Source organism: Enhydra lutris, unplaced genomic scaffold, assembly GCF_002288905.1.
Source record: "Enhydra lutris kenyoni isolate GAN:26980312 unplaced genomic scaffold, ASM228890v2 scaffoldscaffold17, whole genome shotgun sequence".
Classification (NCBI taxonomy): Eukaryota; Metazoa; Chordata; class Mammalia; order Carnivora; family Mustelidae; genus Enhydra; species Enhydra lutris.
In genome coordinates, this window is record NW_019154101.1 from 21669376 (window position 1) to 21813554 (window position 144179).

The 144179-nt window shown below is 38.1% G+C and overlaps 1 protein-coding gene across 1 annotated transcript; it reads left to right on the forward strand.

Moving 5' to 3' along the window:
• The first annotated feature begins 13500 nt into the window (after positions 1 to 13500).
• On the forward strand, positions 13501 to 101836 carry LOC111147829 (R-spondin 3). The gene is made up of 5 exons (XM_022504082.1): positions 13501 to 13817; positions 48004 to 48195; positions 49760 to 49906; positions 55488 to 55685; positions 100359 to 101836. Exons 1-5 carry the CDS (start codon positions 13721 to 13723, stop codon positions 100550 to 100552), a joined length of 828 nt encoding a protein of 275 aa, XP_022359790.1. The 5' UTR covers positions 13501 to 13720; the 3' UTR covers positions 100553 to 101836.
• The last annotated feature ends 42343 nt before the right edge of the window (positions 101837 to 144179 follow it).

A 144179-nucleotide genomic window follows, 5' to 3' on the forward strand; every position in this document is an offset into this window, starting at 1 on the left:
TATACTCTCCCCAATGTCCATAACCCAGCCACTCTATCCCTCCCCTCAACTCCCAGCAACCCTCAGTTTGTTTCCTGAGATTGAGTCTCTTTCCAGTAGTGAGTGAGGTGAATGTCATGGAAGAGAAGATTGAGAGTAACCCACCAACCTGCCTCCAGGGGAGAATTAGGTCAATGAATGTGACAACATGCCCTAGAACCTGACCTAGGGCCTGGAATGGGAGCTCTCAGAAATGGCCTCTGAATAGGAATCTGAACATTGTGAGGGAGCATATGCACAGAGTGGGTCATTCAACTGGTCTCAAGAAAGAGGGAGAAATTTTGAGCCTTAATCTTTCCTTTGAACAGTAATAACTTTAACATCTAAACTGCCCTTTCCCTATAACCCCCTCAGATTTGCTTCAAAATATGGCTTTCACTCAAGTCTTGACTGACTGAACTGCTCATTTATCTGTAGGCTAAAGAGTAATCTTTTTCTGGGGATAATAAAGATACACAACATAAAATCTTCATTTTTCATATATTTCTCTGTATCTTCTCTTGACTAAATTATGAGCTCCTGGAGACCTATGTCCTTCATTTCTTCAGTGTTATTCTCACAACATTTAATAAATTTGCACTTATTGCCCACACAGTAGATACTTAGCACTTTCACTAACTGGCAGTGTGGAAGTGGAGTCCAGGTGATTTTATACATTGCAGTAACCTGAAAATAAATGAATAAATGTCAACAGTGTAAATTAGTTTAATACATGGAATAAACACAGCGCCTTATTTATTTGAGCAGGTTATAACTTTTTCTTCCTTAAATATGACTGAAAAAATAAAAACAGGAACACTTATACAGCAAATTCATGTTGGAGTGCTCTATTATAAAAACAAATATGGGTTTCAGTTCCAAAAGTAAATGCAGAAATATTAGAACTTCCTTGTATTATATTCAGAATTCACCTGACCCTAGATCTTACAAATACAAGTATATCGATCAATGAAGAATTATTAAAAGAACAAAAACTAAAGAGTTTAACTCAAGTATATGAATAAATTCATAATTATTTTTAAACTCTGTGAAGAATTCTTCATTTGAAAATGGTAATGATGATCCAGGTCAATGCCCAGAGACAGTACTAAAGGAATACTGAATAAATGTGAGGGAGTAAATGAATGAACTAGTGAATGAATGAGCTGTTCTGAAACTCCATTGATATGAAACAAAAGGATATGAATTTTTAAAATAGCATAGCAGGAGTGATGAAACGGCATTCAGAATCCTGGTGTGGGCAAAAGTATCCTCCTATTGAAAAGGAGAGGGTTTTAGTCTCAGCTCAGCCAGGATGGCCTTGGGCAAGCCACTTAAGTTTTCGGGCCTCAGTTTCCTCATATACAAAATAAAATAATATATACTAGATGATATCTAAGAGTCCTTACAGTTCTATAATTCTATGAAGTTTACAAGCCAAATTAAACTGAAACTTCCATTAACAATCGAAGTTTTACCAGCTTCCAGGCAAAGATTCTAGTTTGATTTTGAAATTTCAATTCAGGGGGTGCCTGGTTGGCTCAGCTGAGTGTCAGACTGAGACTTCAGCCCCTCTCGGGGTCATGAGATGAGCCCCTCCTCAGCCTCCAGGCTCAGCGGTCGACTTGAGATTCTGCCTCTCTCCCTCTAACCCTACCCCCAACTCTGGCGCATACACACTCTCTCTCAAATATAAATATTTTTAAAAAGAGAAATTTCAATTCAGCACAGAAACTTTATGCTGTCATAGCTTGTATTAGTGGGAAATAAAATCTGTTCTGGAACTTTAAAAGCCTGAAAAGAACATTGAAAATTCCCTCCCCCGATGTCTTTAAGATTTTATTTATTTGACAGACAGAGATCACAAGTAGGCAGAGAGGCAGGCAGAGAGAGAGGAGGAAGCAGGCTCCCTGCTGAGCAGAGAGCCCGATGCGGGGCTCGATCCCAGAACCCTGGGATCATGACCTGAGCCGAAAGCAGAGGCTCTAACCCACTGAGCCACCCAGGCGCCCCCCCCCCCACACCGAGGTCTTTAAAAACAGTAGATGATTTCCTCTCTCAAAGATGTTTAAACTTCTCCTACCTCAAGTTTAAGTAGCAAACAGGTTTGTAAAGGATCCTAAAACCCCTTAGCCATTTGTGATTCAGAATACCATGATCACATCAATGCCGTGCACTTCACCAGGAAGGAGTCGTGGTACCAGAATAAAACATTTGCCAAGCAGAAATGATTAAATTAACTCCCAAATCCTTCGAATTCTCTAAAATACATGTATTTCAACTTGGTATTAAAGGTAATCATTCTTTAACAATGTACATAAAACAAAAGAAGCCATTCTTGTATTTAACTTTTAAATACCAATTAATTCAACAACAGAAAATGTATTTTATTCCAGGGGATTCAGATGTTCCATCTTTCAGTCAATCTTGTCCATTATCTGTACAGACTTACTGACTCTTACCCTGTAAATTATCCATTACTTCCCTCTTTGTTACCTTAATGCAAATTGTCTACTTTAATTCCCTTATTTACTCACCTTCTGCCTACTCATTTTGGTTTACTTACCGTAGTCACATGCGGATGGAAAGAATCAGAATCTGACTTAAGGGTAACCTCAGAAGCCCAATAACTACAAAGTGTGTTTCTCACTCATGTAATATATCCAGCATAGTCGAGGGGGCTAGTGAGTGAAAGGGCTGTTCACCATAGTTCCACAGTGACCTAATCTGATGAAAACTTAATTTTGTCAGTGCTTCCAGGATTGTCACAGCATTAAAAAGAGAATGTGGTAAACCTGACCCTGACTCTTAAAACTTTTTTTTAAAGCTTTTGTTTGTTTGTTTGTTTGTTTGTTTGTTTGTTTACAGGAAGCCTGGGATCATGAACTGAGCTGAAAACAGACGCTTAACACACTAAGCCACCCAGGCATCCCTGACTCTTAAAACTTTTCTCTTCAAGTGACTTAGTATCACTTCTGCTCTCATTCCTTCCATGTATACATTCTAAACCTAACTTTGCTGAATGGCCCCCATGGCTACCACACAAGACTATGTCAGGACCAGCATTACAGTAAAAGCTCTTTTGGTCACTTTCCACCAATACTTGAATGCTGTATGAGATGTCTTTGGCTCCCATGTAAATCTGTTCTTGAACTATTATACTAGGTCCCACCAGCATGGAGAGGAATTTTGTTCCTGCTCTGACCTTTGATTATAAGTTCCTTATGGACATTTTGCACAAGGTTGTAGGTATGCACAATAGTTCTGCCCCTACTGTACGAAAAGGAACATGAATGATTGTGTCAGAGACTGCACTGTGATTTCTTTGTCCTACTCTCCCTTCCTTTCAGTTCCAGAAAGGTTCTACACGTCCACTTCCTTCTGATAAGGAAAGCTTTAAAGTACTAATTTCTTACTAACTATGACTTAACTATGACTTTTAGATCTCCATACAAAGTTATTACAATATTATTGGCTATATTCCCTATGCTATACTTTTCATTTCCATAACTTACTTATTTATAACTGAAAGTTTGTACCTCTTCATCCCCTTGGCCTCTTTCGCCCATCCCTCCTCCACCTCCCCTTTAGTGACCACCAGTTTGTTCTCTGTATTTAAGAGTATGGCTTTTTGTCTGTTCATTTGTTTTGTTTTTTAGATTTCACATATAAATGAAATCGTCCAGTGTTTATCTTTCTTTGTATGACTCATTTCACTTCACATAATACCCTCTAGGTCCACCCATGTTTTCACAAACATTAAGATTTCATTCTTTTCTTATGGTTGTGTATCTATTTTATATATATGTAACATATATAAATATCTCATAATCTTCTTTATCCATTCAGCTATCAATGAACATATTTGTGTTGCTCCTGTATCTTGGCTATTGTAAATAATACTGCAGTAAACATAGGGTACATATATATTTTCAAATTAGTATTTTCATTTCCTTTGGTTAAATACCCAGAAGTAGAATTGTTGGATCATAGGGTATTTCCATTTTTAACTTTTTGAAGAACCTCCTATTTTTCATGGTACACTAATTTACATTCCCACCAAAGTACACAAGGGTTCCCTCTTCACCATATCCTTGCAAACACTTGTTACTGATACTAGTCATTCTGACTGTTGCGAGGTGATAATTCATTATGGTTCTGATGTGCATCCGTACTCACCTACTTCTAGATCTACACTACTTCAGTGTACATTCTGGATAACCTTCCTGTGTCCTAGGATATCCCTACGCAGGTGAATCTGCATCAGGGAATTTAAATTTTTTTATTTTTACAGCAGTACATTTTATATACAAACAGAATCTCCTCCTACATTAAGGATACTGCAGTGAAGTGTCTAATCCAAATTTTTATTAATGCTTTATTGGGCCATTCATAGAAAAAACAAGTTCATACTTGAACTCCACCTCCCTTCTATTGTAGCTTTTTCTTACAGTTTCTGCCCTCACTTTTCACCTCCCATAATCATTAAGCATCCTTATTAGATACATATTTCCCAAATACTCACATTTCATAATGCTCTGCACAGGTTGAACCTTCTCCCCTTACCAAATGTTAGAGATCTACTACAAAGAAAACAATCTAATTAAAGTAATTCACTAGTTCTGAACTTCCTTGAGAATATTTGCACTTAAAATAAATTTATAATTGTGATAACTGCAAGTAGTATACATAAGGATGTGCATTATTTCATCAATGAGAACTAATAGATGAAAAATAGATATACACATTCATATACACAGAGGAAAGCAAGCAATATGTGTAAGTATCATTATTTGGGGGAACTATCCTCAAGCTCTTACTTACATATTAGAACTTAGGCTACGTATTCTTAACAAAAATGTGAAAGACCATATTTCATGTAATTTATAATGTTACTCAAAAAGCAATGATTCTTATGATTACAAATAGGAAAATTCACCTTAGAGTCATGCAAAATCAATTTCCCTCATTCCTAAGAAAGTTAGAGAATTAAATAGCAGTGAAGGAGTAAATCCATTAACTTACTTGCCTCTTTTCTTAAACCCTGAAGGTTTATCTATTTTGTAGAGCAAAATGAGTGCACCTATTTCATTATATCTAAGAATTATGGAATGTAATGATAGTGACTTCATGTTCATATGCACGAAAATGATAAGTCTTTCAGTCAATTTTAGTAGACAAAAGAAAGGCCTCCCAGCAAGAAAGCATTTACACAGTGGCTCTTTTTAATTAGGAAACTTCTATGTTGTATTCACAAATCTTAAGTAATGCTATCTTAGCTCTTGAGACAAGAAAGAAAGGAAGGAAAATAAAAGGATGAAGTTACCTTTACATGAAGGAAGCCCTTATGACTTTCCCTACAATCAGAATGCCCCAGTATTTTTTTTTCTGTGAGTTCCAAATCATAACAGCTCTCTATTAATGGACTCAAGGCCAAAATTTTATCATAAAAGTAGTCTCAAACTTTGTACTAACTTGATAGTCTGAGGTCTCCAGGCTAGAATTTAAACTTAATCCAGAGAAAGAACTAATCTAGAACCACAACGGTCTTTACAGATAGAATATATGGTAAACTTCATTTAGCTTTCTTATTTTAATTCAGTGTCAGTTTTCTGACCTGCCAAGGGGTTTGAACGCTTGGCTTTATACAAAGATCAGTAACCTATTCACCAGCTCTGTGATGGGTTAAAAACAGCCAATAATTCTCATATTAAAGAGGGAGTCTATTGGATAAACTGTGGAATCTTGGCTAGCCCTGTAACTTGCTTTAACCAACAAAATGTATTGGAAATGACAGTGGAGGACTTCCAAAGGGCCTTGCAGTTTCCCCTTTTTATGCATCTAGAATCCAAAGGGCTCCATGCTCAGAGGATGAAAAAACCATGGGAGGAGAGCTACCTACCTTCCCAAGCATCTCAGATGAGCCCATGTTCAGTGACCAACAGCTGAATTCAGCACAGAAATGGAAGTGTCTGAGCATAGGTAGGGAGACCAGCAGGAGAACCAGTCAACTAACAAAATTGTGAGAAGCAATGAATAGTCAATAATTTTGGGCACTAAGTTTTAGGGATTGTTACAGCAATATGTAACAGAATACAATCTGCCTGGGAGGAAAGTCCTTTGTTTTCCTTCATTTTCTTGCAGAATACTTCTCACTGAGGTAATTGGAAAACATGGCAAGCCAGTTAGCATGCAAATGTCAGAAGCACCACTCAATGACAACCCTTTCTATTCCACATAATGGTTATAACTCCCTCCCTACATCTGTGTCATATCCACAGGTCAAGGTGAAATCAAAGTATGTTTCTAGAAAGAAACAATTATATGGAAGAGAAGAAGTAAGAGAGGAGGGCAGAGCTAGGCCAACCCTTTATCAGTACTATGCAAGTTAAGGCTAAGTTTCAGAGGTGGGATCTCCTAATGTGGAGAGGGCTAGAGAGCCAAATGGATGAGGCTCACCAGGGGACTTCCCGGTAAGGTTGGGGCCATAAATAACTGGGGAGAACAAGTTGCAAAGGAATTGTAGAATGTGTGGGGGCAATGGTGAAGCATGGGGCTGGGGTCGGAAAACAAAAGCACCTAGAAGGCTGACCCTCATTTCTTTGTTACTCTAAATACATTCAAACACTTACAGGAAATAGGAGAAATGAAGTGTCATTTTTCTCACATGAGAAGAATCTACCCACAGTGTATCTACAAATAAACTAGTCAAATCATTAACCTACATAGACCCCCACACAGGTATCAGCCATTAACAACACTCCCACATGGTCAATACTGAGCCACATTGAATTGCTGGGGGAGGAGGAGGCCTGATACCACTCTGGGAGTACGGTTGCCTCCCTAGCAAGCAGGCAGCCAACTGTGACCACTGACCTCCAGAAAACGAGACAGAAGAAGAGCTTCTACCTCCACCTCTGAATCAGTAGCACCCTAGAGCAGATGAAGGAATCCTTCCTTATCCACATTAAGACTAACCATCAAGTCCTTCAAATGCGGTACATCTTAGATACAGAGTTTATCTCCACCCCCCCCCGCCCCCACCTTTGTTTCTCTTTCCTCTTCCCACAAATACCACACATCCTTTATCGCACAGCATTTATTTCATGTAAGTGTCAGTGGTTTCTGTGCCTGCCTCCCTCACTGAGGGTATTTTGCTTGAGGGCAAGGCCCTAGTCTTCATGGTTTTGTATCTCTAGAAGTTAGCATGGTGCTTGCTACATGGTCAGTGAACGTTGAAGGAAGAGTAATCAGCTGACCAAAAGTGGCAACTCATGTAGTTGTTACTACATCAGTAGTAACAAATATAAACCATAAATGATAGGTAGTTATATGGATGGAGAAAAGCATTTTATTTTTTAATATAGATGCTTTAAAGAGATATTTCCTAAATATAAAAAGCCTGTTGTTGAGCATGCCCATGATGCCTCTACATGTCATTTTATTTCTGCAATAGACTATAACACTGCTTTTCACCAGAACACCAACACAAATGATCACATCATCTCTTCAATATTCTTGTCTTAAGGACCATAAATAATACTCTGCTTCTTTGTCTAGCCTGGAGTTACCCACAGCAGGCAGCATCAACAAACATTTGTGGGATGAATGCACAACCGACTTACCTTAGCCGCTACCCTTTACTATGTCCTTTCCAGTAAGGTACCCTTACTGACCTATGGATTGCTCAAGACTGGTTTTAGATTTAACAGGAAATAAATAAATAAATAAACAAACAAACAAACAAATAAATAAATAAATAAACAAACAAACAAATAAATAAATAAATAAATGTGACTTAGTCAAAACAGCCTTACAATCAATGTCATTCATCTTTTACTGATGCTGTGTCCTGCCTTACTCCTTCTTTTTCCTGTTTCTCACCTTATTTCTAATGCCTGGTTACAATTTTGAACATGAACTTTGCTCATTGCCATTCTGATTCTAGTTACTCATTCTGGTTTAGTGTATGACCTTAATCTGATGGCTGTTGAATGCCATCTTCCTCACTTGAAAAGCATTCTTGGCTTGTAACCCTCCAGCCTCCCCTGATCGTCCTTCCCTTCACCCAGCTCAGTTTTAATCACAGTGCACTCTCTGGAAAGGCCAGAGAAACATGGCCTAAACCACTGGCTTTAAACCAGACAACCCGGTTTCAAGCCCCAGCTCTGATATTTATGTGTCACTTAAAGACCCAGCAAGAAGTCCTGGAAGGTACTTTTATAAAAGGACTACTTACGATAGTGCAGAGTTAAGGGCTCTAACAGGAGATGCTGAGGAACCCAAGGACCAGGAATAGTGGGAAACCATTTGTACTCCTAAACCTAAAGAGGCAGGGCAAGTAGATGGTGTTATTGAAAACTGGTTAAGAGCTAGAGCCAGGGAATAGGGCCGCTTGTCAAAGCTACAGTCACCCTGAGGGATACATCAATCTCCAGAATGATGACAAAGCAGGGAGCAGAATCTCTCTTCCTTGCATGCTCCCACTGCTATCCCCATTGAGTGAACCTAACCAGAAAGCAGAGGACAAAATCTCTTGATGACTGGTCCATAGAAGTCAACATCCTAGGGTCAGGGAGGACAGAGAAAACAGATGTTGGGGTAATATAAAATAACAAGAATAGTTTCTATATAAGTTTAGGTTAAGTGACTTTACCTTGCTGGCTTGTGTCCTCTATGAAACAAGTGTTTTGAGGCTCTATTGAGATAACATATGCAAAAACAACTATAAAAAATTGCTCATTAAAACTATCCCTCACCTAGCCTTGCACACCCCATCTTCCAGTACATTTGTATCTTTGATAGTAACCCCTCAACCTAAAGCTGAGGCCTGGATATAAACCCTCACCCAAAGATATGGATAGAAAAAAGAATGGATTAACACAAAAGAAAAGGGAAAGTCCTATTCAATGAAATGCCTGTTCCTTCCTCACCTAGAATTCCTAAAAACAGGAAATGAGACTGAGTGGCATCTGTAGGAGGTTCAAAAGTTTTTTTCCCTACCCACTCCAGGCGTCTGCCCACAATCTGAGGTTTAAAATCTGTTCTTCCTTGTCCCAAAGTCTAGAGACATCAAGAGAGATTAAACCAGCTCTGGACATACTGTACTAGGCCAGAGTCATCTAGGATTTTAATGGATTAGGCATTTCCAGAAAATCAACAAGTTTGTGAGAAGATTTCTAAATCTGGGCCTATTTAATTAATCACAATCCTGTAAGTGAAAGCTGTTGTTGTCACATAACTAGAAATAGCATTGACATTTGCAATTACAAGTCTGCCTTTCTTTCTTAGATATGTTGCCATTATTTTCAGAGCTAAAAGGCACTTTGGAGATCATTTAGTTGAATTTTCTCATTTTTCAGATGAAGGAATCTAAAACACAATGATAAATACAGAACAAGAACTTCACCTTGATCCCTAGATTGCTAGTCAATCTTCTTACCACAACACATAGCCTCTTTATACTAAAGCTCTATAATCAAAAATTTCTGAGGTATTAAATTCTTTACATTAAATACTAGCAGACCCTCAGTTTTAAATGAGCCCAGAAATTAGCTTATTTGTGAAAAAAAGAAGTTTTTAAAAACAGGCACACCAGACAGTGCTCACCACAATTTTCTAAGTGTCCCATAACTTCATCTGGGAGGAAGAACATTCCTTCTTGTTGACAGAAAGTAACCCATCATGGGTCTTGACTTTCTCATTTTCTTAATGCTATATAACCATTTAATCATTTTTTTCAATTGCTATAATAATTCTATCTCCTATATTTCTCACTCTAAAAATAGTAGCTGTCCTTCATCTGCTAATTTCAATGGCTTTTAAATACTGCTGTCTGCTCTATATCTCAAGGATGACTTCTAGCTGCGTCAGTTACACAGACCCAGCCAGCAATACCCTGTTTGACTTACTCAGATGCCTCCACATCTGAGTAACTAGAGAGTTGAGCATTTTCAGGATCTGCATGTTAGCTCTGTGGTATAATGACTGATGTCAGCTTGAACTTTGCCAAAGATCTCTCATCACTGCTAGTTATATCCCATTCCAAACGACTGGGCTTGCTCTCTCTTTCTGGAGCACACCCCCTTTCACATATTTGAGTATGGATTCAACAATATGACAATCATTTTCTTTCCTTAAAGTGCCACTCCTGCAATGGACAAAAATAACTTGTTACTGTTGTCACTGCCTGGTGGGGGAGGTGGTAAAGGGGAGATGAGAAGTTGTAGTAACTAGCCTGGATGTGTTTAAGCCCCCATCTTTATCCAAAAGTATTCTATTCTCCTGGCCCGACTTTAAGTTCCTGGTTATTCAAACTCCCTGAGATTTTCACGTTTTCTAGAGAAAAACAACAAGCAAATGTTGACTTCTATGCTGAGCCTATGGTTTTTAACTTGCTTTAGGCTTGGGCCCCATAATCCTCTGGCAGGCACAGGCTTCTATAAGTGTTATTGATTAAAAATTTAAAAAGGTCCTATGTTGCACAAAAGTAGGCCATGGCATGCTTTTCGTAAGCTGCTAGAATAGTTGAGGGGATGGACAATTCAGCCAAGCAAGTAAACACACATTTAATAGTATGGTTACAGGGATCAGGAAAAAGTTATTCTAAAGCATAGCGTCAAGAGAGAAAGAATACACTCTTCATTTGTTTAATGTTTTCCTTATGTTTCCTCAGAACCGTGCTTATTCCTTGACTAGCTTTTCCTGCATACTGTATCTAGTACTTCTTTCCTGGGATGGCTCAAGACCTGCAGCTTCTGGCTCTGCTTGTTTATTTATTTACACTGTCATTTCTATTCTCATCCAAACTAACGTATGTCTGCACAATACAGAGTGAAAAGTAAATGTCTTTCTTCATGTTTATTTCCCTGAAGTTGTTCACTAAATTGCTTTTTTTTACATCCCTTTTGCAATCTCATCCCATCCGGCTCAAGTATCCTGGATTAGAAAGGCAGTCTCTGGAGTCCTTTTCAAAGGGAGCCTCCCACAGCCTTTAAATCCCCCACATTTTATGGTGCAGATATTCAGGATCTGAGGTATTAAGTAAGAAGGAAAGCAAAGCTGACTGGGACAGACACAGAAAAATAGAGTAGCTTCTTTTTTGGATAATCATTATTGGAATTGTCCTGTTATCTGAAATTTTTCTGGTTCAAAGTGATAAACTCAGTCATTTGCAACTGGACATTATGCAACAGATAAAGACAGGGAGTGTGTTTGTGTGTGTGTGTGTGTGTGTGTGTGTGTGTGTGTGTGTGCATGCACGTGTCTGTGCCTGCAATGTACAGAAAATACCATTCTACCACAAAGAAATAATTACAAATAAAAATTATTAAAAATAAGCCAAAAAATCATATCCTTGATGGGATTGTTGTCTTTCCCATAATATAAACTCTAAGGAAAACTACTCTTACTTCAAAATTCCAATACAGGTATGCAAAGTAACTAATAATATTTAATTAAGGAATTAACATGGAAAGGCCAGGTTCTCAGATTCTAATTTTTAGCACTTTAACAAGAAGGTGTATTCATGTTCCTTTCCTTTTGCTTCCGGGCCATTTCATCTCCTCAGTCCTCTCTTCTGGGCTGTATAACCACACCATTGAAGACTTCAGAGAAATACAGTCTGAAGCATCGCAAGCTTGCAAAATGGGATGGGTAGGAGCGGTAACCTTCTTATCCCCGTTATTAATAAACACATAAATAGAAGGCAATCCAGTTTAGGGATTATAAATGGAGGAGAAAGAGAGAAATACAAATCTTACTTGCTTTCCAGCAGGGCTTTGGCTATCTTCTAAACCTAAATTATTTGAGCATAAGAATTAGCAAGGTGTTTATGAATCAGGGACTTTTTCAAAGTGACTTCTCAGGGGCTGTGTAAAACTGTAATGCTGTAAAGTATAGTCCTTCGGATATTGTTAAATACAGCTACCTATTAGTTCATATTAAAATCACTTCGGGGGCTTGTGACTTTCAAATAATACTTTTTCAGTAACGTCTGGAAGCTCATCGACTTCTGCTTCTGGAGAAAAGCGGTGGGAAGCCTACCATTGACTAGTAACAGCCAGAGTGTACGCCGCTCAGAAATGCCGGCCCTCCGTTCTCCCATCCCTGGGTGGACCAGAGGCCTTTATTTCCCACTGCCAGGGGGCCCTTACCTGCGCTGGGAACAGAGGAAGTAGTGGACCTTCCCCATCTCCCCTAAGACTGGGAAAAATCTTTCCGAATATCATTCTCTGCTCCCTAGACGAGAAACGAAATTGCACAACAGATCTTTTCAAGACTGGGAGACAGCGGGTGAGAGGGAACGCGCGCCGAGCGAGGGCAGTCAGACTAAGGAGAGCACTGCCTGAGGAGTGGAGGAATCTTCCAGAGCCGCAGCAAAGGCTCAGTTTGGACGAAAGCCGCAGCACAACCGAATTTCCAAAGGGACGGTCCTGAACGCACACACGGCTGGGTCCTTCCCACTCGGGGCAGGTAACCCGCCCGCGAAGTGACCGTCAGCGCCCACTGAGCTCCTCCGGATCAGTCGCCCGGGAACCAACTGCAGCTACCTTTACTGAAAGAAAGAAAGCAAAGGAGTGGGTGCTCAAGAAAACCGGAAAGAAGCCCGCACGCAGAAACCCTCCAGCGATCTGCCTGGGTGGCGAGGGGCGAGCTGCCCTGGGCCAGTCGTTGCGCGCCGGTGCTGGGGGTGAAGGCGCGAGGTAGCAGGGGCGCTCCGCGGGGAGAGCCTGGGGCGCCCAGCCTGAGGCGGTGGAGACCAGCCGGGCTCAGAAGTGGGGGGCGGGCGTCTCGGGCCCGCGGGACCTTCGGCCTCAACACTCCTGGCACTAGGGCGCCCACCTCTCCCCGCGAAAGCTGCCTTCTGAGGGGCTCTTCTCGCCACGCTCTGCCTCCCCCGCTCCCCCCGCTCGCGTTCTCCGCCTTCCTTGCAGTGTCCAGAGATGCTCCGTCGCAGACCCGGGACCCCTTAGGCGCCTCTTCCCGTCCCTCTGCCAAATCGCAACGCCTGTACTTTTCCAGCTCCCTCTTTCCCTCTTGAAATTGAAAGTTATTGAGGTCGCTCAGGGTTGTTGCTCCAGCAGTTTCCTTCCCCGCCCCCGAGCTCCCCCCGCCCCCCGCAGCCATCCCCCCCTTCCCCCTCCCTCGTCCCGTCCTTCCCTCCCTCCCTCCCTCCCTCCACCACTGGAGCGGCTCCTACTCGCGAACAGCAGAAGCAGCTCGGGGTCTCTCCGCCAACCCCTTGGCCATGGCCGCGGTGCCGACGGCGCCCGCTCCCCTACGATCCCCGGGTCCCCGCCGTTGTCGCCGAAGCCGCCGCAACCTCTGAGCCCCAGGGGCCGCCGCCGCCAGTACCCGCCCGCCCGGATCCTGCCCGCCGCCGCCCCTCACCATGCTACCTGCGGCCGCCCCGGCGAGGCCGCTCGCTGCTCGTGGAACCCTCGCTCGCGGTGTTGACAGCCACCCCTGCGGAACCGCCGCGGTTGAGGGCTCGGACAATTTGAAAATACAGTAGTTGGTTTCCCTGCACCCGACCCGCTTCGTTTGCCATCCCAGCACGCCTATCGGATCTGAGTGGAGAAGTTGTCCGCTGCTTGGGGTCTCCCTCTCTATACGCCTAACACTTACCTATATTTCTAGAACATTTAATATAATTAACAAAAGAAAAGGAGGAAAGGAAAGGAAACATTACTGGGTTACTATGCACTTGCGACTGATTTCTTGGTTTTTTATCATTTTGAACTTTATGGAATACATCGGCAGCCAAAACGCCTCCAGGGGAAGGCGCCAGCGAAGAAGTAAGTGCAGGGTTTTTTCTACACGTTTGCTCCCTCCCGCCGCGTTCACCTGTAGGGTCTCTGCCTGTCCTGCGTCGGCTCCCGGCGTCAGCTGTCTTCCCTCCCTGCACCCCACGCCTCCGAGATCCACCGCGCCTTTCACGCCTTCCTCTGCGCGCCCTTCTCTTGCTCCGCATCCTCGCGGGTGCCAAAGCGGGCGGACCGGGCGTTAACGTGGCTCCCGCCCCCTCGTTACTTAAGGTTCGAGGGAGAGTTCGGGTTTTCGTTAGACCAGCTCTAGCTATTTGTGCTTTCCTTCCGTGACTGGGACGGGGGTCTGAAGCCCCTGGCATCCTAGACACCCGGCCCGCGAGATGTCCCCGGCCGCTGAGGAAGAGCCGGGGGGAGGAGCGGCCGCGGCGCCGGTTTGCCTCGCGTGGCTGCCTCGCTCAGGAAGACCTCGCTCTGGTTGCGAACTGCCCGCGGGCCAGCCGGGGAGCCAGCGAGCGAGCGCCTGCGCGGCGGCTACTCGCAACCACGCACGGATGGAGCAGGAGGGCACGCGGGGCGCTCAGGGTTCGCGTGTCTACGCGCTTGCAGAGCCGCTCGCGATCCCACTGCGGGGAGGGTCTGAGGACCGCCGAACCCGCCGCTGGGAGCCGGAGATGCCCAGTTTCCAGTTACGATCTTGCCTGTCACGCGTGAGCGCTTGCACCGTCTCAGGCTCTTTCAAGGGTCTCCTGGGGCAGACACAGAGTGAGGGTGGGGTTCCCCGTAAGCGCTCAGGCTCGCCTCCTCAACTGCTCCGTATCTCCTGTTACTTGGAAGGTTGGCTTGCGAAGTCGTCTTGAAAACAGTGCCCTAGCTGGGATTAAATGGGTGGGTACCCCAGGGCACCCTCAACCCCGGGTTGGTCTATCTGAAAGGTGGCGTCTTCTAGAGATTCGGAGACAGATGCGAGAATGGCACCTCTCCCTGCTCCCGGGGAGCCTGGCGCGCTGGCTTCTGTGCCCGCGTGGACAGTCCGTTCGCCAGTAGCAGGGCTGGGGGCGACCCTGGTTCCGGCGCGGGGGGCGCTGGTGGGGTCAGGGAGGGAGAACTCTTCCCGGAGTTCGCGGGACGCAGAGAACGAGGCTACTGCCGTAGCCCCCCAGACCTCCGCCGCGGGGGAGCCAGTGACGCTTGGCGGCAACGGGTCCCGCGCAAGGACCCAGTCTCGGAGCGCCTGCGGGTGAAGCCCCTCCGGGCGGGCGCGGGTGCAGCTGCGGGGACACAGCCCAGGCTTGAGTGAGATGGAGATTTAGTAATCGCTTCTCCGCCTCTGTTTGTCTCTGCCCTGTCCCTGGACGTGAGGGTCCCCTGAAAGCTCCCTTTGTGCCACTAGCCTCTGGCAGACAAAGTCTGGTTCACCTGAAAACTGCCTTTAAAAAAACGTAGCTGGGTCCAAGCGCCAGGGTCTCACCACCCCTGGGACCGCGTAGCAGGGGGCAGGAGGGCCCAAGCTAAACATGTCAGGGCATCCGATTTATTATTCTTGGCTTCTGAATGGTTTGTGTTCTTCGTAACTCCTCCATCCACCCTTTCACTCAAGGCAAGAGGCCGCCTCACCGAAGGGGCGGCCTGGGGCTTGAGCCTTGCCCTTGCGCCTTGGTGGTCCCTGCCTCCTCACCTCGCGGGCCCGCGGACACTTCATCTCAGGTCGGTGGGGAGAAGGATGCCGGGTCCAAGGGCAGTCTCCTGCTTTGCATTGCTCTGACACACTACTTCCTTCACCCCACTGAGGACCCCAGGGCCAGTAGCTACACAATTCGGGGGAGGGGGCCAGGGTCCTGAGCAACAGTGTAGAGGTGCCTCCGATTGTAGTTGGGGGCCCCTGTTTTTGAAGGAAGACATGCGAAAGAAACCTGGCCATCCATTCGTTCCCACCAGCCCCAGCTGCCCGGTGATGCTGCCCCAAGGCTGCGGGGCCCAGCGGGATGGCCCATCTCTAGTTTCATACTCCAGAGAAATCGAAGTCAAAAGGCGAACAGCTTTTCCACCTGTCTCAAGGCCAAGACAGAGGCGCCCTCTGATTGTGTAGTGGGGGTGAGGGAGGGAGTGCGTGGCACTGGGTTGAAATCCCAATTCTGTGGGAGTGGGGCTGGGAGAGAGCTCCCGTAGCAAGGGATGGATGCTCCTTGCTGCTTCGCCCTTGAGTCGCCTTTGCAGCTGGGTTTGCTGGTACAATCCTTGGAGAGGGGCGACCCCTTGCGTCCTTCGAGAAGACAGACTAGGCTCTTGGCAGGTGCAGTTTGGTTTTTGGAGAATGGGAAGGAGAGATCTTCGTTAAATGTCCAGAAACTCAAGGCCAAATTGCATGTGCACATACTTGTCTTTTGGAAATTTCTGAAAGAAACGTATAAGAACTTTGTCCTCCAATGCGGTCTAGGGAAAAAAAATTAATGAAAGGTAAAGTAATAGTCAAAGGTATTTCAGAAAATAGTTGTCTTTACTTTTTCCTAAAAGAGACAACTAAAATGAACATTTAAGAGTACCTCCCTTTGGCCTGTAGTTAAATAGCTTCACTTTCCTAAACTTCTAAAATACAAGAGGTAGAAAATTAAGGTGTAAGAACTGTTTTTTCACAATTTTTTTAAGTGGTCTCTTGAATGTTTTAGTAGAAACGTTTCTTGCAAAAAAAAAAAAAAGTAATTTGTTTGTGGTGTTGAGTATTGTCAAGTCTAAGGAATCATGGCTAATCCTCAGATGTAGCAAAAGCCACATTACTATTGTCCTGTTTTCCTGAAACAACTGCTATACCATTTGTCTATACTTTGTGAAAACTAGTGATCTTAGAGCATTTTAAACATAAATTTTGCACCTTAAAAATTATCTGTGGAGTTATGGGTGAGTAAATACACAATAACTTTTTACCTATTTGGATTCGAATATAGCTCCTAGAAATGACTAACTTGAACTTATTTAAGATAAAAAGGAAATGCAACCCTTATTCAAAATTCCCCAACCAGCAATGTTTTTAGAAGCAAAGTTTGGCTTTAAGTACAGCATTGAATCAAGAACCCAAATCCAGTTTTTAACTCACTTCCAGGTCAGTCTTTGCAACTTAGTATAGTCAGATTCTGAATTCCAGACTATCTGCTAATAAAAGTAAATGTCATACTTGCCATAATGATAATAACCACAGTACCTTACCATTGCACTGGATTTCCCTTGAGTTATACCCTCAGACCCCTAAATAGTAACTTGAAGAGCGGGTATTTATATTCCCATTTTACAGAGGAAGGATCCGAATAACAGAGGCTAAGTAACTTAATCAAAGCCATACAGCTAGTAGGTAGAACTTGTCTCCTGCTGCTAGTAGGTAGATTTCTACCTGCTGATCTGTCAGAGAGATGTCCGGAATGTTAAGTAATAAGTCTGATGTCTCCAGACCATCATTTATCCACTTTGTTTGAAGAATAAGCTGTTCTGGTTGACTGGAAATTTTTGAAGGGATGTTTATATTATTATACATTAGTGACCAATGTCAAAAAATTAAATATCTGGTAATAACAGCAATAATGAATAGTAATAGTGCAGCTTGCTAAATATAATAATATTATTCAGTTATTCTGAAGACATTGTAGGATCATATTATTCCAGAAGATTATTGTTAGAAACATCAGATGTCTTTGTAGTATCCTTTTTATCTGATGCCATCTATTAATTGGGTTTTAATTATCTGGGTTCTAGATACACGCAAGTTTTAAAAAGCCATTGTGTGCATTGCAATTACAAAGCTGTCATTGCACAATCTGTGAAACTTCTAAAACTCCTTCATAAGAATGTCTGAGATAAAGGAGTAACAAAATAAGGGAAATAATTTTAATGGTAATAAAATAAAACCATCCTGTAGGAATATATTGTCATTGTTCATGACATTGTTTCAGACATTGAGCCATTCTCTGAGATTCTGATACATTCTTGATAATTGCACTGCCAATTATGGTAAATATCAAGTTAACTATAGGATAAAAAATCTTTCATTCTCCTACACATTTTGTAACATTTAATTTGGTAATATTGTAATATTTAATTTTGAATGGAAGTATGGTTTGGAAATTGGCTACAATGCATTTTCTCACCTGTCTGCTTCAGTTACCAATGTACTTTGTTTTTGAAAGAAACATTAATAGATAGAAGATATGAGTAAAATTTGCTGGAAAAAGAATATTCTGCAACATATCATGTGATGTTTGTATGAACATATCATGTGATGTTTGTATGAGATTTACACTCTTAGGCAGTAATGGCAATATCTAAATACAAACAATTGTAAATTCTAATATATTCACTATTACACCTCAGAGTTATTTTTTTAACATATCCTGTTGTTATACTATTTTAATTCTTTATTACTTCAATAGAAGGATTTTACTTAGAACATTAAGGATGATAATTTTTGAATATTGTCTTTTTAATCCTAAATTACTCTATGTAAAGTAACTGAGAATATAAGAATGAGTGTGAAACTGACTTAATGTCATCATTTCATTGTTCCTCTAAACATGAAAAATGAACAGTATTTCAACTTATAGGTAGATAGCTCTTGATAAAATCATTTCTCCATTAAATATTTACCCAGAATTTAATATTCCACAAATTAGGTCCCCAGAAAGCAATGAATAGAAATTACAACATGTAGTTAGATTTGATTTTCAAGTTATGGGGAAACCATACATACCACCATACTACAAAACAAATTTATTAGTTGCTGGATCATTTTAAAATATTTAAATCTGGACAGAGATCTCCAGATTACTATTAAATATCTAAAAAACATTTTCCAATTACATGGTTAATCTTTTTTTTTTTAATGCAGTTGTTCTTTTAAAGTCTATGTAATGTTGGTGGTATATCATGTGGGATTGTCAGAATCCTAAATAGAGTTAAGACCAAATGGTCCCTCTGCAATTTTAAGAATGAAGTATCAAAAAATAAGACTGTTTTACATATAGTGATTTCTTAACTCATCTTTCCCCACTTTATCTAAATGTTTCATTCTCGATGTTGTCCTAACCCTTTTTCCTACTTCCCCGCTATCCACTCATCCCACCTCCCAAAAATCCTTTTCCAAGTAGTGAATTCTTGAAATGCCATCAAAGTGGATATTATATTTCATGAAATGTAAGAAGCAACTTTGGTTACCATTAGGAAAACATCATTCAGTTCTGAGAGCATGGTAAGGATCATGCAAGACAGTGTGTTGAAATTACGTGTTTTACTTGGTTAGAACTATTTCTTCTCTGAACAGTGCATGGTACATTGGCATGCTTTTGAGAATGAGCATTGAGAAGTGTTGCATCATAAATTATATAGGTTTCTTTTTTACCTTCCTTTTGATTTTGAGGAAAAATGTGGGTTACTTTCTTAATTGTGAATGTTTTCTTCAGGTTTAAAATGATTGGATTATCTTAAATTTACCATCTGTTGGACAACCCAGTAAGTTTGAAATGCTTTGAAGTTACACCTTAACAAAATATGTAAAGCATAAAATACACATCTGCAAAAATTTACTGACCATTTTTTTTCTATTTAATCCTGTCCACCAGATCTTTCCATTCAGGAGTATTACTAGCATTCTGCTTAAAGTACTTATCCAGCAATACTGAAAAGAGTGGAATGTTCCATTCTCAAGGATTGTGGGGTGCTGAGGATGCTTACTGTCTAAATGCCATTGAGTGCTATGAAATCCCATTTTCTGCTCCAGAGAGTTTTCAACAAGATGAAATTTTAAGTAAATTACCTACATTTTTTTTCGCATTTGAAAAATTTGAATAATTTCAAAAATTCATTTTAGAAAATATGGTTACAGGTGCCTCTTATCTGATAAAAGCTTTTCTGCCTTATTTGTAATCTTGGCAAGAGACCTAGTTACCATCTGCTGCCACTAAAATTCTTCTGGAAGTTTTATAGAGAAAACTCAATGGTACTAAAGAATATGATTGCCCAATTAAATATATACTTAATAGCTTTTAACTGTTGTCATGCCTTATGCAAGAATATAATCCAGTCTTCAAAACACTACCTTATTTTAGGGTTCCATCTGACCTTTAAGAATTTGATGAGTAGCAAGCATCAAAAGTTCATGGTAGGAACTGAGACTTAAGATGCCATTGAGGGAGAATCCCCAGTGTCTGTTGGGAAAAAGTAGATGCCTATCTCTTCAACTTACCATCTTTTGGTCTGAGAACATAAGTCACAACTATGACTTAAATAGTCATAGTTAAACAGTTCTTCTAAACTTAGTTTTCTTTTTCAACCAAATTTAGTGGATGAAGATTGAGAATGCAAGCAAATATAAATATTCCTTTATTATAAGGAATATATATAAAGATTAATAAGAGCTTTATCAAAGTAGAGATGGAATTAATTATGATATTTCTTATTTTTCACAATATCTAGTGGCCCAAAACTATAGCCATTGCACAGTGAGCATACTCAGTCTTTAGTAGGTGCATCTTGTCCTTGGGCTTGGAGTCTCAGGAAGCTGGTTTGGAATCCAGCTAGAGAGATGCTGCAAACCCCACACACACACACACCTGACAGGCTGTCAGAAGTGGCCTGTACTAGGGTGGAAGCAGCAACTGTGATGACCCAGGTTTAAGATAATAAGGCCCTGTGTGATAATAACAGAGACTGATTGAGCAAGGGAGTATATAGAGCAAGTGATTTATATGGATTCAAATATTTATATGGATCAAGTGTCTAGGTCTTGGCAACTAATTGGATATGAAGGGAAAAGAGACGGAGACATATTTGGCACCAGATTTTGTAGTGTAAGGACTCAGATCTGGGTGAATGGAAAAGCAATGAAAATAAAAAGATGGGAAGTTAAGGGAAGCAGACTTGGTAGAAACTTATTTTTCTTTTGAGCTATCTTTACTTTGAGGGCCAGCATCTAGTAACTCAGAATCAAAATCTCATAGTATCGGGACTGAAGGTAAGTATTTGGGAGTCATATAAGGGGGATAGTTGAATGCATGAGATAAAATCTAGTGGTGCCATATTTATTATTATTAAAAGTGTTTGCATAGGGGCGCCTGGGTGGCTCAATGGGTTAAAGCCTCTGCCTTCAGCTCGGGTCATGATCTCAGGGTCCTGGGATCAAGCCCTGCATCGGGCTCTCTGCTCCGCAGGGAGCCTGCTTCCTCCCCTCTCTCTCTGCCTGCCTCTATGCCTACTTGTGATATCTCTCTCTCTCTCTAAAAAAAAAAAAAAAAAAAAAAGTGTTTGCATAGCTGACATTGAGACTCTTACCTGTAGTATCAAAATAAGATTAATTACATTAAGTTACTTTGTCTATTTTAAAGAGTCTAATGTACCTATCTCAACTGAAGCCTCTCATTTTTGTACTACTCTTTGTATTATATAAGAGACTGGTCCCTAATCATTCCATTTGGATCTAGCATCTACTCATAACAGTGGCATTCTCCTTTCAAGCAGATTTCTCTACAAAGTGTGCTCTTACAATGAGAGGTTCTGAGGATGGGATGGCACTTGAAGGAATCCAGCCCATCTGTACAGTGTATATATTCTGTACAGTGTATATACTGTACAGAGATAATCCGTATTACCTCTGCAACATCCCCACTGAGTAATTATCCAACCCTAGTAACACCGAGGCCCCATGTCCTCTTTCTCCTCCAATTCAATTTTGGCCTTCTGCATCAGAAGCAGGTAATATTTTCTAGTGTGTTTATCCTCCTAGTTGTCTCTGAGCACTTTGCATTGGCATGGGATTAGATTCAGTTACCTTAAAACATCTTTCTAGAATGAATACACAATAATCCAGTACACTATATTCACCCTAAAATCTGGCCTCAGAAAACTAGCTGGAAAGCATATTTATAATTATACCCCAATACAAAGCACATTCCTGAGAGTAAGTGGTAAAGCAGCCCCCATTTTATAACCACATAATACAAACCACCACCACACAATATAAAATAACAGAATTCGTGAGATGCTTATTTTAGAACACTGTTTTTTTAACATATGCTTGATAAGTTGGTAAGAAAAAAAAAGAACCTAGTTTCTCATCATTATGTTCTTTTTTCTATACAAAGGGACCTCACAGGTATGAACATAGTAATCATGACAAAGGGTGTCATAAAAGGAAAGGCAGTAGATTCACATTTCACTGATAAGAAAGAGACAAAACTTTTATGCCAAAGTGTGTGGAAGTGCCTCCGGGCAAACTGTAGTTTCATGGTTCTCAGAGCCACTGTTATAGTCATATATATGTTATTTTACTACTCATTTATATTTATTTGTCAAAGTGAATGTTGAGATACTGGTTATTATTTAAATAACTGCCATGTTTTAAATCACCTGTGAGGGCTAGATCCTGTACTTGACGTTTTCGCAAAAGTTTATCTCATCTAGTCCTCACACTTACCCTGTAAGGATGGTGTCAGTAACCCCATGTTAGTCATCTGAGATGACTCAACAAAGATGTGGTGGACCTGGGACTTCATCCCAGGTTTGGCTCCAAAGCCTGTGTCCTTCCCTGATTTCTTCACATCTCCTCAACTACTGGGATAAGTACTTAGGGCAGTCATAGGTTCATTTTCTCAAACCCCACCTCACCTTTTCTTTCCCTTATTCTCTCTTTGCTCATTCTTTCTTCCTCCTCATTTAACAAACCACAAGTGTTTCCCAAACATTTACTACAGAGGTTGCTTCTGGTATTCTAGTACATTCTCCCATTTCTCTTTCTTTTTCCCTACCCCTTTGCTCTCTTTCCTTAAACTTACCCTATTGATGGTTTTTAAACATAAGAAGTTGCTGATTTTCTTCCTTAGAAGCAATAGAATAGCACATTTTATATGAAATACTGCAAGACTATTCTTCTCATCTGCCCTGTGCATACCCAAGAGAAGATTAACTTAGACATGAGGATGTGGCAAAGTCTATAATTTCACAGTTAAATATCAAAATCCTTCTATGTAATTTACAACCACAATAGATATTTCACTGGCTAGTTTTTGTTTTCCAGAAAAGTCATCTTTATGGTGCTTCATAAAATCTGCTATTTATATTACTTTCACCATGAGTATTAAAAGTAACCTCCACTCCAAATTCTTTCTTTATAGGCCTTGGTACTTTTGGTGATTTTCAACCCTGATTTCAAATTAGAATCACCTGAGGATCTTTAAAACAAATAAATAAAACACACACACACACACACACACACACACACACACACACACACACACAAAACAACCAAAAAGACAGACTCCGCCCTTGACCAAATGAAACAATCTCTGGGGATTTGGCCTGAACATTTGTGTTTTCATAGGCGGTCCTGATGATTTTGCACCCAAGACTGAGAACTACTATTGGACCCTTAATTCAAGAATAACTATTACAGCTGGGCAACTGTTAAATACAATGCCAGTTTCATGGGGATTAGACAAACAAAATGGACTTGTGTGGGGTGTGGTAAGAGATGAGATATAACATCATCTGAGCAGATAGTAGTTTAAAATATAAAGTAGTCCGATAGCCTCGTATTGTTTATCAGTAGAGTATTGTTAAACTTGTGGCACTGACCAGTGGAGACAAGATTGTCTGATAGGGAATTGTCTCAGCCAGAGAGTCTAAGAAAAGGGAGCAAAGTGCACACAGTAAGACATGGTACTGAGTTTAACAGACACTGACTTCCCAGGACAAGAGCATTGCGACTGGGCAAGGTGCAACCAGAGGGGAGTGTGCTTGCTGCTGAACCCTCCCGTGGCTGAGTGAGGCACTAAATGGATAAAAGATGGGGTATCAGCCATACCAAAATTTTTTTCAAAGCTACTTAATGATAAACAACTGTTCTCAGGTCTTACCAGATGATTGGTAATGTGCCCCAGAGTACTCTTTGTCTTCAGAAAACATGTCATGGTTAGAAAACTGCGTAACAAGAAATAAACATTCTTTTCTTTTATAGTTTCTACAATTCCTGACTAACTCCAGATTGACTACTGTTGATCAGTAAAACTACTATAAATAACGTAGTTTTAACTCCATCTCAATGGGTTAAGTTTTGTGTGGTAGGTTGTTTATTTGTGAACTTACTGCTTTTACTCCTCTCCTAATGGGCTCTCCTTTGGGTGGTTATCTTCATTACGTCTCATTTATTATTCTTTCCTAGTCCACGAAAGATTTCCAAACCTTGTCGTAAACCAGGGAAATCTCCATGTAAAAGCAAAGTGGAAGTCTGGGCTTCCTGTCAGACTTAATTCTGCTTGTTAAGGGGGCTCCTTGGGAGAATTCGGGTTCTAGTGAGTCACTAGGCCAAATCCCAATAACCACAATTGCCAAAAGTAATTAAACTGAGGAAAGCCAGGCTCCTGGGGAGGAGGGTCATCACAGCACACTTGAGCCACTGCCCCGTGGTCAGACCTAGTTACTTGTCCCTAAGGATTGGGAGCAATCATGAGTTATGGAGAGCAGGAAATCCACCAGAAAACAATGCTTTTCCACCAATTTTTTTCTTCAATAGATTATTCACCTTAAGCAGGCAAGAGATCAAAATATGCCCCTGGTATACATGCACAGATCATGTCACCATCATCTTAACAACCACTTTGTCTGCCTGCAGGGGGGCAAATGCACACGTGCAAAATTCCTGCCGTCTCCAGTTGCAAGTTTTCTCCTCCCTCCCTCAGTAGATAAAAAGAACCTAAGGAATTTAGTCTAAGGCTTTGTAAAAGAGGTGTCTGATTAGGATGGGAAGGGAAGAGATCCCTGTAAACATCCTAAAGTCAGTTCAGATATAGTATATTGAAGTAACGTTTGGAAATAAGAAAATTGCAGTACATTTCCAGGACAAGGGTTCTAAAACCTCCAGAGCTCAGAAAGGGCCAAGAGTGTACTTAGGATTTCTTGTACTGAAAAGAATACCATTTAGAAACATGATGCTGTAAGTAGCTAAGGAGAAGTTATCAGTAAGTGGTGCTCTAATTTTAAACTTTGAATATGTTAGAAATTAGAAGATTGTTAAACCTTTTTATAGGAATAGATTCATACAGCACAAATGCATCTGTGCTTAATAACCTAAGCGAAAGTCCGCCTTTGAAACTACTGGCATTGCCTCAAACATCCAGAAAAGATACGCTGTCTACCTCATGTGATGGATCCCACTGTTCAGTGCCCTTAAATGTGATAGGTTCAAATTTCTTTATAATTCAGAATAATTTCAGCGTATTTCAATATTCCTATGACTTTGGGTCACTAGCTCTTTTTGTTTAAACATGTGGCTGGGTGATATTGTTTAATCTTAAGTCCACAGAGAGGCAGGCAGTCAGATTCTTTTTCTGACCAGCCTTCTGGGGCAACTGGCAATCTCCAGGTAACATTTGGCTAACAAACCCTGACCTCCTGTGCTGTGCACACTGAAGAGTTACAATGACCAGCAGTCAATATGATATCACCAGTTTAGTGGCACTATGTATTTAATTTTCTTTGGTCTTGAATTTGACCATGAGACAGACTAAGAAAAGAAGATTTTATTTTTTAAAGACTTAGCAGCAAGACTGTAACCGTTAGGGGTGCCTGGGTGGCTCCCTCAGTTAAGCAATTAAGTGTCTGCAGCGCAGGTCAGGATTGGGATCAAGCCCCGCGTGTCTTACGTGTCTCATTGGGCTCACTGCTCAGTGGGGAGACCGCTTCTCCCTCTGCCCCTGGCCCCTGCTCATGCTCACTCTCTCTCTCTCTCAAATAAGTAAGTAAAATCTTAAAAAAAAAAAAAAAAAGACTGTAACCTATATTTACTTGTGTCATTACTTTTTGGTGGCATGTCATTTCTGCCAGGAAATACAAAAGATACAGACAAATGCTGCTTGGCCACAAACTATATGAGCACATACTGAGCTGCTGAAGATTTGTTTCTTACAGAATTCAGTCTTGCTTTTCCAATTTATGACGTATTTGTTGATCTAAGTCCAAAAGGACCTTCATTACTGTTTGGTAACAAGAGAAAAAGCCCACAGGTGGCATCTTCAGCTCCTCCTTCTTCCATTTACCCAGTCACTTCCTGTCATCCTCATGGTAACTCTTAAGCCCCTTCTACAAAGAAAGGGCAATCTCTCTTTCCTATAGCACATTTCCAAGACATCCACCCAGCTTTCCAGTTCTGTTCAGAGCTTGATGAAGATCCAAGCTGCAAACATGAATCAGTGGGATTCCCTTCGAAGTCATTTACACTTGCAGGATCATGTCGATGCATACTTGACCCTAGTATCAATAATCAGTAGCATGTGCCATTCCACCCAGCATTGCGCTTCCAGGACCCAGCCCTGATTCATGTGTGTTTCCAGACTTGTGAGCATTATGTGTCCATACCACAAAGTTTAATTTCTAATAGACTAAAGGAGAGTTCTAGAAGAAGGAGCTCCCAGCCATTTCAGGCTACCACGGCCATTTTCAGCAGCCATGTGGACTTCTCACTGACATTTCAGAAATTCATTAAAAACTGCCTCTGATTTTAATATAGTTCCCATACTATAATGGAGAGCTTTTAATCCCAGAAGGCTTTACGTAATAGTTTTTAACCAAACCTCTTAACAGGCTGAGGGGCAAAAGTGCTACCGTTCGTCAGGTAAGAACATGTTTCAGTTGATTCTTGCCAAGATGTTCCAGTGCAGGATGTTTTCTCTACCCTTCCTAGCCCCAAATCACTTCCTCAAATACTCTCCAAATTCCAAACCAATACGAAGATGAGTTGAACAGTCTTAATTTTAGAATCTTCCAAAGAAAAAAATAAATACACAGACAGCTGAGTTAATTTATAAAACACTGCTGCATTTATCTTGGCAGATTTCAGTTCTCTCTTGTCTAAGTCTTGCATGTTAACTCTTACTCAGCAGCTCATGGGAGCAGCAAGTCATTTCTATATATTAAGCACCTTGGGAGCAATTGAACAAAATAAGTTTGGTGTTTCTTCACACTTCTTGTACACATTTCTTTTCTCATACACAATTTATTTGCTGGGTCGCTGAAACCTAATTAATCCCTTTAAACCTGAAGCAAATGGAGAGTCATTTTTACAAGAAGAATAAACAAAAGTGGCTGTTGAGATACTTGACTTGAATTGGCTACACACTGAAGTACCTTTTTGTTAATACAAACCCTTCATATTCTAGCAAGTGGCTCCCTGAAATTCTAGGACTGCTTAAAATTATAGGACCAGGGACCAGGAATCTCCCTTCCCCCGTGCCAGTTCCCTGCTCCTGGGAGCATGCCAGCAAGTTTGCAGGATTCATTCTGACAACTGTTCTGGTGTAAATATTTAGAGAAATCCTTTCCATTAGAAATTAAACAAAGTGTAAGTAGCTGTTCCTAAATGATAGATCTTATTAATGTTTGCAATAGCAGGCTTTATGCTGTCTGATGTACAGACTCCAATATACTGGAAAAGACTAAGGGTAAAAGAATCAAGACAGGAATTACATATAACTGTACCAAATGTGAACTGCAAAATTTTATTTTAACTTATCACTGTAGAGATGTGGTTTCATTTGCACAGAATATAGGGGAAATGAGTTAATTTAAGTTAAAAATAATAAAAATTTGCTACTGGTATTCTCAGGGTTTAAAAAGATGGGGTATCAGTGATTACAGCTCTCTTTATCAACATGTTCAAAAGCAGTTCTTACCTATTTCTCCATGTCCCCTCCAAAATAAAGTAATACATCTGAGATCCTACCTTACATACGCTCTAGTTTCTCTATTATTATTTAAAGACTATGAAGAGGGGTAATGGCTAGGCTCTGGTGCTTACATCAAATATCACTTGTTAAAATAGGTTGGTACCCTAGCCTCAAGGGGCCAGAGCTCCCCCATGTTCCACTCTGCCCCTTCCTGTTTGCATGGTATTTTCAGGTATTTATATGTACTAGGGGATAACATAGCTAAGTAATTGAAAGCATCAGAGGCTTCATTGACTGAATTTAAAATTATTTATATACTATTAATGAATACTATGATACTTGACTAGAAAAGGTGTATATTCTTTTGACTAGTTATTATTTCTCCCTACCTTTGATGATTTAGAGCCTACACTAAAATCTAAAAAGCCTTGAATTTTAATTCACCTCCTTTATTGTTGTCACTATCTCAGATTTCTCATTAGTATATGCTGTTTCCTTTCTTCATAGGAATAGGATTTTTTTTTCTTTTTTACATAGGATTTTTCCCCTCTGTGGAAAAGCACTCTAGAAAAAAGATGCTATGTAAATAATGTTATTAAAATATCTACAATGAGATTTTACTTTTCCTTGTTTTGCTTCAAATGTGTAATGACAATCATTCACTGCTGAGTCTTCACCTGAATCCCATTTGAATCCCAAATTTATCCACAATTTATCAAAGAAAATAATAAAAAGAAATTTAAGGAAGAAGAAATGGAAACTTCATAAACTTAATTGCAGAAGAATAACATCTTTCTGATTGCATTTTTCAGATCCAGATCTTCTGGAGTTTGGACTATCGTTCAAGAAATCCCATGTTAGGGGGCAGATGGATTGATTTCTAATAACATTCTGCTGTATACTTTAGATAAACCATTTATTTAGTCTATGATTGCATTGCTCCCACTATAAAATGAGAGTCCTGATCTTTTACTTATCCGAAACCAAGAGACAGATCTCAGAGTCCCCCCAACAGGAAAATCAAAGAGCTCTTCCTTTTCCTTCTTGTAGCATGCTGTACCCTTAGATTGTTGTCAGTCAGAACTTCAAGAATGTGGAGTTAGGGCTTCAATTCAAAAGTGTGAGTTTTTCTTTATACTTTCATGGATTTTTTTAGACGATATTTTTTTAAAGCCAACAAGTGAAAACGAAATTCTTTTGGGAGAAAAATATGAGGAAAAATTGAAATTAAACTTGGTCCTAATTAAAACAGCATAAATTCATTCAGCAGTGATTTATTGAACATTTAGTATGTGCTAAGATTACATAAGTCAGCACAGCACACATCAAACCTACCTTTGGGGCATGTCACAGTGTTTAAAGAAAGAATATATGAACCTAGAATTAAACATTATTTGGCTGAAGATAAATCAGAGCTGTTAGATATTCTTTCTAAGTTGTATAACATTTCTTTTTAAGGCTTGTTTAAACAGAATTGGAAATTAATGAGATGGTTTACAAATGAGCCAATGCACACCCAGATTTTTCTCTGGAAAACAAGGATACCAGATAGCACGTGAGGATGAGGCAGGAAGGTAGAAGGAAGATCAACAGAAAACACTGGAATTTATTGGGCCTCCCAGTATTATCTTGTCTGAAAATTTATGACCAATGGATAAGAGTCATCGTTCAGCATGATGTCTGTGACAATCATAGGAAGTATGCTATGCGTACTATAAACGTAGTTGGCATTGTTAGGTAAAGCTTGTAAGGGAATGACATAGTTTGGCTGAGCAAATTTCCCTTTTCAGCACATTGACTAATTTCTATAGTTGAACTTTCCATGCTAGTTCACTAACTGGAATTACTTTTACCAAACAAATACTAAAATATTGAGTGTTTAAAAATAGTGCATTTTTGTCCATCTCACGGAGGCATTTTTCAAACCTTTCATGGCAACCCCTTGACCACTACATGGGACATAGCTTCCAGACTGCTTGAAGCACCACTTTGGCAAACACATATCAACATGTTTTTGGATTTCTTATGTAAGTCTGTTGATGACCTTTCCTAACATCAACTGATAGCTTTAAAGAGGTCAGTTGCCAGAATTCAGAGCCTTGAAAATAGCACGTTCCAGTTCTTCTCTGTATGTTATTACTAACTTGTGAAAGCCAGGTGCTTTTATGTGTATTATCTCTTGTAAACCTCACAACATATTTTAACTGTTTTAAAAATGAAGAAACTGAGGCCCCAAACCATTAAGCAACTGACCAAAGTGGCAGCCAACAATGGTAGACATAAGAGTATACCCAGATCTTCTGGCTCAAAGAACAGCTTTCTCATTACACTCTGCTTTTCATCAAGAAGACAGTGAGGGAGGTTTAAATGAGGGGGAGTTCTCTCTACAGCTGAGAGGGTACTACAATGGCTCCTTAGACAAGAAATGAGGTTGAGAGAGAGTAAACTGAGCTAACTGACAGAAGTGGTTACTTGGGAAGAGCAGTGAGAAGCCTTTAAGCCATTTTTAAAGCAGGGGCCTGATAAAATCTTAACGATTCTTCCTAAAAGATCGCTGTAATTGCTAAACAGTAGCAGTAGTCTTGGTGGGAAGTGGAAAGATGTGAGCTCTCTGAGCTAAGGATGTAGAATCCATAGGGAGGAGCGGTTGGAGTTGAGGGTGAGTGGGGCTTCTAGAATCTTAGCTTTGGGAATGGTTTGATGCCATTTGTGTCAATAGAAAATATTAGACAAAGAGCATGTGTTTAGTAGGTAAGTAAAACAACATGTTTTACTAGGTAGGGAGATTTTGGTGAGTAGTGTATGCAGCATAATCCCCTCAAATTATTTAAGGAAAAAAGAGTCCAGGGAAGTAGGTAGCTGACTGTAGCCGTTTTGTAGTGGACCCGAGAGTAGAAACAAGTCCCTTGGTCATTCTGTAACACCAAAGGCCACAGAGCAGATAGGTTCGCAGGATGGCCTTCCAGAGACGTGTTCTCTGACTCTTCTGGCAATCTGATTCTTATTTGTTTAATTAATGGTCATTTCAAAGAGAATTTTCTGCTCACTGGATCAATACTTACTTCACAATCTCCTTATTTCCTTACTCCATGAGATCCAAATCTAAAAAGTTAACTATAACCTGTTACCCTAGTCTAACATGACTCATGACAGGGCACAGTTTTAAAACAACAAACCAGTTACACATATTCTCGTCAAATACACTTGTCAGTTTTCTCATCAAATGTATTCCTAGTCTGTTCTTGGGAATGATTAGATTCCAATCTGGCCCTAGTTGGTCAAGTATCACTTACGCCCACTGTTAACTATAACATATCAATATAATTTTGCACAGTTTATGAACATTGTCTCATTTGAGTTTTTCAGCACCCCCCTGAAATGGGTGAGCAGGTTTTACCATTCTTGTTTTATAGATCAAGCTTAAAGATGTTAAGTGATTTGTATAGTGTCACAAAGCTAGTAAATTTGAGCAGAACTCAATCTCAAATTTCTGAAAGGGACATATTTGTTTTGTTTTACTACAGTTCATGGCCTTTTCCTTTGTGACCACGATCCCTATTTATCTCCTGTGAAGTTCCTCCTATTAGTATAATTTCCTTGGTGTGTGACAACAAAAACGTGTAAATTAGGGGAAATCTCTATTATGGATTACAGTATTCTTACTGGCTGACAAGGTGAATTGGTGGATCATTAAGGTCCTTTCCCTTTAAATATCCATGTGTGAGCCCATCCACAGGAAAACAGATGCTGAGGGAAAAGGCTGCTAAATAAGCCATTTTAAAGACTGAACAAAAATGCTACCAAGTCCAAAAATAAAATTAAGCCCATGGCTCCTCTAATGGTCCTTATAAACTAAAAGAAACCAAAAATAGAGACTTGTAGTGATATACATTTGTCTCTCCTTATCTTCAGGGAACACATTCCAAAACCCCCCAAGTGGATGCCTGAAACCAGGGATGGTACCAAACCCTATATGTACTGGTTTTTTTTCTACACATACCTACCTATGTTAAAATTTGTAAATTAGGCACAGTAAGAAGTTAAACAGTAATAACTAATAATAAAATAGAACAATTATAATGACATACTGTAATAAAAGTGATGTAAATGTGCTCTCCCTCAAAATATTTTATTCTACTCTACGCCCCTGCCTTCTTCTTGTGATGATTAAGATGACAAAATGTCTACATGATGAGATGAAGTGAGGCGAATAACAAAAACATTAGGCTACAATAGACCTTCTGACACTATGTTAGGAGGCTCATTTGCTCCCAAAATATGGTTTCCACAGATAACTGAAACTGAAAAGCAAAACTTTGGAGAAGGGAGAGGACTACCAAAACATTCTGTTAAATGATTTAAAAAAGACCATTCCTATTTTGCTATTTCATCATCTTTAATTAGTATTTTTGTTAGATATATAGAATAATGAGGGGCGTCTGGATGGCTCAGTGGATTAAAGCCTCTGCCTTCGGCTCAGGTCATGATCTCAGGGTCCTGGGATCGAGCCCCACATCGGGCTCTCTGCTCTGTGGGGAGCCTGCTTCATCTTCTCTCTCTACCTGCCTCTCTGCCTACTTGTGATCTCCCTCTCTCTCTCTGTTAAATAAATAAAGTCTTTAAGAAAAAAAAAAAAGAATAACGAATTAGGTTTCTGAAATCAGCTCCCTAATAAAAATTGATCAGTGCACTTTCTGGTGGTACAGTGTCCAAACCAGCATGCCTGTCGGGGGTATGAAGCAAAATGAGCCATATTATGTCTCTTTTTGTAACAAAAGGTTTTGGTTCTGTAGTCTCAATGTAGAGTGATTGTTTTTATTTAAGAATTTATTTGAGAAAGAGAGAGAGCATGAGAGGGGAGAGATTAGAGGGAGAAGCAACCTCCCTGGTGATCAGGGAGCCCAATGTGGGACTCAATCCAGGGGCTCCAGAATCATGACCTAAGCCAAAGGCAGTTTCAGTTGCTTAACCAACTGAGCCACCCAGGCATCCCTAGAGTGATTATTTATAATGGACCACAGGAAAATATGTTTTATCTAGTGAGGAAGGCAGAAAGCCAGAGGAATACTTGGCAGGTGTCTTTGCTCCTACTCTGGGCAGTTTTCCTGACTAACTTCACAGGTCCTGTCTCCCCAGTGACTGTCACCAGAATTGAACATCAGGGATCTCAAACTCTGGAAAATGTAATTGGATATTGATGCCGTAAGAAACTAAGCTTAGCTCCAGCATTTGGCTCTCTGGCTTTGGAAAGAGCTCAGATTCCAAACCTAAATTCATGCATGCTCAGGTGTGATGGCTGAAATGCTGGGTTAGAAGAATCTCCCCAACTTTGTTTTCTGAATTCCTATAATATATGAACGTTCCCTAGAATTCCATCATCTTTCAAAACTGTAATGTTTCCTTGTTATCTTCACAGTAAACTCCCTAGCCTGCTATTCATGCTCCTGATGTTTGGTCTTAACTTTTGCTCCCCTTTATTTCTTTCCATAAATTTTATGTTTTAGTGAAATCAAAAAACCTCTGAAGAGTGCCACCAAGGCTAGGTGATCCTTCCTTGTGAAGGCACCAAATTTCCATAAGTCTCAGTTCTTGATTTTGGATGGGTTTATTTTTTATAAAACTAAGGGATTTATTTGTTCTATGTGATTTATTATGAACTCATCAATATGCATAGTCCTGGGCTATCTCTTTGGGATAAAAAGGGAGAAAAGACAAGTCCAGCCCTTAGGACCTCAATATAGTCATTTTTACCTGCTTTTTTCCCTCCTTCAGGCCCCTGCCCTTCTAATTGGATATTTCTGAATCCCTGTATCTCAATCAATTACATCATTTTGTTCCTGGTCTCCCCACTTAGAAACACAATCAACATTTGTTATTCCTTTGTTTACCCATTTATTAGGTTTTTTTCATTTGCCTGTTTAAAATTGATTGTCAAAACCTTGCCCGTTCTTCTTGGGAGATAACTTTAAAATCCATCCCCTCTTTTCACATTACTCCCATTAGTGCTGTTCTAATTCAGCCAACAGCAGTGCCAGTTATCAAACATAACATAACATCCCATTAACTTTTAGTTTCCCCTCCCCAGAAATTCTTCTCTTTGTCATCAGAGTATTTGCTTAAAACCAAATTAAATCATGTTGCTGACTTGTCTATAAACAGTTCCTTCAAGTTCTATGAAAGATTAAATTCAAGCCCCCACCCAGTTTCCCCATATTTCTCGAAATCCAGCTCAAACGTCAGGATTCCCAAGTAGGTGGTTCCAGATGGTTAGTTGTCTCCTTTCTGCTAAGGCCTTGTACATAGTATTTACGACACTGGCTTTACTCTGTTTATGGTCTCTCAGCATACTTCAGACTCCTAGGTTTTATCCATCTTTCCATCCAAAGCACCAAGCACTATTTAACAAACTCTCTTAAGGAAAAAGGAGAAAATGTATTGGGTGTGCTCTGTGGTACTAGAACTTCCTGAAAGACAGGCAGGTTTATGTTCAAAATAGGGAGATGTTTTAAGATGTTCAGTATGTAGAGATGCTATAAAATAATTATACTGGCTGCCCCCAAAACACAAGATTTGTTTTACTAGACATGATTAAATGGACTCTTCTGGGGAGGCTGTTTGAACTAAATCCCTCTAAACTTCCAAAGTTTTATTATTCTATGACTAGAAGCTAATTAACTATGTGGTCCACAGTGTTCTCATCTGAAACTAGAAAAGGAAGAGCTCTAAAATGCTTTTAAGTTCCACAGTTATATTCACCGTTCTCCCAAATCTTCTTTATGTATTCATGCATAACACTCTTGCTCCTAACACTGTCTTCTTCCCTTTCTATTTGTCAAAGTTCTTTTCCTTCAAGTCCCATCACTGTTACTGACTGCTGTCTGGCATCTTCACATACCTTAGCCGTCCGCAACTGCCCCTGCCTTGGAATTTCTGCTGTGCTATGATTTCTAGTCTGTATATTGATGGGCCTTAAAAAATAAAAAGACTGTTTTACCAACTGTATTGTAGGCTTCTTGGAGACCATGTTTTGTTTCTGAGTCCCTGGAAGAGTTATCACTGAATAAATACTTATTTGTGAAAATGGCAAGGATGTGATAACTAAAAGTAGGGTATCTGTATCACCTGTGTCACATTCACCTGAAGTGCTTCCTATAGATGCACTTATAGATGCACCTGGGCCCACCACTTCATTCCTAAATCAGAATTTTTTAGAATGAAACCTATGCATTCACATTATTAAAAAGTACTCTGGCTCAGTTTTATACACAGTAAAATTTTAGACCCTTACTGGCAAAGACTGTCAGGTTCTTTATACCATTCTGGTATCATTTCCATGGCACACCTTACCTCTTTCGGTATGTTTGAGCAGGTCCTTGTCTTCAGTGGATTGCTAGAGTCCCAGAGGATTTCTTGCCCAGAATGTGGGGTGAGAGCACCATATCTGATGCTCACTAAAAGCTGCATCTGTGATCCTTCAAAAGTAGTCTCTTATTATGACTGTTAGTGAGTCCTTGGCTCTCCAAATTTCCCCAAATCTGTGTTAGAAGAAGCATCAGCATCTGCCCTCTCTCCAGCCTCCTTGCTTGAAGGTTTTTGAGTCATTATTGACTGAATCTTCACAGCTGCCTTGAATAAGAGTGGAACTAGTACATGGTTATACTTAGTACTTCCTGGGTAAAATGAAATGCCTTACGCATCCTGACTTGTTACGAGTGCCTGTAAGAGTGCTAGGTGCTTACATGTGATCCTATTTAATCCCCCTAGTACCTATCAAGTAGATATTCCCACATTACAGATAAGAAAGCTTAGGTTCAAAAAGCAACTTGTGTCTAACCAGACTGTGAACTCCTTGATACAGATGATTGGTTTAATTCCTCTTCAGGTGGTCATTCACTGTGTATGGATGTTGGAGAGTTTAATTGTCTAAATAAGTAGCTGAATAAAGAGATAAAATTTGGCTATTCAGCTAGTAAATCTCAAAACTCTGTTTGAGTCCGAAGCCAGCTCATCACCTCCCAGTCCCTGTGCTCCTCTGGGAAGTGTGCAGGACCCATTTCTAGATGAGACGGTGATGCCGTAAACCACGCCCATGAAGTACAAAAATGAATCAAATTCACAAAGGTGTGTATCAGCACCTTCTGCTCTGTCAGCAATTTTGTGACTCTAGGAGAAACATCCACTTATTTTTCCTGCTCAGGATTTTAGATGGGTCGCATAAAGCTGGATTTATTTAACGGTATACCCGCTATTTTCACATCTTCTTGTGCCTGTTAAAATACCGCAGGTCTTTCGCCTGCTGTCTGCTTATGCTAAGACCTCAGCCATCAATATGCTACTTCAGCATGCTATGTGGCAAGAATATCCGAGTTTATTCATCATATAACAAAGTCGAGTTTGTTTTTAGCACAAACTGAGGTTTGTTTCATTCAAGAATGCAAACTTAGTAGTTATGGAATAACACACATGCAGGTTCATTACCATTAAACTATCACATTTTCTGTTTATGTTGATTTCTAATTAATTCTCTCCTTAAAAAAAAAAAAAAAAAAAAAAAAAAAAGGTTGGGGGTGGAATGGCTCACTCAGCCAGAGCAGAGCACATAATGATTCCCACTGTTGGATGAACACTGTTGGATCTGTCTCATGAAAAATGCTGCTATTACCACCCACTAACTCATCAACAGGTCCTGGCTCTCTATGGAATCTGGGTCTTCATTACCCCTATCCACTCCCTCTTGTCCTCTATTCACCTCCACTTGGGAACATGGCCACTTGGAAAAAGGGAAGCTTTCCCTCCCTTAGCAACAGCTGGAGATGCTGATTCAGTACCTTACATTTTACACCCGTAGCAGGGTGCATTAACCTTGTGATAAATTTCGACTTGTGGTTAGGAAAAAAAAACACTGTTTTTTGGTTGTACAAAATGCTTTCTGTTGCAGTGTCAACAGCAGAATCAACTATAGCTATCTGGTAGGTCACAGTAAAACTAATATGGTTTTCACTACTTTTGAAGAATCAACTTTGGAATTAGCCCACAAGCTACTAATGTATTTAATGGAAAAAAGAACATAACATAGACATTCTAAAAGGAAGATTAGAAATGAAAACAGTAATGTTGTTGCTCTCAGTTACCTAGACTTTGTCAATGTTCATCACTAATGGCAAGAATTCAGGAAAATACAGAAACGATTATATGCAAGATTGCAAAATGTTTTATTTTTTATTCTCCTTATTTGTTCTTATAACCTCTTATATATTTCATAATTTTCCTGTGTCTCTTTACCACCACCACTATCCCCCCCCCCCCACACACAGTCCAGGAAAAGAGAACAAAAATGTAAAACTCCGAAGCAAACTAAAATTACTGCTCGAGAAAGGAGAAACAAAGGAGAAACGAAACGTTTCCAAGAGCAAAGAACAAGTAGATTGATGCACAGTCTCTTCAAAGATTAGAATCTGACTATAAATCTCTATGTTGTCAGGCTAGTCAGAACATTCTCCTCTAATATAAAATTTGATAAAACAACATGTTTTCAAGGAATACAAGATGCTATTTCCATTTCACGATCCATAAAATTAACAAAAATTAAAGTGAATGATTATTTTGGGCAAAATGTGTTCTTTCCTTTCGTTCTGATATTCACTTAGCAATGTAGAATCTAAATACAGTTGGCATGTAATCCCAGCTATTTACCTTGGTCTGCAAAGACCTGGCTCTACCCTCCTTCTCTAAACTCCTCTCTTACCATTCACAGTGCTGCAGTTTCATTGGTTCCCCTTGTGCTGTTGCTTCTGCCTGGTTCTTTCCCATAGGCTTTAAATCCTTTCCCTTGCTGGTGCTCCACCTGGAGTACTCTCCCTCCCTTAGTTTTTCATAGCTGACTCCTTCTCATTCTCCCAATCTCAGCTAAAGGGTGACATTCTAAAAAGTGCCTTCCCTGACCACTGTATTGAAAGTAGCTCCTCACAGTTATTCCCTGTCTTATTCACCTGTTTATTTCACTCAATATTCATCACAATCTTTAAGCATTTAATTATTTACTTGCTTATTAACTGATTGACATCATGAGATCAGGAACGAGATGTCTTGTTCACTCCTACATTTACTACATCATGTGTAGGGTTACGGTACATGGTGAGTTACCAGAAATTTTTGTTGAAAACCTTAATCATGGTTTCACAATGTGTATACGATGCAGCCCACTTTCATCTGTCTTTCATTTCTAGTCCTACTTCTGTAGCCTGTGGAGAGACAGAGCACAGCCCTTGGCCACCAAGTTGGCATCTAGCTACCAAATATTCATCATAGCTTAGATTTCAGGAATTCTATATCTGCCGTCATTTGCTAGCCATTTTTATAATATTTTGAGCTGGCTTGATTTTAGTGGAAAGTCTAGCTAATTGCTATTTAATGTTAGGTCTGTTTTATTGCTGTGGTTTTATTTTAAAGTATTTATAGAATATAAATATTAGACTCCCTTCAGGAAATTATTATTCAGTAAGAGAAAGAGAAAGATTTTCCAAGTTCTCAAAGAAATAGTTTCCATTAAAAACAGTATGTTTCCCCACATAATAATGGTGGAGCCCTAATGGGGTTGTATTCAGCAGCTGGTGAATACATTCCTTTCTGAGACTTTAGGAATTTGGTGAACCCATTGGTGTGGGCACACACTTTCAGAATATTCAAGGTTGATTCAGTGGGACAAAAGATGTGGCAGACGCTATTATCCTAACTGCTTCAGGTCAGTAAATGTCTGTGCTACTGACTTTGATAAAAGACCAAGTAGAGTGTGTGTATCATGTGTCTAGTTATGTATGTGGGCATTTTGTGTCTAATTACATACATACACATGTATGTATACATGTATGTATGTATGTATACATACATACATACACAATAAACATATGTACACACCATCAGATGCTACACTGCAAAAATAGCAAAATCTGTGTATGTTTGTATATATAAACATGGGGCTCTCTCAACAAATTACTAGTCAGAAATAATAGTGAAGGACTATGATAGGCTTATATTCATCCAGCTATCATCATTTGAGAATGTAAAGGGGCATTGCATGCCAATAGGTAATTATATTCATTCAAACGGCTTTTGATAATTTGCTGTCTGTACCTAACAAACGGGTGTGGAGATCTGGCCACTGTTTGATCTACCTTGGCTGCTTTAACTTACAAATAAATAAGAAACCTTGACTCTCAATATTTTCTGGGGTTGACTCAATAGAATTTGAAAGAGATTGCCAAGTAATTCAAAATTTTTTTTAATAATTTTGATTTTATTTATTTATTTAACAGAGAGAGAGATCACAAGTAGGCAGAGAGGCAGGCAGAGAGATAGAGAGCCTGATGCGGGGCTCCATCCCAGGACCCTGGAATCATGACCCAAGCCGAAGGCAGAGGCTCAACCCACTGAGCCAGCCAGGCACCCCACTAATTCAAATTTTTAACATTAGATTTTTCTTTTCTTTTTTTTTTAATTTATTTTCAGCTTAACAGTATTCATTGTTTTTGCACCAAACCCAGTGCTCCATGCAATCTGTGCCCTCTCCAATACCCACCCACTGTTTCCCCCCCCCTCCCCCCCCCCCGCCCCTTCAAAACCCTCAGATTGTTTTTCAGAGTCCATAGTCTCTCATGGTTCACCTCCCCTTCCCATTTCCCTCAACTCCCTTCTCCTCTCTAACTCCCCTTGTCCTCCATGCTATTTGTTATGCTCCACAAATAAGCGAAACCATATGATAATTGACTCTCTCTGCTTGACTTATTTCACTCAGCATAATCTCTTCCAGTCCTGTCCATGTTGCTACAAAAGTTGGGTATTCATCCTTTCTGATGGAGGCATAATACTCCATAGTGTATATGGACCACATCTTCCTTATCCATTCGTCCGTTGAAGGGCATCTTGGTTCTTTCCACAGTTTGGCGACCGTGGCCATTGCTGCTATAAACATTGGGGTACAGATGGCCCTTCTTTTCACTACATCTGTATCTTTGGGGTAAATACCCAGTAGTGCAATTGCAGGGTCATACGGAAGCTCTATTTTTAATTTCTTGAGGAATCTCCACACTGTTCTCCAAAGTGGCTGCACCAACTTGCATTCCCACCAACAGTAAGAGGGTTCCCCTTTCTCCACATCCCCTCCAACACATGTTGTTTCCTGTCTTGCTAATTTTGGCCATTCTAACTGGTGTAAGGTGGTATCTCAATGTGTTTTTAATTTGAATCTCCCTGATGGCTAGTGATGATGAACATTTTTTCATGTGTCTGATAGCCATTTGTATGTCTTCATTGGAGAAGTGTCTGTTCATATCTTCTGCCCATTTTTTGATATGATTGTCTGTTTTGTGTGTGTTGAGTTTGAGGAGTTCTTTATAGATCCTGGATATCAACCTTTTGTCTGTACTGTCATTTGCAAGTATCTTCTTCCATTCTGTGGGTTGCCTCTTTGTTTTGTTGACGGGCATCACATTACCTGATTTCAAGCTTTACTACAAAGTTGTGATCACCAAGACAGCATGGTACTGGCATAAAAACAGACACACAGACCAGCGGAACAGAGTAGAGAGCCCAGATATGGACCCTCAACTCCATGGTCAAATAATCTTCGACAAAACAGGAAAAAATATCCAGTGGAAAAAAGACAGTCTCTTCAATAAATGGTGCTGGGAAAACTGGACAGCTATATGTAGAAGAATGAAACTCGACCATTCTCTTACACCGTACACAAAAATAAACTCAAAATGAATAAAAGACCTCAACGTGAGACAGGAATCCATCAGAATCCTAGAGGAGAATATAGGCAGTAACCTCTTCGATATCAGCCACAGCAACTTCTTTCAAGATATGTCTCCAAAGGCAAAGGAAACAAAAGCAAAAATGAACTTTTGGGACTTCGTCAAAATCAAAAGCTTCTGCACAACATTAGATTTTTCTTAAAGCGAATAATGCCAGACACTCCAGAGGACCCATGAAACATCTGTTTCCATGACCATAACACTATATTAAACTTAAAAATTATTCTATAACAATCAAGACCCAAGGTATGATAGAAATATGCTGTCCTTTCTTAGGCAAATGTAAGTCTACATTTCCTTTAGGTGAACAGAGAATTGTAGTAAATGGTACCTAGAAAAACTTCTTTTTTTAATTTCAAATTATTTATTTCATAATTAAGCATCTCACAGTGTATATGATTTGAAACTTTATTCCTTTGCCAGATATTTATAGGAACAGCCAATTTAAAATCAGTTATTATGCTTTCTATTAAGTATTTACCTGTCTGGCATCTTTATTACTTTTAAAAACAAATAAATAGCTTATCTTTCATATTTAGTGCCTTCTGTTCAATAATCAAAACTCTTCATTGAGAACCCATTTAATCAGTAGCTGCCGTATGTAGAAGCTGGGAATTATCAAGAAGATTATGAAGACATTATCAAGACCAACTTTCAAGAAGCTTCCAATCAATGTGAACATCCTCATAAAAGGAGAGGACATGGAAGAAAGGACAGATGCAAAACTAGCTTTGATTACAGAATTCCACTGGCCTCTTATCCCTCCCCTATCACTTAAGGTCACTACAGGGAGAAGAGCAGGAAGTTAATGTTGTGAAGACAAGAATGTGTTAGGAAGAATCCAGTCTTTAAAATACTATTATAAAAAAAAAACTTTTATCAAATGTGTCAATTTATCTTTTATTCTTTGAATTATAAAATCACTACATTACTTTGATGTATTTATCACTTACTATAAACTTAAGTTAAACCTTTTATAAACCTAAAGCCTACCAAATGTTGTACTTCTGGGAATTCTCTAACCACAAATAAATGACCACCAGAGGTAATTGGCAGCATGCAATATTGGATTTCTTCCACACAGCAATTTACAGTAGATGTGAGTATATTTGCAGTTGGGTTTTAGAAGAGGATTAAACTAAGGCAAATCCTTGAAGCCTACACTAAAATTGTTACAGAAATGGAGCTTAGATGTCAATGCTGCAGTTGGTTCAGTATATCATAAGCATTGAAGAGCATAGCCAAAGATTGTGTATTTACCAAATGCTCTACCATTTAAAACTCTATGTTCTGGATGTTTTATCAAAGAAGTTAGTTGAGGGACACCTGGGTAGCTCAGTCGGTTAAGTGTCCAACTTTTGATTTTTTTTTTAAGATTTTATTTATTTGACAGACAGAGATCACAAGTAGGCAGAGAGGCAGGCAGAGAGAGAGAGAGGAGGAAGCAGGTTCCCCACCGAGCAGAGAGCCCAAGGGACTCGATCCCAGGACCCTGGGATCATGACCTAACCCAAAGGCAGAGGCTTTAATCCACTGCCCAGGCAACCCCCAACTCTTGATTTTGGCTCAGGTCATAATCTCAGGGTCATGAGATCAAGCCCCGAGTGGAGCAAGGTCGAACCCTCTTCCCCCTTTAGCTCCGAACTCAGCAGGGAGTGTCCTTGGGATTCTCTCTCTCTCTCCCTCTCTCGCTGTCCCTTCCCCTGACACTGCTCTTTCTCTCTCTAAAATAAATAAATAAATCTTTTTAAAAAATGGATCAACTCTCATGACTATAGCCTTTATGTTGTATCAATTATGCATCACAAGATTATCAAATAGAGAAATAGTAGGAAGGCTCAACAGCTAGAGAAATTGAAGTCACTCAGGGAGTATCGACAGTTCTGACACTGAAAACTGGTTTAAATTATGCATTAATATATACTCTTTTCATACTTAACCTTTGTATACCAGTTAGGAAAAGATGTTTTCCTATTTCCCAATTTTAGGGAAAGATACACTAATTTTACCATGTATTTGGCACATTTGTAAAAAAGAAAGCCCTAACTTAAAGTTTGCATGAATTTTGCTCATTGTTCCACTCATATTTATCCTTGTTACACTTCTAAAGTTTGCTTATGTGTAAAGAAATTGTTACCAGATAACAAAGATCTAGATTCTAACCTTTGATGTAAACTTGCAATTTGCCTTACATTTTTAGCATTTCTTTGAGTCCTAGTTTGAGGTTTCAAAATAAATAATTGTGATGGCTTCTATGTTTACTAACAATAGTTACTATAGTTAATTTAGCTTCTTGTGAGATGCATGCTTTGAAAGCAAAAGTGGTGTAGAAATACAAAGTATTGTTAAAAATCAGCTGAAAATATGTCTTTTTCTCCTACCAAATGTCCCTTATTTTAGACTGTTTCCTTCTTCTGGCATTCTTCATCTCCTCTTTCAAGGTGTCTTCTCTAATTAAGTAGCTATAGCCAGAGACTCTCATTTACATCTCTGGCAACCATTATAATATTAAGTTCCATCTATTAACCATCACTTCCGGATATTTAATAAAATCTGCAAAAGCAGTGACCCCAAGCCATGTTTCTATTTTTAGACTTTTTTATTCTGTGCACTGGCCCTACCACTCTAACCGTAGGCTTTCACTCCCACAGATGTCCCTCACCTTTTCTATTCACTGGCAGGAGCTCAAAACACACCTTCTCAAATCCTCTTTCTTGTTCAGTCCACGTTTTGTTACTCACCATTTTGATCGAGTCTACCTCCTAAATGTCCTTGGGAGTATTCATACCTTCCCCAACACATTACACTGCCTTTACTGTATTTTACGCTATCATCAGTCTTTTACCTTGATCGCTACATGAGTCTTCCAGTTTCTGTGCCTTTCATACTGCCAGAGAAATTACCATTCTAATACAAATGTGATCACGTCACTCACCAGATTGAAATCGCCCATATGAACAGAATAATTTCCTTGGCACAGCCCACAAAGTGTTCCGTAATCTAAATCTGTCCTCTGCTTCCAATCTTTTTATAGTCATCATTTTTCCATTAACCACTATTTAGGCATCAGTTGCACGGAACTCATGCCAGTCTCCTTCCTGGTGTGGATAATTGGAGTGTCCCCTCCTCTAGCCCCACCATGGCCACTTACATACTGATAACTTCAACTCATTTTCTTATTTTTATTTAAATTCAGTTAGCCAACATATAGTTCATCATTAGTTTCAGATGTAGAGTTCAACAATTCATCATTTGCATATAACACCCAGTGCTCATCACATCACCTGCCCTCCTTAATGCCCACCACCCAGTTACCCCATCCCGTCTACCCCTCTCCTCCAGCAACCCTCAGTATGTTTCCCATAGTTAAGAGTCTCTTATGGTTTCTCTCACTCTCTAATTACTTCCCATTCAGTTTCCCTCTCTTCCCCCTATGGTCTTGTGTACTGTCTCTTATATTCCACATATGTGTGAAACCAAATGATAATTCTCTTTCTCTCATTGACTTATTTCACTTAGCACAATACCCTCCAGTTCCATCCATGTCAATGTAAATGGTAAGTATTCATCTTTTCTGATAGCTGAGTAATATTCCATTGTATATATATATATATATCTTCTTTATCCATTCCTCTGTCGATGGACATCTCAGCTCTTTCCACACTTTGGCTATTGTGGACATTCTGCTATAAATATTAGGGGTGGAGGTGCCCCTTCAGATCAATACATTTGTATCCTTGGAGTAAATACCTAGTAATGCAATTGCTGGGTCACAGGGTAGCTCTATTTTTAACTTCTTGAGGAACCTCCATACTGTTTTCCAGAGTAGCTGTACCAGGTTGCATTTCCACCAATAGTGTAAGAGGGTTCCCCTTTCTCCACATCCTTGCCAACATTTGTTGTTTCCTGACTTGTTTGTTTTAGCCATTTTGACTGGTGTGAGGTGGTATCTCATTGTGGTTTTGATTTGTATTTCCCTGATGCCAAGTGATGTGGAGCATTTTTTTCATGTGTCTGTTGGCCATCTGTATGTCTTTGGAGAAATATCTGCTCATGTCTTCTGCCCAGTTCTTGACTGGATTATTTGTTTTGGGGGTGTTAAGTTTGATAAGTTCTTTTTTTTTTTTTAAGGATTTTATTTATTTATTTGACAGATCACAAGTAGGAGGAAAGGTAGGCGGGGGGCGGGGTATGGGGGAAGCAGGCTCCCTGCTGAGCAGGGAGCCAGATGCGGGCTCTATCCCAGGACCCTGGGATCATGACCTGAGCCGAAGACAGAGGCTTTAACCCACTGAGCTACCCAGGCGCCCCTGATAAGTTCTTTATAGATTTTGGATACTAGCCCCTTATCTGATAAGTCATTTGCAAATATCTTCTCCCAGTCTGTAGGTTGCCTTTTAGTTTTGTTCAACTTGTTTTCTAAGATTGGGTTTAAACCTTAAGTATTCTATGAAACCTCATCATCACTAACACCTCCATTGCTCATATGAAGTAATAGTCCAAATGCTGTTTGAAAAAAAGGTGATTCAGAAATACAAAATGAATTTATTATTAGAATGGAAAAGAAGAAGTATGAAAAAAATAGAATTTAAGGGGCACCTGGGTGGCTCAGTCAGTTAAGCATCTGTCTTTGGCTCAGGTCATGATCCCAGAGTCCTGGGGTTGAGTCCTGCATCGGGCTCCTTGCTCAGTGGGGAGTCTGCTTCTCCCTCTGCCCCTGCTCCTGCTCCCCACCACCAAATAAATAAATAAAATCTTTTAAAAAAATATAATTTAATTTTCTAAGTTTAGAATCATAAGATTTTTAAGGCTGAACGAGTTACAGTCAATCCAGACCAAAGTTTTCTGTGGTTTCCATATAAAAAGTAAAAACTTGCCTTAAGATGAAGTTTGGGAAATTTGTACCTAGTTGTGTAATACTGACTGTATAATTTGAGTGACCCTTATACAGCATTCAAGAAATAGTTACTACTCAACTGTAAAAAAAAAAACCTAGAATCATAGAATCTGAGCTTCACAGTCTCAATTTTTCCCACTTCCCACAGCATAACACTGAAACTTTCCTGAAGAAATGAAGTTTGCCATTATTTGTGCCTGCCCATAACTGGAACTTCCTGATTAAACACAAATAGAAATTTTCTTTGCCAATTAGGGCAATTATGTCTTCTTTACTTTTTCAAAAATCTACTTTGTCAAACACTTTTTTATAAAAAGGCAAAATATGAAAAAAAGCAAGCAAGAAGTATATAGCCCAACATTATGAGTTGATTGTTAGATTTCTTCAGTGAAAGTTTTAAAGAACTGAGCAAAATACCTTGGCACATCTCATAATTTTGGTGGGAACTGTTACCAACTATGGGTCCTTTTATGGGGCTTTTTCCCGGAGAAGTTTCCAAACACCCAAAACCCAAAATTTAAAATGAAATGTATTTTAAGGTATATCCTCTTTGAGGCTTTGCACCTCTAAATCATGTTTCTTTTCGTAACTGATTTAAAGTTATATCATAATTGACAGAAGTTTTGAGGTGCTTGAAATTACAATTCTGTTTCCTTTGAGCAGCTGCATTTCAGAGTTAGAGATAGGTTGCTGTGGACCAGTCAAACCCATCTGCATTCAAACTCAGAGTCACTTACTGCCCTGGGATTGAAGTGATTTTCTTTCAAAGTGAGGTCCACTTCTCCATAGACAGTTCTTATGAGAAGGTTTTACCTATATCTCTGGTGTCTTAAAATGGGCCAAACCAACTTCTGAGCACAGGACTCTTTCTTCATCCCTTTTCTTTTTTAGGGTCTTTCCCTACTTAAAATGTATGTACACGTTTTCTGTAAGTCTCCAATGCTGACTTACTGGCATGAAAAACGATTCTGTTACTTGGAAAACAGTTTTCACTTACAAGTCCCCCAGGTCCTATAATGTCTAAACCTCCTGTGCCATTTTATATGTCCGTCCCACCCCATAGAGGAGCATGTACAGGAAAAGCAAACTTCCCTTCCCCCACATATTTCCTCAGTTTATTTACAAAACGTCTTGGAATGAGAATGAGCTGCTTGTGGTTCCTGTGGCTGATTCAGGGATGGTTTCCTCTAGGCAGAGGATGCTGGTCAACCAAATGACCTCTCTACAGCTAACCCTTGCACCCCTGTGGTAAGGCTGATTGGGCTTATGGGTACCCCCTTCTAACTAAGCCTGGTGGGATTTGTTTTTGTGGTAAAGAACTTAGCAAGAACCAAACATCACTCTGAAGTCAGACCTGATAATGGCAAGGCCCATCAGAGCCCAATCCCACTACCAACAACAAAAGAAATCAGAATACATTGGGATACATTTACACTCCTGTGCATCAACCTTTGTTTCTCAGAAAGGTCACAATTTTTCCCTTCCAGATTCCTAGAAGGACAGTAAAGCTACTTATATTGTATTTGAACACAGAGTACATGAGAAGAAAACATCCCAAACACCAGATACTTGAGAGATGTACTTCAGTCAGCCCTTTTCCCTCAGCTTGTATGTATGTGCTGATGACCAGTTAATAGTCATAAAAAGGTTCAAAGTTGTGAAGATCTTTAAACATGAATCTTGCACATGTTTGTTTAAATCTGTTCAGACTTGCTAATGAATAATCTCACCACCACAGGAATATGTGTAGCTCTAGTCTTTAATGTCATGTCCTCACTAAATACATATTTCACTTGAATAGATGGAAGATGAAGACAAAAGAACTATAAGAATTCTCTCCCTTAGGGGTGCCTGGGTGGCTCAGTCATTAAGCATCTGCCTTCAGCTCAGGTCATGGTCCCAGGATCCTGGGATGGAGCCCCCCGTTGGGCTCCCTGCTCAGCAGGGAACCTGCTACTCGCTCTCTCACTCCCTCTGCTTGTGTTCCCTCTCTTGCTGCCTCTCTCTCTGTCAAACAAACAAATAAAATCTTAAAAAAAAAAAAAAGAATTCTCTCCCCAAAGATAAAATGTTGAACATTATAAATATTATGAATTATAATTAGTAATATAAATAACCACATATGATCATGTGGAAATACTGGTAAGATAAATATCACATTTTCTTCATTGTATCAATTTGAACTGATACATATAAAACTCCTGTGAAAGGAAATATTTTGAGAAAGCATGGGAGAATGGATTCCAAGGAACTAGGTAGTTTCACAATCAATTTACACGGGAACAAAGGGTAAAACTGTGTTCGCTAACAGACTACAGTTGAAAAAAGATATCCTAAAAGGAAGTGTCCTTGCTCAAGTTAAACCTTCATCTATGTTGTCATCCTTGCTTGAAGAAATTAGGTGCATGCTTTTCATCCGCCACATAAATGACAAGCAAACTAATGTGCATTGATTTCAGTACAAAATTACCCAGTCTCCAATCTTCCAGGATCCTGGTTCAACGAGAATATTTTCATTACGTGTGCGTGTTTGTGTGTGTGTGTGTATGAGAGAGAGAGATATCTATAAATAGTTTGAGGCAGTATATTCTTAGTTTCCAAATTCCCAAATTCTAAGAACTTTTAATTAAAAACTATGTATGTATTAAAGGGAAATAGTAGATCATAGAAAAGGGAAGCGAAAATTCCAACTCATTCACCCATTACCACCAATTGAAACCTAATGAAAAGTGTACCATCTGCCTAGAGAATGTCATCGAACTTCTGTATTTATAATTTAACATTTGTTTTTTATCTTTCTGCATTTGTCCCTTCAGTGCATCCTAACGTCAGTCAAGGCTGCCAAGGAGGCTGTGCAACGTGTTCAGATTACAATGGATGTTTGTCATGTAAGCCCAGACTATTTTTTGTTCTGGAAAGAATTGGCATGAAGCAGATTGGAGTGTGTCTCTCTTCATGTCCAAGTGGATATTATGGAACTCGATATCCAGATATAAATAAGTGTACAAGTAAGTGCTACATGGCATTATGTTTTTATCTCATCCTTAGGGACTTCCCAGATTTACTGGCCCCTAGAGTATTTGTGATATTCAGTGTTTAGGAAATAATGATACTTACCTGATAATTAGGCTAAACCATACTTGGACTTAGCCCTCAGAGCAGGAAAATTTTCACCTCTTGTAAAAAGCACTCAAGTTTTGTGTTATTGTTGTTTTACATTATAAAAGCAAAAACTGAGAACCTGATTATTACTCATGGAACATATAGAAAAGTACAGTAACCATTAATGCCATCTGAGTTCCCATTATGATCATAACATCCAAGTATTTAATGATTTAAAGAATAAATTCAGCTGTTTTTGCTTCAAGAAGGATTCCAGTAAAGCCAGTGAAACATTTATCTATCTGTTGGAAATGAATGTTGAAAACACTGTCATTATCCCCTCTCCTGTGGACCCTGAAAGTCTACTCTCCCCACTGTAGACCCAGTAACTTTTTAGAATCTAAATTCAGAAATATCATTCCTCTGTCATACACCACACGTAGCCCTGCCTTCCTCTCCGACTCCTCTCCTGTGAATGCATCTCAGCCATTTTCCATTGACATCACTGGTTTTCTTGCAAGATCTTCCCACCTCAAAGGCTTTGCAGTTACTGTTCTACACTCACTGTTCTTACAGTTTGGAAAGCTCTTTGCCTACCTACATCTTTGTTTGGTTGGCTCTCTTCTTTCATTCAAGATTCTGCTCATGTGTCACCTTCTCAGGGAAGCATTCTATGACCTGCTCACAATAATCAACCTTTTCCCCTTATCGGTCATTTGCCATAGTTATTCTTTCCAGAGCACTTATCACTCTGGAACCACTTTGTTCTGTGGTCCTGGGTTAGTTACATAATCTTTCTGAGCCTTGGTTTCCTTATCTATAAAATGGAAATTATAATAGGAGCTGTCTCACTGGGTTATTGTCCTCACAATAACCTCCACAACTTAAACCTCTCAAGTGACTTAATATTATAACATACTCGCAGCGGTATCTGACTTACAGTAATCACTATATAAGGGTCAGATGTTGTTATTATTTATTGTGTCTCCCCTTCTAAAATGTAAGCTCTGTGAAGTCTTTATCTCTCTTGTATGCTCTGCTATCAAGCAATATCTAGAATAGTGCTAGGCACATAGTGGACAATCAAAATTTGTTGAACGAATGAATAGACTGCCAAAACAGCCCAAAAGCAGTATCTAGTATATTTCGTTAAAGCTCTGATGAAACACTTCTTACTGTCATTTAGTATAAATAAATACTTGGTCTTATAAACATTTTTGGCAATAGACACATTGCCAAAAACTTTTCATAGGGCTATCGATACAATAATTTCAAAATCAATGGGTGATATATATCAACTGAATGACTGTGGAAGAATCCATAATTCAGTCTGGCAAATTAATTTTGAATCCTAAGCGTATTTAACCCAAAAGTCTCCTATGTCTATAATGCAAGCATACAGACCTGGACCAGCAATAGATAAGTGAAGATAATGAAAGCATATTTCTTTCCTTTTTTTTTCTATTTCAGAATGCAAAGCTGACTGTGATACCTGTTTCAACAAAAATTTCTGCACAAAGTGTAAAAGTGGATTTTACTTACACCTTGGAAAGTGCCTTGACAATTGCCCAGAAGGGTTGGAAGCCAACAACCATACCATGGAGTGCGTCAGTATTGGTGAGAAGGAACTCTAAGGTTTATAGGGGAGGAGAAACACCTCAGATGATAACATCAGTCTCCATGGAAGTGCTGCTTAAAGTCTTATTTCACAACTACCTGAGAGACTATTTCCAAGAGGCTTTCTTCATCCTTCCTTATAAAGATACCATCTTAACAGAGTTCCCACAGCCTTACCCAGCATGTATCACAGTATAATTTAACACCCCATGGGTGCCCCATTATTTCTGAGAGACTGTTGGCAACTGTTTTAGCTATTCTGATCATTACATATTTATTTTATATCATTATGATACAGTGAAGTTCTACTTAATTTATTATAGACATACTTGCATATGTCTTATATAATACACACACATACACACACACGTATATATTTGCTCTTAAATTAAATTTCCACATTAGGACAAGAGTTTCACGAAACACCTAGGTCTGATGTCAAGCATGAGTAATGTTGTTTTCCAAGAGGAGAAATCACTCTCTGGGTATGGCCCGTTGACACTCCGTAGATGAGCCAAAGATCTACAGAACTGGAGTTGATATAGTTGAAAATATGACTTTTTTCTCTTGCATTGCTTTGCTGAAATGCTCTACTTGCACAGGTATTCAGAAACAAGGAGAGGACTTGGGACTCACTCAAACTGACAGGAGGACACAAGTCACAGGGTCTGATTAAATGCAGGCTGAATTTCCTGGGAGGGACGTCCGTCAGACCAGTTGTTTGTCTAAATAATGGATCACTGTCAGGCTCTATTTTCCCTCTTTTGAGTGTTGCACAGCTACTACAGCTATGAGTTTGATGAACAGTTGGGGAGCAGATGCTAAGTCAAAAGGGAAAACAGCATACTAAATCTCAAAATCCCCTGGGGAAGAGCTACAAGAACCTTTGATGCTGCACTGATATTGGCATATGTGCGCAAATATTCTCCTGATTCAGTACAAGATAGTCTCCAGGACTCCCCTGGGGCCCGCACAGATAGATCTATTAGAATCAAAAGTGTAGAATAATAACTCTAACGTGGTGGTTCACCTGTTTCAGGTCCACAAGAAACACTTAGTTCTAAACAAACTTCGTAGAAGAATGAAACGAATAGATGATATTTTAAAGATAATTTCAGAAGCATCTGGAAAACAGCAAGCATGAAACAGTTCATGGCTCATTTTGGTTTAGTCATTTTTTTCCCCCCTCTAGTCAGTAAAGACACAGAGAAACAACTTAGAAATAGGGTAAAACACACATGAGAAAGCACTTCAAGTCCATCTCTTTGTAAGTCCTGAGGGCTGATGATTAAAGGTAATAAGTTCCAAACTGTGGAAGAAATAGGAAACAGTTCTGTGGAGTACTCAAGGACAGAAATTCAGGATGAGCTGTAGAAAGTTTGTGGTCTTTCTCAACCCAGAAAAAAGAGCACATATTTAGATTCTCTTAGCCGTCGAAAGTGTAGCATTCAGTCCTTGAAAGGCTGTTTATCATAAATGTATTAATGTTTTTCTATCATAGAGAGCATTTAGCACCTGGCATTGTTGGATTAACAGTAAAGCTGACTGGTAATTTATCCTACTATTTAGACAAAAACTATCTCTTAACACAGTTAAATTTAAGCAATTTATATGTTTAAGAATAGGGGTTAGCAATCTAAAAGCCATTTAGTGAATCTGGCTCATTGAACAGTTAGGTGTAAATGACCTAGGACACGGTAATAGTGCAAATCCATGACTTTTGTTCAGGGTTCTCTCTTGTCGCTTGCCGTAAGGGATGGCTCCCGTCATGTGCTCTCTAACCAACAAGCAGTAGGTGAGCCATGACTGAGCTTGCCCCAGAATTTCATGAAAAATGATGAACTGCTTGCTTGGCACAAAGAAACATTAAAGCTTATTCCTTTAACAGAGATGAAACTATGACCGAGAGCATGAAATAATGGTTCCAAGGACACAGTGTGAGCTATTGTCAGTGCTATTATTAGTATCTTGACTCTAGCTCTCTGGTGCTCACCAAAGATACCAAAGAAGGTGTCCCTCCCTTTGCTGAAATCGACATTGTGTCACTTGTTTCTTACCCAGATTATTATTTAGAGGAAAGGTCATATATGGAGAAAATGCCACCCTGATATAAAGCTAGGGGGAAAGACTTAAGTTTCAACATATCCACTCTTCATGGTTTGTTGTCAAATTAGGCATAAATGTCCATTGAACCCAATCGTATAGGAGAATATAGTTGTATTCCATGCTCTAGATACTTGCGTCCTTTCTGCACTGTCACTCTGTCATCCTTTGTGCTCCTCTTGGAGAGTTGGCCTTGTTCAAGTATTCACAGAGGAAGATATTCAACTTTGAACAGTGAATAGCAAGGAACATGCCCTTTGCTATGTTCTTAATGGAACCATGCAATTGGTCAACAAGAATGAGAGCAAAAGAGTAATTGTGTTATAAGGTCATTACCAGTGGGAACATCTAGTTCAGCTTTTCTCCCAATTCAAGAATCCCTCTTAGAGCATTTAAGACTATCACAAAATGACCACTTCCAGGGACAGGAAGCTAATGACTTTTTTGAGACCCTTGCTTCATTAGTGAATAAAGATTTCCTTTGTTAATATTGTTTTTAATACAGAAAATAGAAGAAATAGAGAAAATGAGTAATTTTGGTTTTTTCCTTAGTTACCTCTTAACCAAATGATGCTCCAGTTCTGTATCGTTCATTTAACGACCTGAGTATAACTTAAATCACAATCCTTTTTGTTACCTTTACATGTTTTCCAAAGTTTCCAATTTTCCAGAAATATTTTTAGAAACTAATATTATAGATTCATTCTATAGTATTTCTCTAGGAAAAACTCTCTTCCTCTCTACCTCTCAAGGCTTTTTAACTAGCCCTTCTTTTTTTTTTAGAGCTTTTTAATATCTGAACTCATAAGTTTTCAGTATTTTCCCTCCTTCTTCCTCAATGGAATTATCTAAGATTGTCATTAGAATTTCATTTTTCAGGCACCTGGGTGGCTCATTGGGTTAAAGCCTCTGCCTTCGGCTCAGGTCATGACCCCGGGTCCTGGGATCGAGCCTCGCATCAGGCTCCCTGTTTAGCAGGGAGCCTGCTTCCTCCTCTCTCTCTCTCTGCCTGCCTCTCTCCCTACTTGTGATCTCTGTCTGTCAAATAAATAAATAAAGTCTTAAAAAAAAAAAAAGAATTTCATTTTTCGGGGCACCTAGGTGGCTCAGTCAGTTAAGCATTCAACTCTTGATCTTAGCCGAGGTCTTGACCTCAGGGTTTTGAGTTCAAGCCCCATTCTGGGCTCCATGCTGGCTATGGAGCCTACTTTAAAAAAAAAAAAAAAGAAAGAAAAAGAAAAAGAAAGAATTTCATTTTTAGAACCAATTGTCATATGACTAAGGACTCCTAGCTGTAATTTTAAAAATCTTTTTTTTCTAAAGTCTAAATACACATTTGCCTAGACCACCTTTGCAACTGTGAAAAAGCACCAATGTTCTGGTCATTTTCATGTCACGTAATTTTTTTTTCTAATTTAGTCCTCTTGGTTCTGGCAATAAATGAATATTAGATGAAGTGATAGCTTGCAAACTTTGATTTTTATTTTTCCATTTGCTTTCTTAGAAATGGTTTTATTTGTTTGTGCTAAAAATCCACTGCTTTTGTATCATTAATATCAGGTTGGGAGATATGTCCTTAATTGGCAAAAGATACAATATCATTAAGTGACTTTGTGCTCTTTTCTTTAAAAAAAAAAATATTTTATTTATTTCTTTGAGAGAGACTGAGAGAGTATAAGAGCAGGGTGAGAAGAAGACTCCCTGCTGAACGGGGAGCCCATTGTGGGGCTTGAGCCCAGGACTTTGGGATCATGCCTTGAGCCAAAGGCAGATGCTTAACTGACTGAGCTACCAAGGACCCCCTGTTGCTCTGTTCTTTGACTAACATCATTATGTTAGAACTAAACATGAAAACTAAGAGTGGCTCAGCAAGGTTCATTTAAGGTACAGAAACTTAAATTCCCTAATTTAGTCATTAGCATTTAACTCTGTGTTACATTCAGATACTTGATGGCAACTATAAAAGCATGTGAAAGAATGTGCGGCAAAAGAATTTAAGTTTCTAAAACATTTAGGTTATATTTTTTGAGGTTGCATGAAAGAATTTTGCTCTAAAATAAGGATCCTTTAAATCAGTAGGCAGCAAGAAAGGTTAATGGAAACCTGTTTTGTGGAAAGAAACTTGTATCATCTAAAGAATTATTGCTGCAGGGGCACCTGGGTGGCTCAGTGGTTAAGCCTCTGCCTTCGGCTCAGGTCATGATCTCAGGGTCCTGGGATCGAGTCCCGCATCGGGTTCTCTGCTCTGCAGGGAGCCTGCTTCCTCCTCTCTCTCTCTCTCTGCTTGCCTCTCTGACCACTTGTGATCTCTCTCTGTCAAATAAATAAAATCTTTAAAAAAAAAAAAAGAATTATTGCTGCAAGCTGTTTCAGTTATTGTAAATTAGGAAGTTGTATGAACAAAAATAGAATAATAGCATCTTGCAGATACTTATTTTGGTTAGAAATGCAGAAGTCTGTTACAAGACTCTGGAAAGCCATGATTGAAAAGAAGAGATTAATACATATAGAAAAGGGGGAAAAAATCTACAGAAGAAGCTTTGGAAAAATTACATCTGTTCATCTTAGAAATCATTTCTTCACATTGATTCTAGCAGCAGTTTCTCAGCTGAAATTGACCCAGAATCCACTTAAAATAGATGCCGCTATGCCTGAACCATTCCTGTTAATAAATAATATTTAAGTATTCAACTGCAGTGAATCCAGGTCAATGACCTGGATGCCTTTTTTTTTTTTTTCTTTTAAGATTTTATTTATTTGGCGCAGAGAGAGAACAGGGGGAGCAGCAGAGGGAGAAGGAGAAGCAGGCTCCCCGCTGAGCAGGGAGCCCAACACAGGGTTCCATCCCAGGACCCTGGGATCATGACCTGAGCCGAAGGCAGAACCAGCTGAGCCACCTCGGTGTCCCGTGGACACCTTTTTTGGTTAACCATTCTCTAGCACAGAAGTTCTCCAAGGGTGTTCTTTGTACATGCAAATCAACACCATATGTATTGTTAAAAATAAAAATTCTCAGACCTGGTGCCAGACAATTGAATGAGAAACTCCAGGGGTGGGGTCCAATAGTATGTGCTTCAGCGAGCCCTCCAGGTGATTCTGTTGCACGCTGAAGTTCGAGAAGCAGATCTGTAGCACATAATAATTACTAGTCTATTAAGTTATAGTCAGGATCAATCAATAAAGCCTTGGTCAATTGCGAGTAATTATATTAGTGCCCAAGTTTATAAATCCAGAGTGAAAAGTAAACCTAATGCAAGAATGAGTTTACCTGATATTTTATAAGCATGAAAAACATGAAAATATTATATTTCTACCTTTCCCTTTCTCTTTGTTTTCTTTAAGTCATCTTGCCCAAGTTTGTTCTACAGGATTTCTCAGAATTTGAACAAGTATTGATAGAAGCAAATATTTTTGTTTCTTGAACAATTGTGAAAATATCAGTGAGCCCGCTGAGCCTGCTTCTGCTGTTCTGTTTCAGTGCACTGTGAGGCCAGTGAATGGGGTCCTTGGAGTCCATGCATGAAGAAAGGAAAAACATGTGGTTTCAAAAGAGGGACTGAAACACGGGTCCGAGAAATAACACAGCATCCGTCAGCAAAGGGTAACCTGTGTCCCCCCACCAGTGAGACAAGAAAGTGTACAGTGCAAAGAAAGAAGTGTCAGAAGGGAGAACGAGGTACAATCATACTAGCAAAATGTGCTTATTTGAATTCTCACAATTTGATGCAAATTATTTCACTTATTTCTTAGGAAACATTTAATACTATTGCTTGTATCTAAAATCCTGAAAGTTATACCAACCAAACTGTATGTTGGCTGTAAATCACAGAATATAGATGTGCAGGGCTTTTTTTTTTAACATCTTAATTTTATTTTATTTTTTCGTGTTCCAGGATTCATTGTTTATGCACCACGCCCAGTGCTCCATGCAATATCTGCTCTCCTTAATACCAACCACCAGGCTCACCCACCCACCCCACCTCCCTCCCCTCCATAACCCTGTTTGTTTCGCAGAATCCACAGTCTCTCATCTTTCATCTCCCCCTCCGATTTACCCCAATTCACTTTTCCTTTCCTTCTCCTAATGTCCTCCATGTTATTTCTTATGCTCCACAAGTGAAACCATATGATAATTGACGTTCTGTGCTTGACTTATTTCACTCAGCATAATCTCCTCCAGTCCCATCCATGTTGATACAAAACCTTGATCCCCAAACCAGGCAAAGACCCCATCAAAAAGAGAATTTCAGACCAATATCCCTGATGAATACGGATGCCAAGATTCTTTACAACATCCTAGCTAATAGGATCCAAAAGTACATTAAAAAGATTATCCACCATTACCAGGTGGGATTTATCCCTGGGATGCAAGCGTGGTACAACATTTGCAAGTCAATCAATGTGATAGAACAAATCAATAAAAGAAGAGAGAAGAACCACATGGTCCTGTCAATTGATGCAGAAAAAGCATTTGACAAAATACAGCATCCGTTCCTGATTAAAACTCAAATTATAAGGATAGAGGGAACATTCCTCAACTCCATAAAATCTATCTATGAAAAACCCACAGCAAATATTCTCAATAGGGAAAAACTGACAGCCTTCCTTCCCATTGAGATCAGGAACACGACAAGGATGTCCATTCTTGCCACTCTTGTTCAACATAGTACTAGCAGTCCTAGCAACAGCAATCAGACAACAAAAAGAAATAAAAGGTATTCAGATAGGCAAAGAGGAAGTCAGACTCTCTCTCTTCGCAGATGACATGATACTTATATGGAAAACCCAAAAGACTCCACCCCCAAACTACTAGAACTCATACAGCCATTCAGTAATGTGACAGGATACAAAATGAGTGCACAGAAATCAGTTGCTTTCTTATACACTAGCAATGAAAATATAGAAAGGAAAATTAAAGAATCAATTCCATTTACTATAGATGTGCAGTTTTTAAAAATTGAGTCTGATATCAAAACTATAAACTGCTATAGATGTGTGATCTTGATGGAAAAATGGTGCATTATAGATTTTAGGCCTATATTTGTCTTTTGGGTCGTTATCTTTCTTATCCTTTCCAGTACCTAAAAAACTTTTGAGAAGCCTCATAAACATGAGATCTCATACCATGTGGTATAAGATCATAGTGAAGTGACACCAGCCCTAAACTTATTTTTTTTTCACTGCCTTCAAATCAAAGTAGTACAATTACGTTGTAAGCTTTTGTAGCTAAAGCTATTGTAAGGGTTACATAGCATTTTTAAAAATATTTAAATGGATATGTGTTTCTACAGTATTTTTTTAAGATGTTACTTATTTATTTGAGAGAGAGAAAGTGGGAGGGAGAGGGGGAGAGAATCTGAAGCAGACTCTCTGCTGAGCACAGAGCCCAGTGCAGGGCTTGATCCCATGACCACAAGATCATGACCTGAGCTGGAGCCAAGAGTCAGACACTTACCTGACTGAGCCACCCAGGCTCCCCAATACACGTTTCTAATGCTGATTTCACATTTGAAGTAAATCATTAAGGCTATATTTTATACATATAATTCAAGCATTAATGACATTTGATCCCCAGATTATTTTACTTTTACACTAACTTTATAAGCCAAATTATAGAACCTATTAGATCCATAATAAATAACTCTGTTAGAGGGGCACCTGGGTGGCTCAGTTGGTTAAGCATCTGCCTTCAGCTTAGGTCATAATCCTGGGGTCCTGGGATCGAGCCCCATGTTGAGTTCCCTGCTCAGCAGGAAGCCACCTTCTCCCTCTCCCTCTGCCGCTCCCCCTGCTTGTGCTCTCTGTCTCAAATAAATAAATAAAATATTAAAAAATAATAACTCTGTGTTAGAGCTTGTTCTGAAGTCTTATGATTGCCAAGAAATATACCATTTAATATGGTGTGTTAGAGTAATTAAGTTTCCATTTAGGAGACCTGCAATTGTTGTCCTTTAAAATATAATTTTCCATCTTTCTCACTCATGTCCTCTACTCCACTGCCTACAAAGAAAGTTATGTAGCTTTATGTACCTATTGGCAGTTCTGTTGAGCCAATAAATGATCCTCTCGATGAATTGCAGCTTGAAAGGAGTTTGGGTGCCTCTGTAGTTGAACTTCCTGTGCTTTATTTAATTCATTTGTTCATTCAGCATGGTTTTATATAAATTTTTACTTTGTGACCACACACAGTGCTAAGTCTTGGGGATTCACAACTGAATAGGGTACTGCCCCTATCCTGAAGGTATAATTAGGATCCAGTAGAAGGTTGAGATATTTATATAGATAATCACAATATCATATAGGAATGGAAGATTATAGATACTTGAACAAAATTTAGTGGGAACAGAGAGGAGAGTGTGCAAACATGAACATGGATCGTTTAAGAAAGAATGTGGATCACTGGTACTTTGCAAAATGTCTTTCACTATACCAGAAGAATTGGCCATTATCAGAATGTATCCAGCCTGCTGTTGCTATTAGTAATCAAGTAGTTAATGTGATAAAATTTTTGAAGACATGGACGATTTTAAAGGGAACTTTAAGCTTTTGCAAATTTGTAAGAGGTTTTCATTAAAATTAGGTTTAAGGAATGAAAATTGGCTAGTGAAAAAGGTCTTTCTGGCATGTGTTACCAATTAATTTAAAACATCTTAAATTTTAAAAGTTGGATTTGGAAATCAAATATTTCATCACTCGACTTGTTGGTAAACTCCCATAGCCGTACATTTACTTATGTTTGCTACATTTTCTTGAAATTTAATTACTTACAGGTGGTCCTTGCTCATGTTATTCTTTCACAAAGATTCTACATTACTAATCAGTATTCAGCATACATGACTTTTAAAATATAAGTGAAGAAAACCTTATCCAATAGAAAAATTAAATTATGATACTAGTATTTCATTTGAGAATGTGGTCTTCTAGTATATTTTGCTAGGACTTGACTTAAATATTAACGTTGAAAATGTCAGTTTTTAAAACTAGCTATAGATAAGATAAATAATGCCACAAGAAGTTTAAAATAATAACCTGTGACATAAACTTGGCTTAAAAGTTTCTTCTGGCGTTTTTTCCTCCTCTCTGAGTAGGATATAGTGACATTTACATTTACTAAAAGAACTTCATCCCACTGGAAAAATTTAGGTAGATCACATTTATAATTCCAGATTTAGTTCCACTTTTATTTAATCTTTATTCATCTTTGTATATGTCTCAAAAAGTTTTTCTCAAGTGGCCCAGAAATTTAACATAGGAAGGAAACCACTTCTCCCTTCATTTCCTACTTCCCTAACTTAATATTTTTCTTAACTTCTCTTGATGATAACTTACCAGACATGCTATCTGAACACAAAGAAACCAAATAGAAAAATAATAATGAACTCTGGATAGGCCACTATATCAAACATCGTATCAAAATAATAATGCTACCTGGAGTCTTCTCATTTAGATTGTGAGATATATATCATAAATATTCATGGAGTTATATCATGATAAATACAATAAAGTGAGAAAAGCTTGATTTCTCCTACCGCTGGAATAGCCGTTACACAAGTCGTTCCTAAATGCTTATAGACTTATAAAATAAGATCTTTCAGGCTCATGGTTTCAGCATTTCTAGAAGAATAAGCTAAAAGATTAGGTTTTTAAAATAAAATTTAGCCTGAAAATCTTGAATTTAAATTTAAGTATATCATCCCTGTCTAAGAGGCTCACAAAAGACAGAGGTAGATAACTCATATTTGGAAAAGGTATGGTGCATGTGTTCAGGATTTTTTTTCCGCTATGTTGTAATTGCCAAAGGCAAGGTCTCCAGGGAAGAATGATAAGATCCAGAAACGACTTTCCAAAATGTACACAAAGAAGCTGAATTGCTGGAAGTAGTTTTTAGTAACAGAATGAGTTCTTCAAGTCGTGAGATGTATTTTAATAAATATGTTGAAAAAATTGGTTGCAAAATCTTATAAACATGCACTTTTCTTTACTAACATCCTTCTCATGTTTAGAATAGAGTAAATGAATATGAGGTTTTAAATGTAATTTTTGTAGCCCCCTGCATTTTTATTTGATGTACTATTTGTTTGCATATTTTAGAATTTTTTCCCTTACCTTTTAATCAGTCTTAATTGCTCCCTCAATTACCAGTTTTAATAAGAAATTAGTACTATTGCAGTATTTTCTAACTTGAGCCTATCTTAGTAGAACTATAAATCTGAGATGTCCAACATATAGCATATATTTTAAGAGAGTATAAAGGCTAACATATGGAGTAGTCTCACATGGGCATTAAAACAGAATATTGAAATGGCAGTAAACAAGGAGAAAAATTCATGTTCAACAGTTTTCAACTTATATTTATTGACTCTTTTGATATACTGGACATCACCATCTTATAAAAGGGGTATGAAACAGGACAAGGGAATATATACGTGCCTGTATTTGATGCAAAAGTTTGATACTATATGTGTAGAGGTACAGGGGGTCAGAGGAAGGAAAAGCACTGAATATGTTTCTCATTCCTTTGCACATTTCTTTAACTGGAGAGAATTTCTTGTGGCTATTGGGTTTTGAGGAAATTCACAAAGAATGAAAGAAATGATGTTCTTTAGCTAATTGCGTGAAGAACATACTAATTAATTACATGTAGTGCATGATCTTGGGATAGAAAGGAGAAAGCAGAGCAGAGTCATGGAAGAAATGGGGCAGGGTCTACTTTCTTGATTCAAGAAGAAATAGCATCCCTCCAAGCAGAAAGAGAAAAGGATCCATTAGAATATAAATGCAGGCATACCTCAGAGATACTGAGGGTTTGGTTCCAGACCTCCATAACACAGCAAATATTGCAATAAAATGAGTCAAATTAATTTTTTGGTTTCCCAGAACATATGAAAGTTACACTATACTGTAGACTACTAAGTGTGCAACAGCACTATGTCTGAAAAAAATAATGTACATACCTTAATTTTAAAATACTTCATTGCTAAAAAAATGCTGGCCATCATCATGAGCTAGTTCTTATCTTTTTGCTGGTGGAGGGTCTTGCCTCCTGTTGCCTCCTGTTGTTGGGCTGCTGACTGAGTAGGGCAGTAGTTGCTGATGGCTGGGACAGTTGTGGCAATTTCTTAAACCAAGACACAAATGAAGTTTGCCACATTGATCAGCTCTTCCTTCCACAAATGATTTCTCTGTAGTTTGCAATGCTCTTTGATAGCAGTCTACCCACATTAGAATTCCTTCAACGCTGGAGTCAGTCCTCTCAAACTCTGCTGCTGTTTTATCAACTATGTTTATATACTATCCCAAATCCTTTGCTGTCATGTCAACAGTCTTCAGACACCTTCACCAGAAGCAGATTCCATCTCAAAACACCACTTTCTTGGACCATCCATTAGAAGCAACTCGTCCGTTCAAGTCCGATCATGGGATTGCAGCAATTCAGTCACATTTTCAGGTTTCATTTCTCATCTCTAGCTCTGAAAGCCCTGTGCCATCATCCTGCAGTGTAAGGCCATTTGGTCTGCATTGCAAGTCTGTTTTCTGTGTAGTCACCTTCCTTGATGATCTTCATTAGACCTTCTGGAGAACTTGCTGCAGCTTCTGCGTCCACACTTGCTGCTTCATCTTGCCCTTTTCTGTCACAGAGACGGCAGCTTTCCCTAAACCTCTGAACCAACCTCTGCTAGCTTCAAACTCTTCCTCGGCAGCTTCCCCACCTCTCTCACCCTTCACAGAACTGAGTAAAGTTAGGGCCTCGCTCTACATTAGGCTTTGGCTTAAGGGAATGTTCTGGCGGATTTGGGTTTTCTGTCCAGACCAATAAAACTTTGTATCGGCAATAAAGACTGTTTTGCTTTCTTATTATTCACTTGTTCAGTGGAGTAGTACTTTCAGTGTCCTTCAAGAACTTTTCCTTTGCATTCACAACTTGGCTACCTGGCACGAGAAGCCTGGCTTTCAGTGTATCTTGGCTTTCAAAATGCTTTCCTCACTCAGCTTAATCATATCTGGGTTTTGATTTAAAGTGAGAGATGTGCGACTCTTCCTTTCACCTGAACGCTTAGAGGCCATTGTAGGGCTATCAATTGGCCCGATTTCAATACTGTTGTATCTCGGGGTATAAGGAGGCCCAAGAAGAGAGAGAAAGATGGGGGAACAACCAGTCAGTGGAGCAGTGAGAATACATACATTTATCCATCAAGTTCACCATCTTGTGTGGGTGCCCCAAAACAATTACAATAGTAATCTCAAAGGTCACTCACCACAAATCACCATTAAAAAAACACAACAATAATGAAAAAAATTTGAAATATCACAGGGATAAATAGGATACAGAGGCACAAAGTGAGTAAATGTTTTTGGGAAAATGGTGCTAGTAGACTTGCTGGATGCGGGGTTGGCACAAACCTTCAATTTGTAAAAAGCAAAAACAAAAACACAGTATCTGTGAAGACAATTAGGAAAAGTGCAATAAAGCAAGGTTTGCTTGTAAATAAAATGTCCAGAAATATTTCTAGGGAAGAGATAAATGTGGAAATTACTGCATTATTGAGATATATTATAGGTCACATTATGTGCTTTCCCCAAATTAAAGGCAAAGTTGTAAAATTTATCTTGGTTTCACATAGGGTAAAAAATTATATGTTAATTAATAATCACTATTAATCATTTTCTCAAAAACCGGTATTTGAGAAATAGCACTCTATTTAAAATTACAGCATTATCAGTTTTTAAAAAATCAAGCAACTAAAAAATGATGAGTCTGCTTTGTTTCTAGGCTTGTTTCTCCTTTAGTTTACTTCTTAAAATCTTTATAACAACTATTCTAGTAAAGGATCATCCAGTTTTCTACAGGAAGGATTTCTATTAGATATTCATTCAAATTCAAAACAAGACATTTAGCAAAGATTCCCAGAACAGTTCATCAGAATCCAGAGAGATGGATTCATTAGCTCAAATTTGTCGTATGCCAGTTGGCTAGATGTCCTCTCCCCACCTTCACTTCATGGAGGAAGACCAGCTGGGCTCCAGACACTCATCCTGTGTGAGCCCTGGAGGATGTGAGCTTTCTGCTCCTTCCCTGCACCCAATTAATAGACTAGCCCTTTGAGATAGGTCAGAGAAAATTTGAGAAAATACAGAGCAGAAATAATAATGGCATTAGAGATGGTTATTCTCCACTAGGTGTGATTTTGTTCCCCAGAGGACATTTCTGAATATCACAACTCGGGGGAGGGAAATACTACAGGCATCTAGGTAGGGGAGGGGTGCTGCTGAATACACGACCTTGCACAGGGCAGCTGCAGACAACAAAAACTATCTGCTAATAGTGCAAGAAGAACTCAACAGTATCTCTCTGTTATCCCTTCTTGGGACCCACCCAGCCCCTACTGAAATGGGTTGTTTGTTCAAATTCTGGGGCGGACCAGTTGCCACCAATGAAAACACTTGAAAGGTATGAATCCTTGGTAAGGACCAGATGGTGGAACAGAGGGGGAAATTTTCCTCCCCAATATAAAGGGAATAATCAACTTTATCAAAAATTAATATTGCTTAATTTAAAATATTGCAGCACAGAAATTTTCAGGTATATTTAAAACTTCCAAGAAAAGTAGTCCATTGCAGTAAATAACATCCTTCACTCTCAGAGAGATGTTTATTAGTATAAATGTATATACCTCCTCTTAAAAGCTAAGGCAAATTTTTCATTTAATGTCATCAATGGAGAAGCCTGGGAGTTGTTTAACCATGATTTTCCCATCTTTTCACCTAAACTAAATATATGGCTATAGCTGTCTCTTGCTTTAAGCCCTCTCCTATCTATCAGGTTGAACTATGTGAAACTGCCACTTTTCTAGGTCATAAATGCGGCCAAATATTAGCAGTTTCATATGGTTCAACCTAATACTTCAAAATTTTATCTCTCTAAAGAACCAGACCTAGAGTGTCGTTGTTACTGATTGGGAAGATTACAGTCTGTATATACCTCAACCTAATTCGAAGATTAGGCTTTTAAAAATAGTACAGGTGTACTACCGTTTTTGGAGGCGGTAAGCACTGCTGTTCATCTCTCAAGACTCCCATAAATGCACAGTTCATCTTCAGATCCTTTCAGTCATGGTCATTCATGGCCTCTTCCCTTCATTTATTTGATTATGTTTTCTTCTCCTTAGCTCTATTACTTAACTTTTATTCCGTCTTCTCTCCCACCAACTTCCATTGAACCCTTGAAGCATCAGATCAGTTTGAAAACTCAGTGGATAAGTGTCCGAATTGGTTATCCATCCAGATAAAAGACAGTTACAGCTGCTGTTACAGGCCCCAACCTCTTTCACTGTTTCTTCTGACATTGACATTACAATGGCAGGATCTTTGTAAGGATCCTCTGCTGCCCAGGTACGTGGTTTGAAGACCATGCCATGATCCCCTGTATGCACAGTTTACTCCCTTCTGTAATTAATGCAGCAGAAAGATCACAGCCAGCACCTAGCTAGAGGTTGAAAAAAAAAAATGAAATGACAGTTACTAGGTTTCATGCCTCTAACACATTTCGTAATCCCATCGTATGTTCTTAAACTTCTCAGTGTTAAAGGAAAATCTCTGCAGAAAATGAGAAACCTTTTAGTTCACGCCTTGCAATCCTAGGCACTGTACCATTTTTATTCAGCCAGAAATTATGAACTCTTTATAATGCCAGGTTTATATCACTCCATTGTTGTAGGCTAAGATGTTTGAGACATTATTCATGATAGTCAAATTCATGTGGGCATGTTTATGGGGGAAATAGTTAAGTGTTAGCATTATCTGTGTAGTCCCTTCCTTGCTATGGTGATAGCATCATTTTTAGGCTTCTCTGCTGTGTTGGTGTGTACCTCAGCGATCACTGTTCTAAAGAAGTCTTTGTAATAAGTTATCCTTGCAAATGTCTGTATTTTTTGAGATGTTTATAAGTAACAAATGCTTTTTAACCCATTGGTACGTGTAACATAGCACGTACTGGTCAGTTTATTGAATTGAGTAGTAACTGTACTATACAAAGCACTCCTCAGTCCCTAAGCAAGCAATGGTCTTGCCATTGTTTAGGTCCTGTGCACAAGGGTGAAGTTGTTTCAGTTAGCTTTTGCTACATAACAAATTAACCCCAAAACATAGAAGCTTAAAACAACAGCTGTCTCTTTAAAAATAAATGTGAGTGGGCAATTGGGGCTGAGATCTACTGCGTAGCTCATGGCTGGTCAGGGGACTGAGGAACTTGTGCTAGGTCTCTATCATCAGTAAGGTGGCTAGGAGGTCAACAGGGTTCCAAGAAGGAGAATAGAAGGAATTGCTTTTGAAGCTAGGCTCAGAAGTGGCACAGTTCCACTTTCACTACATTATTTTAACCTATGCAAGTCATAAGGCCATCCCTGATTCAAGAGTTGGAGAAATAGATTTCACCTTTTGGTGGGAGATGCTGCAGAGTTACTTGGCAAGGTGGTGTGCCCACACAGGGGTGTTTGGAGAGTGTCAACCATTTTTGCCATTTACCACAACGTTTTTCTTTTGTTTGCAGTTAGGTGAGTGTGATTGTTCATACATCCAATTTTTATTTTTATTTTTATTTTTTACTATCTAATGTACTGTCTCTTCCCTTGTAAAAACACACTCAGTGGTTTCTGCATCTACAATATTCCTATTGTACTTTCCAATTTGTAATGGGAAGAATAGGAAGAATAAATGAAAGTCTAGGCCAAAGTACCTCCATACACTCAACAGATCATTGACTAAAGCACCTAGCACCAAGCTAGGCTGAGGATACAGCAGTAAGCAAGAAAGGCAAAAGCCCCTCCCATCATGGATCTCTTATCCTAGATGCTAGCATCATAATAAGTCATTTCACAAGGTAGTTACGGCCAATGATCAGCCCACTTGTAGCATTTAACGGTGTTGAGTTTTCATCTTTGAGCTTTGCCCCATCAGTAGCTGCAGTCTTAATTGGAGTTCACTGAAACAGTCACAAAGACATTCGTTTATGCTAGCAAAAATGAAATATCTCTGCCTACTTTTGGTGTGGTCTCAAGGCAAATATATGTCTTTCTTCCGTGACCACCATACTGATGTGCTAATACGTGTTTGTAAGATGGCTTAGTAGGGTTAAAGGTACAACTTGTGGCTATGGAACAGAGCTGAGTTAACAGGCCCTTTGGAGAAATGACCCCAAGACCTTGGCTTCCTTTGCAGCCTGTTCTAGCCAAAGGAGATCCCTGCCAGTTATGGAGGGTTCCCTAGAGAGAGAACTCGGAAAGCATCAGCATAAATTTAAATTCTGGACCCCCCCTGAGTATAGTTTCCAAAAGAGCTTTCTTGTCCTTTGCTAATTACAAAGTAAACATTTCTCCAGCAAAGAGACACTTCTCCTTTCATGCTTCTGTCCTCCTTCCCACCTCCCTAATACAGACACTCCTTGAAACTGCTGTTGTTGCTGAAACCTCTTTGGCAGAGAAGACATCCGACATTTGAAGGCACAAAAGAATTATTCTTTCTGTAGATCATTATCTTGTCTTTTTTTTTATCTACTCCAGCAACTTCTTCATGGAAGCATTACAGAATAACTTTGTAGATTGTTGTAGCCTTGCAGAAAGGACTCAGGCCTCCCAAGGGGTGCGATCAGGCAAATACGACCAGATTACAATTAAATTCTGTGACATCACTGAAACAGAAACATTCTCAAACTTGTTTACTTTAGAACCATATCATGTTTAGCATCATGAATGGAAATGCATCCCTCAAATAGTTTGATATTTACACATTGCTGTCAAATCAGACCCCAAATAGGACGAGGTTTAACTTTTAATGCTGAACAAATCCAAGCCTGAAGTTTCTAGCACAGTGCCTGGCACCAGTGGGCTGTTATTATTAACATGTACAAAATGGCTGTAAATGGCAGAGTCATCGAAACATCTTAATCCTCTATGTTTCTGCTCCCTTCCGTGTATATCTCTCTTTCTATTTAATCTTCAGTGTCTTTTGTTTTTTGTGTAAAGTACCCCATTTCTCATATCCTACATTGAAAATGTTTTTCTATATTTTTTCTTTCAGTTTCTTCAAAAACGTTATTTGCTAATATAGGAATTATTTCTCTAACAGAAAAACAATATATCAGTATATATCCCCCATTGATAAATCCTTTTCACAAAGCTCACTGTTATCTCATCTGTATTCATCAGGACATTTTAGTTAAAAATGACAGATTTCAAATTAAGCAAAAAGAAAAACTATTGGCTTTAGGCACAGTTTGCTCTAAGTGCTCAAACAATATCATTTGGGTCTGTGTCATCATTTCAACTCATCCTGCTTCTGTTTCCCTCCGCGTATTGGCCTTTCTCTCCTCTGCTGCAACACTTCTCTCCACTCAGGGGGAAAGCTGGCTCTGGGCAGTCCTAATTCTATATCCACATTGCTCTCAGTCCAAAAGCATAATGTGTTCTCCCTTTTGGTGTTCATTCATGCATTCTCATTAAGGGACTCAAGTTGACCCTGCTTGGGTCACATATCCCATCCTTGTGAACCAATCACTGGCAAGGGAGCTGGAGTCCTGTGATTGGTCTGCCTGAGCTGCATGACCATCCTTGAAATCAAGGGACATGTGGGCCATTTTGAGTGATGGTTCTACCTAGAAATAAGGATGCTAGGCTGACAAAACAACAGATACAAATTACCTCCTTCCAAAAAAAATTCAAAATTTTAAAAATTGAGTTTATACTCTTGTATAGAGTAATCCCTGCCCAATATTATTCATGGCAGGGGGTAGGGGGAGAATTTAAGTGAGGAAGAGTAAGTTCTCCCTTTATTTTAGTATTCTTCCTCTATTTTAGACTAGAGAAGCATGATCAGCATAATGCTAATAATATTTTAATTTAACTAATTTTTTTTTCCTGATTTCTCTGGTTTTCTGGAAACCATTTCTCCAGTTTTATGTGAGTAAAGTGGCTCTGAAATGAATAGAAAATGAACCCACAACTCGTATGAGTGGTTCCTGGTATTGATTTATGCAAGCTTAAGTAAAGATGTGTCCATTTCCATTTCTAGTTGCTGAGTGCTCTGTGTGAAATGTACCAGTGTGGGTAATGACCTTTTGCTTGATTATGGACCAGGTCACTGGAACTTTAAAATTAACTCAAACATAATTACTGAACTCTTGTGTTTATACTGTGTGTATACCACATGGTCATAACTCCAGCCTCTGTGAGCCCAGACTACCATGATACCTTGTAAATGGTTGTTTTGTTTATTTGTTGTTTCTGCTGGAGAAGCCTGCTTTTCTTATTTTTGAAAAGGATAAGATTTAGGAAAGAGTTTCTGAATAGAGTCCAGTTACATTTTATATCTCCATGCAAAACATGTACACTTTTAAATAAGATATTCTTTTACTTTTGCATTACATGACATTTAATGTCTATAGGTATAATGCTACTTATTTTTCACTAATATTTTGAATAATATCACATTTTAGGCAAGAAAATATTGACATACTAAACCCACACTTGGGAAACATGAATAATTGCAAATAATTCCAAAAATAAGACATAAAATATATGCATACTTAGAATCAATAATTAATATCTAATTAATTGCAACCTTATTATCCTAATTTATAGAAATAATAACCTAGTTTTCCATAATTAGTAGAATGCTAATTGGATAGCCAATTGTTTTATGAAATATGTATATATGATAGTGAAATATCTTTTTTATCACTCAGAATAATAAATACATATTGTAAACATCTGATACGATGCATGTTATCTCCAACCAACACCAAAATCATAAAGGGATTTGTTTTCTTTCAAATCTTGTTTGCTTCAATAGCTAAAACATAGCTTACTAAAGGATTTCATGGGCAGACCTTTGGTGGATTCACACTTGTCCAGTTTGTCAAATTTTGTTTTGAATTATGTAGGAAAGGGGAGTTTTTATATTTGATTTCTCTCCCTCCACCATGTTTGATTCCTTTAGTGCCCCTCCCCCTGCCTTATCATCCTTTCCTCCCCGCAGACTTCCTCAATTTTCCAATTGTTTCTTTTCATGTTCATAGAATTCAGAATATAATATTGAATATTTGCGGTGTCAACTTGGTGGAGTCATCAGGAAGGCAGAACCATCTCAGTTCAACTCTGGACTTGCTGTTTATTTGCGTTTTTGTTTATTTTTCACAAAAGCATGGTTTGTTTGTTTTTTTTAATACCAGTAATGATATACATGCTACATTATGTATACATACAATAACGGCATATATACCAACATACCATAATGGTGTAATAGTAAAATTTGTTCCTGTTTACCCTTACTACTATAATAAGGATCTCTGTAATGTTAATGAACTGATGCACTCACTTTCCATCAAAGGTAAAAGAGGCAGGATACATCCTAGTATTTAAAATACAGGCTCTGAAACCACAGAAATCGTTTTCAAATCTCAGTGGTGTTTTTAACTAACTCTATAATGTTAAGCTAATTATTTAGACTTTGTAGACCCTATTTTCCAGATGAGGAAAATGGGGTTGATAACTAACCATATTGCAAAGTTATAGTGAGGAGTTAGTGAGTGTGTAAAAAATTCTTAGACTTATATCTGGCACACAGTAAGCACTCAGTAATTGTGAGGCCCAACATACGATGGAGTTCCAAACCCTGGATGGATAAGTCAAAGGATTTCACATTTTAAATATTAATTTACTCTCCCAGGTTATTTTTCAAAAAGGTTTTAACAGTTCACATTTGCAGTACATCAGAAATACCTATTTTTGTTATCCTTGTCATAAGTGGATGTCATTAGTCCTCCAAACTCTTGCCAGTCTGATGGATTAAAAATAAAATCCTGTTGTTTTATTATAGACATTAATTTATTTGGATTTCTGTAGGCACCTATTTGTATGTTTTGCCCATTTTTCTAGTAATTTCTGAGTCAGTTGTAGGAACTCTTTGTATAGTAGAGATACTAACCTTTTGTCAGGTGTATAGCAAATATTTTTCTTACCCTATTATTTATTTGACTGTTTATAAGTATGTTTTCTTATATTTTAAATAATTACAACTTTTCCTTCTGGGTTGCTGATGTTTTAAAAACTTGTTAGATACTGTAATCTTAAATGTGTGGGTATTTACTCAATAAACATTTGCTGCGCAGCAGTTGTGTGCGACACATTGCTAGAAACACTAGTGTAATGTGTTAGGGTATACATATGGTGAATCATAAATATACATGTAAGCTCTCTCACCCTTTGTCCCTCATAAACTCACTTTTGCCTCTGGCAATTCATTAAATGGATGTGTGTATTAGAACTAGTCTTATTCCCCTTGTTAAGAGCAGTATCATATGAAACAAGAGAATGAGAGAGCCAAAAGACACCTTAGAGATGAATGGTTCATCAGTCCTTTTTTGGCAATAAATGGCACCAAGACCTAAAGAGGGTTAGCGGCTTTGCCCAAGTGAAGTCACAGGCTGGTGATGATAGAAGAGGAATGGGAATCCCAGTACATTGCACTTTTTACTATATCGTGCTGCTTTATCAACACAGTATTTTTCTATAGTATTATTTTGTTACTTTCCATTAACAACTGTGTTGATGCTATTAACCTCATTTGTGGAACTATATAGATATTTAATAATGTATCACTGCACTGACTTTACCTGCTTCTCCTTGTTTGAATCACTTCTTATCAGCACAATTTTTAAACAACCAAAGAAGCCACCTACTTAGTTGCTGCAGTGGAAAGAGACTCTCTCTAATGAAATACGTATTTCTCAGTGAGTTTATTCTCATTGCCTGAGGTAACTGAGGACCAAGATATTCTGGAAAGTAGATTTGAACACTGAACTGAGTTGTCCTTGGAAATGTGGTGTGGGAAGTGTCACCAAAAGAGACCAAAGGGGAAAAAAAAAATGAGGAGGCTTCTAATAGGTGTCTCATAGGGAGAAGAGTGGCCTTTTTAATGAGCATTTTACTGAGTCTTGTTTTGCTCCTTGTAATAGATTGCAGGGCTATTTATAGATGCTTCCAAAATGAGAAGATTGGATTAGAAAAGTAGTTTATTTTTTTAAACATTTTATTTATTTATTTGACAGAGGGAGAACACAACAGGGGGAGGGCAGAGGCAGAGGGAGAAGCAGATTCCCTGGCTGAGCAGGGAGCCCAATGTGGGACTCAATCCCAGGACCCCAGCATCATGACCTGAGCCAAAGGCAGATGCCCAACTGACTGAGCCACCCAGGTGCCCCAGAAAAGTAGTTTTAAAATGGAGTTTAGTAACAGAACCCTCTGCTTTAATGAAATCTTATGCACATTCCAGTATATAAAATAGATAAAAATACAAGTGCTTGTTGTTAGTGAAGATATGGAGAAATTGGAAACTTCGTGCCCTGTTGGTAAAAATGTAAAATGGTAGAGCCACTATGGAAAACAGTATGGTGGTTCTGCAGAAACTAAGAATAGAATTACTAAATGATCCACCAACTCCACATCTAGGTATACACCCAAAATAATTGAAAGTTGGATCTCAAAGATATATTGGTACACCCATGTTTAGAGCAGCCTTATTCACAATAGCCAAAAGGTAGAAGCAACCCAAATGTCCATCAACAGACGAATGGATAAACAAAATGTGATGTATACATATAGAGTATAATATTATTCAGCCTTAAAAAGGAAGAAAATTCTCCAGGGAATGAAAGAGTGGTTCAACATCTGCAAATTCATTAATGTGATGTATAGCATTAATGAGAGGAGGGATAAAAATCATATGATCATCTTAGTAGATGCAAAAGAAGCATTTGACAAAGTTTGATATCCATTTATGATAAAACCTCTCTCAACAGAGTGGGTATAGAGGGTATACCTAATTAAGGCCATATATGACAAGCCCACAGCTAAAACTCAAATTCAACAGGGAAAATCTGAAAGCTTTTCCTCTAGGGTCAGGAAAAAGACAAGGATGCCCACTGTTCCCACTTTTATTTGTCATAGTATTGGAAGTACTTACCAGAGCAGTTAGGCAATAAAAAGAAATAAAAGGCACCTAAATTGGAAAGAAAGAGAGAAAGAAAGAAAGAAAGAAAGAAAGAAAGAAAGAAAGAAAGAAAGAAAACTGTCACTACTTGTGGATAGGATCATTTTATATATAGAAAATTTTAATGACTACACCAAAAAAACTGCTAGAACTGATAAATGAATTCAGTAAAGTAGTGGAGTACAAAATCAGTATACAAAATTTGGTTGCATCTCTATACACCAACAATGAACTATCAGAAAAAGAAATTTAAAAATAATTCATTTACAGTTGCATCAAAAAGAATAAAATGCCTAGAAATAAATTTAACCAAGGAGGTCAAAGACTTACACACTGAAAACTAAGTTATTGATGAAAGAAATTGAAGACAGAGAAATGGAAAGATATTTCATGCTCATGGGTTGGAAGAATTAATATTGTTAAAATGTCCACATTACCAAAAGCGATCTATATATTCAGTGCAATCCCTGTAAAAATTCCATTGATGTTTTTCACAAAAATAAACTATTCCTAAAATGTATATGGAACCACAAATGACCCTGACTAGCCAAAACAATCTTGAGAAAGAATGAATGTGTAGGGATCAGGCTCCCTGATTGCAAACTTATTACAAAGCTATAGTAATCAAGAGTATGGTATTGGTATTAAAAACAGACACATAGGTCAATGAAACAGAATAGAGAACCCAGAAATAAATCCACACACATATGTGGTCAATTAATTTATAACAAAGGATGCAAGAATATAGAGCGGGGAGAGGACAGTCTTATCAATTAAATGGTTGGGAAAACTGGACAGCCACATGCAAAAGAATGAAATGAGACAACTGTCCTACACCACACACAAAAACTAACTCAAAATAGATTAAAGACTTGAATGTAACACCTGACACCCCTAGAAGAAAATATATTTGGTAAACTAGCTGACATCAGTCAGGCCAATAAATTTTTGTATATGACTCCAAAAGCAAAGACAACAAAAGCAAAAATAAACAAATGGGATTACACCAAACTAAAAAATTTCTGCACAGCAATGGAAACCATCAATCCAAAAGGCAATCTACTGAATGGGAGAAAATATTTTCAAATCATATATCTGATAAGGGATTCATATCTAAAATGTGTAAGTATCTCATACAACTCAATGTATAAAAAACTCCTACAGCCCTAGTCAAGGGATCTGAATAGACATTCTTCCAAAGAAGATATATAGATAGTCAAGAGGCACATGAAAAGATGCTCAACATCACTATTAGAATGGCTATCAAGATAACAAGAAATAACAAGTATTGGCAAGGATGTGGAGAAAAGGGGACCCTCATGCACTGTTGGTGGGAATGTAAATTGGTATAGCCACTATGGAAAACAGTATAGAGGTTCCTCAAAAAAACTAAAAATAGTACTATCATGATCCAGCAATTCCACTTCTGGGTATTTATCTTAAGAAAATGAAAACACTAACACGAAAATATATATGCACCCCCATGTTTATTGCAGCATTATTTACAACACACAAACACATATATACACACACATAGTGGAATACTACTCAGCCATAAGAAAAGAATGAAATTGTGTCATTTGCAACAACATGGATGATGGATGGAATGTGAGGGAATTATACTAAGTGAAATAAGTCTGACAGAGAAAGACAAATACCATATGATTTCATTTATATGTGGAATCTAAAAGCAACTAACCAAACCAAACAACAAAAATCATAGATAACAGAGAACAGAATGGTGCTTGCCAGAGGGGTGGGGTTTGGGGAGTAGGCAAGACAGGTGAAACGGATTAATAGGTACAAAATTCCAGTTATAAAATAAATACATCATGAAGATGTAATGTACAGCATGGTAACTTCATTAATATTTGAGAGCATACTTGAAAGTTGCCAAGAAAGTAAATCCAAGAAGTTCACTTTGTATGGTGACAGATGATAGCTAGGCTTGTTGTGATGATCATTTCACAATGTATACAAATATCAAGTTGTTACGTTGTACACCTGCAACCAATGTAATGTGTCAGTTGTAACTCAATTAAAAAGAAATTTAAAGGAAGGAAATTGTCACATTCTACAACATGGATGAACCTTGAGGACCCAGTGCCAAGTGAAATAAGCAAGTCACATATGTATGAGTCTACTTATATGAGGTATCCAGAGTAGTCCGATTCTTTGAGACAAGAAGTAGAATGGTAGTTGACAGGGAGCTGGGGTAATGGACAATGGAGAATTATTATTTAATGGGTTCAGAATTTCAGTTTTTCAAGACAACAAGATTTCTGGAAATGGGTAGTGGTGATGGTTGCACAAGTGTGAATGTACCTAATACCACTGATCTATGCACTTAAACATGATTAAGATGGTAAATATTACATTAGTGCATTTTATGGCAATGTAAGATAATTAAAAAATACAGAAGTGCTTGTATTGAAGTAGGACTAACTAACCAATAGCCATGTGCTAGAGTACTCTATAGGAGGTCAGCAACAAGATGGTTTATGAAATCTCTTTTATGTTTTCCAATTAGATTTAGGTAAAATCTGAACTTGACATTGCTATGGACACCTTATTAAGCATAGTATTTATTCTTAGGGAAATTGCTCATCTCTCAGAAGGGAAAAGTATGTCAGTGTACCCCCCAGCATACGTCATGCAGAGGTTATGTCACACATCTTAATATATATTATGCTGTAGCTGTAAGATGTTGTAGGGTGACAAGAGATAAGTAGCTACAAGCACTAGCTCTTTCAGAAAATATGATATATAAATATAACATGAGGGGCTTTGTATTTGTCTGTTTTTTGGTTTTTCCTCAAATTTGTATTCACTTTTACTAAGTTATAGAAGTGTAGCTTCCAAATTCCATATAGAAGTGTAGCTTCCATCTGAAGCAGCAAAACTGTGGAAAAAGAGACATTCCTAATACATACACTTGAACACATAACCTTTAATTTGTAATAAGTGTATGGCACTGGATGATTTTGAACATCTTTCCTTACTATTGGTCCCACCCAATCCCCTGGCATAGTGTTTTTTTCAGGATTTCTGTCATTTATCTCTCCCTTTTTGATTGCTAAATGCGTAATCTAAAATACTAGGTTGCATGTCAGCCTAAACTTGGCTACGAGCTTAGGAGCTTAGGAACACTTTTTATATAAACTCTAAGGAGGTCAACTTTAGAAAAATCTCAGCTGCTGTACTTGGATCCCATGAGCCACTGACCATTTATAATTAATATTAATAAATGGCAGATGACAGATGCTTATTGCTTAACTAAAATTGTGTGTGCAATACTGAACTTTTAAAAAATAAGTTAGTTTAAGACCCAAAGGACTTGAATATACATGCGCACATATATATATTTGGAATAATGAAAAGAATAAAACTACCAACATGTGATCCAGAATCCTCTAACTACAACACACAAGATTTCATAAGAAACATAAAAATATTCTTAGTTCATCAGATTAAGCATTGGTTTGCTATGAAACTATTCCTTCACATATAAATGCCTGTTTCACAAACATTTCTCTGGAAAGGATGCTTATGAATCATTAATATGTTCTTAACTATCAATCTCGCTACCCAAAACCAAATTGTTTAACGTGTGGTGCTCTTAAATCAGAAGTTTTTAAAAAAGTAATATCAAAATTCTGAGTTGGCTTAAATCTTTATATTCCATGAAGTCTCTCATTAAATAATATGACAACTGGAAGAGAATGTATTCACCTCTGGAGGCTAAAGAGGCCACAAGAGTTCAGTTATCCAGTTATGTTATTTGGGAACCTGATAAGATGATTAAAATAGAGATGAGACTTTTAGTTTGAAGAAGAAGTAAAAATGGCTTTTCATGGGAATTACAATGGACCAGAAATCATGTTACAGAAAGGCAAAACACAGGAAAATAATTTGCTTAAATTGTAGTCCTTAGTCAAATCCCATAGCCAAATCCATTGACATAGGTTCTTTCCAGATGGGCTGTACTTAGTAATGATTTGTCTAAACCTCGGCAGTTTTGCATAATTAGCTCATGTAGTCCTTTAAATATTCTAGGCATCTCTGCATTGTTATCAACTCCATTTTTAAAATGAGGAAGTTGAGGATCTGAGTATGAGTAGTTGACTTAAAATCACACATAGTAAGTGGAGACATAAGACTCAAACCCAGACCTGATGACAAGTCTAGAGAGAGTTCAAGTTACTGAGGTAAAAACTGTTGATAACTACCTTCAGGGTGTTAGCTAGTAAGTAAGGGAATCAGGATTAGGACATGGATCTTTGGTCTCTTAATCCAGCCTGCATTCCATGCTGTCCCTTTCTAACAGTCCTGCCCACATGTTTAAGATGATCATTTATCTCTATCTGTCCGATCTTTTCTAATTATACCCACCACACATGTGGTTAGCATTACCCATTATTTCTTATTATTGTCATTTTGTTGCTAATAAAATTAAGAATGTTCTATTTCTACCACCAAATTTGCTAAGTCTTTCTGTTTTACAAACATTCGGTTGTTCAAAGAACAAGCTTGAACTTGATGAGGAAATTGGCCAATGATTCCCCTTTTGCTTCAAATCACACTAATGTTTTAAAGCCAAATGGCTTTCACAAATTGTCAGCATCATACCCAAATGCAGTAAATGGTTATGTGAGCAGCATCATGTTGTCTAAACAAAGACTCTGTCAGTCAATAGTGTCAGTAACATTCAGGCTCTAAGAGCTTTGTGCCATTCACAGGGTTATGTTTAAATATGGATCCTAATAAAGACCCTCATTTGGCTTTTTAAAACGTTATGAATATCAGTACCACATTCAAATACACTAAAAGAGCATTGAAAACATAAAATGATATTCACTAAAAAATGTATCTCAAAGGTTCAGATTTTTGACTCAATTTACAAAGTATGTATGGTCTCCCAAGTGTTGTGTGAATCAGTGGATATGCCAGACATGGAGCAAAGTTCCCACCCCAGGAGGCTTCCAAGCCTGAAGCAAGATCTAAGTAGATAGAGTTCCAAGACAGAACACGATGTGCACGTTTGAATAAAGTAGATGCGGCATGACTTTTGGGTTGTTCCTTGAGAACTCATGACTATATGGGAAAATCACATGCTGTTCTCACTTGCACTAGACATCTGCTGAAAGCACGTGAGATTAGGCACAGGAAGTGGTGCGAGGTTTTTTCTAGAATATGGTAACTTAATTTTGGACACTCGTTGTCAATAGAATGAGAGTTTCACGTTTGCATTATAAATGTATAGCATACTCACCCATGCAGGCCAGCAGAGCACAGTAAGCTATTTGTGTGTAAAACGATGGGAGTCCTTATTTCCTCCAGTAGTATTATTAATAGCTATTTATAGCCTTTAGTTTGGGCTGTCAAAGAACAGCCCATTTCTAATGGTGTGTTTGTGATACCTTGCTTTTGCAAAGACTTAAAAATTCAGAGAGGCTTTTAAATATTTCTTAGACATGAAATTGAACTCACAAAATAAGCTTAATGACAATCTAGTCAGAAACACATGGATATGTCTCCTTTAAATTATTATACAGATTTTTGGAATTAAGATGTGGTAAAAAACCTACTAGTGGTCTATTAAGCCATCTAACGCACCAGAAACATAATTAGAGATTTTCAAATTCAAGGATGTCCTAACAGAAGTAAGAACAAATTGGTGGTTGCCATTTTGGCATTGCTTGTGCATTTTTACAAACACTTCATTTAACCTAGTGTTGGAATAGTGGATATGCTTCCATCAGGAATAGACCAAGAGGTGTGAAGAGGGCAAAAGAAACATGAAATGTTAATAAATGAGAGCAATAGATAAACATATGAAACTGCTTCTATGCTGGATTTTCTTTTGTTGCTGTTGTCCTTATGGAAAGACGTCCTGTGGCTTTTCCAGTTGACTGCACTGCCACCATATTCTCTAGAACCATTAGGATGGAACTAGTCTTCATTTTTCTCAAAGTTTAAATATGTGTGTGCTGCACAGTAATTTAAAATAGTATGTATGGAGTCAGAGAACTGGAAACATAGTCACCAACACATTTCTTAAACAAAGCCCGTTTTATGATCTATTTGTGTTTATTCTCAGGCATACAATGGATTTCCATTTGAAGTACTCAGTAAAATTGTCTTAGGCCATTTTGCAAGAAAGTCTGATAGAAATAGTGCTTAGATTTATGGAGAAGCTTTCTATCTTCAGGCAGCTTTATCTTGCTCTTTAAACTAGCCACAACATCATATGAGTAAGGAACTGTTAGACTTCTCTCATTTATATTCCTGACTTGAACCACAGATGCATGAAAATTTATTTAATCTTAAAAAATTTTTAGTGCCCATTTCAACATGAAAAGAAGTGATTTCCCCCAGCTTATTGAAAGCAATCGATGCTCACCTCACTGTCTTTATATTCTATAATTTATTTATCCTTTAAAATATACATTTTCCAAGTATTAGACTTATTTATTGATCTGTGGTCATCTATTGATTTTTGGTTTTAGCCCTATATTTGTGTTTCTTATCTTCAACTGTTCCCATTTGTTTTGTTTATTTTTCTAGCTTTAAAATAAAAATAGAGATCCTTTACTGAAGGACCTTTATCAAAGTTCCAAAACACATTATTTAGTTTTTTTCTGGGCAAGGGAAGCTATGTATCTTCCTTAATATTAAAAACTCCAGAAATTCAAAGAAGTAGGAGCTTTGCTCATGGGAATTAAAGAATATGTTTGAAAGACATTCAGCTGTGTTACTCTCTTAAATTGCATATGGTTAATCTGTTGCTGCCAATTGGAGCTTGGTTAGATATTTGCTTCAGTTATCAAATAATACTCTTTTGAGAACACTGATTATTTTTGTTAATGAGTACAAAGTGCTGGAAGACTTTATGCTTTCTGATAATTTAAACAACTATTTGGTTAAATATTGAATCGTTTAACAAACCTTTCTTCTCCCTGACAGTACTGCAAAGGTTAACACCACACACATCACAGTCTAGTCCAAATCATAGTCTCCAAATTCATGAACTTAAACTGATTTTTACATCTCCATATAAGTTTCAGTCTGAAAACTACAAAGAATAGATTTAGTATCAATTCTGGATATTCTTAAATATCTTAAATATCTAAACACTGTATTCTTTAAGATTGGCTCACCAAATTGGCTAATAATGGTGAGGAAACATTACATTGAATGAGGGTATTGTTAACCATATTCTTTCCAAAATTCATCTTAAATTATTTCCTTATAACTATTGTGTATTTTTCATCAAAAATCTTCACTATTATTTTAAAACACTTATAAAGTACCCATCTGAAGATGATACGCTCTTGGATTCTTCATAATGTTAAACAGATGGAGACATAAAGACAAAAGCAAATTCCAGAGTATTTTTGCAGCCGTGAAACCACCATTAAAGAAAAGTTTTGTGACCCCAATGTTACCTTGACATTGTCTTGAGCATTTCATATTTAATTATAGTAGATTACTCACCAATATAATAAATACAGATTTATGAGATACTGTAATGTTCTTAAAACAAATGAAAACCACCCAAGAGGAGCCTTACCAACCCTGAGGTTGTCCAGATTGCATTGGCTAAGATTAAATGGAAGATCATTCATCTCTAAGGGTCATGCAATTAATCTCAGAGTGGGAGTTAAAGTGATGACTAAGCAGAAAAGGAAGCTGAGGTACAAGCCTGTAAGAAAAAGGCTGGAAGTTCCAGTATCAAGAAATTTGTTTCCTCTTTTGTGAATAGACCTAAAATACTTACTCCTTCCTATCAGCTTCTTTGGGCCCTAAATTTAGGTTAGCTATTTTTCATGACCGTTACTGATATGATCAAACATGTGGAAAAAAACAAGCTTTATTTAAAAGAGCATACTGTGTTTTACTGTCGAGGAAGAAAAGAAGGCATTTTATCTCAGGAGTCACCAAAAAGTATTTTAGGATAAATTTATAATAACCCAGGGTTTGGACAATAAGAAAGCTCAAGACACAGTATAAGAAGAAATATTCTGCACCAGGGTTTAAATATTTATTTTAAAATAAAAGTAGAAATTGATCTTAAATTAGCTCAGGTGTCACCTGTTGCAAAATATGAATTCCTTGTAGCTAAATTACTACACTCTTGATAATCCATACGATTCCCAAGGACAGCAGATTTTTATTTTCAGTAAACACTACTTGCCACCCCCCAACAATCCACAACTATTCTCAAACCTTACATTATAAGCCAAGACTTCTTTTGAACTTGGTCTTTCCATAATGGGAGAACCTTTCTCCAACTGGGGAGAATCCTGACCCAAAATTGGCCTGCCATTGGGGGTTTTATGTGATTGCCATGGCTGTTAGTTCATGAAAAAGTGACTGCTAAGTCGACTGCTCACATCAGTGTTTCCACTGGATATTTTGCTCATTTCTTGGGAATTTAAAAGAATAACAAATAACCAACAAATCATCAAAAACTATAACATGTTACCCAATTCTTGGGACTAAGCCAATGAGACTAGAATCTTAAATATCACAAATGTGAATTCTCAGCCTTCCAGCTACCAAATTGTCCTAAGTGCTCACCAGTGGCAATTCCATATCTCAGCTGTGCAGAAGGGGCACATTCATCTCGTAGCTGTCAGCTGTGAGGATCTACCGCCTAAACCCAGCTGGCCATTACAGGTGGGAGCCACATATTGGTCTCAAGACCACAGAGTAGCACCCTGTCAAAAAAAGGATGTGGATACAGATATAATCTAGAATTGATTTGAGGTTGACACCAAATGGTCCATGGCAGTAATAAGTGCTTGTCCCAAGAACTTGACTCTGTATTCCATTAAAATTAGTGATAAGGTGTGAATATAGTACACAACACACTCTAGGAATGAGTAATAAGAGCAGGTTGAAAAAACTGAAATGATGAAACAAAACCCGAAAGTTTTAGAATTCTAAATTGAAAAGATTTGCATCTACTTTCTCAAAACAAAGAGAGAATAGACTCAAAAAAAGCCAAACTTGTTACAGATGTGTTTATTTTTTCCTCAAAAGTCAATTATTTAATGGCTGTCCAGGAAAAGAAGTCAGAGAGCCAAACAGTGGTCTTTGGGTTTTGTTATTGGGGTTCTGTTGTTGTTTGTTTGTTTCATGGAATAAAATAATAAATTTGATCACAGTAGTATCAGTCTCATAATCTGTGGGATACAGTCCTTTGACTCATTTCTGAAATAACAATGAAGTGTGACATAAACCTGATATTCATTTAATATTAGTAAATATTTACTTAGCTGCTCTCCCAGGACTGCTCATCCTATGAGAAGATCTTTATGTTTTTCTTAAATTCAGATCTCAAACTGCTAAATTCTATTTCACTATATACATTTTAAACAATAGATTATATATTACAGTTGACAAATGGAGACACTTTATAGAATTTGTACTGAACAACAACTTTAAGAGTTACAGACAAGTCTCCCTGAGATATACACATAAACTTCTTAATTACTAACCTCATAACAAAATGTATGCTTTAAAACACTTTTAATTTGAGCCCTATTTTTTCACATAGTCATAAAAATAAAAGATAACTAATATGATTAAACTGGGAGCAACTTAGTTATAGGTATCCCTTCAAAGATTTCCCTAAAATTATTGAAAGCCTGCTAAGTAAAAACATGTTATAAATATGTTCGGTTATAAGTCAGAATTAGTAGTGTAGAATATCAGTTTCTTAGGAATTTTCAAAGAAAAATATGCTGGGCTAAGAGTCAACATCCACATGATACAATATTTATTGCTTTCTATTGCATATTATATATAACATAATGTTATATTACATTTTATATAATTTTCAGCATTTCCAAAGGATGTTTATACTTTGTGAACTTTTATAAATGAAATCAATAAAATATGTGGATAAACAAAATACATATTGTTCTAGATTTCGACTAGATTTTTTTCACATTATACTTCAAAAGTATGAAAATATTGCTGAGAAAGAAGCATCTGTGTCTTTTCACATATAACTTTTCTTGATTATTTTTTAGGAAGGCAGACTAAACATGCAGTTCTGACATAGTGCAGCATCCCATTTTGATTTCTGGGGAGCTCAGAAACCTTCACCGGCTGAAAAAAGTCTCTGAAAAGGGCAAAACTTTCTGACCTCAGGAGTTTCTGATAGGAAGAACTGAAGCAGCAAACACCAAGAGTACAGAAAACATTGGAATAAATTCCCCAAAGTTCTGTAACCACATTGGTGTGGGTGCACGGAGGAAGGCATAATTTCATTCTCAAAGAATCTCCCTGTTTTCACATTCTTTCATTTCTGTTAAATCTGACCCTGCAGATGATACAGTCCAGATGAATTTCTGCTTAATAGGAACTCTTGTTCACAAATTGACACTGAAAATGCATTCCCTTTATATGTACAAAATAAAATGGTAAGGACCCATCTTGTTTCACAATTTCGTTTGCAATTTATCAGATAGTTTTTAGGAAAAGTACACTTTTGGTTCTCATATGGGTTGGATAAAGAGAGGAGGTACGAGTTTTTAAAAAGTTACTGCTTCTTTTTGACACTTGGCTGCCTTTGACTAATTTATTATTTTGTATCTATTATCAATAAAGTCAATTTCTCCAAATCTCCTAGATTAGAGTTTCCAGGAAGGAATTTAAGGTACTTGTGCTTTCTAATGGTCTGTGTAGACAAGTTAGGTGCTGTTCATAACCAAGACGATCCATTCAGGTGACCTAGAATAGTTTGAATAGTAGCCCAGCAGTCTTTAAAAATGTCTTTGGCATATATTTATGAACTAAATATGAGAAAACCATTACAAGGTTTGGGCCTGTATTAGTTTTCTCTTGCTGCCATAAGTTACCAAATATTTAGAGTCTTAAACAGCGTAAGTGTATCATCTTACAGTTCCATAGGTAGAACTATAGTTCTAACACAGGCTTAATCAGGCTAAATCAAGGTGACCACCAGACTGTGTTTCTTTCTGGAGCCTCTCGGTAAGAATTTATTTCCTTTTCTTTTCCAGTTTGTAAAGGCTGCTCACATTTCTTCGCCCAAGGCCGCTTCCTCCATCTTCAATGTAAAAAACTAGCAGATTAAGTCCTTCTCACATAGCATTTCTCTGACCCTCCCTTTTGCCTCTTCTTCCATTTTTAAGGACTGCACCCACCTGGAGGGTCCCAGATAAACTCTCTGCAAGTCAGCTGATTAGCAACCTTAATTCCAGCTGCAATCTTAATTCCCTTTTGCCATGTAAAGTAACATATTCACAGCTTCTAGGATTAGGACATGGACATCCTCACAAAGCTATTCTGCCTACAGAATGATACCACAAGGCTGTTATGGTAAAACAGGTCATACTTCTGAAGGGCCCCCAATTTACATAATACTCTCTTAATGGACTCTAGGTAAGTGGTCACCAAGCCAAGGACAAACATTAACTGGCCTTGCTCATCCTTATGAAGCGAACACTCAACAGTGATGATTTCCTTCATGAGAAATTATTGACAGATTCAGCCAAGTCTGCCCAGTTCTTTCATTATTCTGTGTGTCCCCTCTATCTTCCACTGATATAAAGAGGAAATTAATCCTTCTTGTAAACAGACTGTAGAAACATGACTAAATCTGTGACCCTCTTGCTCAGCATGCATGTGTTGTGCATACTAATCAGGACAAATTGGAGCCCAGAATTTGGAAGCTGCCTGCAGGGGTACTATAAGTCTTGTATCCTCACTGCTCCCAGCTGGAGTGATGCAATGATACCATGACTCATATAGGACAATTTTATTTATTAGATCACAGCATCAGCAGAAAGAAAAGATTTCTTTACTGAAAATAGCATAAAGAAACTGAAAAAGCAATATAATTGAGACAGAGGAAAATTAAGTCTAATAAAATACCTTGTCCTACTAGAAAATTCGTGCTTGTGAATAAAATGGTCATTAAACTCCTCAGTTTAAGCCTTATGGTATCACCACTCATCTTGCTTTGCATGATTCTGGCTCTGAACATTCTGTCTATTCATCCTTTCACTTGATTTTATATATTAAGTAACTACTATATGCCAGGACCTGTGCTAGATGCTTGAAGTAAAAATGCTAAGGAAGATATGCAAGTATGTATGAGACTCATTTGAGAGTTCATAATCTAATGGTAAAGTTAATTATAAGTAAACAATGGCAAAATAGATAGATGGGCCTGATGTTCTGGGAACAAAGGAGGTAAAGTGTTATTGGCTGTTATAGAACAATTAGAATTTTTCCAGCTAGAGAAGCTATCCATTGAAGAGGACCATCTAAGGCACAAAAGCAAGTAAGAGCACGATGTGACCAACTAATCATGAGATACATAGTGTGGCTGAAGCAATAGCAAATAGGGAAAGAAATAATGCTCTATAAAATTTTGGAGTACAGGCACTAGGGAGATTTAAAAGCAAGAGACTAACAGGAACAACAGACCAGCACCCTGTGGTATAAGGAGATAGCCTGTCAGCATGGTGCAAAATAACTGGGAGCAAAGAAAAGCAATGTCCCTAGTTGTGCAAAAATACATTCTAGAGAGGATAAGAGGCTAGAACTAAATGAGAATGAAAAGAGCACATTTGTGAGAGGTAAAATTTTCACAGTTTTACTAAAGCAGATGGATTTGAGTGGGATAAGGACTGCCACGAAAAGTCTTAAAAGAATTCAATTCCCTTAAGGTTTTACCCTAGTCAGATTAAGGCTGTTTTATTTTTGAAGGTGAGTTGATTCACTCAACTGTTTCGTATTTTCACAGAAATCATCATCATCATCATTATTTTAGGAGTTACAACTTCATAAATCTTTTCCACTTTCTAAGTACTTATGTATCATTTATTCCCCATGCCTACCACAAACAGAGTAATAGGAAAGATCCTCTCAAATGTATAAGTTAGAAGCAACTGAAGCACCGAAAGTACTTCATTTAATGTCACATAGCTGAAAAGTAACATGGCCAAATCTATCTAAAATGCACATTTTCTGATACCTTTTTCAGATTTTTATATTTAATTTTTATTTTTTATTTTTTATTTTTTTATATTTAATTTAATGCCACACATATTTTTAAGCACACGTTAAAAAAAAATGAGAGTTAAAATAACATCAGTCGAGAATAGACAATGGCTCCGTGGTTTGACAGAGAATCAGACTCAGATCCCCCTTTGAAGTCCAAGGTCACAGAAGCTATACTTACTGCTTCCCTACTTACCTGCTGGAGAATTACTGGGGAAGACTTCATGGAGAAAGCAGCCTTCGAAATGTATCCTGAAGGATATATACAAGCAAGGAGGGATTTTCAAAACACTTAACACTGCAAGTACGGTGCAGTGGGTTAATGTATCAATTCATGAATGAATCAAAAATGTCAAATACACACACAGGAAGAATGCAACTGCTTACTATGTGTTGTAAGCAATAGTGAAAATCACCTCTCATCTAAGTGATCTCTGAAATATTTGATGATTTTTAGAAATCACAGGTATCATATTCTGTTTGGACAGAATCGCACACCCATACCCAGACGTGTTCATAGTCAAGGAAAGCTGGCCAGGAGACATTATGTGCTGAACTCCTCAAGGCTCTGCTACAGCTAAAAAGGACCAACGGAGTTTGCAAGGCCCCAAAATGCGTTTGATTAAGGGTGACCCAGGTGTAAGGGAGAAGAGTCTCCCTATCCACCATCCTCCTAACCCTCAGAACAGCAGAAAGACAAATCTGCTGATCTTTCTTCTGCCTTCCTTCAGTATTTCTACAGCTCAGTATTTTTAGTCACCTCCTGACTACTACCCCTTTTCTTAAAAAGTCCCTGAAGATTGGAGAAGAATTTATATACAGTCAATGATTACATGTTCCCCTTTCTACCTCAGTATGTCTTCTGGCACACAGGAAGACTGTTCACTTTGCTCAGAAAATAAACACCAAAAACATGGGTTATCAAAAAATATCCCTTTAAAACTCTTCCTATTTCAGTTGACCTTTTTATTTCAAAGATCATCTTATTTGGTTCTTAACTGTTCAAATAAGTACTCATTTTCAAGGAGATTGAGTAAGACAAAGTTCATTCCTTCAGGAACTGTCACAATTTCTTTAATTTTTAGCTCATTTGTTTGTCTTCCCTAGAACTTTCTCTCTCCATTAACTGCATTACACATACCATTTGCTGCCCTTGCTACACCCTCTTAAATTGAAAGTTTCATCATACTATCCAAGGGCACTTCATTTGGGTGGAATTCCACTGAAAGCAAAATTCAATAAATTACAACAAAAGCCACAGTCATTCAAAATCAAGGGGAAAATCAGGCTTCTGAGACTGTGGAGTTCCACTTCAAAAGCCCCAAGATTGGGTCAAGATGAGCCGGGATCATATTTCATTATTTTAAAAGAAGACTACATTCCCAACTCCTCCAAGTAAAGCATCATTTATGCCTGCTATGCAAGATAATTTAAGGAAGAAAAGGTTATTTTGCCATCTTTCAACTTTTCACAGTCATCCAAAGTCCTGTCCTCTCTTCCTCCACTTCTCCTTTCCCTCCCTCTTCCTGACTACTTATTCTCCACTCTCAGAAACTTTTTATTAGGCCACTGTTTCCCAGTTTGGAGCTGGGAGATGGTCCACATTCCCCACCTCAGGGAAACGTTAGAACCTTCAAATCTCTGAAAGTCCTAGAGTTTAAATTCCTTCTCAAAATAGAAGGGAGTAGGATACCTCCCTGTTGCAATCTGGGCTTCTAAGGCCCCTTCTTGAAGCAGCCTTAGGGATATTTCTAGTTATTCATCATTGGTTTGGTCCTAAAGATGATCTTCTAGAGCATGGTCAGTCAAGATTATTTCCCTGAGAGCGTGGTGTAGCTCTCTGGAGTGGGCTCTTGCCCCTTGAAGCCAATACCGGAACAGAAGTGACTTACTGGCTGAGTACTGCACAATAATAAATGGACCCTGTTAACACAAGTTGTTTGAGGGGCACTTGGGTGGCTCAGTTGGTTAAGCATCCAACTCTTAATTTTGACTTGGTTCATGATCTTAGGGCCATGAGAGTGAGCTCTGTGTCAGAGTCTGCACTGGGCTTGGAGCTTGCTTAGGATTCTCTCTCTCTCTCTCTCCCTCTGTCCCTCTCCCCATCACCACCACCCCCAATCTCTCTCTCTAAGAAAAAAAAAAGTTGTTTGATTGAAATAGTGAGTAATCATGGCATATTTGCGTATGTGAGAATAACATCAGAAGCATCCTTCCATACACCTGTCCTTCCCCAACCTTCCCTCAAATAAAATGCTGGCCATAAAATCAGGGAAAGAGAGTATTACTTATCTTCCATTTAAGTTTTTCAACAAATATTTACTGAATAGCTACTGCGTACAGGTTCTTGCCAAAAATAAAAAAAAAAGGCAAACCTACCACACTCTTTGGAGCAATGGTAGTGATGCTTACCTGTGTACTGGTGTGTGGGCCTCATACACCACAAGGTTCTCTGTGTACAAAATTATGCAAATGAATCTGAAACCCACTGCTAGAAGCCCCAGTATTATCTACCTACCACCAAAATAACCTGTTCTGTGAACTGTGTTTCGTCCTGAAATATTTTTATAGGGAATCAAGATTAAGGTTGTGTTTCTACAAAAATAACTCATCATTTTTGCAATTATTACTATATATTCTTCCTAATATTACAAAAAGTAGTATAGTTCAGTATCACCTTGACATATTACAAAAATGGCTATGAATATAGCTAAAAATTCAGTGATAATATATTATGATACATTTAGGGACCCGGTCAAAAAACAATGGAAGGAATTAAACTAGTTAGTAATTGAACTAGAAGAAAGAGGTGGGAAATTGGGCTTCTAATGATCGTGTCAGTGTTGAGAGAGAAAGTCCACATACAGAAAGAAGATTGTGTATCTGAAGAATGAGAGTAATTCTTTAATTTCTTCTGCATTAATCAGATGCCTATTAGAGGACCTATATTTCATTTTCCTCACAACATTTTGAAAGTTCATCAAGAAAAGAAAAGGATGCCAGTGTTAATTTGACATATGGGAAATAACCTTTGATGAGAGAAAGTTAGAAGTCATGCAGCCTGGCAGAGTCTGTTAATTTTAAAGGATCAGTCTTCTGAAGAACATTCCTAAAAGGATGAATCTCCTTGTAAGACTGGTTGAAAATTGAGTGGCAAAACAAGCTTTCTATCTTTGAGCTTATATTTTAAATCCACCAGAAAAATAGAACTTTTCCATTAATGGTGGGAAGGAACCTATAAAGACATATATGTGTGTGTATAATTATATATACGCGCACAAGCATGCACACACATTTGCTACACATGTGCCTACCCTCCTGACTCTCCTCTCCCACCCTAATGCACATGAGTGCAATGACAGAAGGACAGTGAAAGCCATAAAATGAGATGTGGTCAGATCTCGCTAACCTCACTTAATTATACAACCAGTATTTTTAGGTTAGCAAATATTCAACTGACAATATATTTTAGAGAAATTTAGCAAATATTCAATTGACAATATATTTTAGAGAAATTAAATTAAATCAAACATTCAATTGACAATATATTTTAGAGTTGTATTCCACTCAAGTATATGTAACCAATATGGATGACATAATTATAAGGAGCTATCTTGCTGGTTTTGGAAAATGCATGTGGAAAGTATTTCTAATAAAAGAACAGATATTTGCACCAAGAGAGCAGGATAAAAAGTACCTAAAACGTTTTGCATCATCAGCCACAAGTGAAATATGCCACTTATGATCTTGTTATCATTATGAATGAAATGTATTTATTGCAAATGTTAATATAGTAGAAGCTAAACGAGATTTTTCTGTTTTCCATCCTTGTTTAAGAAATCAACAGTTTGAGATAGCATGTGTAACTCAAAAAATTTTTTAAACACTGAAGCAAGGTGAAAACATTTGAGAATGTACTGAAGGTCCATTAAAAGAGTGAACTTTACATAGGTAATCAATCAATAGCTGAAAATATTAAATTACAGCTATAAATGTTTGTGATGTGTCTCTTAAAATACCCTGGAGTAGCACGTGCTAAATAGACTTGGTAGTTGTTTTTCCCTCTGTGATATAATTCCAGATTAGAGTTTCATTTTTCCCCCAACAGGACAATAAAAAGCTTCAAAGAAAGGAAGAGTGGGCTGTGATAGAATGAGAATTAGACATCAGGATCAACTAGTGCATGAAATGATAAAAGAGATTAGAATAATATCAACATCTCTGGTATAATCAATCACTGCAAATGTGTCAGCAAGTATATGAGGCCATCCCCTTCTGTCAATAAAACCGAGTAGACAATTTGAGTAAGGGAGGAAGTAGAGCCCAGTCAAACATGGCTATCAACACTTCTATTTCTGTCTCAGAAGAACAAAATTCTGAGGCAAGTTCTTGGAACAAACAGAAGTTTATCCAAATGAAAATCAAATGATAAATGCCAAGAGAATATTCTTTCTCTGGAATTCTTTCAGTTCTTTGACTTAACCAGCTGGAACGAATTTTCAAGTAGAATTTTGTTCAGCCTTTTGAAATTAAGGACTTTCCTGTTAATTGGAAAGCTATATTTCATTAAAGATAAAGACAGTACTCTTGGCTTAGTGATTCTCTTTAAAAAAGAAAAAAAAAAAAAAGACATTTGGTGGATATTTAACCTAAACAAATTCCAGAACACTCATTTTAAGTGTGAAGGAATGAACTGTGAGCCTATATACCTAACTAAAGAAAAATGGGGAAAATACAAATACCAATGTTATTCTAAGCTCTGCATGAAAACTTGCTCTTATACTGTGCTCCCTCCTGAGAGAAATATGTAAGGACGGAAAAAAAATTGAAGAACACTAACTTGGGGCACCTGGGTGGCTCAGTGGGTTAAGCCTCTGCCTTCGGCTCAGGTCATGATCCAAGGGTCCTGGCATCCAGCCCCCAGCATTGGGCTCTCTGCTCAGCGGGAAGCCTGCTTCCTCCTCTCTCTCTGCCTGCCTCTCTGCCTACTTGTGATCTCTGTCAAATAAATAAATAAAATCTTAAAAAAAAAAAAAAAAGAAAAAGAAAAACGCTAACTTGCAGAATCAAATATTGATACAACTGAGGTTTATGGTTTTCTAAGGTAAATTAATTGGGTAAGCCACAGATTTAAGCATTCTTTATTGTGTTACTTTAAAATGTGTTTTGAGGACAGGGATAACATGATTATAAACTCAGAAAGATTTAGAGCAAGAAAATAAAGTTAACCAGGAAAAAAATATTTAAGACTCAGATTTTCAAACCAACCTACAACTTTAGGCAGTACTTTCAACTTAATTGCTGGTTAGTGATATGTTAAATACACATTTGATATTTAAATTGATGCAGAATTAGGCAACCTGATTTATCACAAGAACATGAAAAGTTTTAAAAAGGAATTAATTATAATTAATTATAATGTAATACTAAAGAAATACTGTTTCCAGACTTCTTAAGGGAATCACTCAATAGGTAGTCTGGGGGTGCCCGGGGGGCTCAGTGGGTTAAAGCTCAGGTCATAATCCCAGGGTCCTGGGATCGAGCCCCCGCATCGGGCTCTCTGCTCAGCAGGGAGCCTGCTTCCCCATCTCTCTCTGCCTGCCTCTTGGCCTCCTTGTGATCTGTCTGTCAAATAAATAAATAAAATCTTTAAAAAAAAAATAGGTAGTCTGAATGACAATTATGTATTCTGCTTTAAAATAATGTTATAAGAAAACCTCTTCATGTTATTATTTATGTGCTTTGAATCTGGCAATATGTGTAGGATAGGAATTTTCTTTTTTTTTTTTAATTTTTCTTAATTAACATACAATGTATTATTTGCCCCAGGGGTACAGGTCTGTCAATCATCAGTCTTACACAATTCACAGCACTCACCATAGCACATACCCTCCCCAGTATCCATCACCCAGACACCTCATCCCTTTGACCGCCCCCCTCTATTCCAGCAACTCTCAATTTGTTTCCTGAGGTTAAGAGTCTCTTATGTAGGTTTGTCTCCCTCTCCGTTTTCATCTTGTGTTATTTTTCCTTCTCTTCCCTTATGTTCATCTGTTTTCTTAAATTACACATATAAGTGAAATCGGGTGGTTTTTGTCTTTCTCAGACTGACATAAGTTTTGCTTAGCATAATACCCTCTAGTTCCTTACACATCATTGCAGAGGGCAAGATTTCATTCTTTTTATGGCTGAGTAATATTCCATTGCATATATATACACCACATCTTTTTTGTCCATTCATCTGTCAATGGACATCTGAGCTCTTTCCATATTTTAGCTATTGTGGACTGCAATAGATTTTTTTAAGGATGATGTCAAAGAAATATTTGACATAAACATTCCACAGACTCACACACACACACACACACACACACATATTTTGTACCTTGAGATACTAGCTGATGGTCTATAGCAGCAGCCAGCATGAGCCTGAGATGGGCAATAAAAAGAGTATGGTGTTATAAAAAAAGATAAACACATCAGTTCATTTTTTAAATAGTCTTTAATACTTTGAAGAGATTGGTCTAAACCGAAAACTTCAGGGAGGACAAGTAGCAGTGCAACTAGGCAGGCTTCGGTGATTTTTGAAATAATGGAGCCAGCCACACCATTATCTAAATTTCTAAAGAAAAGCAATATACACATTAATCCCCCTATTATAAGTTCATAAAACAATCAGAATATCATATGCCGAGTCATTTTTTCCTTGAGAGAGCAGTTAATATTCATTTCACAAACTAGCTACAAATTTCATGGCAGAAGTAATGTACTAAATTTGACTGGATTTAATAGGTGAAATTTATCAGCATACCCACTGACAAGTGAAAACCAGAACAAGTTTACAAGCTAATCCAGTAGATAGAATTGTATAAGACCCAAGATCTAGTTCAAAGCACATTATGCAAACATGCTTAGACCAAGAAATTTTCCACATATAAATGAATGTGCGTGATTAAATTTCCAAGGGTTTTGTAATCTAACCTAATGTGGTAGATAGAACTTCAAAGTCAAGAGATTTTGCATTCAAAAACACTGAAATTACTAATTTCAAATGAACTTTTATCAAAATGTAGTTGATTCAAGAGAAATAAGTTTACATTAAAGAATACTAAACTTAAAATGGTTACCTAAATAAAATAGGTATCTAAATTGTAATGCCCTGCTGTGTTTTTAAAATATTATAAAATACAGGATACCCTTTACTTTTATAATGAGTAGGTTGTAAATATTGCAAATAGTAAAAAATCTTTGGGCACTTTCTCCTTTGTGCTTTTAACTATCCTTTTAACACTGATGATTTACAACAGGAAGGCATGTTAGTATGCCTAGTATGCAACATCTAGCATCTTTAACAATTTCTTCTGGACTCTAAAGTCCCTCTTGAGTGCAGAGTCCAGGCTAAGATTCTGGGCAGCAGAAGCAGTGAGATGGAATAAGGTTACCTTGGGTGAAAGGGCCATGGAAATTTCTGTCAGCACAGAACTAAAATTCAGAATTTCAGATCCTGAATCTTCAGTGAGTGATGAAATTATTTAAACAACAGAGGAAAACATCTGTCAAGGCAAACTGAAAGTAATCCATAAGGAACGTATTTGACCTGACAAAAGAAAGTTTATTATGCAAAAGCAGATTACGAAAATAGAAGTTCTAAAAATTGGTCATTGTTGATGTTTACGATGTTTGCTATAAAATGAAGTGATTTATAATAGGACTGCATTCATGACTCACTGGGATTTTTAAATCTAAATCAGTACAGTTTTTTCTCTCTTTGGATGTGAAGTGTAACAAAATATAAAAATCTCTGATAATTTTATGAGGATTTCAGAAATGTAGCAGTGGTAGTTTAAAGTAAAACAAAGTTTCTAAATTTTATATAAATGACACAATAGGTAAATAATTTCCAAAATTCATGTATACAACATTCTACCTCTTTACAACTGGGAAGGGAATGGAAATACTGAAGAAAACATGGACTGTAGCAATAAGAAAGAAGAAAGAATGAAGTGACCAGGCTGGTCCTGACACAAAACATCTCTTTCAAAGTGCTGTTAGGATCTGAGAAGCCACTCGCTGTTCAGAATTCAAATTCCAGGGGCGCCTGGATGGCTCAGTGGGCTAGGCCTCTGCCTTCAGCTCAGGTCATGATCCCAGGGTCCTGGGGTCAAGGACCTGGGATCCAGCCCCACATCAGGCTCTCTGCTTGGCAGAGAGCCTGCTTCCCTCTGCCTCTGCCTACTTGAGATCTCTCTCTCTCTGTCACATAAATAAATAAAATTTTTAAAAAAATAAAATAAAAATTCAAATTCCAAGAGGTTAAGAAAGTATATTCTAAACCATAATTTTTAGAAAACTCTCTGTGCTATTAGGTTAGTCCGTGCACTTTCCTTGCCCCCCTCTTTTGACTAAGTAGCTTCAACGTGAACTCAAACAAGGATGCCCTACCACAGTGTGCTCTATTGAGATGTGACGCAGAGGCAGAAGGGCATAATGTGGTTAAGAGCCTCATTTCCCCAGTGATAGGTGGAGGGTACAGTAGAGTTTGTAGAACTGGCGCTCTCACTTGGCAGCATACCTGTTACAGGGGCGCCTGCCTGGTGCAGTCATTTGAGTGGGCGACTCTCCGTTCATCTCAGGTCATGATTTCCAGGTTGTGGGATCCAGCCCCTCATCGGACTCTGCGCTCAGACAAGGGTGGTCTTGAGATTCTTTCACTCTCCCTCTGTCCCTACCCCACACTTGCTCGCTCAAGCTCTCTCTCTCTCAAATAAATAAATCTTAAAAAAAAAAAAAAGTAGTAGTATGACTGGTATACCTAAGTGTCCATTAACCTTTAATTACCATTAGTCTTACTATTTTTAGAAACAAACCGCCCTAGTCATCTTCACCAGGATTACTGCAACAGGCTACTAACTGGGAACTTACTGGGCAAAGAGGATAGAAATATAAGTAACCTAATCTAGGAAACGGTGAGCAAGTGAGGAAGGTCGCCCTGAAGGAGTGACACGTGACAGAGAATTAAACACAAAGTCTGAATTAGAGCAAGGGACGTGAGAGAATGCATTCTAGTAAATGTATCAAACACATGGAATCAGTAAACGTGGTGGGTTGTGGTGAATGAAGGGCAGGGGTGACTAGAAAGAAAAGTATGAGGCCATTGAAGGGAGTGACAAAGTGAGCAGGGGCTGGACAGAGGACCAAAACCCTGAGTGCCATGTTAAGACACTTGGGTTTATCTGCTTTCACCTTCTAAAATTTACACTCAGTGTCTTACAGTCAGGACAGTCTTGTTTCTGAATTCCCAAAAGAATGTGACACAAACAGATTGCATCTCTTATATTAGTCCTTTTCAACTGGTGGGAAAATGCTATTTTGATCTTAATATGTTTTAAGGATCAGAGCTATCTTTGCAAAAATGGTTTAAGGTACTTTCCCAAATTAAGAGCATTTGGTATAGAGTATGTAATTTTATGCCAAATTATTTTTCTGTGAATAATTAATCAGAAGCATCTTGGAAGTGAAATAGGAATACAATTAAATCAATTCAGGTGTTAAACTACAGAATAAATAATTCAGATAGTTTTAAACTTTAGTTTGGAGAAATTGTGTCTATTTACAAATCCATTTCTTCATATTTTCTCTATACTTATTATAAATTCCTAGGTCAGAGTAATATCAAGGAAATAAGTATTTTTATTTCTTTAACAATTTTATTTATTTATTTGACAGAGAGAGAGAGAGTGAGAAAGAGAGCACAAGCAGAGGGAGAGGGAGAAGAAGCAGGCTTCCCCCTGAGCAGAGAGCCTGACGGAGGGTTCGATCACAAGACCCCCGGATCATGACCTGAGTGGAAGGCAGACACTTAATCAACTGAGCCACCCAGGCAGCTCTATTTCTATTTTATTTTTTAAAAACAAAAAAGGTTTGAATGCATTGCTGATTCTACATGGTAATAATACAGCTGAAAAGAAATTTGGCCTTTCTGACTTTCACCTGTGTTCTTTAATACTGGGTCAGGCTGTTCTGTGTTTGTATAGCCCACAATTTAAAAGCCTTTATATATTATATGTATCTATGTACCAGATCATAATTGCTGAAGAAGTTAGACTGTAGCAATTTCCCCTCCTCTGCAAAATTTCCCAAGTGATATATTAACTAAAAGGAATAAAATTTGGAATTTTCATCCTCTATACATTAAAGTCAGGTCAGTTCTAGGTTGAAAAATCATTAGATTAACCCCATTTTCTCATGATTTGTGCTTTTTTGAAGGTATAAAGCCATGCGTTTCCAATTGAACTTCATTCCACAACCAATAAAGAGAAAACACCTAACCATACATTTTGAATTTTAATGGAATATTTATTCAATTGGTCTTAGTTATAGATTCAATAATATTTAGTCCTCCATCTAGAGTGTGGGATACATTTTAGCTTTTTGAGAAAAATTCAACTTGTCTTGGAAGTGGACCTACTGAAAGCTCAATGGCTCCTCTTAGTGGTGGCATGAAAGAAATTCACCAGGAAGTCCTTCATAAAGACCTCTGCACAGACATTGCTAAACATTCACCAAATTGTGACCTGATATTCACAATTTGAGTAATTCACAACAAATAAATCCTATCTGTGATTCTATGGAAGCAACTTTTTTATAACCCTCTTATGTTGTAAAATCTAATTTAACATTTTCTATAGTTTTCATTTTTCGCTTGGAACTTAAATACATAATTTAGGAAAAATAATTCAGGACTGCTTTCTTCTCTCTTTGTTCATTTTTACATGTTTATTCCTTTTAGTTCATATTTCTATTTGAACAGGTTTTAAAAAGACAGCCTGCAACTGATTTTCATTTTGTATCTAGCTGTCTGTTTCAAATGCACCTAGTCAGAAAACTTGCCTTAAACATTAGTAGCTACAGTATATCAAAAAACATACTTTGTATATATAAAGAAATTGAATAAGAAACTATATGATGTGGCATAAACTTTGAGAGTATACATTTAAAGAAGTTGGATCTTCTATCGGTCTACAGCTATGGTTCTTATTCTTTGATAGAACTCGAGGTGAACTTGTTAACTACAGGTTCCTGGGCCACTCATAAGACCTACTGAATCATAAGCTCCAGGGGTGGGGCCTAGGAATATGTATTTCTCAAAGTCATCTATGTTTGGAAACCTGCCTGCAGAAGGCCCTAGGGAGTGCTTAGATAAATGACTATGTTTCTGTATTAATAGGAAATAATTTCAGTATCTCAAAAATACCACCTATTCAATTATGTGATTCTGGTTTGGAATGAACTCTTAAATAATGTGGCTTGACCGATCGGCACAAAAATTTTAGCTACCCTTTTAAAAGTTAAGGCTCAACACTGGGCATTATATAAAACAGATGAATCCCTGACCTCTACCTCTGAAACCAACAATACATTATATGTTCATTGAATTTAAGTTTTTAAAAAGTTAAGGCTCAAAAATAAATAACTATCACTGCATACACTCCCTTTATGGATTCTAATTACAAAAGTGCTCCTGAAATCAGAAATAAGATCACATGTCAGCATATCCTATTGGCCTTTTCTAAACTAATCACAGAAACGTCCAAACTCTCCCCTGCTGTCAGATTCTGATACTTGCCCTTTTCCGGTTTTCAATATCACTGATCCTCAGGACAAACTCCCAACATGGCAATTGAGTCCTGTACATGGTTCCAGCTTCTCTGAGTAATGTCCTATATTTAGACTCTGATCAAACCAAGGAAGTCTACTTTTTCAGTTCCCCAGATTGACCATGTCCTTGCATGCCTTCATTGACATAACTGTTCACTGCCTGACATCCCCTTTTGCCCTCTTTGGCCTGGCAAAAGCTCATTCATTCTTTAAGGCTCAAAAACATCACCCCATCTGGGGAGTCCTTTTCCATTTCCATTGGCAGAGGTCAATGCTTTCCTTGCTGTGCTCCCATTAGGAGCTTGCACATGCCTCTCTCCATTTTAGCATTAGCTTGTAACTATAGTTATTGCGCCTGTCTCCATGTCTCATTTGTATCCCCAAGTTTTAGCACACTTTTTGGCATTGAGTAGAAGCTAAATTCATGTTTTTGTAATGAGTTAATAACATTAACTTTAATTTCTTCCGTGATTAATGTGTGCCAGACACTATGCTAAGTGCTTTACAAGCATCTCGTGTAATCTTTACAACATTTAGCAAGTAGTAATGATTATCCACATGTTAAATACCAGCTAATCCTGAGAGATGCCAACAAATTGCCAAAAGTTACACAACTAGTTGTTGGCAGACCTAGAATTTGAGCACTATGTTTTTCTGACTCTAAAAACAGCAATCTTAAACAAATGTTGCACCATAAAGGCTCAGGTCATACTTGATTGCTAATAGTAATTTCTCTTGGATGGTCTCTATCCAACATCAATCTCATACCTGGAACATCGAGGTTTGACAATCGTTAGAACACTCTACAACTCAATTCTGGTGCACGTATACACATGCATAATCAGTGAATGTTGAAACGCAAACATGTATGTAAGATTGTGGTAAGTTTGCTTAGTTTGCAAACTTACCAAAGTATAAAACAACTATTGACCACATCAATAAAAAGTCATCAGAATAGAAAAAAGAAGTCCCCTTTAATGAAAACCTTATAGGATTTCCCAAATTGCACGTGATTTTTAGTGGACTGCAGCCACTCTCCTGCATTTCTATTTTATTTCTTGGACGAGAGGAAAATATATTATTTATGCAAAAGGGTAGTTAATGTTTCCAACCACTAACACATGGTGTGTAAAAGATAATAATCCCATTTTTCTATTGTGCAATAGCCCTCTGTTGGGCAACAATCTTGTACAATGTGCTAGTTTCCTGTTACTTTACTAGAGCGTCCCCTTACACTCACCGCCCAGACTAAATAGTTACTCCTTGGATAATAAAACTGTAATACTGAGTTTCATGCTACTTCCAAAAATGTTTCTGCCTGTCTTAAGAAATAATTGTATCAGTTTGCTAATAAACAGAAATGCACTATAAGTTGAGTATGTTGTCACTTGTGCCTAAAAAACATATAAATCAATCTGTGGCCAAGAAAGAAACAATATATTTCTTATGTGTTCAGAATATTATGGTTAAGATCACAGCTGTAAGATGTTGGACCATCATCAAAAGAACAATGTCAAACTCTGAACTTTTGGATAATTTCCATAAAAATAACATTTTGTTTGGGGTCGGTAGTTTTTATGGAACTTTGGAATAATTTTCACTGACAGTTTTTTTTAGAATTGAACTTGAACACCTCCAAAATGCTCCTCAAAATGGAAATACTATGTAATCTAACATTTATGGCCAGGTCCTTCTGAAAACCAAGCACATATCATGAAAACCAGCATTTCTCTCTTTTACTTTGTACAGTTTCATGAAAATTAAATTGTGCTGCATATTCAGAAAGGTAAACATACTCTTCAGTTTTCTCTGTTTAATTACCAAATTCAAGTCAACACTTCAAATGTGTAATAATTAAAGCCAGAATGAGAAAAAAACAAATCCTGATTCCTTCCTCAGAAATTTTATCTATCCAGCAAATTTTTTTAAGTACAAAGAGTTATGGAATCAGTCAGTCAGTGTACAAGTAGTTCAGCTCTACGCATAACAGTCAACCCTAACATTTTTTTGTTCATCACTACATATCCAAAACAATTTGACTGATACTTGTCTTACAGTGGCCTGAATTCTCATTTTTATTAACTGTCTTTTTAGAGTCCAGATTTTGGAGGTGCATTATGTTTAGCCCAAAAAGGCAAGTTTTCATAAAGTAGTTGGAAGATTTTATAAATATAGTCTCAGACCAGCTAGTTGTGGCATAAAATCATTAATCCAAGGAGACTTTGTTGGCCCAGGATACATATGCAGTATTAATAATATTGCTCCCTAGGATTCTGTAACCAGAGCTCAAGAAGAAGAAAGCCAAACCACTGAATTCAATATTTGCAGCCTATTTCAGGTCATAAAATATTTTGGTTCTCTCATACAAATAAATTCTCCAAAATACTTTGTCTAAAATGATTTTTTTGTAGAGAGATACTAATTTCAAATTTTACATGGCTTAGTTTCTGGGGATGCACATTATCAGAATTTGTCCCACACCAAGAAGTAGTAAGTCCTAGTTTTCATTTCCTGATACTGATTTAATTCAGTAATTTCTCATTGAGATATATATAATCATGGATGTTACTAAAACCATATCCTCAGAAATTATTTCACACTGTAGACCAAATATATATATATATATATAACATGATAATAAAATACCTAGCTAATTCACTGTATAGAAATAAATAAATAAATAAATAAAGCCCATCCAATTTGGTGCAAGCCTCATGCACTTTGCTACTTTGCTCAAATTACTCTCTTCCACTAAAACTCTTAGCAATTTTCTAATTCCAACAGAAGGAAACTCAGTTCATCTCCCTGGCTCCAGAATGCCTTTCCACATCAAAACCTTTAAGGTCCTACTGATTCCCCTTTTTTAAATGCCCCATACTGTGAATCTGAACTAAATCTGTGCTTCAAACCCAGTTCAAGGTCAGGGACCTCCATGGAATCCAGTGTCTATCCAATAAATAGTTGCTCATTTGTGTGAGAGAGACACAATGTTCCTGCCTGCATAGCTGATACCATAGGGTTATTGATAAGTTATAGTTAGCACCTGGCTGGTGATTGCAAAGAAAATCGATTTCAACATATAAACATCTGTGTTGAAATAAAGTACATTTCTACTGGTATTTGCATATTTGTTATGTAAATCAAGTCTCTTTTAGTATATGGCATGCAGTTATAGCAGGACATTGCAAATATCTAACTGTTACTTGGAAAAATTTGAATACAAAGGAGTGCCTTCAGTAGGAGTTAGATAACATAATACACATTAGAAATGTCTTATATGGCACAAAATCTATTCAAAACTTTGTATTAAATATTCTCAAGTAACTATGATGTAAATTAATTCTCAAACTTATAACTATAGAACCCTCTACTGTCCAAAACTATCATACGTTAATTTCTTCGTTATATTTTATGTTCCATGTTCACATTTCTTGAAATATGGTACAGATCTAATCAAAAGTATCTGAGTGAATGATTTAAAGAGTAGATACTTGGTATCTATGGTCTGATATGCAACCTAAGAGAAATGTAACTCATTGTTTAAAACTTAGAATAACCAAATAGAACATGTTTGAACGTATTTTTAAAAGGTGTTCTTTCATTTCAGGAAAAAAAGGAAGGGAGAGGAAAAGAAAAAAACCTAATAAAGAAGAAAGTAAGGATGCCATACCTGATAACAAAGGTCTGGAACCCAGCAGAGAAACTCCAGAACAACGAGAAAACAAAGACAGACAGCAGCAGAAGAAGCGAAAGGTCCAAGATCAGCAACAGAAATCGGTATCGGTCAGCACTGTACATTAGAGGGTCCCATGAGATCGTTGTAAACTCATGATGCTGCTATTTCAACCAGATGCCCAGGACAGGTGCTCTAGCCATTAGGACCACAAATGGACAACGTGTCAGTTACTGCTCTGTCTCAACAACATTCCAGATAGTTGCTATATTCTTTGTACAAGCATAGCAAACAACAAAGAGCCAAAAGTTCAAAGAAGGGATGTTTTCAAATGGCTATCTAACACGCTTCTGTGCATTTCTAAGGACAAGAAATTTTGTATATAATTATCAATAGGCTATAAGATGTAACAACATAATGATGACATTTGGAGAGCGACATCTTTTACCTATAAAAATAATTTTTCAAGCTATTGCTTTAAGAAGCGAAAGATAGTTCTGCAAATTTGAAGAGGCAATATCCCTTCAAAGTCAATAAGAGATCAGGAAAGAGAAACATCTTTCAAAGAACAGTGTTGTTTTGTCCAGGAGATCTAGAGAGTGCTCAGACATTAGGGCCCGGCATTTGGAATAATAGGAATTATCACCACCGAAACGACCGTTTTCAGATTGGTTCTATTGCCTTCACCCTGTCCTTCGGCAAGAAACATGAGAGTGTACACCAGAGTTAAGCATACTGTGTGGGATTGGAAAAAGGCAAAATGTGGAAGAAACCATAGCGTTGGAGATGACTTATGTGCTTTACAAAACTGTGAAGGGTTGTGATTACCTGGAACAGGTCTCTAATCGATGTCAGCACTGTGTGGTTCAGCCTCTGCTACCCCTTGAGTTATATAAGTCTGTAAACATGTACTTGTAAGTTCCAAAAGCAAAATCATACTTATTAGAAGAAAATTCTGATTTCACAGAAAAACAAAAACTAGAGCAAGGAGACGAGAACATGTTTGCAAAGTCATGTGTTTTCTGCAGGAAAAACAATTTTATTACCACCTGGAACTAAAACGGGATACTACTTTCTAACAAGGTGTATCTAGTAGGGGGGAAAGCCACCACAATAAATATATTTGTTGATAGTTTTTAAAGTTTTGTTCATTTTGTTTTATTGGAAAATTGTTACTCTTACAGACTCATGAATTAGGAAAGGGGATTCTATATCCTATGTAATCTGAACATACTACATTTCTCGATGTTTGCTTTTGGAATCCACCTTTTGTAAGTAGATAGAGATTTACTTATAGCATATTAGGAGGTATTTATTCAGCTTTTCCCTTAATCAACAAAATTCTAATTCTAGATGCATAGGCCTCCCGAAATGATTTCACAGCTCCCCCTTCACTACTTAGAAACTAGCATCTTTCCTTGTGTGTCAGTTCCTCCTGCATTTTGAACATTTGGCCTTTTCTTCTCCATGTTTTCTCAGTCTGTGGATCTCTTTTGGGGATTGAAGTCAACCTAGCTGAAGGCCTTACCAGTGTTTCACAGAGGACACAGCCAGCCCAGGACAGGAGGAGGCATCTTTGAGCAAGCCCACAGAATCTCGCGGCCCACCTTAGCCTTTCTGTCGTAATGGCAGGACACAAGGCTGCTCTGCCCACCACACACTTCCTGGCCCTCTAAAGATCAGTGCTTTCAGAAGAATTGGCAATTGAGTCTGGCTTCTGGCTGCCTATCTCTGGTCACTTTTTTCCCTCCAACTGTACTGTTCATGTGGACTGCTTGGCTTAATTCGTTTTTCACTTCTCTTGTTGTCTTCCAAGATATGAAATTTTTGAATGATGCATTTCTGTTTCTTACTTTGGTGTTTTCTTTCCTAGTCTGCATGAGATAAGTGTTTCAACTAACTAGATCTATTTCCCGTGTATGAAAATAATTCTATTTTCAACTACAGCTTATATCATCAAGGAAAAATAAACCTTTTCCTACAAAACTATATTAAGTGGAAGTATATTCCCATGTTCTAGGACTGTTGGATGGTTTCAGACTTCATCTTTGTCCTCAATCTTATCTAGTCAAGCAGTAGCAGCCAAATTATTTGTCTCTTTCTGTGTTGGTCATTGTCTCCATTCTTTCAAAAAGCCAGTTATTGGAAGGGTCTAGGCGTGCAAATGCAGTGCTGAAAAATGGTTAAATCAGTCAGGACACAACAGCTGTGGCAATGACTGTCATGTCTTCCCAGGTGTTTTGACTCAAGACTTTAACCCTGAGATCTTCCAGAAAATAGCAGATAATCTAAATCCTTGATGCAGCACTTAAATAAAAGTAGAATTATTACAAAGGAAAAAAATGACAAGTAGCATTAATATTCATACTTTGGGTGAAACATAAGTGAAGACACAGATAACATCAATTTTAAATGTTCCTGTAATAGATCTTGAGGCATGTGGAAACATTATGATGTTGAAACTGGCAGCCTACTCAACTTTGAGCAAAATCTCATGATCAACTCTGGTAAATTTCCCACACTAGTCACAGAAGGCATTAACTCTCTGCTGTGATTATGTTCTAGGATCTGGTGAACTATTGACAGTAATGAGTGGCTGGTAAATTCCTGATTCAAAGAGAATCAAAAGACTGCAGCAACAGAAATCTGTCTATGTCTAATCCACACTCCTCGTCTTCAAATTCTGCTTTATAACTAAGGGGAGGTCTGTCTTCCATAGTCAAAGTAAGGTTCTAGTCCCAGATATTAACCATTAGCAAATCACCTGGGTTCTCTATGTTCCCATTTTTTTTCTTTAATTTTGTTTATTTATTTGAAAGAGTGAGTAAGAGGGAGGGAGGGAGAGAGAGCAAGCGAGCTCAGGCACAAGCGGGGGGTGGGGGGGTGGGGGGGGAGGAGGCAGAGGAAGAGGGAGAGGCAGACTCCCCAGTGAGCAAGGAGCCCTGTGCAAGACTGGAGACTCCAGACTTGAGCCCAGGATCCTGCGATCATGACCTGAGCCCTGAGCGGAAGGCAAACGCTTAACCGACTGAGCCACCCAAGTGCCCCTTGGGTTCCCATTTTCTTAAGTGCAACATGAGAAAGGTGGGCTGAAGATGATTACTGGCAGGGGAGCATGTGACCTCTCTGTTAGCTCAGGGTGATGCCCCTACAAAGTTCTCATCAGCGGCAGTGTCCTCTGGGCTCCTCAACCCTGCTTTTTTCCAAACGTGAAAATGTATTAGTTCATAAAGGATACAGATTGAACTCTGATGTTACTGAATTAAAAGTTGTTCACATTAGTGGTTATTAAAATATTGAAACAAATAGCATTGAGAAGGAAAAAAGGAATATATAAATGCATCTAATGCCAGGAAGGTTTCAGAATATCCTCACAAAAGGAGACCTCAAAGAAAACCAGAAGTTCTTTATAGCTAAAGTTAGGCAGTCTGGGTTAACATCCCAATTGTGTTACTTAAATGTCATAACCTGTGTGACCTTGAACCAGTTGTGTGGTCTCTCAGAGCCTCCATTCCTCCCCTGCAAAATGGAAATGGCAACACCTACCTTGGAAAGTGATTAGGAGAATTGAAAGGCTCATCACTCATTATAAGTGATTATTCTGTATACAAATAAGTATCACTAAAAAGTAATGAATCTTTTCACAAGTCACATATATGAATCAGTTTTATCTCTTGAGTAATGATAAGTGAAAATATCCTTATAATTGTACACATGTAATAATTTCAAGGTATATAGTGAGAATCACCAAAATGAAATCAAGAATAGTAACTAAAATGTAAACACTAGTTTTGTCTTAAATCCTCTTACAATTGAGAAATTACTCATTCTTTAAAGTACGCATATGCATTTTACCAATGAACATAAATAAAAATACTCTATCTTTCCCATGGATATATTTTAATAGCAAAGGAACTGACTAGACTCTTTCTCAAAACAATGGCAACTACTGTCTGCAGATTAGGAGGGAAAAGTCCTCTTTCTAGGCTGATTTGTTACTTCACAGTTCATCTGGAAGCCAAATCTACCCTTCACTGAAAGAATAAAATTAAATAAAGCTGATGATCAGATCAGTTGAGACTTTTCCCATTACAAGCATAACACTTCATCTCACCAATTTTCTAAATTGGGGGAAAAAAGGAAACAAGAGAAAATTGTACCTCCTTTCTGCTAGCCACTCACCATTTGGCTAAGTTATATTGTGTAATTCTCCTAAAAGCAGTCTGAGAGAATTACAGATCTCCTCATTTTAAAAATGAGGAAATTGGGGCACAGGGAAGTACCCAATGTTACACAAGTAGCAACCAGTAGGGCTGAAGGTCCCTCTCAATTCTGGCTGCCTCCAAAGCCCATGCTCTCTCCCCTAAATCATATCCCTTTTAAAATCAAATTTATTACTAATCCCAAGAATGTCCATGACACACATTATGGAAGTATTTTCCTGTGATCCGAATTAGCACCACAGGAAAAAGAAGCTAGGAAGTCCAATCACAGAGGCCTTAACCCAGGATAAGACTCAAATCTGAATGTGTGTGTAAATGTGTGTGCGTACCTGCATCTGTTCTCCATAGCTGTGTGTGAGCTCCAGTCAGTTCTGTGGACTGACTGGTGGGGCAGTGGATAGGAGGAGGCAAGTGTGTTCAGAGGGTAAAGGAGAAATGAGAATTATGTGCCATCAGCAGAAAACCAAAGTTGAAACAGAAGGGAACAGAGGTATGGCTCCTTGGGAAAGCCCTGGATTGCTACTGTGGACTGGTGGCTCAGCTTAGTTCTTTCTCAGTGTAAGCAAGGTATTTACCAACAGGACCACCTTGCCCTTGAGTCCTTGGTCAGAATTAAAATGATATAGGAAGAAACATCAACAAGTCTTCCCTATGGTTGGAACAGCCAAAACAACATCCTTCAGATAATGCTTCATTTTCTCTCAGCTACTTCAAATATTCAGTATCAATATTTTAATTGTCACAAACCTTTTCTTGCCCATCCTGTCTCTTAAGCATTTCAGAGATCCACATATCCATCATATAAACAGGTTAAAAAAAAGAAGAAGAAGAAGAAGAAAAGGAAAGGGAAAAGGGAAAGAAGAGAAAGGAGGGAGGGAGGGAAGGAAAAAAGCAAAAAATAGTAACCACTTTTATTCACAGTCATTAAAATATGGTTGTAAGTAAACCTCAACTAGTAAAAATATTTCATTAGCTGGAAAATTGGTACATGATAATTTTAGAAGACAGAATTGCCTGAATATACAATAATCTGATATATCAATAGCTTGAAAAATGATCTTATGCTTTTATAGCTACAGCTGTATGCAATGAAAAATATTATTGAAAACCATGTTGAGGCAATCCAAGATACTGAATCATCTACTAAAGATTATGTTTTACTTTTAAAAATAAAGAACTGGCAGATACATAGTAGAAAAAAGTGTAAGCAAAGATGAATAATTAGTTTAATTACCAAAGTTTTCTTGCTAATTGAGGTTTCATTGATATACTATATTTTATACTGTTAATATCAGTTGTTATTTTAGTTATCCCTATCAAATTTCCATCACAAATAGATTTTAAGCAAGAGATAGATTTTTTTCAGCCAGTTTAATAACTCCGTAAAAATTATACAGGAGCATCTACCTCTATAATAAAATCAAAATAATAAATACATTTATAAGTGCTTTGAAATTGTAAACACAATAAATATTATAAGCTACTATTGTTTTTGCCCAATGAAGAGCAGATGGCCTTTCCTCATTTCTCACACTGTTGACCTCAATGGAACTTTATTCTTAGAGAAAATTATACATACCTTTCCAAAGAAGGAGTTAATAAAAGCACTAATGCTTGAGGTGACCACATATAAGAATGCAGCATGCAGCCTTTCCTTCTGGCATAATTTTCTTTGGCTGCTGTCATTGGAGCTACATCAAAAATAAGGCAGGAGACACCACTTCACTTTGTAAATTTTGTCGTGCCCAGACATAATACCATAAGCTACTACTAAATTTTGAATCTATACCAGGGACATTTTTGAATCAGTTGATGCTACTACACATGCTCTCTCTGCCCAGATCATGCATATCCTTGGTGGTCCCAAGCTCCCAAGAGAGAGGAAGCTCTGTAACAGCCCAGTCAACCATCTGGCCATGACAGTCTCAAGATTTGGGGGAAAAAAAAAAAAAGAAGAAGAAGAAGAGAAAAATTTCTGATCCTGAGAAGAATGGGGGCCCTTACTTTTATCCTTTTAACTACTCTGTGATAACCATTCACTGCCTCTCCCCTAGAATGCTCTGCCAAAGGGGGGAGAAAAAAAGCCATGCTCCTAGCCTTTAGGGTGGGTGGGGGCTGGGTTTTCCCTGATGGCAATGTCAACCTAGCCTTTGGCCTCTCTCCCTTCTTGGCCCTGTACTTTGCTTATTTATGTTTTTTGGTTGACTAGTTTGAGAAGAAAAAATAATACCTAATGATTTAAAAATTAATCTAAGAATAAGTTGGAAGGGAAATAATTTAGTAAATTCCTCTACTCTTAATATCAAACTAAGGAAACAATATTATTTACACTTCTTAAAGCAGTAGTTTAGTAAAAAAAAAAAACAAAAAACAAAAAAAACAACGAAACATATGGACATTGGGGAGGGTATGTGCTATGATGATGAGTACGTGAGTAAGCCTAATGATTCACAGACCTGTACACCTGGGACAAATAATACATTATATGTTAATAAAAATAATTTTAAAAAATGAAACAAAAGGAAACTAAGAAAACAAACGAAAAAATAAAAGCACTTGGTATTTAACATCCAAGGACATTTCCTTGTATGGTAACTTTTTAGAAAGAGTTCACTGAGTTTGCTCCTACTGATCTTTCTCCCATAGTAGATAAAAATGGTTATCACTCACACCAAATACTACAGGAAAATAGACTTTAGTTTTATCCAAACCAGCAGTGATAATAATTTATGATTCCAAAAAGACATAGACAAGCAGAATCCACTTAGGAAAGGGAGTCATTTTCATGCACATGAATTCTAGCTTTCTTGGTTGCCATCCTAGCACCCCTTTAAATGGTGGAGTTTTTAGAATGGGAGAGGGAAAAATGAAGTATTGGAGTAAACCAAGATTCCACTTGTTGATTGTGGAGTATTTAAAGCATAGCTTAATATGCAACTTAGGAAAGGGACAAGAGAATAGAGCTTAATTTGTATATCCATATGATCCAATCAAATTTAGAACAATATTATTTATAGAAAAGAGAGATCATTAGAAAGTGCTGTTCTAGGTCTCCAGATTTCCAAATTTATTATGAAAATTGTCCTTTCTGCAATCATGAAAATAGATTGTTTGGTCATAGGTAGCCTTGCAATCCACAGCAATTTGCAATTCTGGCCCAGTACCTCTACCTTTGCCTCTACCCTTCCACTCTCCAAAGCAACCAGTCAATTAGATCATAAGTAAAGACCAAACTGACAAAGAATAATGAAAAATTAATAAACTTAAAGAGAAATTACTATAGAAGAGCATTATTTGTTTCATTTTAATGTTTTGGGGACTAAATCACTTTGGGAAATGAATATAAAACCAGTCAGGAGAGGTATTTCCTCCCTATCTTAGTCTGTTTAGTCTCCTACAACAAAATACCAGAGACTGGCTAATTTGTAAACAGCATTTATGGGGTCTGGAAGTCCAAGATCAAGGTGCTGGCAGAGCTGGTATCTCATGAGGGCTCACTTTCTGGCTCACAGATGGGACCTCTCTGCGTCCTTGCATGGTGCAAGGAGCTGGGGATCTTTCTGGAGCCTCTTTTATAAAGGCACTGGTCCCATTCATGAGGGCTCCAACCTCGTGATCTATGCACCTCCCAAAGGCCCCACTTCCTAATATACCTCAATGGCCATTAGGATTTCAACATACAAATTTTGAGGGGACGCATCTAGACCATAGCACCATCCATTAGTGAGCTATCATCTAAATAAATAAATAATCAAAGTATAGATTCTGCCATCTTTCTTGTATAGCTAAATAGCAACAGAGCTACCCAATTAGACTTAGTATTTTCATATGTGTACACTCCACAAACACTTTCCTAAAATCCTCTATGAGCTTTCTAGGTAGAGAGGTTAAAGGCCTTGTGTTGTTTTGTAATAATCACTTTGCCAACTCTTGCATCCATAGTAATATTAATGTTTTCCGGTCTGTACAAATTATGAGAAAACAATAGTATTGCCTTTGTAATTATGTAACTTTATTAGTTTTGAGGTCAGAAATAATGAGAAAATGTGAAATTACAGAAGTCTAACTTTGCAGAAATAAAGTGATTTAACTATCAGTTTGAAGAAAAACATCTTTATCTGTAAAGGCAATCATGACTGAACCATGTAACTAGCCAGCAAAACTATACAAAACTCAATCACAAAGTTAAAAGTGAATTGAGAAGAACGCTTCAGAAAACAAATTCATTCCCAAATCACTTCTTAAAATGTAGAAAGAAAAATAATACTAAAGGAGAAGAAAATAATTAAAAGTGGAATCCCCTATGTGGTTTTTTTTTTTAAGATTTTATTTATTTTAGAGAGAGAGAGCATGAGGAGGGGGATAGAGCAGAGGGAGAAGGAGAAGCAGGTCCCTCACTGAGCAAGGCTTCCCACAGCAGGGCTGGATCCCAGGACCCTGGAATCAGGGACTGAGCCAAAGGCAGATGCTTAACCAACTGAGCCACCCAGGAATCCCCACTTAAAGGTTTCAATTTGCAAGAGAGGCTTCAATCTCACAGCAAAGTGCTACACTTATGGTTCTAAAGATGCCACAACAGCCCTAATCCAAAACTGCCCTCAGTGCTTGCCCAACCTTCACTAGATACCACTTTCACAGCTTCTGTTTTGCAAGGTCCCCAGCCTGGACTACCACAGACTCGACTCAGTGCTGGATTTCCCAACAGGAAGACTAAGCACGCTCTAAGGGACTCCACAAAGCAGAGGTAAGGAAAACAATTTGGAGGTGGGTGGGGGGCATTGCTGTTTTTCTATTACAAAACAATTTTTGAAAAAAAAAATACTATTCAATATTACCAAAGTGGTATTGAATTAGTCACAATGGGAAAAATGAGAACTTTGTTGAACTTTCTCATACTGGTGTTACAGTTTAATATTGTTTTATTTTGCAACACATAAAGGAAAAGGATAACAGAATCTTTCAGACGGGGGGGGGGTGCTCCAAGACCTTGACAAACACCTAATGCCCCGCCCTCCCCTTGCCCAACAGCCAGTACTCAGCCTGGTTTAAGACACACCGGTGATTCTATCAAAACTCAACTAACTTCTCGGTATCCTGGGAGCCTTGGGAAAATCTCCTTTCACCTTTAACAGGAGGCCAGTTTGTAAGCAAACATATGAGAGGCCCAGCCACCCATTCCTCCTTGTGTTCCCTTCATTCCTGTGTAGGGTAATAGCTCCAGGAACTCAACTCTCTCTCACAGGGTGAGTCATGTAAAACCCTGTAAGAGTAAAGTTAAAAGGGTCCTCATAATGAAAGGAAATAAAAGGAATCATAGAGAACACACTAGAGAAACCCAGACACACACATTCTTTCTAGTGTTATGTAGCTTCACCCACACCCAAAGGGAAAAAATTGTTTTTGCTTCAAGAAGCTGTCTGTGTCTCTCGAAAACATAAAGGTCTTGGACTATCACAATAAACATTGCAAAATAAATAACAAAATGACATCTGGACCCCAAGCTTTGTAGAATGAGACAGAATGCTAATTTTTCTTCGTTCTAGTAATAAAGTATAGATTTCATTTTTTCTTTAAGAGATGCTTTCTGTTATTAACCAAACACAAACCAAGGACGTGCTGATTTCAATTTGAAATCCCCAAAAATGTAATACTCTCTGTCCGTAACATCTTTTCACAAGTTGGGCTAATCTTCACAATATTTTAATTCTTTTTTTTTTTCTATTTGAAACTAAGATGATAAGTACTCAGTTACCAAGCCAGTACATTTAATGTGAAAATGGTTCACTTTTAGCCCTAATTATTATTGGTACTGGTAAACAAGAAAACTACCATCTTTTTGCATTGGAAAACCTCCCATGTAATAGAGTAGACAAATGAAACACTTCTATTGTAAAAGAATATTATTGTAATGATTAAGTTTAATTGCTATTCCTTCCAATGACAAGGAAAAAGACCATGTTTCATGTGCTTCTTTTTTTTTTTTTTTTTTTATTTTTTTTTTTTTTTGAAGGGGGTGAGAGATTCCAAATAGGTGGGGAGGCAGGCAGAGAGAGAGAGAAAGGGGAGGAAGCATGCTCCCCACTGAGCAGAGAGCCCGATACGGGGCTCGATCCCAGGACCCTGGGATCGCGACCTGAGCTGAAGGCAGAGGCTTTAACCCACTGAGCCACCCAGGTGCCCCGTTTCATGTGCTTCTAATATAAATCCAACTTGATGTGGTGATCCCATTCAATTGTTTACAGAGACTTTACAGCAACCGATCAGGCTCTCTTCCTGTGTAAAATAATTACATGGAATGCTTGAATTTCTCCTAATAAATTTAAGGATTTTTAGATAGGTACTTGCCTAAGAGTCACTTTGCTTATTTTCTGTAATGCTCTGATAAAATGTTTGTAGGTGACATAGTAAGTGTTGCATGACCAATGCCAAAGAAACAAAAGCATTAACGGGGCACCTGCGTGGCTCAATCGGTTAAGCGTCTGCCTTCGCCTCAGGTCATGATCCCGGAGTCCTGGGATCAAGCCTCCGTGTCCCTGCTGAGCAGGGAGCCTGCTTCTCCATTTCCCTCTGCCTCTTCCCTCTGCCTCTTCCCTCTGTTTGTCCTCGTTTGCTCTCTCTCTCAAATAAATAAAATCTTTTAAAAAAAAAAAAGCATTAGAAACTTATGTCATTTGTGAGTTAATTGTAATGCCTCCTAAAAAGTCTTTATGCCTGATTTATAGCAAATAATAATAATAATCAGCTAAATTATTCCAAACTTACATACTCCATTATTTCTTGTTCCCAGCTTATACATAGTGATTTTTAACAAATGAAACAAACCTGGTAATAACTAGTGGGACAATAAATATTCCTCATTTAGTCAAGTAAGTATGTAAGAATATTTAATCTCATATAAGCAGTTTTAAAAAGTGTGCTTATTTCTCTTTCCATAAGCAGTAGTGTTTGGCAGAGGAAAATGATGAGACATGGTCCGAGATACAATATCATCGGCCAACAGTCTGCTCCAGATGACACAAATTCATTGTATTTCTTACATATGACCTACAATATACCAGCAAAATGGGGAACTTTTCCTTTTAAAAATTTATCTTTTGAAAATTAACAGGCTGGGGTGCCTGGGTGGCTCAGTTGGTTAAGCCTCTGCCTTCGGCTCAGGTCATGATCTCAGGGTCCTGGGATAGAACCCCCATCGGGCTCTCTGCTCAGCAGGGAGCCTGCTTCCTCCTCTCTCTCTGCTGGCCTCTCTGACTACTTATGATCTCTGTCTGTCAAATAAATAAATAAAATCTTTTTAAAAAAAGAAAAGAAAAGAACAAGCGTTTCATTATGTATTTTTTTCTTTCTTTTTCTGATTAACCCAGATTCCAGTTGTTAAAGGTTTTTCTAAATTCTATTCTGTCTTTTATCAGGTACAGTTTTGCAAAGGTTGAAGGTAGGCCAAATTTACCGAGGCTACAAGTTGTAACAAGTTGAATAAATGGAAACACTGAGAACACTAGGAAATGTATCTGGGGTTGCCTTACGTTTTAAAAAAAGATTTTATTTATTTATTTGACACAGTGAGAGCAAGAGCAAGACAGAGAGCAAGCACAAGCAGGGGGAACGGCAGGCAGGGGAGAAGCAGGATCCCTGCTGAGCAAGGAACGCAATGTGGGACTCGATCCCAGGACTCTGGGATCATGACCAAAGCTGAAGGCAAACACTTAACCGACTGAGCCACCCAGGCACCACTGGGTTTGCCTTATTGAATGAAAGGTAGTGAAAAGAGCCCAGGCTTTGGAGATAGGAAGACTTATTTATTTATTCGAGAGAGAGAACAAGCAGGGGGAGGGGCAGAAGGAGAGGGAGAAGCAGGCTCCCGCTGAGCCCAACATGGGGCTCCATCCCAGGGATCTGGGATCACGACCTGAGCCAAAAGCAGATGGTCAACCAACTGAGCCACCCAGGTGCCCCGGAAGACTCATAAGTCCTCCCACCACAGATGGGTGGGGAGGCAGGTCAGCATTGGCTCTCTGCTGGGGCCCCAATAGGTTGGTCGGGAGGGTCCCATAGCCAGCTGGCCACTCCAGCCTCTTGGCGGAGGAAGGGGCCCTGTGGCATCTGGGACCACAGAAGTTGCTCATCTGCCAGCCCCTTAGAGCAAGACCACCAAAGGACTGGAGCCACAATGAGCTTGCTGGAGGGTAAGTAGGATCCCTGAGGCTTGGTGCCTGAAGCCCCTTCCTCACTGTTCCCATATGGGCCTGTCTGCTGGGGGCCACCTCCCTGGTTCCTCACAGTGACCAAACAAGAAGGGATGTCATTCTATAAAATGGGGTAACAAGGTAGCACCCCCTTGCATGTGTCCCCTCCAGGTGGTCCCGATGATGATGTGATAAGAAGCGTGTGCCTCATTTGCTGTGCTATATGCAGTGAGCTCTGTATTCTCACCTCCCTGCAACCCACCAAGTGCTCCCATTTTCCAGAGGAGACAGCTGAGGCCCAAAATTGTGGCTGGAGAAGCTAGCCCAAGACTACACTCAGCTTCATGTGCAGAGCCAGGATTTGAACACTGAACCGACCCATGTGCCCTAGCTTGGCTTTTTGGGCTTGGACACCCAATGGAATCTAGTAGGGATTCTTCCCATCTTCCAAACCTGGGGAGTACAGCCCAGTCCTAGCACCCTCCAGAGGGAGGTAGGGACATTTGTTGTTCCTTCCTGCCTCACCATCCTCTCCCTCCTAGATGATGGTCAGTATTTCCCTGCTTCTGCGTCTGCCCCATGATTTCAGTATGTGTCCAGCAGTCAGGGGTTGGATGGAGGAACCATTAAAAAGCAAAACTTTATTTCAGAAAATTCTGAACATATAGAAATAAAGGCATGGTACCACCAGATCGCCCCAAAATAAAAATAAATCCTTCCACCATACACTTACTGTACAACGACCTTAGAAAAATAATTTAAGTTCTTTGAATCTTGGTATCCTCTTATATAAAATGAATATTATTACAGACTATATAGCCCAATTCCTCAAATATGAGTAGTTCTTTGCCAGTGAAACAAAGTAGGAGAGGATTCATGGCATCACAGGCCATGAGAAGAATCTGGTGTGGAAAGAGCATACGCTGTTTGGGGAACTCTAAGTAGCTTTTGTATTCTCTGGCAAGAGATCTGGGAGGTGTGTGGGTTGGGCACAGATGTCAAATGGTCTCCTATACTATGCACAAAACTTGGTACTTTATCTTGAAAATAGTGATGAGTGGCAATGAAAGGCTGGAATTTTTTTAAGAACAAGGAAAAGATTCAGATGAGCAGCACTTTTAAGTATACTGGGTATAAAATTATATTATTCAATTTCAAAATAAATAGAGCATGAATTAACTCAGAGAAAGAGGCGAAGGAGAGGAGGGGACAGATGTCATCTGGAGGCAGTAGCCACAAAACGTCGTGACCAGTAGGAGGAAGCAGGTGACTGAAGAGAATCCCATGTTCGGTGGGTCTGAGGAGGACAGGGTCACTACCCAGAGACTCCACTGCTGGCAAGAGGATAGCTTGTTGCTTTATTCTTTTTGAGACGTGTGAGACATTCCGTGGAGATGAACTCAAGGGAGTCTGAAATATAGCTCTGTTCTTGATTAAAATGTATGCATTGTGGGGATACCAACTGAAGAATAATCATCTAATAAATAAATCTGAGGACACGAGTGAGAGGGCCTGGGGAGAATGCAGTTAAGGAGAGGAGACTGAACACAACTGACAACATTTAACCTGAGAGTGGAAGACAAGGAAGTAGGAAGGAAACAGAGACAGACTGGGACGTAAATAAAGAAGAGAGAAAGTGATAACATGCAAATGCAGGCCTTGGGAATTCAAATGAGTGATTATACCAAATGCCACAACAAAATCAATCGATCTAAAAACCCTGTGTTCCCGCGGTTTGCCAATCTGGTTCTCTTTCAGAGCTTGTTTCAAAAAAGCTGTGAGGACAGCGTTCAACCCACCACGCGGAGAACAGAATGGGAGAGAGGGAGCTGCCCAGGCAGAACATGCTGCACACAGCAGAGGAGCGCGCCCTTCTGGCAGGTGCAAGGGGAGGGGCGCCCAGAGCCCAGAGCCGCCCACAGTCAAGGCGTGATTGACGTGGGTCTGCTTTATGAAGAAAGTAATTAAACGAGAGCATGTTAACCCACAAAGGAGAAAAAGGAATTTCCTAGCTTGTCAGGCGTACAATCATGTAAACTGGTAATAAACTCAAAGTATAACTAAAAAAGCCGTATTAAGCATGGTGGACAAATATCGATTTAAACAATTGCCATTCTAACCTGTTTCTCCCAACACATCTTCCAGTTCTCTCTCAAATGCCTGTATCACTTCATAATTCCCAACAAGATAATTTGTTTTTACCTTCTCCTTTACTTCGCTGTCTCCTTTTCTATTAAAATGAATTCAGTAATGCGAATTCACCATAACTGGCCTTTCTGTCTGAAATCAATCTACATTACTGCACTCCTTAACACCTAGATTAACCTTCTCAACTTTTCGGCAATATTGCCTCCTCAACTTTTTGCCCAGAACATACTGATACTTAATGAATCTCCACTTTTGTGTATGTTACTTTAGAAATAAATTATAGATAAAATGAAAATGGGTGTAATAGTCCTTTTAAAAATGTAAAATACAAAGTACCATAATAAAATATATCAAATACATATTTAATATAAAGTATAAAAATATAAAGTATAATAATATTACTAATATCAATTTGAGGATGCCTTCTCTCCTCCTCAATCAAGTTGTAAGCCAGGGTTTGAATCATGCATACAAATCATTGACAAGAAGGAAAACCATTTATGGTAATTTATGATGACCTAGGAGAAAAAAAAATTTCCTAAGAAAGATTAAGGTCTATGAACTATTCATATTAAGCATAATTTTTTTTTCTTTTTCTTTTTATATTTGCTTTTCTGTTTTCAAACACATGCAGTGGCACACCCCTATATGCAGTCCTATTAAATGAAACCAGTTATGTTTTGTTACAGTTTATAACTCCATCTTCTACCTATTGGCACACATTCAGCTCTGCTATTAAAAATTAGATGTTTTATTAATGTGTTTAGTTGCTGACAGGAAGCATCTCGTGCTTAGCATATTCAGCAAAAATAGGGCTAAATTGTCTCCGTTAACTTGTTTAATGTCTACAAACAGAAACTTAACATAAGGCATATAGTATAGATCCAATGATCAATATAGAAGTTGTCTGCCCAATAGAAGCTCAGATAACCAGTAAAAAATCTCCTATCTTCACAGTTCCTCCTAAATAAAAATGAAAGAAGTATTTGCTTTCAGGTCAGATCCCAAATTGTAAAATCAGGTATACAAGGATCAGAAAATCAAGCAATTTTCCCATATTTATTGTACATTTTTTTTTAGATTTTTGTTTATGTATTTATTTGACAGAGAGAGAGATCACAAGTAGGCAGAGAGGCAGACAGAGAGAGGAAGAAGCAGGCTCCCCGCTGAGCAGAGAGCCCGATGCGGGGCTCCATCCCAGACCCTGAGATCATGACCCGAGCTGAAGGCAGAGGCTTAACCCACTGAGCCACCCAGGCACCCCCCTATTGTACATTTTTAAAGCAATGAATTACTTTTTATCACTATCTCAAAACTGCTCTTTTTTTAATTCCCTTAATTTCAAAACTTTTTTTTTTTTTTTTTGCCTGCATAACAGGGCCTACCCTAGTAAACGAAGGTAGATTCTGAAGACTGTTCTAAAGTTGTACGTTTTTATCTGACAAAATTCTAAAGCTAGTATTAAGCTATCTTGATAGAGTTGCAAGGCCAGACTTTATAGTCAAAGGAGACTCTACAGGCCGCCTGGAATGTCCACAGGTCTCAGACACCAGGCTCTGCCTTCAAAATTGCACTTTTCCTATCATGTTTATTCATTTGTTTGGTTGGTTCGTTGGTTTGGGAGGTGTTTTGTTTTGTTTTTTTTAAGAGTTTTTAAAGTAATAAATTAGGGAAATTTCATAGACCTCATCTTGAATTTAATAAGGGATTTGACAGAGTTTCTCTGAATATTTTTTTTTAAAGATTCATTTATTTGTTTGACAGACAGAGACCACAAGTAGGCAGAGAGGCAGGCAGAGAGAGAGGAAGGGAAATAGGCTCCCTGCTGAGCAGAGAGCCCCATGGGGGGCTCCATCCCAGGACCCTGGGATCATGACCTGAGCTGAAACCAGAGGCTTAACCCACTGAGCCATCCAGGTGCCCCTGACTATTTTTACGAATAAGATTTACAAAAGAAGCTACAATGAGATGTCTCTGTATCTGGCTGAGCAACTGCGTAAGGAACAGTGATCAAATTTTCTATGTCACCCACAAGTTCTATAGAGGGGCACCAAAGTCTTTGTCCTTTATTCTTCACTGTTACTTCATCTCGGTAGCTTAGATGAAGCTAAGGAAAGCGCACTTACCTAAATTTGAAAAAAATAACAGTGATGGGGCGCCTCAGTGGCTCAGATGCTTAAGTGTCTGCCTTGGGCTCAGGTCATGGTCTCCAGGTCCTGCCATCCAGCCCCGTGGGGCTCTGCACAGTTGGCAGTGAGTCTGCTTGTCCTTCTGTTCCACACCGCCCCCAACTTATGCAAACTCTCTTTCTCTCTGTCTTTGTCTCAAATGAATAAAAAAATCTTAAAAAAAAAATACAAGACAGTACTAGGAGAAATAGCTGATACTTTGGATGAGAAAATTGAAAAATGGAAAACAGCCAAACAGTCTAGAATGATAGACTGGGACCAAAATGATAGAATCAATAAGAAAAGAAAGCATCCATCCACATTAAAGTTTTAGGAACTAGAGAAATAATGGCTATTGGCATGGGGGGAAAAATATAAGCCCCTGAAGGTTTCACTTGATCACAAGCTGAATGGGAGCTGAGTATCTGATAAGGAGCTTAAAGGAGCTCGTGAGGCCAGGTCCTGTGGACAGCTTGCCAGTCCCTCAAGGCTGCTCTTTTCACCTTGGGCTCAGGTCCTGGGAACAAGCTAATTTGAGCGTCTGGGCATTTTCTCATAGGCCCATGATAACATCCCTTTAACAGTTAATTTGGAATCTTGAAAAGCAACAATTTACTTATATCCTCAGGCCACTGCCTGCTCAAGTTTAACCCTGAGCTTTACTGGGAAATGTGAGGCCAGGGAATCCCAGCACATGAGGTGGGATTTTTCACAGGAGAGGAGAGGATTCAGGTTTGCCTAATTAGTCACCAGCTCCCCTCTCCTGTCCACCTCCTTCTTGAAAGAATCATTCAAACTTCAGATAGAGCAAGGAGATGGAGGGCTAACTGACAAAGAGTTTGGTAATGTGTTGGCATCTACTTATGGGGTTGGGAGGGATGAAAGAGTGGAGGAAATTCATACTTGAAGCCACACAGATTAAAGAGGGAAAGGAACAAATTTCGGTGGGTGACTGGAGATGGGGAGGACAAGTGCATGGAGATGTGCATGCACCAGAAGAATGAAATTTCTTCTTGTTGTTTTTAAACTTCAATTTTCATTGAAACTCAGGACATCAAGCAGAATCCTTCATTACACTTAAGAGCAACTGCCATTTTCTGACTCCCTACTCACTGGCTATGGTTTATCAAAGCCTTGAGCAGAGCAATCATCAGCTCAGCTTTTCACCCCTCTTTCTACTGCATCTCGGGTGACTGTCTCACCTGTGCCCATAATATCTCCAGCACTCCAACCTCATTGTCTAGATCCTTCTATATGGACACCCTGGACCACACCACATTCAAAACTCCCCCAGCTTTGGATTTATAATTTCTGGATTGCCACTGTCTATCCACAATGTCCTAAATTTTCTACTTCTGCAACGTGTTGGTTCACAGAGGATATTCTTCAATCTCATTAAGGACTGTCATCCTTGGTTCTTTAATTTATCTTAATTTCTCATCCTCCTTCTGATTTCATTCAATTATTCAGCTCAGCTTCATTTTTCTCCTTTATAAATGACAGTAGTCATACTCATGTCATGTAGTTGATGTGAGGATTAAGAAATCAATTACACAAAACACACAACATTTCTCCTTGCTAAGAGTAGGCATTAAATGATCACTAACAAGGCTGGTCCACCTAGAGCTTAAGATTTATTACTAAAGAAACTCTCTTGCCATTACTATCAGTGTCATTGCCCTTTACTCTTCTTCTGCATCTATTTAGTAAAACTCTGGCCCTGGATCAACCAGTTCCTCCTTTTACAGTTTCATATTTGGCTGCCAAACACTAATGAAAACAAATACCGCAATCACAAAGCCTGATACACTACAAACTGAAGGTCTGCCCCACCAACTGAGCATGAACACTACACAGTATAACTTTTGGTCCACTTCTCTCATTCCCCACAATAATATTTGCAAACATTCAATCTGATTTTCTCCACACTCAGCAAATGAACTTTATTTTAGTAAGAAAATGGAGACCATCATGTAAGAACATTCTCCACTTACTATCTCCCCGTACAACACAAACAAATGTAAATATAGTTAGAACTAGACTTATCCCTTCTCTTTCTGTGTTGGCCAAATGGTAGTCCTGCATTTTGAATGTCAATCCTTCCATCTGTTATTTGAATCACATCTGTCCATTTCTTTGGGAACCGCACTTAAATCAAGTGTATTTCCTCTCTTCTGTACCTTTAATGTCTTTTTTTCTTTTGGCATCTCCCATCTTGTCTCTTTATCTTCTAGTGATAGCTTTATTTTTCCTTTTCTTAGAACCATGTTGTTCTAAAGACCAATATGTACTTACCTCCACTTTCCTATCTTCCAAGTCTGTCTCAATCACTGTTTCTGTGCTTCTTCATCTCCATTAAATCCAAGCCTACAAACATCTTTCTAGTTGCTAAAAACAAGAGACATGTTTCAGGTCTTACCTGACAGGACCTCTCTACTACTCATGTTATTTATCATCTTTCTTCTTGAAATTCTTTCCTCATGTGATTGCTATGACATCAACTACTCTTAATTTTCCTCCTTTTTCCCCCATAGAGAATATCTCATTCATTTACAGGATTTTAACTACAATTTAATGTTAATATTCCAACATCTAAATCTCCAATTCTGGTCCACTTTAGATCCAAGTAGGTAATAGAGAGTTCAAGAAAAATGAACATTCTTGATTTGGGTGTCCTATAACATGTCAAACTATCATGTCCCAAAATGAACTCATCATCTTCCTCCTATTCTTTCTTGAAATTTGTCTTCTTTTTTTTTTCCTATCTTGGCAGACTGCCACATCCCATCCATTTTGTCAAGTCATAGATTGCATCCAACCTTTGCATTTATTCAGTGATTTAATTGTCAATTTTTCCCATAATATTCCTTAAATCCATAATTTGGTTATTATTATCCTATGATCACTGTTGTACACTTAGCCTTCCATGTGGTGTTCTACATGACATTCCTTGTTGTGTCTGCCAGATGTCATTGGAGCCGTACTTATCATCCACATGGCTGGCCAGGTATCCTCCCAATTGGAATAGCCTCCCAAAACTCTCCATTGCCTTTTAAAAAATTAGTAAAACTACCATTTATTAAAAATGTACTCTATAAGTACTTATCGGCTTCTTTGCTCAGAAGCCTCTGGACAGTCTCATTCTGTGAGCAATTTCCCCTCTCATGCAGCCCCATCCAAGCACTGCACAATAAAGCTTGCTGTGTGTTGCTGCTTCTCATGGGCAGATTTTTTTTTTTTTTCTTGATGAGCCCCAAGGATAAAATCCAAACTTTTTAGAAGATCATATTAGAGAATTCATCATCTGCTCTCTGTTTCTCCAGCCTCATTTCTTGCGAACACTTATATACAAATCATACCCAAATATCCGTAGAAAAGTTTGAATCAACCTTTTATGGTCTGATGATTGGGCAAACTGTTTTCCTCAGAGAGGGCTCAAGTAAAAAATCATTCATTTATTCCCTAAACAAATATTCAGTGCATACTGACTACCCTGTAGCTGGTCTTCTTCTCAGTCCTTGAACTACATCATGAATAAAATAAATAAATGCCAAAAAAAAAAAAAAAACCACCAACAAAAAAAATCCCCCATGTTGTGAAGCTTCATTCTGGAGGGGGACGGGGTGACATTTGAGTTTGGGGAATTTACTCTGAGGTAAATGGGGAGCCACTGGAAATTTTGAGCAGAGAAATACTCTGATCTGACTAATATTTCAACAGCATCAACCTGGTTTCTAGGCTGAGAATGGATATTAGGGAAAAAGGAAGAAAGGAAGCACTGAGAAAAAGTGGTGTCTTCGAATAGAGTAGTACAGCAGACATGGTGTAGAAGGTCAGATCCTGGAATTATTTTGAAAACAGAGCTACTAGATTTGCTCCTAGGTTATAGGTTGTTAGTGGTGTGTGGAGGAAAAAAGGAGTTTAGGATGACTCCAGTATTTTTTGATGAGAGCAACTGAAAGAATTGAATGTCTATTGACTGTGGTGGGGAGCCTATGGGCAAGGTCTTAGCATTTATTCTCTCTCCAAGTGAAACCTTTCTCCTCAGTGAACTGTGTTATCGTACATCAAAGCTTTGAAAAAAAATCTTGATTCCTGGAAAAATATAATTTGAACCAAGCAATCCCATCAATAAATGTACAATAAAATAATGACAACTTGGATGGATCAGTGTGTTCTAGATACTCTGATAGCCCATATGGTCTAAAACATAGTACGAATCAAACTGCATCCATGATAAATGAGTCACAAACAGGAACTGTTTAGGACTTGCAAAAATACAGTATAAATACAAACGGATCTTAAGATTTACTGTGGGAAAAAAAACTACTTTTCTTTACTTTGTTTTATAACCTTCCTTCTCTCTTCTATTACCTTCTAATTTGTTGTTCTTTTCTCCTTCCTAAAATTGTATTTTTTCTTGACCTTAGTTTTATCCTGAAGTTAAAATGTGATTCCCAGAACATATGGGATTAAAATTCATCCAAATCCATCATGTTTTATCTTAATTGGCCTCCTATTAGCAAAGCAAAAACAGCCAAACCTACTACAAAGCATAATTGGTAACAGGGGTGCTGGTGACTCTTTCACTGAGAGTAGGTGGAATAAGTGCTTGACTTGTGATTTGCCCAAGGAATGTATACACGCTGCTTTAAAAATAGAAAAGTCCTAGGACGAGGAGAATACAATATTTATGTCAGTCTGAAAAAAAACAATGCATAAATTTTAAAGCTGGGAGACTTAGAAACTCTGCGTTCTGTCTTGGAAACTGACTTTAAGCAAGTCATTTAACCACTCTGAGTCAGTTTTCCCAGTTGCAAGGCATAATTCTGTACTTTCTTTTTTTCTTCCTGCTTATCTTACTCATTCTTCCTTTCATCTATACTTTCTTTTCATCTGTCTTCCCACCTCACCTTCACTTTCTCTTTTTCTTCATTCCTCCCTTTCCTTCCTTCCTCCTTTTTTTTTTAAGATTTTATTTACTTATTATTTGGGAGAGGGGAGGGTTGGGGAAGAGCAGAGGAGGAGGGAGAGGGACAAGCTGACTCCACACTGAGCCGGGAGCCCAGTGCAGGGCTGGTCCAACCACCAGAGACCCTCAAATGACTGAGACACCCAGGAGCCCCTCCTTCCTTCCTTTTTCCCCTCCTTTCTTCCTTGTCTGCTTCCATTCTGCCTGTTAAATCTCATGCTGTGCAAGACTGAGAGAGATTTCAAAAAAAAACAAATAAACAAAAAACAAACAAAAAAACTCTTCCAATAAAATAATGGGAAAATGAGAATAGGAATAGAAATACAAAAGTACAAATAAATACTAATCTGTCAGACTAAAAAGCACAGACAGAGCTGTGATGGTCGATCTCCAAGCAATTAAAAGTTAAAAAGATTTAGCTTACTTTGATTGGAATGAGAAGATTCAATTGCCACTGTCATTTGGCTGGGAGCAAACATATCTCCTTGTGGCAGGGTCTGCACGTCTCAGTTCCCCCCCAGCTCTGTCAATTGTACGCACAAGACAGGTATTTCCATTCCATTCCCATTATGGCCTTTTTCAAACTCTTCCTATTCTATGCACTTCCTCGGCGGATAAACACTGGCAGGGTGTTTAAACTCTCTGAAATGAGTTTCATTATCTGCAGACACTGAGATAAACCTAAATCTGTGTATTGCTCTAAGAATAAAATAATATATGTGAAAGTGTTTGTATTCATCTTCCATTGCTGTATGACAATATTGCCACAGCTTTAGAGGCAACAAATTTATGATCTCAAATTCGCCATGGCCAGGAGTCTGGGCTTGGCTTAGCTGGAGCCTCTGCTCAGGGTCTCATGAATTTGCATTCAAGGTGCTGACCACGAGGCCATTATCATTTGGAGCTCAGCATTCTCTTCCCAGCTTATTTAGATTGTTGGAAGAAGTCTGCTCCTTGCAGTTGTAAGACTGAGGTGCCCACTGTTTTTCTGCCTGATGGTGGGTGACCAGAGGCCACCTAAAGTTCTTCGCCATGTGGCTCCCATAGTCAGTCCACAACATAGATGTTCACTTTCTTCTGGGCCAGCTGGAGTGAATCTGATATTTTTTTAATGTCAAGAGTTCATTCCATTAGGTCAAGCTCACTGAGTATAATTTCCATTTTGAGATTTATCAGTCATCTAAACATAAAAGTGAAATTCCGGTATAGTCATGGTTTTACCCACTCATAGGATGCAGGTTATACACGGTTATAGGTCATTCCGGGGTCTCTTAAAATTCCGCCTGTTGAAGGTAACATATCATGACACCCACTCCTATAAAAAGGACACTTAAAAGAAGATTTTATCAAAAATTCTGGCTGGTTTAATATTTTTGACACACCTGAATCTTGACTATGTTGAATCATCAGTTCAGTCCACGTGCCATTACAGGAAAATGTTACCCCAAGGGTTTCTCAAATTCGTAAACTTTTACTTCCTTCATCAGTCTCTGTGACTCACTTAAAACTTCATTAACTGGGGCACCTGGGTGGCTCAGTGGGTTAAAGCCTCTGCCTTCAGCTCAGGTCATGATCTCAGGGTCCTGGGATAGAGCCCCACATTGGGCTCTCTGCTCAGCAGGGAGTCTGCTTCCCTTCCTCTCTCTCTCTGCCTGCCTCTCTGCCTACTTGTGATCTCTGTCTGTCAAATAAATAAATAAAAATCTTTAAAAATAAAAATTTTTTTAAATTAAAAAAAAATTTCATTAACTGTCGGTTGCACACTGTGAGGTGCTGGGCTCTGCTGACAATAAACTCAGAGTGGTTTCAGCCTTCACAGGCTTGTAGTTAGTACTGGAAGAACAAAACAAACAAAAACCCCAAACAAGTAAGGAAACAAATGGATGCAATCTTTGCTAAATACGGTTAGAGCGGACAGTCACTGTGGAGCATTTAGCAGATCGGTGATAGTATTCAGATGGCAATTTTAGAAAAAGATCCTGAACATTACTAAGAAATTAATGTTTGTTGAGAATGACTAGACCCATTTATGAAATTGCATAGTTGGGACTCTTTAGCACACATAAACATAAATATGCTGGTTTTAGGGAGAACTGAAGCATCTTTCATCAGCCTACCTTAAATTCTGCTTACAGTGAAGAAGAACCCTAGTCTAATTTTGTTCAAGGCTTGGAGCACTGTATTGGGTCACGGTCCTACTGGTGCAATTAAGATGTATCTGTGACAGTCTGATCACTGGGGTCCCTTCTCTTTAGGGGACCCTCTTGCCAGTAGATGTGATCTTACTGGAATTTTCTCCAACTGGAATGGTTCATCACTTAGAATTAGTTTGTCTGCATATAAAAAAGTAATAGTGACTTAAAACAAGAGAGTTTATTTCTATGTCATGTTAAAAAAAAAAAAAAAAAAAAGACGTAAAGATACATGTTCCAGGGCTGGTAAGGGCTCCGTGATGCCATAAACCCAGGTTCCATGAACCTCAGCTCGTGCCTTCTACCTCATGGTCTGAAGGACCTGGTCAGATTCCAGCTGGACTAGATAACAACAAACCGAAAGGAAAGAGACTTGAAAAAGAAAGGAGGCCAAGAGCCTATCTCAGCTGCCCCTTAAGAGGAGTCTTCAGAATCTGTAAAAGCAAAACAAACAAACAAACAAACTCAAAATACCTTCTGCTGACTTCTTAGTCACCTTGATTGCATGACACACCTAGCTGCAAGGAAAATTAGAAAATGAAGACTTTTTTTTTTCAGGCAGCTTATTTCCAACTAAAATTTAGAGTTTCCATTATAAGGAAGAAAAGTTTCCATTATAAGGAAGAAAATGGAAACTGGAGTAGGCAACCAGCAGTCTCTGTCGTGTGGTATAAGCCAGGAAACGAATTCGAGTGGAGTAGGCAAAGTCTGCAACTTTGGGCCGGTTTTGCTCTAGGCTGCTCAGGCTAACCCAGTCTAGACAAAAGAGGTCCTTCATGTGTGGCGGCCTCATCAACTAGAGTTCCCAGTATAGAATCTGAAGTTGGAGCCCCAGTTAGAACTGGTATAGCAGCTTTTTATGCAAAAAAAAAAAAAAAAAAAAAGAAGAAGAAGAAGAAGAAGAACAAATGAAAGTCTTGGTGTATCAGATATATGTGACAGAAACCCAAATTGCCCTAGGTTAAGCAAAAGGGGATATTTTATTAGAAATTTATTTGATGGTCAGAACTTAGAAAAATACCAAACAACGAAGACTTTGGAAGAACAGGTGTTGAACTAGCCTCAGGGATAAACCAGACACTGACAGGATCTTCTAGTTCTAGTAATATTCTCAGGACATTCTCCCTACTTTACACCTCTATGCCGGGGTGGGGGGGGGCGGGGGGCAGCGGGGAGGGGGAAATGAGCTTTATTTTCCTGGATTTCTCATTATGGCGAATCTGTGGAGTGCATCCCAGCTATTCAATCATGCCTAATAGTTCCTGACCAAAGAGATAGAAAGAGATTCAATTCCTGGAAAGGGACTCTGATTTGCCCAGTTTGTGGACTATTTCTGTGGATGGACCAATCACCGTCAGTCCCCTCGTGAGCCTGGTGGCTGAAAACAGAAATGCATAGGCGCTGTACATGAGAAGGAGGAAAGCTACTGAGTAAACTCAACAGTGGTCTGCTAGACTTGGATTTGACTTTGGAAGCTTTGGAAGTTCTGAATAGAATAAGAGGCAAAAAGAGAATAGAGGTTTCTGTGTATATTTTAGAATTCTAATATTTCTTCAGGAATAATTTGAGAGTGAGAGCCACCTAAGGAATTTTTCATTTCTTTGTAGGAACTAAGGATGTTCTTGATTAGGAGAAGATATTCAATTTGTTTGGTTTTATGGAAAGAAAACAGTTTGCAGAGACATTATATTTCTGGCCGCATACAATGGAACTAGGCTTTTATCTGATGGATGTTGCATAACCCTGGCTAGTTCTTCCACCCAGCTGTGTAAGAACGGCCCGCGGAGCTCCCTTGAGTTCCTCTCGCAGCCAACCCAAAAAACACAGAGGAAGGGAATCCAACCAATTCTGCCCTACGCCTTGGGCCAAACACTTTCTTGGTTTTCTCAGCTTCCTTCCATTGTTTGTTGCTAGACGGTGTGATTTCCTTGACTCAAAGAGTGCTGACATTCTGAATTCAGATTTAAACTTTGAAGCAGAAGCAAAGAAAGCAAGTAAGCCTTCCACAGGAGTTTGATCCTAGGCTCCTTAGGCCCAATTAGCCAAATCGAAAGAATCAGTGTACAGTCAAGGCTAGCCCACCCACTGGAGTCCTCCAAAGGAGTTTAGAGCTGATACCCCATAGCAATAAGGTGTTCTTTGGTTTTGTTTTTGGTGCATGGTTTTCATTTTTGTTTTATTTGTGGGTTTGGGTATCTGTTAAGAATAAAATTAAGGTGCTTGTGATGCTGTGTCCTGGCTAGCCATATCTCTTTCCATAAAAATCTTTTGCAGTTCATGCATACGTATATACACACATTCACACACTCATATACTTTACTACAACTAAATACATATATATGAAGGGTTCTGATATCCTAGTATAGTGGAGTTCAAAAATTGGTTTCTAATTCCTTTCTTACTAAGGCGTTTATAAGACCCCCTTAGTCCGTGTACATGAGGATGTATAGTGTCTGTACTACTTCAATCCGGAATCCTCTTGTATTCTCTTTTATGACTGTGATAGCTTTTAGCAGGCCACCTACATTGGGATTTATGTCTTATTTAAAAGCCCTCATTACTATTTTCAGAGAGTCTTTTTCTTTTATATCTACATGCTCAAATTTCAGTATCAGTTGATTTCTATAGAGAATTGACTTCTCTAATTTGTTCTATAAAATACGTTCAGCCTGCTTTACTTCTTAACCTTGACATGATTTCTCCTCTCCCTCTCTCTCTCTCTCTTTCTCTCCCTGTCTCTTTCTTGGATAGATGGTAGATGGACAGGAAGGAAAGAAGGGAAGGAGGGATGGGAAAAGAGGGAAAAAAAGAAAGAAGGGAAAGGAAGAAGGAAGAGAAAAAAACAAAAAAAAAAGGAAAAGAAAAAAGAAAAGAAAGAGTTCTCAGAGAGCCTTGGTATTATGTTCCATAAACATGGGCAAGAGGGGCTATCTCTACCTGGGTTGATAACTTTCGTATTGACTAAATCATGACTATCAAGCGTGACATGGCCTAGGTCAACATTGACTACAACAGCTGAGAAAGTGTCTATTTAACAATTTCACCCACAACACCGTAGAGGTTAAATCTAGTTAAAATTCAGTTTCCTTCTCTCTTGGCAGGAGCCTAACCACAAAGGCAGTAGATTCACAAGTGTCCCAGAGGGGCCAAAAAGAGGATCAGAAGACAGAGACTCAAGCTGCCAGATACAAACCTCACTACCCCCTGCTCAGCCTCTTCTGTGCCTTGGGGATGAGTCAGGGAGGGGCTTTGAAAAGTTGGGAGTGTGTTCCATAGCCCATGTGGCACATCTAAAGTCAAGGAATTGGAAAGAGTGGGCCCCCTCTTAACTCCTATTGTTTCTTGGTGGACTCAATCATGCCAGAGAGCTCAACACAGTCAGAAGTTAGTTCTTGCCATCTCACGTAGGTCTTCTTGAACTGAAAATGTTAATGAACCTGTGATACGTGTTAACCTTGGGATGACTCCTCTTCTCTTTCTTATATCATTATTACTTGTGCCAGCTTGTATGTACGATTACAATTTAAGGAAAATAAGTTTGAGTTAAGGCACAGAGAGATTGTAGTTATTAATCTCAAAAAAAAAAAGGAATTAATGCCTAATTCAGTTAGACATAAGCTGTGTTGTCATGACTCAGGACTATGGCAACCAGATGCGGAGGATCCCATCTGCTATGTGTTAAAGCACCAATACCTATGAGTAACTAAAATTTAAGAGTAAATTTCAACTGATTCAGATTTTATTCCTAAAATATTGGCATTCTCGTTTTTGCATTTTCATTTTGTGTAGGGCTGGAGAGACTCAGCGTTCCATGTAAACCTCCTTGGATCCCCTTGAGCATCCCCGAGTGGCCCTGAGCCAGTTTCTAGCCAGTGCCTGGGACACTTCTGTAAACCTGCCTGAGGGCAGCAGGAGCTGTTTTGCCTACAGACTTGGAGCCAAAGACCTGAAGGTGTCTGAGAGCCTCTGTACCTCCCATTTCACCAGTCCTTGGCCAATTACTTACTGACACAAAAACAGGAATGCCCAGCTCTCTCCCCTCCAATCAGGACAAATGCTGAGGTGAATTTTACCTGTCAGAGGACTTGACATTCTCTGAAAGGCAGGCTGAGCCTCCTCCCTGGCTTCCTGTGCTTCCCTCCTCTGCTAGCCCTACTCCCTTCCTGGTGTCTCCCATGAGAACTTCCTTTACAATTCACATGTCTGGGGGTTGGTATGTTTCTGAGAAGGCTGGCCTAAGACAATATGCTGTCTTGAATAGAAGAGAAAATGATAAACTTGGACATGGTCTATTACAAATGGCACAGGGCTCCAAGTCCACCCACAGAACTGTTCCTCAAAGGAATGTCATCTGTCAGATGTCACCACAAAAACACAATGTTGAAATCCTCCCCAAACTAAGCCTGCATGAAGAATCTTTTTATATAGTCAGTCTTTGTACCAGAGGAGAGAAAGAAAAAAAATAAATGAGTGTTCATGTAAGTTTAAAGATTCTTGTATCTAACTGTGGAATTTTTATTTATTATTGAAGTATAGTTGACCAGTGGTGGAATTTTTTAAAAGAGAGAAATGAATTGGAATCTATTCATTTTAAAAATATTAATGGGAATGTTGAATTCTATTGACTTATTCCAAAAAAATTATAAAATTTCCATTTCAGTTACTTTCTAGAGAAAAAAAAAACAAGAGGAGGAAAAGAGCGGGGGACAGGGAATGGAGATAAGGAGACACATTGAAAATCAAATTTGCAATCATATCTAATGCTTAGAGAGTGCTTATTTTCAGCCAAATATCATCTGAATACACATATACATATATATGTACATATACACGTGTAGACATACATGTGTCTGGAGGTGTGTATTTTCCCAACCACCACTCCATGAGTTGGGCACTATTATTTTCATACTTCAGATGGGTTTAAACTATGTGGGTCCACTTACAAGCAAACTTTTTTATAATACAATACTATAAATGCATTTTCCTTATGATTTTCTTAATAATATTTTTTTCTAGCTTACTTTATTGTATAGTGTACAGTATATAACACATATACAGAATACATACATGTTAGTCAGCCGTTTATGTTATTAGTAAGGCTTCCAGTCAACAGCAGGCTATTAGAAGTTAGGTTAGGGTGGAGTCAAAACTTCTGTGTGGATTATCAACTCCATTGGGTTGGGGGGGTGGTTCCCCTAACTCCTGTGTTATTCAAGGGTCAAATGTACACACATCCACATACAGATATACGTGTGTAGGTAGGTATCTACCCACAGTTCTTTGAGTCGTGGTCTCCCCAGCAGGGCAGTAGGACTTCTAATTTTGTGTCTTGGGACTTTAGGAGCCCAAAGCAGGAGCTGCTACCCTCATAAAAACAAGGTCTAGAACTGCCGTAGTCTCTCTCACATAGTCTATCTCTACTAGTCAAAATCGCCTCATGCCAGTCCAGATTCAAGAAGAGGAGAAATAGAACCTGTCTCCTGATAAAAGCAGTATCAAAGAATTTGTGGCTATCCTTCATCTGCCATACCCTTCAAACAGAAACAGGCCAGTAATGCACAAATGTCTGAGAAGCCAGCAAGGATTCAAACTTTGAACACTTTCCACAAGGAAGGGCCATGGGAAACTAACTTAAAAGCAGGAAATGTCTCTGAGGTAACTAGTGAATCTGAGGGTTGGATAATTATGGAGAAGGAAAGAAATAAGAGGACATACTGTGTGGCCAGAGCCACACACTTTGTTTGGAACTAACTAAACATGCTACAATTACTTGGCCCAAAAGGTTTTCTGCATGTTCTTACGTTACATTGTACCTATAGTCTTAACTGCCCACACGACTTTCTTGATCAGACTCTACAGCCTTGTTTCTAAGAACCTAAGTTCTAATAATTTTCATTGTCCTTCATGTTTCTGAAGTATCTTCCATCTGTGAATATATTGAGGTTTATATGATTTGTTCATAGTACATAACTCCAGTCAGGAAGACTCTCCTATTTGCTAATCAAGAATCATGCACAAAGGTAGGAGTGGAGACATGAATAGTAATAGCACTGACAATTACATAATTATATCGGCAGGATTTTCTTTTTGTCCTCAGTTAAGATAGAATAGTTCGAGGCAAAATAGGTGATGTTCACAAAAGCTCCGGAGTCAGGTAGAATAACATTTGCAAAATAAATGACTTGTTTAAACCATATTTAATGTGAATTTAGCACTACTTATTTTCTAGGATTGTCGGGATTATTCAAGAAAATGTATATTGTATGGATAGTACAGAATAGTCATTCAACAAATGGTAGCAATCATTATGAATATTATGTCAACTCTAATATCATAGTGCAGTAGGGAACTAGAATAAAAGAATAAAACCCAGAGGAGCAGCCCATGGACCTGGTTAAACTTCTGTGCCTCTAGCACTTTAATTTCTGAATATTTTAATTATTTCGTATGTGCAGCTTACATAATTACACACATATTATGCATTTATAGTTTACCAGTGTAACTCATATTTATTTATGTATTGTCATTCAATCAGAAAATACATGTTATGTTATGGGTTTTACCAGTATTTATTTTCAGCATTCATTCTATTTTAAATTTGATTTGACCAGTGTCTGATTTCTAATATGTTTTTACTCATCCATTCTTTATGAGCATAAAAATTGAGAAGCTATTGTTGTTAATGGAAAGTAGTAGATTAAAAGTGACATTATTTATGGCCATAATGGCTGTTCTTGGCATATTCTTTCAGGAACAATTATTTCTTGATTATTTTAAATGTACTTAAAAGTAATACACTTGAAAATGTATATAGTACCTCAAAAGAAAGTTCCCCATAGGCTAGTTGTCTTTGAATATAAAAGAGTATTTAAAATAGATCCTTGCATCCCTTCGTCTGGCCTTTTCTGTTTATTCCCAGTCTGGTCTCCAAGTCATCACATACTATTTGTTTCCTCTTCTCTGTAACCTCCAATGAGGATTAATCTCTCCCTCATACACCTTTTCTTTTAAGGGGCATACGTTGTACTTTTTAAAAAATAATTTTAACATTTTGATTTGATGCTTTATTTAAGAATTGTTTGGGTTTATGCCTGTCTTTCCCACTTGATTGCAAGCTCCTGAAGGCGGAAGACACTAAACCTATGTTAAAAATACAAACCAAAACGCAAATCAAAAGATTGTGTATGTAAAAGATACTCAGTGAGAGGGCTTAAATCTGCTAATGCACACACAAGAACCAATCGTGTACTTCATTAACCCACCCAAAACAGACGGTAACATAAAATAAATACTAGCTTTTTACAGCAACATAAGTATTTTTTATGATGGGCTATTTAAAACATACAGCCTTACTGAAGTATTTTTGTGGCTAATTTTATGCCAAGAACAGATCATTTCGGGTCTTGAAACAGAACTGCAACTACTGTAATCTCCAGATTGGTGACCCTGGGCTACTCAAAGTGTAGCCTGAGGGACCACAGCAGCAGCCCGACCTTGGAACTTGTCAGAAATGCAAATTATCTGGCTGCACCTACATCTGCTGAGTCAGAACCTCTGGATGCAGAAACCAGAAATCTGTGTTTTCACAAACTGTCTGTGGGACTCTGACGCACGCTAATGTTTGAGAGATATTATTATAGACATTTATTAAAATTCCAAGCTAGAAGAGAATTGAGGGAGAATTGAAAGTCTTTCCTTCTAGCTCTTGAGGCCAAGAAGGTATATGGTTCTTGCTTAAATGGAAGAACCAGGATCACAACCAGAATCTTTAATTCCAGATCAATGTTCTTTTCAATGTTCTTTAAGCCCCTCCCCCAAGAAGTCATTTTCTCTTGAAATAAAACAAAATGGTTTTGTGTTAATACTAAGTGGAGTTTGAATTAATGCTGAGTGGAATTTGGGATCCAAACCGTAGTCACTTGTTACAAATAGCTAAATTAGTTGGAAGTTATTAAATAAAAAGAAGCATGGAAACATTGCATTATTTTTGGCTGCTGGGAAGGAATTGTGCAGACCCTTCTATTCGTCCTATCACTGAGCAATAACCACACAGGCTCTTGCATGTGTACACACAATTATACACAGGAAATTTCACTCCAGATATGCTACTCCATCACAATGAAGCCATTCCTCCTCCAATGACGCATTTAGGAAGATGAGACATCTATGTCTTGTTCCTGACGTAGTTAGAGGGCAAATATTTGTTCTTTTACCATTAAGTATTATGTTAGCGGTGGGTTTTTATAGATTTCCTTTTTCAAGTTGAGGGAGTATTCTTGTGTTCTTTCTTTGCTGAGTATTTTATGAGGAATGGATGTAGAATTTTTTTAAGTGTTTTTTTCTGTGTTTGTTGAGATAAGTTTTCAATATGACTTTTCCTTTTTAGTTTCCAATATAGGGAACACATTGATATATTTTCTGTTAAACCAGCCTTAGATTACTGGGATAAAGCCTATTTGGTTATGATGAATTATCCATTTAATATATTTTGGGGCTCAATTTGCTAAAATTTTGCTTGGAACATTTATAAAGATACTTATGAAGAATATTGATCAGTAATTTTTCTTATTTGTTTTGCTATGTTTCTTGGAATGCCTTTGTCTGGCTTTGGAATGCATTTAATAGTAGCTTCATAGAACAAGCTGGGAAGTATTCCTTATTCATTAATTTTTAGGACAGTGTGAGTGGAATTGATAGTTTTTCCATTAGATATTTGTTAGAGTTCACTAGGTAAGCAATCTGAGCCTGGAGTTGTCTTTGTGGGAAGTTTTATAACTATAATTTCATTCTCTTTAACAGATATAGGAGTAGTTAGATTATTTATTTGTTCATGAATGAGCTTTGGTAATTAATGTCTTTCAAGGAATCTGACAATTTCCTCCCTCCTTGACCTGGAAACTCTCTCAAAGCACTCTGATAAGGGTATCATAGCACTCACCTTATTTGTTTCCCATCTGTCAGAAATCACTTTCCTTGTAACTGTATGTGCAATGTTTTAAAATTATTGTTTCATATTATTTATACATTTTTTTATTTGTTTCTTAGGTGTAAGTAAACTCTATCCCTGTTTCTTCACCATGGCCAGAAGTGAAAGTCCTCTGTCATTCTTTTGATTAGCCTTCACATGGTGTTTATTTCTCCATGCATGGTTTATCTTTTGCCATGCTTTTCCTTTTAACTTACGTGCTCTTTTCTTTTCTTTTTTTTTTTTTTAATATTTTGTTTATTTATTTGAGAGAGAGTTGGAGAGAGCACAAGCAGGAGAGGGAGAAGTGGGGGAGGGAAGCAGACTCTCTGCTGAGCAGGGAGCCTGATATGGGGACTCCCAGGGGCTCCATCCCAGGACCTGGAGATCAAGACCTAAGCCAAAGGCAGACACTTAACCATCTGAGCCACCCAGGCACTCCCATCTGCTCTTTTCTATTTAAATTCCATGTCTTGTAAATAGCACATAGCTGGCTCTTTCTTTAAAAAAAAAAAAAAAAAAAAATCCAGTCTATCTCTGCATTTTAATTGGTGTATTAGGCCATTTCCATTAAATACAGCTATCAGTACTAATGGGTTTAATCTATTATCTTACTATTTGTTATCTTAGTTTCCATTTGCAAATTGATCCCTTTTCCTGCCTTCTCTTAGATTGTGTATTATTTTTTATTCTATTTTATTCCTACTACTAACTTATTACCTCCTCCTTTTTATTTGTTTAGTGATTACTTTAGGCTTTACATTATACATCAACATTATAGTCCACCTTCAAATAACTTTTTAAAAACTCATGTATAGCCTAAAAGCCATAAAACTATCTACTTCCATTTCCCCATCATCCTTTGTGCTATTTTGTCATACATTTTATTCTATGAATGCTTTAAACTGCATAGCACATTGTTATTATTTTTGCTTTAAACAATCATTATGTATTAAGATGATTAAGAAACGAGTTAAGAATAAAATATTCATCTTTCATTTATTTAGTATTTCAGGTGCTTTTTATCCTTTAACTGAAATCCAAATTTGCTTCTGGTATCATTTTCCATCTGCCCAAAGAGGTTTGTTTTGTTTTGTTTAACATTTTTTGTTGTACATACCTGGTGGTATGAATTCTTTCAACTTTTATTAGTCTGAAATACACTTTTATTTATTTATTTATTTATTTATTTTGAGATTTTATTTATCTGGGCGGGCACAATTGGTGGCGGGGGCATAGGAAGAGGGGAAGCAGACTCCCTGCTAAGCAGGGAGCTCAACGCAAAGCTCCATCCCAGGACCCCAAGGTCATGAGCTGAGCTGAAGGCAGACACATAACCTACTGAGCGACCCAAGTGCCCCTATTTTGCTTTGGTATTTTGAACATATTTTCACTAGCTAAAGAATCCTAGCTTGACCATATTGTCTTTCAGTGCTTTGAAGATGGTATTCCCGCCGCTGTTTCTGGCTTCCATTATTTCTGCTGTTATTCTTGGATATGTTCCATTGTAATGTGAATTCTTCTCTAGCTGCTATTAAGATGTTCTCATTTTTTCTGATTTTACATAATTTGATTATGATGTGATTTGATGTGGTTTTCTAAGTATTTTTTATTGACCTACCTGGATCAGTGGGTGTATAGTTTTCATCAAATTTGGGAAAGGTTTACCCATTATGTCTTCAAATGTTTTTCTGACACTCTCACCCACCTCATCCCTTTCCTCTGGGATTTCAATTACACACATATTAGAACACTAGATATTGTCCTACTGGACATTGATTGTTTGTTTTTTCAATCTATTCCCCTATCCCCTCCACCCCTGGTACTTCATTAGGGCTAGTTTCTGTTGCCATGTCTTCAAGTTCACTGATCTTCTCTTCTACTGTATTTAGACTGTTCTTTTTTTTTTTTTTTTTAAGATTTTATTTATTTATTTGACAGAGAGAGAGATCACAAGTAGGCAGAGAGGCAGGCAGAGAGAGAGGAGGAAGCAGACTCCCCGCTGAGCAGAGAGCCTGATGCAGCGCTCGATCCCAGGACCCTGGGATCATGACCTGAGCCGAAGGCAGAAACTTTAACCCACTGAGCCACCCAGGTGCCCCTATTTAGACTGTTCTTAATTGCATACAGTGCATTATTCATATCTGATATTCTATTCTTCTACTCTAGAAGTTCCCTGTCAGCCATTTTTATAGCTTCTATATAAAAGATTTTCTCCTCATCATTTCATGTTTTGCTTTGCCTTCTTGAACATGTGGGTCATATTTACAAGAGCTATTTATATATCATTGCTAATTTCAACATCTCTGTTATTTCTGGATCAATTTCTATTGATTGATTTTTCTAATAGTTATGGGTCAATTTTTTACTCATTTGCAGAAAATTTTTAATTTTGATTTTGATTGTGGATTTTATAGTATCAGTTGTTCTATTTTGTTATGTTACTTTAAATTGTGTTAAGTTTTGTTCTGGCAAGTTACTTGTAACATATAAGCTATAGGTAGGTTACATAACAAGAAAGTTACTTATAATAAGATCACTCTGAGTTTTCTTTAAACTTTGGTATAGTGTGATTGTAGTGTAAAAACTAAAATCTCACATGCTGCCTTGTTGCCTTTGAGGCTCACAGGTCCCCACAGGCCTAGCTGTGTGTTCTCCTGTTCCTCTCATCAGATATGCCCTTTACACATTGGGAAAGGCTCTCCATCTGGTTAATTCCCTTATCAGCTGGGCCAGTTGCCCTGTACTTGTTCCTCTACTTAACTTGACTCATCTCATTGCCAGTTCACAAAATTATTCAAACAAGCCAATCACAACATCCCATAAGAACCAAGGGATACCTCTTGTAACTACAAAGCCTGCATCCCATAGCCACACTGGGGTTACTTGGCTCCCAAGGGCAACCCCGTATAGCCCTGCCTAGAATTTGGTGTCCCCTCTTAAACTCTGAGTATATGTGGCCCACAAACTACTGCCAATCTCTTCTGTCCATTGTTGGGTGCCATGTGTCTGACAATCTTATACAGTTTAGGGTGGGGGACCCCTCCTTCACCAGCAGGGTGAATAGAGTTCATTAGAACAGTGTCTGGAGTAGCCCTCAGTCTTGGGCTAATGTAGCCCCATGAAGGTAATGCTCTTTTGAGGATTCTATCAGATGATAGAATTGTTGTATTATTTGATCTTCACAAATTTTCGAGGAAGAACATGAACAATTCCCAAACCTGTGTGATTTCTAGGAATTATTCTTCTGCTCCTTCATGGTGATGCTTTATGTGATCCTCAGATAGTTTTCAAAACCTCTTATTATATGTAGATAACTTTTCAGCTAAAGACTCAAGAGATCCCTCTAAAAATCTCTGGAACTCTTTCTGTGTAGTTCTTTCCTCTCCAGTAATCTCACCAGCATATTTAACTAACTTAGCCTCCCTAAAGTTTGATTTTTTAACTCTCCAGTTTAGCAAGACTCTTGGGTTCCGTTTGGGTTCCTAACTTTACTGTGGCATAAAAACTCTCTTTAAGCTACTAGTAAATAATAGGGCTCATACTATTTACTTCTCGTCTCTTAGGGGTCACAACTCTGTGCTGTTTGCTAGCTAGTATCCAAAAACTTTTGTTTCCTGTGTGTCTCTTTTTAAAGTTGTTGAAGACATGGAGTGGGTAAAATCTGACCCCTCTTAGTTCATCTGCACTGGAAGAAAAAGTTCTCATCTAAAATTTTAAAGTATTTTTTTTAACAAGTAATAATGTGCTCAAAAATGGAAAAATACTTATTTTTCAAATAAAAGTAGAAACTAATTTCCCCTTTAAAAATTCTGAGAATTTATAGATGTGAGAAGGAGTTCATTTTTAAAGATTTACTTTGAAACCCTGGAAACTGTTGATTTTCACCAAGATGTATGTTATTCTTTGGCAAGTTTCCTATTTTTTTTCTCAATTCTGTCTCTCAGATCTCTTGCCATCATATATCTCTAGATTAAAATAAGCTTCTATCTGATCTTTCTGGCTCCACTCTCACCCCATGTCAGATCTCTTGCCTATCAGTGCAGAATAGATTGTTCTTTACAGCTATCTTTAGCACAATATTATCCTGCTCAAAATTGAAAGATATGTTTTTAATGTTTACATAATTAAATCAAAACTTTCAAAATTTGGACCACTTTCTAAACTAAACCACAAAACAAGTGTTATTTATTAATAGAATTAAACTTTGCCTAAATTTTAAAAACCCTAACTTATTTTCACTAACAGTGTGAGTCACAGACTCAGTGGTATTAACCTGGGATATGTTTAGCTTCCTGTTTGTTTGTTTGTTTTTTTAAGTTTATTTGTCAGTATTTGAATGCTACTTTAGGGATAATTATCTTCATTTTTTTGATCTAACATTTGCTAAATGTCACTATTTTCTAAATGCTATGTCACATACGGTAGATACATAGATGATAGATATTATAGGGTATTGTATAATATAGTGTTATGCACCTTACATATAATAATCATATAATGATGAAATATTTAATTTTAATACAATCTTATAAAGTAAACTTCACACCCAGTTTCATTTTACAATTGAGGCAATATTCAATTAGAGAGATACACAGTGACTATACCACAGATAAGAGATGTATATATGATCTGTTTCCAGAATTGATCATCTTAACCATTATATATAAATGGACAATGTAGAATATAAATGTTGCAATTATTTATTTGTTCATGGAATCCTGAAATAACAAATTATAATTCACACAAAAAATTATAGGAAATGAGTGATATATAGTAATAAAGTATAAAAGCCACAATGACTATTTAACAGTCACATAGCTTTAGGGGCACTGGGGTAGCTCAGTCAATTAAATGTCTGCCTTTGGCTCCTCTGCCTTCGGCTCAGGTCATGATCTCAGGGGTCTTGAGATCAAGCCCCGCTTTGGGCTCTCTGCTCAGCAGGGAGCCTGTTTCCTCCTCTCTCTCTGTCTGCCTCTCTGCCTACTTGTGATCTCTGTCTCTGTCAAATAAACAAATAAAATCTTTAAAAAAAAAAGTCACATAACTTTATATACCATTGCATCTCTTATATATCACATCGCTTTTTAAAATAATTTACTATTTGAAAAAATACTATTAAGAATATTGCACAAAATATTAAAGAAAACATTTTCAGAAGCACAAAAGGAGTAAATAAATGTCATGTCATTCTCAGTTCATTATGATCAATTAGATAAAAAACTAAAAATAGGGTATAACTGAATATTCTCATTAATAAGATTTATATAATAACTACGTGTTGACTAAATTCTACTACAGCCACATGGTCTTTTAAGGCATACTTTTATATAAGAAAATTTTTTGAGTGCATAATTTTGTGCAAGCAAAACCTCAGGAAATTTCTGAAAAGCTACAGAAGAAAAAAATAACAATGTTACAAATGTAAACTAAGAAAATTATATTTAAGACACATACCTCTCCTAAAAAAAATTCTTCACCAAGAAGTCAAGTCTTAAGTGCTTTTATAAAATAACGTACAAAATAACGACAAGAAAATGAGGGGTGTATCCAAGGAATTAGAAAAAAATAGCAAATGAAAAGTAAGAAAGATATAGAAGAAAAGAATCAAGGAAGCTAAAAGTTGGAATTTTCATCTCAGTAAAAAGAAATTATTGTTAGAAGGGGAAAGCAGAAGAGCGTGAGCAAACAGCAAGCTGAGATGGCTCTCTCTGACTATAATGAAAATTCTGGATGAAATAATACAACTCTTAGCTTGAAAGAAAAACAAGAAAACTCCAGGAGCCAAAAACATAGAAATAAATCAATTAATAGAGGGGGAGGGTGAAGCTGATGTCCTTGAGTATGGAGTGTTCCATGAAGTACACATGTAGGTGCTGGGGCTTTAAGGCAAGCAGGAAGATTGAACTGTGACAAAGTATCTACAGAATAGAAAATTTTAACACCCTTCTCTCGGAAATTGATCCTTAAAACCTAGTAACTGATAGTTAATATTTAAAAAACATTTTTTTAAAGATACTAACAACAAAATTAATAATTGAGAGAACAGTTAAGGAATGCACATTCTTTTCAACTTCAAATGAGATATTTTCAAAGGCTGATCAGGCTATGGACCACAAAATATTCTCAATAAATGCCAAACACTTCAAATACACCACATTCCATAACTACTCTGCTACCAGAAGGAAATGAAAAACCAGTAATTTACAGCCTAAGAAGATAAATAAATCAAAATTATTGTAACAAATATCTGGTAAGTCACAAGTCAAAGAAGAAATCATAATAGACAGTGTTTATTATTAAACTTTAAGTCACAAATAACAACTAAACCCCAATATAGTAAAGTTTGTGCAATGTAATTAAAACAGTTTCTAGAGGAAAATACATAGTCTTAAAATGCATTTATTACAAAACAAGAAAAACTAAGAATTAATGAGCTATTCAACCAAGAACTTAGAAAAGTAATAACAGGAAGGGCATCTGGGTGGCTCATTGGGTTAAGCATCTGCCTTCAACTCAGGTCATGATCTCAGGGTCCCGCAAGGACCTGCTTAGTAGGGAGTCTGCCTCTCCCCTTGCCCTTCCCCACCTGCTGGTAAACCAAAAAGACCTTTTTGAAAAAGACTAACAAATAGAAAAATATGTAACAAGATTGATGGGAGAGACAGGAAGAGAGGGAAAGAGTAGAGGACGATGCAGAGAGAAAGAGTATTATGTTAAACCAGCTCTCTCTGGTGTGGGGGTATGCTTCAATTTGTGAGATTTCTGACTTACATAGTGTAAATATTGCCATTATTGCTGATTTTAACCCACCAACATGATGTCGCTGTACAGAGATTGGGGAGAGATGGACAGATCTGGCTCTGGACAGCCAGTCCAAGCCAGCTCTAGCACACCACTGGAGAGGAGTCACAAACAAATACTATCAGAATTGAAAAAGAGTACACAATGCAGTAAAAATTTAAAACAATATAAGAGAATATCTTTAATAATTCTGTGAACATAAGGGAAAATTTGGGAAAAGCAGATAATTTCTCAGAGAAGTATAACTTCCTAAATAGACCCAAAAGTGAGCTAGACTAGAGCTACTCTTCATACTTACTACATTAGAATTTCTGGGTGCGAGGTCACGGACTTTGTGTGGTGATGCACACTGCAGTTTGAGGATGATTGCTTCAAGGAAAAGATCAACCTAAAGTCCTACAAACTACTTTAGAGACTAGATAAAGAAAAAATTCCCCTATAAGGCCAGTATAGCTTCCCATCCAGAATCAGATGTAAAGGGGCACCTCGGTGGCTCAGACAGTTAAGCAATTGCCTTGGGCTCAAGTCATGATCCCAGGGTCCTGGGATCGAGCCCCATGTCCAGCTCCCTGCTCAGCGAGGAACCTGCTTCTCCTTCTGCTTCTCTTTCTGCCTCTTCCCTTTGTTCATTTTCTCTCTTTCTCTCTCTCAAAAATAAATATGTAAAAAATTAAAAAAAAAGAATCAGACATAAATACTATAAGAAAAATTATAGGCTGATGTCACATGGAATATAAACCTTCTAGCTAAGGTGTTAACAATGGAATCCACCAATGCTTGTATGTGTTTGTCTCTGTCAGTGCAGGCCGTGACTAAGTTGGAAATATCCCAGGAACCAAAAGATGTTTTTATATCAGGAAATCAGTTACTATATTTGTGACAGTAATAAATTAAAGGAGAAAAGCCATATGGTGATCTCTATAGTATTTTGGTAAATTTAAATACCTACTCACGATAATATTATATTATTATTATTATTATTATTAACTCTTAGCCAACTAGAAATAGAAAATTTTAACCTGATCAAAATTATCTTTAAAACCTTTAAAAACCATAATATTTTGATAAAATTATAGATACATGCCTTTTAAATTACGAAAAGACAGATACCTATATTACCACCTCTATCCGGTATTTTATCGGGAAGTCCCACTCTGTGCAATAAAAAAATAAAAGAAACAAAAGGATATCAACCAGAAAGACAGAAATTTCATTCTTTCTCGGTGATATTATTGTGAATACAAAAATTTCAAAACACTTTGTAGACAAATTAATAAAGTTCAAGAAGATTGCTCAATATGAGATCACTGTACAAACATCAACAGGACTCCTGCAATAACATTAGATCTCATTCACAATAACTTTAAAATTTTTAAGTCACTTAAGAATAAATCTAACACTAAGGTGAGTGCTGTGAAGTGTGTAAACCTGGCGATTCACAGACCTGTAACCCTGGGGATAAAAATGTATTATATGTTTATAAAAAATTAAATTAAATTTTAAGAAAAGAATAAATCTAACAAAATAAGCAAAATATACAGCCCTAATTATTTAGTAATCTAAACACTAAATAGATGGAGAGTATAGAGTACTTGTGAAAAGGATGATTCAATATTTTAAAGATGTTATTTCTTCCCAAATTAGGGTTGTCAGATTTAGCAAACACAAAATAGAAAATACTCAGTTAAATTTCAATTTCAAGTAAATTATGAATAACTCTTTTATATAACTATCTCCCAAATATTGTATGGGACAAACTTACATTAAAAAATTATTTCATGGATATGTCTATCTATCTATCTATCTATCTATCATCTATCTAGATATATACACATGTAGATTTAGGTATTTATTTGTTTATATTTATATAATTTGTTATTTATCTGAACTTCAGATTTAATTGGGCATCTTGTATTTTACTGGACAACCCTATACTAAATTACTCTAGTGACCCAGTATTAGCCAATATAATCCCAACAGGATTTTTCATGGAATTTAGAAATAATCCTACAATACATATAGAAGAGTAAAGCATGTAATATATAAATATGAAAATGGCTTTTCTGAGAATAATGGGTAGTGTAAAGAAAATCTACACTACTGCTGGGTCTCTCCTTTACTCTCACACGATTATCACACCAACAACACTGAACAAGCTATGGTGGGAGAATCCCCCACACCAAGAAATTTTGCAACAGCAGCTGGGGGAACCTACAGTTTAACGTAATTTGAACCCTATCTACCTGGAGAAAGCATCAGATCCCTCAGGTTAGGGCTGTCTCACAAGATGGCCCTCAGCCTCAGGGGCCAATAGCAAGCTCAGGTTGTTGTCTGTATTTCTGGCCAATCAGCTATGACTTAAAGGTTCCCATCTGTTAGAAGGTGGAAGAGAGACGGTGAAGTATCTCCCAGACTGAAAAAGCACTTTAAGACCAGAAATGAAGCAGGCCTCTCCATACAGTTTACACAGTTTTATTCAGGATAACTTACTGACAGGGAGCCCTGGGTAGAGAATGAAGCATGGCAGCTGCATAGTTATTCCCTGCAAAAGCCAGACCTTAGTCCACAGATTTTATAGAGTGAGAGGACATGCAAAAGGGCACTGTAGTGAGATCAAAAGGTTTGCACGTACCTCAGAGGGTTGCATGCCCCTAACTGACAGCTACTCTTCAGTTAGATCTTGTGGCACCACCTGTGAGTCAAGAAGGGGAAGGACTATGTTATCTCTAATGGATTAGTGGGAGGCCCAAACAAGTCTTGGTGGGCATTGCTAAGGTATGTATATTAATCTTCCAGGGGCCTGGAATGCATAGCCCCAAGAGACATCACTGAACAAACATGAACAAGATGGAGGGCCAAAGATGGAGTCAGTATTGTCAGCACTCCTACACCATTACAGCTTCCTCAGGCTCAATTAATAGCTGGAGCAGCTCACAAAACTCAGGAAAACAGTTTACTTACCATTTACCTGTTTATTATAAAAAGATATGATAAAGAAGGCAAATGAGCATCCAGATGGAAGAGATGCATAGGCAAACTTAGGTGGGAGGTTGCAGAGTTTCCACGTCCTCTCCAGGAGCACCACTTTCCCAACACTTTCCTGTGTTCACTAACCTGGAAGCTCCCTCTACCTGATACTTTTGGGATTCTTAAGGTATGATCATAATTTACTCAATTCCAGCTCCCTCACCCCTACCTGAATGATAGGACATGGGGCTGAAAGTTCCAAGCTTCTAATCATGTCTTGGTCTTCCTGGTGACCAGTCCCCATCCCAGAGTCCATGGAGAGTCATCTCATTAGAATAAAAGACACCGCTATCACCCAGGAAATTCCAAAGGATTTAGGAACTCTATGTCAGAAACGGGGATTAAACATCAAGTATCAGAACAAAAGATGTTCCTAGTGTTCTTGTTAATTAAGAAATTATAAGGATTTTAGGAGCTTTGTACAGGAATCAGGGCCAGAGAACTATATATATATTTTTTTTTCTTCTATTAATTCACTGGTAGGTTTTTGCCTTAGACCTGGATGATTAAAGAGACAAAGAAGGGAATAAATTCCCCAAAGAGAAATTCAATCTTTTTACTCCAGACTCAGAAACCTCAGCCCTGATTACACCGACATTGGTCTAGTCACTCCTGCCAGGTGGCAACAAGAGGGGAAAGGAATATGTCCATATCACAGTCATTGCTTTCATCTGTTTCCTTCTCTTCCTATCAGGGACTCAAAGAGCACTTTTGATTTGTGGCAATAAAAGGCAAAAATGAAAGTATTAGAATTTGAAAATGAATCATGACAGTCTTTTGACCTCAGTGACCATATTCCAGGTATGGTCTGATCTTAGCACTGTCCTGCAAATAGATCCAGCATCTAAGAGAAAAGTAGACCAGATGGGAGGGTGGTGTCAGTAAAATCAATTTGGAATTCTCCTTGTAGATAAATATAACCAAATAACAGGTTTTTGGAGAAAAAATCATTCTAACATTAAAATGCAATCATGAGTAGAACTTGCATTAGTTGGGATTAAGAGCAAAAAACAAAAATCAAACCATCCCAACAAGCACAGAGGAACATACTGGAGGATTGAAGAATATGA

Bases quoted from the DNA above. Each gene is read 5' to 3' on its own strand.
- LOC111147829 (XM_022504082.1), top strand. From the start codon at position 13,721: ATGCACTTGCGACTGATTTCTTGGTTTTTTATCATTTTGAACTTTATG. The intron at 48,196-49,759 runs GTAAGTGCTACA...TTTCTATTTCAG, and splicing joins AGATATAAATAAGTGTACAA to AATGCAAAGCTGACTGTGAT. The intron at 55,686-100,358 runs GTACAATCATAC...CTTTCATTTCAG, and splicing joins GTGTCAGAAGGGAGAACGAG to GAAAAAAAGGAAGGGAGAGG.